At 43.3% G+C, this 144179-nt stretch overlaps 1 long non-coding RNA gene across 1 annotated transcript; it reads right to left on the minus strand.

Moving 5' to 3' along the window:
- Positions 1-5455: 5455 nt before the first annotated feature.
- LOC139539262 (uncharacterized) lies at positions 5456-89666 on the minus strand. The gene is made up of 4 exons (XR_011667900.1): positions 89578-89666; positions 89110-89183; positions 6292-6380; positions 5456-5519 (listed from the first exon to the last, which is right to left on the minus strand). It is a non-coding gene; the product is annotated as an uncharacterized lncRNA (long non-coding RNA).
- Between the last annotated feature and the right edge of the window lie 54513 nt (positions 89667-144179).

Raw genomic sequence — 144179 nt, forward strand, 5'->3', positions numbered from 1 at the left:
TTCCACTAGATGGGCCAGCTGCAAATTCTAAATTGTCTATATAGTAAAATCCATGTTTTTTTGTTGTTTACGGTTAGGGTTAAAATCAGATTTGATGACTTTGTGGCTGTGCCAGCTAGTGACCACTGACAGCTCTCAATTTGGGGACCAAAACAGCAAAACAAAAGAGGGAGAGGAGAAAGGTGAGAGAGAGAGAAAAAGAGAGAAATAAATAGAAGCAGTGTGTGTAAGTTTCCATAAATGGTGATGACAAAGGGAGAGTGGCAGTTGTAGAGTGCAACCCGCCATCATTTCCTTCCTGTTTCCTTTGTTTCAATTCACTGGTGAGCCTTGACCCCCAGCCATCACAATACAAACATCTGATTTATCAATTCAATCAATCAATTTTATTTTATATAGCCCTTCGTACATCAGCTAATATCTCGAAGTGCTGTACAGACACCCAGCCTAAAACCCCAAACAGCTAGTAATGCAGGTGTAGAAGCACGGTGGCTAGGAAAAACTCCCTAGAAAGGCCAAAACCTAGGAAGAAACCTAGAGAGGAACCAGGCTATGAGGGGTGGCCAGTCCTCTTCTGGCTGTGCCGGGTGGAGATTATAACAGAACTATGCCAAGATGTTCAAAAATGTTCATAAGTGACAAGCATGGTCAAATAATAATCATGAATAATTTTCAGTTGGCTTTTCATAGCCGATCATCAAGAGTTGAAAAACAACAGGTCTGGGACAGGTGGCGGTTCCATAACCGCAGGCAGAACAGCTGAAACTGGAATAGCAGCAAGGCCAGGCGGACTGGGGACAGCAAGGAGTCACCACGGGCGGCAGTCCCGACGCATGGTCCTAGGGCCCAGGTCCTCCGAGAGAAAGAAAGAGAGAAGGAGAAAATTAGAGAGAGCCAAGATTTTCAAAATTTCCATAAATGACAAGCATGGTCAAATAATAATCAGGAATAAATCTCAGTTGGCTTTTCATAGCCGATCATTAAGAGTTGAAAACAGCAGGTCTGGGACAGGTAGGGGTTCCATAACCGCAGGCAGAACAGTTGAAACTGGAATAGCAGCAAGGCCAGGCGGACTGGGTACAGCAAGGAGTCACCACGGCCGGTAGTCCCGACGTATGGTCCTAGGGCTCAGGTCCTCCGAGAGAAAGAAAGAGAGAAGGAGAAAATTAGAGAGAGCCAAGATTTTCAAAATGTTCATAAATGACAAGCATGGTCAAATAATAATCAGGAATAAATCTCAGTTGGCTTTTCATAGCCGATCATTAAGAGTTGAAAACAGCAGGTCTGGGACAGGTAGGGGTTCCGTAACCACAGGCAGAACAGTTGAAACTGGAATAGCAGCAAGGCCAGGCGGACTGGGGACCAGGCGGACTGATCTGTGCAAACAAACAAACACACACGCATGCTTGAGCACACACACAAGCATGCATGTATACTAGGAACTGGAATGTATTTCACATTGCAGAGAATTTCCAGTATTTACATCTTATTGACAGTTTTTCCTCACTGTACTGTTAACCAGCATGTTTAGCCTATTGTGTTAGTGCGTCTGCGTAGCAGTGGCGAAAAGTAACAAAGTAAAAGTATCTATACTTTACTTTTACTTTACTATTTATACTGTATTTTTTGAAAACATACTTTTACTCAACTACATTCCTAAATAAAATATGTATTTTCTACTCCCATACATTTTCCTTGACACCCAAAATTACTTGCTACATTTCGAATGCTTCGCAGGACAGGAAAATGGTCTAATTCACACACTTATCAAGATAACATGTGGTCATCCCTACTGCCTTTTTTTCTGGCAGACTCACAAAACACAAATGCTTCATTTGTAAAGTGTTGGAGTGTGCCCATAGCTATCCATCTAGCCATGTTGTTTGCTTAATATAAGGATTTAAAAATTATTTATAGCACCTACTTTTACTTCTGATACTTAAATATATTTCAGCATTTACTATTACTTTTTATATATAACTATACACTGAGTGTACAAAACATTAGCAACACCTTCCTAATATTGAGATGCACCCCCTTTTGCCCTCAGAACAGCCGCAATGCATTGGGGCATGGACTACAAGGTGTCGAAAGCGTTCCACAGGGATGCTGGCCCATGTTGACTCCAATGCTTCCCACAGTTGTGTCAAATTAGCTGGATGTCCTTTGGGTGGTGGACCATTCTTGATACACACAGGAAACTGTTGAGCGTGGAAAACCCCAGCAGCGTTGCAGTTCTTGACACACTCAAACCGGTGCGCCTGGCACCTACTACCATACCCCGTTCAAAGGCACTTAATTAAATATTTTGTCTTGCCCATTCAGCCTCAATGGCACACATACACAATCCATGTCTCAATTGTCTCAATGCTTAACAGTCCTTCTTTAACCTGTCTCCTCCCAGTCATGTACACTGATTGAAGTGGATTTAACAGGTGACATCGATAAGTGATCATAGCTTTCATCTGGATTTATCTGGTCAGTCAATGTCATGGAAAAAGCAGATGTTCCTAATTGTACACTCAGTGTATTTAAAACCAGGTACTTTTATACTTTTACTCAAGTAGTACTTTACTCAGTGACATTCACTTTTGCTTGAGTCATTTCCAACTAAGGCATCTTTACTTTTACTCAAATATGACAATTGGGAACTTTTTTCACGACTGCTGCATACAGATAAATAGATGTCTGTAAGAGGTGCGTAACTGGCTGCAGGGAAGTCAGGCGCAGGAGAGCAGAACTGGGTAATAACCAGAGCAGTTTAATGAGGCAAAACCGACAGCACCCAGAACAACAAAATATGGGTTGAAATAACCCGTAACAAACCAGTCTAATAATGGACATACACGTTACAACAAACAATTCCACACACAGACATGGGAGGAACAGAGGGTTATATACACGTCACGTAATGAGGGAATGTAAACCAGGTGTGTGGGAAAACAAGACAAAACAAATGGAAAATGAAAGGTGGATCGGCGATGGCTAGAAGGCCGGGGACGTCGACCGCCGAACGCCGCCCGAACTTCGGCGGAAGTCGTGACAATGTCGGATTTTAATTTCAGACAGTTTTCTACAGCAGGTAAATAATCCTGTAGAAAAATACATTTTTAATTATCATGTGGATCATAATTAACTGACATTTTTGTATGGGTTCATACATTTTTCGTCAGGTCTGAAATTTCAAGGTGCAAATGACAAACTCCAGAAGCCTTTAAACCTTAAATGCACTACAAGTTTTAAATGTCCTGCATTGCAGGAAAGTTCTGCAACAGGGTGATTCAATTGAGATCCTACATCTGTAGTGAGCATCCCGAGCCTGTCATCTGAGCATGCAGCCCTATCCATCAGGTGGAGAAACACTGACACACACTGTTCCTCAACATTGGAGATGCTGTCTGCTGGAGGCCTTCCAAGCAACTGGTTTTCCCTTGTACACAGTGTGTGTGTGTGTGTGTGTGTGTATGCGTGCAACTGGGTGTTTCCACGCCCTCCTGCTGAGATTAACAAGGTGTTCCCATGCAAATGAGTATATTACATTATTGCAATGCTGAATTACAGGTGGAACATGTTATCAAGACAGACATCAACACGTCTCAACAGAATACTCTCATTAACCCACACATACTATCACACACAGAGTGACGCCTGATAGGCGTGGGAAATGGAGAGGCTATACAGTATTGCCTGGTGCCCAAATTGATGACGTACAGTATGCCGTGCAGCTGAGAGTCCAGGGGAGACGAACGGATTAGGTTAAGTCAGTTCAGACAGTCATCCTGATGAGCCCTTCCCAGTTAGCTAGTTTATCCTGGCTAGCTGGCAACAACAGCAGCATGGCTTTAGTTAAAACGTTTAAAAGAAAGTGATGTTTATTTCGATGGGTGGGGGAGAAATAACTTGTAGTATTGGTCACTATCTAGATGTCACCGTGAAATACCAATTATCTAACGTAACGACAAGCAGGTGTGAATTACCAGTGCAATGTTGTTGTATCGAGGTGCTTGCCACTGTTGCTTCCCACTTGGCAGGAGTTGCTTCACCAAGCAGCTGTTATCACATGTCCCTGGCAGTAGCTTACGCCCCAATTTGTTCCATCCCAATTGATTATATTTCAAATAGGATAGCAGCCTACACAAGAAGTATCTTGTAATATTGGTAGTAACCATCAAGATGTCACCGTGATACAGTCTACTGCTCAATGGGGAAAGGTTGCGCTGCAAGCAACACAACAACGTGGGCACAGTGTGTCCTTTGCTCCCACATGCCGCGTTGCCAAGCACTGCTATCCTGCAAAAAGAAGAAGGAAGTAGCTAGACAGTGTAGCTAATATCAAGCCAGGGTAATTTTCACACAATTACTGAATGATTCTTTACTCTCAAGTCCCAACTTCGGCAGACAAGTTTCAAATTCTCGTTGAAGTTTCTAGCCACAAGTTTCTAGCCACAAACTATATAGCTGGGGAGGGCTCATTAGGACCACTGACTGAACCTAATCCATTCGTACCCACGCAACTCTCGCTGTGCGACATACGTAATCAATATTGGGCACCAGGCTTGTCCGTATAGCCTCTCCCCATGGGAAATGTTTACAATATTACACTTCACTCCTGAGAAATGTAGAGACAGGTGGTGGCATTCTGAAATTGAATCAGAATAGTGTCAAACAATGTCCTCACTCCAGCTTTACTCACACTTCTGAATAAATGGGTCATGTTCAAATGTGTTAGTGGGGAAACAACAGCCAAAGATAAATTGAGACTGCTGTTAAATGTTAATATACTATTTTTGTGGGCAGAGAGGCCCTGAGTAAAACAGAGAAAGAGAAGAGAAAGAGATAGAGATTGAGATTCTCTGGTGCCTGGCCAGGGTGAGTGTCTGGCTGGGGTTGAAGGGTTGAAGGTTGAATCCTTTGAGTCCCTGGCTCTCCCCTCCCGTCTGTCATCGGTCCACGTGCCGTGCTGCTGCACTGACTAACCCGTAGCTACAGTAGACCTCATGAAGTCAGCATGCTAGGAATGCCTCTGATATCTGCCTCTTCACTGTCCTTGACATCCCTGCAATACCTGTGGAGGGAAAGAGAGAGAGAGAGCGAGAGAGAGAGCGAGAGAGAGAGAGAGAGAGAGAGAGAGAGAGAGAGAGAGAGAGAGAGAGAGAGAGAGAGAGAGAGAGAGAGAGAGAGAGAGAGAGAGAGAGAGAGAGAGAGAGAGAGAGAGAGAGAGAGAGAGAGAGAGAGAGAGAGAGAGAGAGAGAGAGAGAGAGAGAGAGAGAGAGAGAGAAGCAAAACCATATACTGTTGTTGACAACACCCTGTCTTGCCCTCTGGTCAGGTAAACAACACTCGCTCCGGGCGGCTCAGCTCTCCCACGCTCTGCTAATGCTATCACCATGGCTCATCACTATGGCAATGTCTCAGAGTACCCGCATGCAGCTTCTTAGAATGCTAGGCTACAGTGAGAACACCCACCTAGATACTGTAGGTCCACTTGATATTGGCACAGAAGTTTGTTCATTCAGATACTTACATAAGATGTGTGAAAGGGAGATATAAAAACAGGAGAGAGAGGAGAAAAGAGAGTAGGTAAGAGGCCTTGGTTCATATCTATTGACAGCAAGTCATCTGAATGGTATATTCTCAGTTCGAATACTCTATGTACTGCATATGACACTATAGAGTTACGTTAAATCTGGTTCAAATCAGGAAATAAGTGAAGCAAGGTAATACAAATGTCATGTAATTCTATCTGAGTAGTTCTGGCGCTAAAAACAAAAGACAACATGTCTTTATGAATGATATCAAATGGACTTTCGCAGTATAGGGGTGCACAGTGCAGCGCAACACTGAATCTGTGAGCTTGGCATGCTTACTACTGTAAGGCTGATGATAATAATGTAAACCAGGAACGCTGCGACTTCAGTGTTAGACTCAATGTTTATTATCAGAGTGCTACACAACTTAAAAGGGGACAAAATAATAAAGTAAGGCAAGAGCGTGGCTCCTTCTTCCACTCTCAACTCAAGACTCAAGCATTAGCCATTAACCTTTGCTCTTCTCCCAAGAGCCAGAATACCGCTTCAAAATAAAAGTCCCACCCATTATGTTATCATAATAAAGGTCTCAAACTGCTAACACCAGCTATCTGGGGGGGCCCTACTTCATCAGTCCAGAAATAGAACAAGTAGACAAACTCAAGCTGGCTCTGGCTAGAGCTTCCTGACCTTAATCCACCACTTTCTCAGCATTTCAAAACCAGCATTTTGAAATACCTCTGTGGTATTCTTCTATACTCACCCAGGGCCTGTATACCATACTCCTCCTTCTCCTTACTCTGTCCCATCCCTCTAGTTCTCTCTTCCCAATGAGGGCTTCATGTGGAGTGCCTGCGTGGGAGCGAGAGAAAGAGGAAGCGAGAGTAAAGGGTAAAAGAGAGAGAATGAAAAAGAGAGATAAAAAATGGTGAGCTGGGACTTCATATGCATTAACCTGATGAAAAACAACAGCAACAAGCTAGACTTAGAATTCCACTCGGCCGGGAGCACAGCTCAGGTCTGCCGAGATGGTTGATGTTTGACCAAGTGTTGTAACAAGGTTAAGGTGGACGTGGTGCACCCTGCACCGAGCATGGGGGAAGCCATTACACTGTCGAGGATGCATGGATTCCAAATAAAGATGTCCCGTCATTGAAAAGATTCTGAGAGACAGTCTTCAGCGCTGACTGTGTCCCTCAATGCACTTTACTGTACTGTTGAAATAAGAATCAGCGAGTGTATACTCTCTGGGTAACACACGCCTGAGCATGCTACCAAACATTAAAGGCCCACTGCGGGCAAAAACATTATGTCCCTGTGTTTTATACATTTGAAGTCGGAAGTTTACATACACCTCAGCCAAATACATTTAAACTCAGTTTTTCACAATTCCTGACATTTAATCCTAGTAAAAATGTCCTGTCTTAGGTCAGTTAGGATCACCACTTTATTTTAAGAATGTGAAATGTCAGAATAATAGTCTAGAGAATTATTTATTTCAGCTTTTATTTCTTTCATCACATTCCCAGTGGGTCAGAAGTTTACATACACTCAATTAGTATTTGGTAGCATTGCCTTTAAATTGTTTAATTGACTTGGGTCAAACGTTTTGGGTAGTCTTCCACAAGCTTCCCACAATAAGTTGTGTGAATTTTGTCCCATTCCTCCTGACAGAGCTGGTGTAACTGAGTCAGGTTTGTAGGCCTCCTTGCTCGCACACGCAGTTTCAGTTCACAAATGTTCTATAGGGTTGAGGTCAGGGCTTTGTGATGGCCACTCCAATACCTTGACTTTGTTGTCCTTAAGCCATTTTGCCACAACTTTAGAAGTATGCTTTGGGTCATTTTCCATTTGGAAGACCCATTTGCGACCAAGCTTTAACTTCCTGACTGATGTCTTGAGATGTTGCTTCAATATATCCACATAATTGTCCTGCCTCATGATGCCATCTATTTTTTGAAGTGCACCCCCACAACATGATGCTGCCACCCCCGTGCTTCACGGTTGGGATGGTGTTCTTCGGCTTGCAAGCCTTCCCCTTTTTCCACCAAACATAACGATGGTCATTATTTCCAAATAGTTATATTTTTGTTTCCGCAGACCAGAGGACATTTCTCCAAAAAGTACGATCTTTGTACCCATGTGCAGTTGCAAACCGTAGTCTGGCTATGTTATGGCGGTTTTGGAGCAGTGGCTTCTTCCTTGCTGAGCGGCCTTTCAGGTTATGTCGATATAGGACTTGTTTTACTGTGGATATAGACTATTTTGTACCTGTTTCCTCCAGCATCTTTACAAGGTCCTTTGCTGTTGTTCTGATTTGATCTTTTCGCACCAAAGTACGTACGTTGATTTGAGACATGTATGAAGTGTTTTGGTAGTTTTAGTGCATTTTGGATGTGAAATTAACTGCTGTGCCAAGCTGAAAGTTGGTTAGGAGAACTGTGTGAAGAGTTTTGAAAAAGTGACCTTGTAAAGATGCTGGAGTTTTGAAAAAGTGCTTAACTGTAAGCAAACCAGACGGTAGCAAACCAGACGGTACTTTTACGGATAGCCAGGGGCACACTTAAGCTTACCTTGACCTGGAAGAGTTCCAGTGTTGGATAGCCATAGCCAGCTAGCTAACATAGTATCCCTCTCTGTTTGAGCTGGATGCTTGAGTAGGCTAAACTAGATAGCTGCATTCGATGCTAGCTAAGTAAGTGAGAAAAAAAATGACTACGAAATCTCTCTCTCTCTCTCGCTCTTTCTCTCTCTCTTGCTTCTCCTTAATTTTGGAAGAAATTAATTTGTTCAAAACTGTTCAACTATTGTCTTTCTCTCTCTGAGTCAATTACTCACCACCTTTGATGCACTGCAGTGTTAGCTAGCTGTTGCTTATGCTTTCAGTACTAGATAAATTCTCCAATCCTTTGATTGCGTGGACAATATGTCAGTTCATGCTGCAAGAGCTCTGATAGGTTTGAGGACGTCCTCTGGAAGTTGTCATAATTACTGTGTAAGTCTATGGAAGGGGGCCTCCTAGGTTTTGTATTGAAGTCAATGTACCCAGAGGAGAACAGAAGCTAGCTGTCCTCTGGCTACACCATGGTGCTACCCTACATAGTGCTGCTGAGACTACTGTAGACCTTCATTGCAAAACAGTGTGTTTTAATCAATTATTTGGTGGCCTGACTATATTTTGTATAGTTTAATCGAAAAAGTATTACACTTTTAATGTTTTACTATTTTTATGAAATTCACTGAGGAGGATGGTCCTCCCCTTCCTCTTCTGGTGTGTGTGTGTGTGTGTGTGTGTGTGTGTGTGTGTGTGTGTGTGTGTGTGTGTGTGTGTGTGTGTGTGTGTGTGTGTGTGTGTGTGTGTGTGTGTGTGTGTGTGTGTGTGTGTGTGTGTGTGTGTGTGTGTGTGTGTGTGTGTGTGTGTGTGTGTGTGTGTGTGCTTGCATGCTACCATAGACCCACAGGCATCTCCTTGTCCCTGTCTGTAATCCCAACATGTTTCAAGCAGACCACCATTGTTCCTGTTCCTAAAAACTCAAAGATAACCTGCCTAATCATCTATCGTCCCGTAGCACTCATATCTGTAACCGTGAAATGTTTTGAAAGGCTGGTCATGGCACCTATCATCACCATCATCCCAGACACCCTGGACCCACTACAATTCGCATACCGCCCCAAAATATCCACAGATAACTCCATACTGCTCTCTCCCACGTGAACAAGAGGAACACCTATGTGTGAATGCTGTTCATTGACTACAGCTCAGCTTTCAACACCATAGTCCCCTCCAAGCTCATCACCAAGCTCGGGACCCTGGGAGTAAACACCTCCTTCTGCAACTGGATCCTGGATTTTCTGATGTGCCGCCCCCAGTTGGTGAGGGTAAGTAACAACACATCCGCCATGCTGACCCTCAACAAGGGGGCCCCTCGGGGTGCGGGCTTAGTCCCCTTTTGTTCTCCCTGTTCACCCACGACTGTGTAGCCATACACTACTGCGGGATTATTTAAGATAATCTTTGAAGAGGATGTGTTTTCGGAGATGGGCAGGGACTCTGCTGCTGCCCTAGCTTCATGGGGAAGCTGGTTCCACCATTGGGGTGCCAGGACAGAGAAGAGCTTGGACTGGGCTGAGCGGGAGCTGCCCTGCCGTAGGGGAGGGAGGTCCAAAAGACCAGCGGTGGCAGAACGGAGTTGGGGTGTAGGGTTTGAGCACAGCCTGAAAGTAGGGAGGGGCAGTTCCTCTTGCCTCTCTATAGGCATGGTCCCCCAGATCCTGAAAAAGGAAATTGTGCAATTTTATAACACATTTCGTACAATTCTATTAATTTTGCCATGGGGCAGGGAGACATTTTTGCAGTTTTAAAGCTAATTTTGTGCAATTCTACACATTTTGCCATGACTTATGCCATGTTAATGATACTGTATCTGAGTGAGAATGAGTATCAAAACCAATGGGGCCCCTTGGAGGTCAGGGCCCCTTGGAGGTCAGGGCCCCTGGAAACGTGCCCTGCATGTCCGCTCGGTATTCGGCCATGATTACCACAAGTTTAGATAGCTGGCTACTCTGCATTGTTTGGAAAGGTCTCGTAAGTAAGCATTTCACAGTAAAGACTTCACCTGTTGTATTTGTCTGTCGTGACTTGACTTTTACATTAATCTGAAAACTGTTATTTATCTAATCAACCTAAATATGTTTAATTGTTACCCGATTAAATGAATTATGTAACAATTAACTCATTAGGAATTGGGGCACCACAAGAGCGGTTCTTTAAAGAGTTGCCATCTCCCAAATTAAACTCTAAATGTCTTTACTCATTACATCTATAAATAGTCAACTTATTAATCATAACCTCATAACATCATTCTGAACAGTTGTGACTCCTTGCATCTGCAAAAACCTGAGCCTTAGTTATGACTCATTACTACACAAATTGGTTTAATTATTTATATACTAGCTAACTAAATGGTAACACAGGATAAATATAAACACTTAATACATTAGAAACAGGTCCCTGGCGTACTGACAACAATATGGCTGCTTGTTACAAAAGACATGGAGAGGGCGAGAAAGAGAGAGGGACAGAGACACTTAATGTAACAGTTTAACTTTACGTCTGTCCCATCGCCCCGACACGGGCGCGAATCAGGGACCTTCTGCACCACATCAACAACAGTCACCCACGAAGCGTCGTTACCCATCGCTCCACAAAAGCCGCGGCCCTTGCAGAGCAAGGGGAACCACTACTACTTCAAGGTCTCAAAGCGAGTGACATAACCGATTGAAACGCTATTAGCGCACACCACTGCTAACTAGCTAGCCATTTCACATCCGTTACACTCACCCCCTTTCCCGCAGCAACCAGTGATCCGGGTCAAGAGCATCAATGTAACGGTACAACTTTAGACCGTCCCCTCACCCCGACACGGGCGCGAACCAGGGACCCTCTGCACACATCAACAACGGTCGCCCACAAAGCATAGTTACCCATCGCTCCACAAAGGCCACGGCCCTTGCAGAGCAAGGGGAACCACTACTACTTCAAGGTCTCAAAGCGAGTGACATAACCGATTGAAACGCTATTAGCGCGCACCACTGCTAACTAGCTAGCCATTTCACATCCGTTACATTAACGTTGGTACATTTAGAAACTACTCTCACTTATACTTTGCACACGAACCGCCGCCTGCTTGGAGTAATAAATCATGAATGTATTTAAGTAAAAATTCCCTGGTTCGCCGTGTATCTCTCCTAACTGGGCCACCTTGGAAAGGGGGTTGAGCCTTTTTGCGGCATGCTTGTAAGGCTCTGATTGTCCAAAACGGTTCCGAAAGGTCTCCTACTATTGTTCTCCTCTGCAGTCGTCCGGTATCCGGTGACTTGTAGTGTAGTTCTGAACAGAACTACAAGTTTATTCTCCTTCCATTCGCTCTGGAATATGCTTCTTTGAAGATAGGCTAGCCAGCCATGTCGATGGTTCCCAGTGGAGTGATGAGAGTATCGTACTATGATGGTTTGAAAAGAGTAGTAGAATGGTCCCACTTCAATTAGCTTTTCTAGATACTTTACTTAGGACAGCTAATCAGCCATACCAGTGATTGTCCAGGAGGTGACTTTATCGTCTCTACCTCGTGTTGAGATTCAGAGTTCAAACAACTTTAAACGTAAGCTGCAGCTCTACGTCTCTCTGGTCTGATATGTTAATTCTTAACCCATCATTTTATACAGTTCATTCAAAAGAGGCGGTTCCGTTAGGCTGACACGCTCTCTGACCTCATTCAAGGGGGCGGTGACTACTTACTGTGCACAGTTATAGAAACAATTTCTTTAGAACGTGTTAGCGTTTTGGTGGGAAAAGTCTGTGAAAAAAAGGCACATTCCTCTGATGAATTTGGAGAGGGAAATCTGAATATTCTCTCCTTGATTTACAACAGGGTGTGAGGTATTAACCCCCACCAGTTCCCTCCTCCCCCCTCTGCAGTTGAGTGGGGGTCTGATTGAAGTTATTTATTGCAAAGCTGATCTGACCTATTTGGATCCTCACAGGACAGTCATGACACGGCACATGTGACAAATACAATTTTATTTTAATAGATTTTTGTGTGTGTGTCTGAGCAAGTGTGTGTGTGTGTGTGTGTGTGTGTGTGTGTGTGTGTGTGTGTGTGTGTGTGTGTGTGTGTGTGTGTGTGTGTGTGTGTGTGTGTGTGTGTGTGTGTGTGTGTGTGTGTGTGTGTGTGTAACTGAGACAAGGTCTGCACGTGCACAAAGTGTGTAATCATCTTCCGGCGTCGACCGAGATGGCCGCCTCGCTTCGCGTTCCTAGGGAACTATGCAGTATTTAGTTTTTTTATGTGTTATTCCTTACATTGGTACCCCAGGTAATCTTAGGTTTCATTACATACAGTCGGGAGGAACTACTGAATATAAGAGCATCGTCAACTCACCATCGTTACAACCAGGAATATGACTCTCCCGATGAGGATCCTGTGTTTTGCCTTCCACCCAATACAATGGATCTGATCCCAGCCGGTGACCCTAAACAACGACGCCGAAAAAGGGGCAAACGAAGCGGTCTCCTGGTCAGGCTTCGGAGACGGGCACATCGCGCTACACTCCTTAGCATACTACTCGCCAATGTCCAGTCTCTTGACAATAAGGTTGATGAAATCCGAGCAAGGGTAACATTCCAGAGAGACATCAGGGATTGTAACGTTCTTTGCTTCACGGAAACATGGCTCACTCAAGAGACGCTAACAGAGTCGGTGCAGCCAGCTGGTTTCTTCACGCATCGCGCCGACAGAAACAAACATCTTTCTGGTAAGAAGAGGGGCGGGGGTGTATGCCTTATGATCAACGAGATGTGGTGTGATCATAACAACATACAGGAACTCAAGTCATTCTGTTCACCAGATTTAGAATTCCTCACAATCAAATGTCGACCGCATTATCTACCAAGGGAATTCTCTTCGATTATAATCACAGCCGTATATATCCCCCCCCCAAGCAGACACATCGATGGCCCTGAACGAACTTTATCTGACTCTTTGTAAACTGGAAACCACACACCCTGAGGCTGCATTCATCGTAGCTGGGGATTTTAACAAGGCTAATCTGAAAACAAAACTCCCTAAATTCTATCAGCATATCGATTGTGCTACCAGGGCTGGTAAAACCTTGGATCATTGTTCTACTAACTTCCGCGACGCATATAAGGCCCTCCCCCGCCCTCCTTTCAGAAAAGCTGACCACGACTCCATTTTGTTGCTTCCAGCCTACAAACAGAAACTAAAACAGCAAGCTCCCGCGCACAGATCTGTTCAACGCTGGTCCGACCAATCTGATTCCACGCTTCAAGACTGCTTCGATCACGTGGATTGGGATATGTTCCGCATTGCGTCCAACAACACCATTGACGAATACGCTGATTCGGTGAGCGAGTTCATTAGAAAGTGCATTGACGATGTCGTACCCACAGCAACGATTAAAACATTCCCAAACCAGAAACCGTGGATTGATGGCAGCATTCGCGTGAAACTGAAAGCGCGAACCACTGCTTTTAACCAGGGCAAGGTGACCGGAAACATGACCGAATACAAACAGTGTAGCTATTCCCTCCGCAAGGCAATCAAACAAGCTAAGTCCCAGTATAGAGACAAAGTAGAGTCGCAATTCAACAGCTTTAAAGACACAAGAGGTATGTGGCAGGGTCTACAGTCAATCACGGATTACAAAAAGAAAACCAGCCCCGTCGCGGACCAGGATGTCTTGCTCCCAGACAGACTAAATAACTTTTTTGCTCGCTTTGAGGACAATACAGCGCCACTGACAAGGCTGCAGGCCCAGACGGCATTCCCAGCCGCGTCCTCAGAGCATGCGCAGACCAGCTGGCTGGTGTGTTTAAGGACATATTCAATCAATCCTTATCCCAGTCTGCTGTTCCCACATGTTTCAAGAGGGCCACCATTGTTCCTGTTCCCAAGAAAGCTAAGGTAACTGAGCTAAACGACTACCGCCCCATAGCACTGACTTCCGTCATCATGAAGTGCTTTGAGAGACTAGTCAAGGACCATATCACCTCCACCCTACCTGACACCCTAGACCCACCCCAATTTGCTTATCCACCCAATAAGTCCACAGACGACGCAATCACAACCACACTGCACACTGCCCTAACCCATCTGGACAAGAGGAATACCTATGTGAGAATGCTGTTCATCGACTACAGCTCAGCATTTAACACCATAGTACCCTCCAAACTCGTCATCAAGCTCGAGACCCTGGGTCTCAACCCCGCCCTGTGCAACTGGGTCCTGGACTTCCTGACGGGCCGCCCCCAGGTGTTGAGGGTAGGTAACAACATCTCCACCCCGCTGATCCTCAACACTGGGGCCCCACAAGGGTGCGTTCTGAGCCCTCTCCTGTACTCCCTGTTCACCCACGACTGCGTGGCCATGCACGCCTCCAACTCAATCATCAAGTTTGCGGACGACACTACAGTGGTAGGCTTGATTACCAACAACGACGAGACGGCCTACAGGGAGGAGGTGAGGGCCCTCGGAGTGTGGTGTCAGGAAAATAATCTCACACTCAACGTCAATAAAACAAAGGAGATGATTGTGGACTTCAGGAAACAGCAGAGGGAGCACCCCCCTATCCACATCGACGGGACAGTAGTGGAGAAGGTGGAAAGTTTTAAGTTCCTCGGTGTACACATCACGGACAAACTGAATTGGTCCACCCACACAGACAGCGTTGTGAAGAAGGCGCAGCAGCGCCTCTTCAACCTCAGGAGGCTGAAGAAATTTGGCTTGTCACCAAAAGCACTCACAAACTTCTACAGATGCACAATCGAGAGCATCCTGTCGGGCTGTATCACCGCCTGGTACGGCAACTGCTCCGCCCACAACCGTAAGGCTCTCCAGAGGGTAGTGAGGTCTGCACAACGCATCACCGGGGGCAAACTACCTGCCCTCCAGGACACCTACACCACCCGATGTCACAGGAAGGCCATAAAGATCATCAAGGACAACAACCACCCGAGCCACTGCCTGTTCACCCCGCTATCATCCAGAAGGCGAGGTCAGTACAGGTGCATCAAAGCAGGGACCGAGAGACTGAAAAACAGCTTCTATCTCAAGGCCATCAGACTGTTAAACAGCCACCACTAACATTTAGTGGCCGCTGCCAACATACTGACTCAACTCCAGCCACTTTAATAATGGGAATTGATGGAAATTATGTAAAAATGTATCACTAGCCACTTTAAACAATGCCACTTAATATAATGTTTACATCCCCTACATTACTCATCTCATATGTATAGACTGTACACTATACCATCTACTGCATCTTGCCTATGCCGTTCCGTACCATCACTCATTCATATATCTTTATGTACATATTCTTTATCCCTTTACACTTGTGTGTATAAGGTAGTAGTTGTGGAATTGTTAGGTTAGATTACTTGTTGGTTATTACTGCATTGTCGGAACTAGAAGCACAAGCATTTCGCTACACTCGCATTAACATCTGCTAACCATGTGTATGTGACAAATAACATTTTATTTTATTTGATAAGATAAATAGGCGTCATGGCGGATGGAAGCAGGGCCAGGACAGACAAGACAGAACCCCGTGAGTGCGCTTTCCTGATTTATGGGCCACGCTTTCCATTCCTCGTACCCTGTCCAAGGGCCCTTAAGTTAAGAGGTAAGCAATGTTTTTTTGGTCACCCGTAGCACTCCATGAAAAGTGATTACATTGATATGTACTTTTATAAATAGTTCGCCCACATGTGCTTATTACCAGTTTCTTAAATTGCTCAAAACTCAAATAAGTCATAGATCTATTCCATCTCTAGCTCCTCATCATTGAAACAGTGAGCCTGGTCTAAACTGAGCCTCTGGTGACATAATTGTAAGGACTTCTGTTCATAGAACAAAAGGCCCACATTTATTTTGAGCCAACATTCTCTCTCTCTCTTCTTCTTGGTCCCAGATTCTCCCTATTGTTAAGTCCAAGAGGTCTACTTTCGTGCTCCGGTGGATCAAAATAACCAGCAGCGACACAGCCACAGCATTGTAAACAGGAAACAGGACAAGAGTTGTGTTTGTGCATATGACTATGCATGTGTGTGTGTGTGTGTGTGTGTGTGTGTGTGTGTGTGTGTGTGTGTGTGTGTGTGTGTGTGTGTGTGTGTGTGTGTGTGTGTGTGTGTGTGTGTGTGTGTGTGTGTGTGTGTGTGTGTGTGTGTGTAGATAGAACCTCCCGCAGGTCAAGAAGACCACCGACACGTAGGAATGCACTGGGAGGAAGTGACAAAATAGGAATCCAAAATAATATTCATTATGTTTAATTTGTGGCAATAATAATATTTGACATCATGATTAACAATGAAGCTGGGAAAAAATGTACCAATTTACAAGGAGCAGTTCGGCCATTCTTTGAACAAGGCACAAAGAAAGTAGGGCGTGTTGGTGAAGAGCCAATTGAAATGTGAGGAACAACAAGGTTAGGAAGCTGTAAAGGTTACCTTCTTATTTTAGCCGTAGTAGAGAAAGGAAGGCATCCATAAGGAAGATCATCAACACCATAAGATAAATTAGATAGTTTTGTTATCATAACTGTCATTTCAGAGTGAGGCAAAATAACCACGTGCAAACAGCTCTCTGAGTGACCTACATAAAGGAGCATTCAGTAGCTGCTACATCCATAAATGAATGATATGTACCCATAGATTCTTGAAGAATATAACTTATAAATGCCTCATGAGCTTAGTTCAACTATTGTACCCCGTCAGAACTGAAAATATAAGCTTGTTTACTCCAATGTTTGTAAATGAAGTAAATGTAAACAAACACTATAAAGCCTCAAAACATGATTAAAACTATCATTTTTATATTATTGATGGTCAGTCCTTTTACCGAAACAGTGGCGGAGACCACACTTTGTTATTATTTCAACTGCTGATTGGCCCTTTAACATACTCTTGGCTATTTTTATCTTTATGCCAAGCCATCTAATGTTTTAGTTATTTATCAGTAATACTACAGCAATGTATTCAGTTGATATTAAAAAGAAAATGACATGGGAATGTGGCAGCACCTAAGAATATGGTGTATATATTTTGTACTTGTGTTCACATAGCATCCTTGCCAAATAAAATAAAATGTTATTGGTAACATACACATATTTCGCAGATGTTATTGCGGGTGTAGTTAAATGCTTATAGCAAAGATCCAATACCACCGGCTTGATCTTTGCTCTGTGGTATTGTGAAACTAACTGCTAAAAGGAGAAGGAATAGAGATTTATCATGAGGGTGAGTGACAACACTGACAACAACGTCAGCGAAGAGGAATTAGTAGATTTCACAACTCATAACTGGTTTAATGTACTTCAAAAGCCCTGAACATCAGTCCTACGCTGTAAACCAGACACTGGTCGTCATTCTCACGCCCCTCCTCTCTGATTCACCTCAGTCCTACTTACCACAGCACGTGAAAGCTGAGGACAGCACTCCCCTGGAGAAACAGAATGGGGATTGTGTAATGTTAGTTGTGACTCTCTATTTGTACCTATGGTGTGGAGAGGAATGGGCTGTATGTAGGCAATGATATGAAGGTGTCAACATTTGTTTTCAAGAAGACATAATTAAATTAATAATACTATATATGTTCAAAACATTTAGCAAAGCATCTACACTATACCAATTACCAGGAAACGTTGCTTTAACATTCCCATTCTGGCGACCTATGCTCACACCACAGGAGGATGGTGGCACCTTAATTGGGGAGGACGGGCTCGTGGTAATGGCTGGAGCGGAATCAGTGGAATGGTATCAAACACATGGTTTCCATATGTTTGATACGATTCCATTTGCTCTGTTCCAGCCATTATTATGATCCTTTCTCCCCTCAGCAGCCTCCACTGGCCCACACGCCACTACATGCGCGACGGCACACACCCATAGGCAACCACAAGCCCACTCTCCTGCATCACCTCAAGAAATTCTGAGAATGAGAAAGCACACAGGCTGTTTGAGCAATACCAGCAATACCCTGAGTACAGTATTGACCTTTCAACCCTCCTATAGGGTTACATGCTGGCTGCTCCTGACACAGACATGACTTGTTCTGGCCATGGATAGTTACTACTAAGCCTCCGGGCAAACTGTGAGGAAGATACAATTAAGCCAAGCTAAGACGACAATCTGGTATCTGGTAATAGTATGAAACGGTAGTGCTTTGTTTTGAGTATAATGGATTTGCTATGCCTCTTACACGTCTAAACAGTTATGACATCCAAGACATTCGTTTTGCGTCTCTAGTAATGAAGTATGTAAATAATCTCAGTAATTTTATGAGAAGCCTGGACATTCTTACTTTAAGAGGACCCCAGGGAGTTTCTAATGTACATAAAGAAAGTCTGAGCAGAACAGAGGAGAGGAGCCAAGTATGTGTTATGTCTGTCAGCCAGCCATCAGCATACCACCCTGAATCCCACTGGGGGGGGGGGGGGGGGTAGGATAGGGACAGGAGATAGAACCTGGGGTTGGTGGTGGGTCAGGAGTCAGAGATGGGACCTGGGGGTGGTGGTGGGTCAGGAGTCAGAGATAGGACCTGGGGGTTGTGATGGTAGGATAGGGATAGGTGACAGAGATAGGACCTGGGTGAATGGTGGTGGTGGGTCAGGAGTCAGTGATAGGACCTGGGGGTGGAGGTGGTAGGATAGGGACAGGAGCCAAAGATTGTACCTGGTGGTGGAGTGTGGTCTTCCACTAGTCCTCTAAGTGTTTATGTCAAAATGCATTAGGCATGTGTTAATGTATCAATTGTCTATACAAAAAAATACAATAGACAGTTTAGTTTATTAAGACCATCACTAAAATGAATGGGTTCATACACAAACATACAATAGACAACACAATACAAAGCAATACACGAAACGCAAGACGACATATTCTGACAAATAGGCGTAGAAAGGATGGGTCCCCAGATCCTCAAAAAGTTCTACAGCTGCACCATCGAGGGCATCCTGGCTGGTTGCCTCACCACCTGGTATGGCAACTGCTCGGCATCTGACCGTAAGGCGCTATAGAGGTTAGTGCGTACGGCCCAGTACATCACTGGGGCCAAGCTACCTGCCATCCAGGACTTATACTAGGGTGTCTGAGAAAAGCCCAAAAATTGTCAAAGACTCCAATCACCCAATTCATAGACTGTCCTCTCTGCTACCGCACGGCAAGCGGTACCGGAGCGCCAAGTCTAGGACCAAAAGTCTCCTTAACAGCTTCTACCCCCAAGCCATACGACTGATGAACAATTAATCAAATGGCCACACGGACTATTTACATTGACACCCCCCTCATTTGTTTTTACACTGCTACTACTAGCTGTTTATTATCTATGCATAGTTACTTTACCCCTACCTACATGTACAAATTACCTCGACTAAGCTGTACCCCCGCACATTGACTCGGTACCGGTACCCCCTGTATATAGCCTCGTTATTGTTATTTTCTTGTGTTTTTTTAAACTTTAGTTTATTCTGTAAATATTTTCTTGCAACTCTTTCTTCAACTGCATTGTTGGTTAAGTGCCCTGTAAGTAAGCATTTCACGGTAAGGTTGGATTCGGTGCATGTGTGTCACAATCGTCGTATTGTGGAAGAGAAGAGGACCAAGGCGCAGCGTGAAGTGAATACATAATCTATTTATTTAAGCGACGTACTGAAGAACACTTAAACAAAACTACAAAACAACAAACCGACGAACGTGAAGCTATACAAAACAAATAAGTGCAGACACTGGCAACTTACACATAGACAATCACCCACAACCTACCTAATGACTATGGCTGCCTAAATATGGCTCCCAATCAGAGACAACGATAGACAGCTGTCTCTAATTGAGAACCAATCTAGGCAACCATAGACTTACATAAACACCTACAATGAACACAACCCCATGAACTCTACAAACACCCCCTAGACAATACAAACACCCTAGACGAGACAAAAACACACAAACATCCCCCATGTCACACCCTGACCTAACTAAAATAATAAAGAAAACAAAGATAACTAAGGCCAGGGCGTGACAATGTGACAAATAAAGTTTGATTTGAGATACGTAGCTAGCTACAGTACATAGCAAAAACAAAACAACATTTGTTCAGTAATATATTTTACGTATGTTTGTTTCTAGTGAGTTATGGTGTCTATTCTAGTCCTTGCCAGTGCTTAAAACAACCTGGTGGTATGTGAATGTCTTGTTACCACTGTTTGTTTCTGTGTTTGGAGGATGGGGGTTCAATACTAACATGAACAGAGTTCGGTAATGCTTTATTTTACAATCCTGTTAGAGCTAGTTTGGTATTTACCCGAAAAGTATGTCACAATATATAGATACTTTCTGATACTTATTTCAAGTAATTTAATAACACAACTGTAAACTACCTGGTATGAAGAACAGTCATGTCCAAAGGTTTTGAGAATGACACAAATTTTAATTTTCACACAGTCTGCTGCCTCAGTTTGTATGATGGAAATTTGCATATACTCCAGAATGTTATGAAGAGTGATCAGATGAATTGCAATTAATTGCAAAGTCCCTCTTTGCCACCATGCAAATGACTGAATCCCCCAAAAACATTTCCACTGCATTTCAGCCTTGCCACAAAAGAACCAGCTGACATGTCAATGATTCTCTCGTTAACACAGGTGTGAGTGTTGACGAGGACAAGGCTGGAGTACACTCTGTCATGCTAATTGAGTTCGAATAACAGACTGGAAGCTTCAAAAGGAGGGTGGTGCTTGGAATCATTGTTCTTCCTCCATGGTTACCTGCAAGGAAACACGTGCAATCATCATTGCTTTGCACAAAAAGGGCTTCACAGGCAAGGATATCGCTGCCAGTAAGATTGCACCTAAATCAACCATTTATCGGATCATCAAGAACTTCAAGTAGAGCGGTTCAATTGTTGTGAAGAAGGCTTCAGGGCGCCCAAGAAAGTCTAGCAAGCGCCAGGACCGTCTCCTAAAGTTGATTCAGCTGCGGGATCGGGGCACCACCAGTACAGAGCTTGCTCAGGAATGGCAGCAGACCGGTGTGAGTGCATCTGCACGCACAGTGAGGCGAAGACTTTTGGAGGGTGGCCTGGTGTCAAGAAGGGCAGCAAAGAAGCCACTTCTCTCCAGGAAAAACATCAGGGACAGACTGATATTCTGCAAAAGGTACAGGGATTGGACTGCTGAGGACTGGGGTAAGGTCATTTTCTCTGATGAATCCCCTTTCAGATTGTTTGGGGCATCTGGAAAAAAGCTTGTTCGGAGAAGACAAGGTGAGCGCTACCATCAGTCCTGTGTCATGCCAACAGTAAAGCATCCTGAAACCATTCATGTGTGGGGTTGCTTCTCAGCCAAGGGAGTGGGCTCATTCACAATTTTGCCTAAGAACACAGCCATGAATAAAGAATGGTACCAACACATCCTCCGAGAGCAACTTCTCCCAACCATCCAGGAACAGTTTGGTGACGAACAATGCCTTTTCCAGCATGATGGAGCACCTTGCCATATGGCAAAAGTGATAACTAAGTGCCATGGGGAACAAAACATTGATATTTTGGGTCCATGGCCAGGAAACTCCCCAGACCTTAATTTCATTGAGAACTTGTGCTTGTGGACAAACAAAAAACCACAAATTCTGACAAACTCCAAGCATTGATTATGCAAGAATGGGCTGCCATCAGTCAGGATGTGGCCCAGAAGTTAATTGACAGCATGCCAGGGCGGATTGCAGAGGTCTTGAAAAAGAAGGATCAACACCGCAAATATTGACTCTTTGCATCAACTTCATGTACTTGTCAATAAAAGCCTTTGAAACTTATGAAATGCTTGTAATTATACTTCATTATTCCATCGTAACATCTGACAAAAATATCTAAAGACACTGAAGCAGCAAACTTTGTGGAAATTAATATTTGTGTCATTCTCAAAACTTTTGGCCATGACTGTAGTTATTGTTTCAATGAATCCTGAAGAAACTAAGATGTCATTATTATGCGGTTATTATAAGATAATAATTTCTGGTAATATCATGTAATTACTTTGTAAATAAATACTAGGTACATAGCGAACTATAAAAACAAGTAACCAACAGTTCTAGCGTCCCACCCCAACAACAGCCAGTGAAATTGCAGGGCGCCGAATTCAAAACAACAGAAATATTATAATTAAAATTCCTCAAACATACAAGTATTATACACCATTTTAAAGATAAACTTCTCGTTAATCCAGCCACAGTGTCTGATTTCAAAAAGGCTTTTATGACAAAAGCACACCTTGCGATTATGTTAGGTCAGTGCCAAGTCACAGAAAAACATACAGCCATTTTCCAAAGAAGGAGAGGTGTCACAAAACTCAGAAATAGCGTTATAAATATTCCGTTACCTTTGATGATCTTCATCGGAATGCACTCCCAGGAATCCCAGTTCCACAATAAATTTTAGTTTTGTTCGATAAAGTCCATAATTTATGTCCAAATACCTCCTTTTTGTTTGCGCGTTTAGCCCAGTAATCCAAATGCTCAATGCGCAATCACTTAGTTCAGACGAAAAGTCCAAAAAGTTATATTACAGTTCGTAGAAACATGTCAAACGATGTATAGAATCAATCTTTAGGACGTTTTTATCATAAATCTTCAATAATGTTTCAACCGGAGAATTCCTTTGTCTTTAGAAATGAAAAGGAACGCAGCTAACTCACGGCCGCACGCCTGACTGAGCTCATGGCATTCTGCCAGACCCCTGACTCAAACAGCTCTTATTCGCTCCCCCTTCACAGTAGAAGCCTGAAACAAGGTTCTAAAGACTGTTGACATCTAGTGGAAGCATTAGGAAGTGCAATATGACCCCATAGACACTGTATATTGGATAGGCAAAGACTTGAATACCTACAAACCTCAGATTTCCCACTTCCTGGTTGGATTTTTTCTTGGGTTTTTGCTTGCCATATGAGTTATGCTATACTCACAGACATCATTCAAACAGTTTTAGAAACTTCAGAGTGTTTCCTATCCAAATCTACTAATTATATGCATATTCTAGCTTCTGGGCCTGAGTAGCAGGCAGTTTACTCTGGGCACCTTATTCATCCAAGCTACTCAATACTGCCCCCCAGTCCCAAAGAAGTTAAAGTGTTGGCTTGACAGTCGCTGGACCCGAGGTTCGAGTCCCGGGTTGGGGCTATCCCCCGTATTCTCGACAGTATGATGAATCACTGTTGATAATCACTATTTGGCTCTGGGGTGACTGTGTCATCAGCAACAACACACTACCTAGCATTCTAGCTGTAAAATTAAAAAGAGGCTACTCTGAAACTAGCTACACTGTAAAAAACATAACTTGTTTATATGGTAACTTACTGGCAGCCAGTTACCTGTTACTGTAAAAAATTTACTGTTTTTTAACGTAAATTACAAAGTAACTTTGGTTTAACAGTATATTACTGTAAAGAATGTACTGGAACTAAGACCTGGATTATATCATAAGAGCCAGATGAGAACTGTCACTGTTCTCATAAACCACTTACACACAGATGAGACTAAATGGTCACTTGGTGTTCATATCTAATTGATGATTTTGTTATTTTTCTCGTCAGATTCATACCATTTACTGTAGTATGCAGAATCAAATCTCTCATTTTATCCATAGGCTATCATTTATCTCAAAATCTAATGTTCTGTAGGCCTACAGTACATGCTACTTTTATCTAACAAGCCAGAAAAAAAGATCTGACCTATTTTCATGGATGGTGAAAATATACAACTTAGAACATCTAACGGTTTCAGGCAGCTGTCTAAAAATATGTTTGTTTTGTCTGCAGGGGATTATGGGTAAACAGATTTTCTCATCACAACAGCGAAGTCGTGTTCTATTCACCCTGGTTTTGCAGCAGGAGCTGAGTGAATAGTATCCCTTTCATAGGAGTGTTGAAACCGACACCTTTTTACTAAACACACAGATTCATTTAAGGGTGCTACACTAACAGATGTCCCCCAGGCTCACAAGCTGGGGTAAGGTTACAGTAGAAAATGCTCATGACAACAACAGCAGTGATTTAACCTGTCTGGTAGAGAGGGATACATTTCCCCCAAAGAAACAATCTACAGGAACATTGGCTTCTAGTTAAAATAACTTTCTGCCTGGTACCAACTGGTAATTCATTATGGAGTTTAATGGATTTGCAAGTTAAGTTCCTGATTCATAAAATATTATGGATGCATGATTCTCTGCAGGTCTCTATATAGTTTCAGGAAACATAACAAGCTGCTTGCTGTTTCTGGGAAGCTTGCATAGACAAACACACACTCTCGTATACGCATACACACATCTCTTGTCTGTGTTGTTGGAAAAATAACACAGGACGAAATTGTCCTCAAGAGTGTGAGAGCGAGGTCATGGTACAGAAATCACTCACTATAATGACTTTAGGCCTGCATTTTGTTCACTGACCCGTTTAAAGACAAGTCCATTTTCCCAGTATTCAATCCCAACCCCAGGTAACAAGGGCCTGTGGCAGATACAGTAGGAAGCTTAAGTGAATCTCCACTGAGGCATATTTGATCATCTTCTCTTTATGAGTCATACGGGCAGCAAACTTATTTTACACACACACACACACACACACACACACACACACACACACACAAACACACACACACACACACACACACACACACACACACACACACACACACACACACACACACACACACACACACACACACACACACACACACACACACACACACACACACACACACACACACACACACACACAGTTTAAGACCCAGAGTCTGCAGATCCTGCTCCTGACTTGTTGCTCATCCTTTTTCACCATTACACAACCTGACGAGCTCTTGGGTGATAGGGCCGAATTGATCTTTGAGAAGGTAGATTCTCACAAAAGGCACATGTAGCCATGCAGAGCAAACACACCTCACCAGAACTTAGTTATTTTGCCACCACCCGGACATTCGCCCCGTAACTTGCAAAGAGAGAGGGTGGAGCTACTCTGTCCGGTTCTGCTCCTCATTCTATCATCTATAACACATATAGACCCAAAACTTAATCGAGCAGCTGAGCAATTATGCAAGACTTTAGTTCTGGGTTAACTGAGATTACCACCACCCGACACAGTCACATACCCCACAGGAGAAATATCTTAGCTCTTGGTGAGATTAATAACAAAGGCCCTCTATCATGATACAAGGCGAGACCCAGATGCAGACACAGGAGGCAGATGGTTGGAGTTTAAAATGTTTAATAATCCAAAAAGGAGTAGGCAAGAGAATGGTCGTGGACAGGCAAAAGGTCAAAACCAGTTCAGAGTTCAGGAGGTACAGAGTGGAAGACAGGCTCGAGGTCAAGGCAGGCAGGCAGAAAGGTCAGGCAGGCGGTTACAGAGTCCAGAACAGGCAAGGGTCAAAACTGGGAGGACTATAAAAAGGAGAATAGCAAAGGCAGGCGTACGGGAAAAACACTGGTTGACTTGGAACATACAAGACGAACTGGCACAGAGAGACAGGAAACACAGGGATAAATACACTGGGGAAAACAAGCGACACCTGGACGGGGTAGAGACAATAACAAAGACAGGTGAAACAGATCAGGGTGTGACACCCTTGTTAGACCGTCGTATATAGTGTCTGATATATTATCTTGTGCGGTTAACTCTTTAGACGCACAGTGAACGCACACACGTAGGCAGGTATTAGAGGTCGACCAATTAATCGAAATGGCAGATTAATTAGGGCCGATTTCAGGTTTTCATAACAATTGGTGATCGGCATTTTTGGACACCGATTTGGCCGATTACATTGCACTCCACGAGGAGACTGCGAGGCAGGGTGACTGCCTGTTATGCGAGTGCAGCAAGGAGCCAAGGTAAGGTGCTAGCTAATATTAAACGTATCTTATAAAAAACAATCAATCTTAACATAATCACTAGTTAACTAACTACACATGGTTGATGATATTACTAGTTTATCTAGCTTGTCCTGCGTTGCATATAATCGATGCGGTGCCTGTTAATTTATCATTGAATCACAGCATACTTCACCAAGCGGGTGATTTAACAAGCGCATTCGCGGAAAAAGCACTGTTGTTGAACCTCCGGCCGCAAAACCTGAACCTATAGGGGAGGGTCTGGGTGGGCATCTGTCCACGGTGGCGGCTCTGGCGCTGGACGTGGCCCCCACCCCACCATAGTTAATTCCCGCTTCCGTGGCCTCCTCTTAATGGCGACCCTCCAAATTAACCCCACTGGACTGATGGGCGCCTCTGGACTGAGGGGCAGCTCCGGACTGAGGGGCAGCTCCGGACTGAGGGGCAGCTCCGGACTGAGGGGCAGCTCCGGACTGACTGACGGCTCTGGCAGGTCATGGCTGACTGACGGCTCTGGCCGGTCCTGGCTGACTGACGACTCTGGCCGGTCCTGGCTGACTGACGACTCTGGCCGGTCCTGGATGACTGACGACTCTGGCCGGTCCTGGATGACTGACGACTCTGGCCGGTCCTGGATGACTGACGACTCTGGCCGGTCCTGGATGACTGACGACTCTGGCCGGTCCTGGCTGACTGACGGCTCTAGCCGGTCCTGGCTGACTGACGGCTCTGTCAGCTCCTGTCTGGCGGGCGGCTCTGGCGGCTCCTGTCTGGCGGGCGGCTCTGGCGGCTCCTGACTGACGGATGGCTCTAGCGGCTCCTGACTGACGGATGGCTCTGAAGGCTCAGGACAGACGGGCGGCTCTGAAGGCTCAGGACAGACGGGCAGCTCAGACGGCGCTGGGCAGACGGGCAGCTCAGACGGCGCTGGGCAGACGGGCAGCGCAGGCGGCAGCTCAGATGGCGCTGGACAGACGGGCAGCGCAGGCGGCGCTGGGCAGACGGCAGACTCTGGACTGCTGAGGTGCACAGGAGGCTTAGTGCGTGGTGCCGGAACTGGTGGTACCGGGCTGGAGACACGCACCACAGGGCGAGTGCGTGGAGGAGGAACAGGGCTCTGAAGACGCACAGGAAGCCTGGTGCGTGGTGTTGGCACTGGTGGTACTGGGCTGGGGCGAGGAGATGGCACCGGATATACCGGACCGTGAAGGCGTACTGGAGCTCTTGAGCACCGAGCCTGCCCAACCTTACCTGGTTGAATGCTCCCCGTCGCCCTAACAGTGCGGGGAGGTGGGATAACCCATGCGTAAGGCTGGTGCCATGTACACCGGCCCGAGGAGACGCACTGGAGACCAGCTGCGTTGAGCCGGCTTCATGGCACCTGGCTCGATGCCCACTCTAGCCCGGCCGATACGAGGAGCTGGGATGTACCGCACCGGGCTATGCACACGTACAGGAGACACCGTGCGCTCTTCCGCATAACACTGTGTCTGCCCGTACTCTCGCTCTCCACGGTAAGCCCGGGAAGTTGGCGCAGGTCTCCTACCTGACTTCGCCACACTCCCCTTTAGCCTCCCCCCAAGACATTTTTGGGGCTGACTCTCAGGCTTACAGCCTCGCTTCCGTACTGCCTCCTCATACCACCGCCTCTCGGCTTTAGCTGCCTCCAGCTCTTCACGAGGGCGGCAATACTCTCCAGCTTGAACCCAAGGTCCCTTACCGTCCAGAATTTCTTCCCATGTCCAGAAGTCCTGTGTATGCTGCTGCTGCTGTCGCTGCTGCCCGTTACCACGCTGCTTGGTCCTATGTTGGTGGGTGATTCTGTCACGGCTGTCTTCCTCTTCTTCCTCTGAAGAGGGGTAACAAGGATCGGACCAATACATAGCGTGGTAGGTATCCATGTTTTAATATAGAAAACTGAACTATGAACACCAATACAAAACAATAAACGTGAACAAACCGTAACAGTCCCATGTGGCACAAACACTGACACAGGAAACAATGACCCACAAAATACCCAAAGAACATGGCTGCCTAAATATGGTTCCCAATCAGAGACAACGATAAACACCTGCCTCTAATTGAGAACCAATCTAGGCAACCATAGACTTACATAAACACCTATAATGAACACAACCCCATAACTCTACAAAAATCCCCTAGACAGTACAAACACCCTAGACGAGACAAAAACACACAAACCACCCTCGTCACACCCTGACCTAACCAAAATAATAAAGAGAACAAAGATAACTAAGGCCAGGGCGTGACAAGACTCATGTTAAAAGGAACCACCAGCTTTCATATGTTCTCATGTTCTGAGCAAGGAACTTAAACGTTAGCTTTTTTACATGGCACATATTGCACTTTTACTTTCTTCTCCAACACTTTGTTTTTGCATTATTTAAACCAAATTGAACATGTTTCATTTTTTATTTGAGACTAAATAGATTTTATTGATGTATTATATTAAGTTAAAATAAGTGTTAATTTAGTATTGTTGTAATTGTCATTATTATAAATATATATATAAAAATTGGCCGATTAATCGTTATCGGCTTTTTTGGTCCTCCAATAATCGGTATCGGCGTTGAAAAATCATAATTGGTCGACCTCTAGCACGTACAGTATGCACACACACACACACACAGGCAGGTATGGTACACATAAACACACACATGCAGACATGCACACAGACATGCAAACAGACACACACACACACACACACAGACATCACAAACCATAAATTGCTTATCGCCTCATAGACCAGAGCTAAGAGTACTGCATGCAGGGTTTGTGAGGGTCGTTGCTGCGGGCAATAAATGGATAGTGTGGGGGCAGATGGAGTTTTTACGTTTGTTTGAGCTTGTAGCCTCCAGGGACCAGCCCACTAAGCTCACTGTATCCACCCTGCCTGATTTAGACAAGCATACTAATGGCCTGCTCAGCCAGCATGTTCCCCACAGAGAGGACAGTGGCATAAGAAGAATCCACACATACACATACACACGCACACACAGCCCACAGTGCAGGCATAAGCACAATCCATGGTGTCTCAGAGTGGTTGCTGACTGAGAGTCAAGGTTTAATATGTTTACATGGAAAGCCTCACTCTTTCGCTCCCTCACACTTTCTTGTTGCAGAGTGTATCATCGATTTGAACACAATGCCATGCAAAAGCCTTGAGAAAGCCCAAAGGGGCCGTCTCTGCCATGACCACAGCATGCACTGCATGCAAATACATCATCATGCATTGACACTCCCCCACCGATACTTGCACCACGTATGTGTCTGATGCAATCAAGTGAAACAAACTCCCGCTGTATTCCACCTGAGGAACAGACAGACAGCATACAAAAAGAAAATGGCAACAGGAAAGCAGAAGCCACCATACTCAGAGGAAACAGGCTGGTAGTTTAGTTACAACATATTTCAACTCACGGAGACTAAAATGAAGGGAAGGAAGGATCGGAATGTTTCTGGTTCACTCCGAGGCCATTTTAGATGCAGAGGTTCCTATTCAATCAAAGCCTGCGTTCAGACATTTCTGGGAGATGGCAAACAAGACATTTGTGACCCGATTCAGGGAACTAGGAGTATGTCGCAAATCACGACTTTACAGGAGAGCCTTTTGAACATAAAACATATATTTATTTGATCAAAATATGTTTTTTGGCAGAAATGCCTTCTCGAACATGTGAACTTTCATGTGCCTTAATATCAAACTTGTATGTCATATGAGTTAAATTACGAGCCTAGTTGGTTTAGCCACAGAGAAAGACAGCAACCTTCCCGCTAGCCATGATTGGCTGAGATAATGAGTGGGAGATGCCGAGAGATGAGTTTGGATTGGTCTGAGGTGTTGCATCTTGTGTCTATATGTAGCGGTCTTTATATGTACCACATGAGAACCAAGAAATGAAGAGCGACACCACGGCTGTCTTTTTGGCTTTTATGTTGATCTGCAATAGTATTGTGAAGACAGGACAGGAACACATCAATCTCCAATGCACCATCTGACAAGTTGTTCTTTCTCTCTCAGTGTTTTCTCACTCACACAATTACATTCATACATAAAGCCATAATGTATAGTATAAAATAATAACCAGTCCCTAATACAAAGAATGTATCATCTTAATTCTTAGACAATAGAACCATACCTGCAATAGTATTGTGAAAAGACAGGACAGGAACACATCAGTCTCCAATGCACCATCTGACAAGTTGTTCTATACAGGAGCATGAAGAAAGGTAAAACACATATCCTGTCTCACATCCCCAATACATTGCTAGGTGCTTTCAGTGTTGACAGTACCAAAATACAACAACTCATGTACAAAAACACTGCAACACAAACAAGTTACAACGTGAAATCGCCTCTATCCCATTCAGACCTTAGAGGGCCAAAACTACATCTCCCATAATGCAATGCCTGCACCAGTCGGCAGATCAGCTAACTGTCTGCATCACAGAAAGGCATGCTAGCTAGCAACAGCAACACTTTTTTTGTAGCACTCTGTAAAATGTATTAATAACCACAATAAAACTCTCAAAGTTACATGTTTCAATAGTCTCACACTCCCTTATAACAATATCTACAGCATTAACCTTGGGATGCTTTATTTATTTCATGTTATGGACTTCTACAAAGGAGTAATCTGCAACACATACCTTTCTCTCTCAGTGTTTTCTAAAACTGAGGAGAACGGGAGCTACGGGTAGTACAAGTGTGTTAGTAGGTGACGCAAGCACCCAGATGAAATAAAATACATTTAATGAAACAAAACCCAAAGATGTTAACATCATTCAGCTACTGTAGCTGCCTACCTAACATCAACAGGCAGTACCAGTAGCGCAAGAATTAAAAATAGACATCAAAAGTAAAGTTCCTGGCGATCATAGCGGTCTGACTCCCGGGCTTGGGCCACTGACCCCCAACCTGGTTGTTCTGTTCTGCGTTGTGTACTATTCTAATAATTTGAAGTTTGATGGAATAACCTTTTTAACTCTCCTACGTATAAAATGAGCTGCTATAATGCCTAGATAATCCACACTGTGAGAAACATGTTTGAATTGTTGCACAGTAAAATACTGTTGAGCTTCTCTTTTTCACCTCAAACTTTCAGTGACTTTAATGTGTGTTGTTTGTGGAATAAACTTAAGGACATTTAGGTGTTTTTGACTGATTAGAGTGCTAAAGTTCATGCCCCAGTTCACAGAGCTATCTAGTTAGCAGTGTTCATGGTCCTACAATCCCATGTGTAATGCAGTGACCGTACACAGCTCCTCTAACTGTGTTTATGTGAGACTGAATATAATGTCATAGATCTGTTGAGGAGTTCACTTGTTTTGTGGCCTTGCATCTAAACAGGCAGCTGTGTGAAGACAAAGCCAGAATAAAGGATGGAGACCAGAGGAGGCTGGGGGGAGGAGCAATAAGAGGACAGGATACTTGTAATGGCTGGAATGGAATAAATGGAACGAAGTCAAACATGTGGTTTCCATATGTTTGATTTGTTTGATACTGTTCCATTTATTCCATTTCAGCCTTTACAATGAGCCCGTCCTCCTGTAGCTTCTCCCACCAGCCTCCACTAATGGAAACAGACAGAGAGCAGAAATAGACAGAACACTGCAGGAAGCACTGTGCCCCGGAGCGGAGCCTGACTGAGGGGAGCCCGACTGGGTAGCACGCAGAGAAATGATCTGCCTCTTTAATCCCATAGAAAACAAACATCAGTTGAGGACTGTTTTCTATCTGGGAAAGGATAGTACGGAGATAGTGGACATTAAAGTTTCACGTTCTAAATAGGTTCTGCTTTGTAACTGTCTTTTCGTTTTTAGGTTTTATCAATCTAGTGAGGTCAAATTGACTGAAGTGTTGAGCTATATACTGAATAACTGGCTTACTAGCAAAGAACCCGTCTCAGAGAGCATGTCTGTGTCAATAACTCATTTTTCAACTGACCGTTCATGGTCTTACTTGAGTGCTTGTATCAGTGAGATTACACTTGCACTTCCAGGTAGGTGAGTTGCCTGTAGGTGTGTTGGTTAATGATTGCCTACTATGCAGTGCAAGAGCAGTCATTGCCTTATTATGGTAGAGATCTGCCTGTCACACGCTGGCATCCCTCAGTGTGTCTACAGCTGGGGGCCAACATGTAGCCTGCAGCCATGTTCCAGTCATGGTTATATAATGCACAGTATGCACACACACATACAAACTGACATACATACACCAACTGCTCAGACATTTTCACACACACACACACACACACACAGACTCACACACACACACACACACACACACACACACACACACACACACACACACACACACACACACACACACACACACACACACACACACACACACACACACACACACACACACACACACACACACACACACACACACTATAGGACACAAATACACACAGGTACAGCGCACGTTGCAAGGATTTTCCGATGGAGATTGTTCTTCGTGGAACGTTGTCCTCCAGAGACAGTGCAAAAGGAGCCCAAACATTTGACACTGTACCTTATTTATCGCCATGCTCAAGTTATATAAACAAAGAAGGGTGTTCATGTAGTGCTGGCAACAGAGAAGGTAAAATTACTGTAAAACATACTTTGCACACACACACACACACACACACACACACACACACACACACACACACACACACACACACACACACACACACACACACACACACACACACACACACACACACACACACACACACACACACACACACACACACACACTATAGGACACAAATACACACAGGTACAGCGCACGTTGCAAGGATTTTCCGATGGAGATTGTTCTTCGTGGAACGTTGTCCTCCAGAGACAGTGCAAAAGGAGCCCAAACATTTGACACTGTACTCTATTTATCGCCATGCTCAAGTTATATAAACAAAGAAGGGTGTTCATGTAGTGCTGGCAACAGAGAAGGTAAAATTACTGTAAAACATACTTTGCACACACACACACACACACACACACACACACACACACACACACACACACACACACACACACACACACACACACACACACACACACACACACACACACACACACACACACACACACACACACACACACACACACACACACACTCTTCTGTTGGAGAGTTCCGTCAGCTTTCCAGCAGCTCCAGTCACACCAGGCCTGAAGATGCGTGTCAGTGCATGTGCCTGTCACGCCCTGACCATAGAGAGCTGTTAATTCTCTATGTTGGTTGGGGCGTGACAGTGACTAGGGTGGGTTATCTAGGTGATACATGTTCTATGTTGGCCTGGTATGGTTCCCAATCAGAGGCAGCTGTTTATCGTTGTCTCTGATTGGGGATCATATTTAGGCAGCCATTTCCCCATTGTGCTTTGTGGGATCTTGTCTAGGTATAGTTGCCTGTGAGCACTACTTTGAGCTTCACGTTTCGTTTTCTCGCTTTCTCGCTATTGTTTTTTCCTTTGAGTTTCTCTTCCAAATAAAGAGGATGGAAACATACCACTCTGCATCTTGGTCCACTCCTTATAACGATCTTGACAGTGCCAAACTGACTAGAGCTGCTCTGATGGACTTGTTATTGACTGTACTTCTAGTGGGCTGATTCTGGGGGGGGGGGGGTTTGGGTCTGTGGAGAACTGATATGTTCTGTCCGTGCTCCCTGGAATCTCACAAGAATTCAGAAAGATTTTTATTCTGTCCACAAGAAAACTTGTCACATACGCATGCAAAGCTTGTCACATTAACATAACATACAATAGAACACGTAGAAATATAATTGCATGAAATTCTCTTTTCCATCCCAACCCCAGGGGGCTGAAAACGTTTACGAAGTCTTTAAAAATGTTATAAAGGCAGGGCTCCTACAGACAATTAGGAATGAGTTGACAAAAACGTATTGGCCCCACTTCTATTCTGGACCAGAATGAGACTGCCTCATTACATTTACATTTAAGTCATTTAGCTGACGCTCTTATCCAGAGCGACTTACAATTTGGAAAGTTCATACATATTCATCCTGGTCCCCCCGTGGGGAATGAACCCACAACCCTGGCGTTGCAAGCGCCATGCTCTACCAACTGAGCCACACGGGACCTATTACTCAGTAGTGTCCTATCTTTAGACAGCCCACCGCCTCCTCTCAAAGTGCTGTAGGGTAGAGAATAATTCATGGTACTATAAATACCTGATGGTGGGTAATATTACCCCACCTGGAGACAGGTGTGTGTGTGTGTATGTCACGGCCGATGAAAGAACTGGACCAAAGCACAGCGTGGTGAGCGTACATTTTCCCTTTATTTTAGAAATGTCACCAACAAAACAATAAACCATACAAAACGACCTTGAAGCTTAAGGGCTATAGTGCCACAAACAAAGTCAACTACCCACAACGAAAGGAGGGAAAAAGGGCTACCTAAGTATGGTTCCCAATCAGAGACAACGATAGACAGCTGTCCCTGATTGAGAACCATACCCGGCCAAAACATAGAAACACAAAATCATAGAAAACAAAACATAGAATGCCCACCCCAATTCACACCCTGACCAAACCAAATAGAGAGATAAAAAGGCTCTCTAAGGTCAGGGCGTGACAGTACCCCCCCCCCCCCCTCCCCCAAAGGTGCGGACTCCGGCCGCAAAACCTGAACCTATAGGGGAGGGTCTGGGTGGGCATCTATCCGCAGTGGCGGCTCAGGTGCAGGACGCAGACCCCGCTCCACCACTGGCTCACCCCACTTTGGTGGCACCTCTGGTGCAGGGACCTTCGTCGCCGACCCCGGACTGGGCACCCTCGTTGCGGGCCCCAGACCGGGCACCCTCGTTGCGGGCTCCGGTCCGGAGCCTCCAGCGACGGTCCCCGGTCCGGGGCCCGCAACGAGGGTCGCTTCACCCCTTTAAACATACACACTCAATCACACACACACCCAATCACACACACACACTTGATCACACACGCCTCAAGTACAGTACCTGTTCCACTTGGCTCAATGTAGCTGCAGCTCGGGAAGGGAGAGGGTAAGGAGGAGGGAGAGAGGGGGAGGAGGAGGGAGAGGGGGGTAGAAGGAGGAGGGAGAGAGGGGGAGGAGGAGGTGTGAGGTAGAGGATAGGGAAAAGAGGTGAGAACAAATTCTCTGCATTGATGTTGCCAGAAATGACTCTCTCTCTGTGTTCCTCACCCAGTTCACATAGAGACCAAATATAAGAGGTAAGGGATACAGCTGTGGCTGTCGGGGCAATGGCAGGAAGCAACATATCAATTGTTTAAAATGAGGGCACCTGACTCTTTAATTCAGTTAACTTTATTTATCTAGTTCTAAATACATACCCTCCACTATTATATGATACAACAACAACAATAATTAAAAGGCATTGAGAACAGAACAAAAAGAATGTGACAGACTTCTGTCCATTGTGTTGAGGACATGAGTGTGAAGGAAGCCCCAGGGTGTTGAGAGAGAACAACAACAACAGCCAGAGGAAACATCTGTGGACAGAGGGTCAGCCGCACATACTGTAGTTTCCGCACACAGATTGTTAGAAAGACTAATGTCTTTTTCCTCTAAAATTTAACATCTCTGATATGGCGGATGTTTTTTCCCGTGGTTCAACGACCACGTTATAGTACACTGCTCAAAAAAATAAAGGGAACACTTAAACAACACAATGTAACTCCAAGTCAATCACACTTCTGTGAAATCAAACTGTCCACTTAGGAAGCAACACTGATTGACAATACATTTCACATGCATGCTGTTGTGCAAATGGAATATACAAAAGGTGGGAATTATAGGCAATTAGCAAGAGACCCCCAAAAAAGGAGTGATTCTGCAGGTGGTGACCACAGACCACTTCTCAGTTCCTATGCTTCCTGGCTGATGTTTTGGTCACTTTTGAATGCTGGCGGTGCTCTCACTCTAGTGGTAGCATGAGACGGAGTCTACAACCCACACAAGTGGCTCAGGTAGTGCAGCTCATCCAGGATGGCACATCAATGCGAGCTGTGGCAAGAAGGTTTGCTGTGTCTGTCAGCGTAGTGTCCAGAGCATGGAGGCGCTACCAGGAGACAGGCCAGTACATCAGGAGATGTGGAGGAGGCCGTAGGAGGGCAACAACCCAGCAGCAGGACCGCTACCTCCGCCTTTGAGCAGGAGGAGCACTGCCAGAGCCCTGCAAAATGACCTCCAGCAGGCCACAAATGTGCATGTGTCTGCTCAAACGGTCAGAAACAGACTCCATGAGGGTGGTATGAGGGCCCGACATCCACAGGTGGGGGTTGTGCTTACAGCCCAACACCGTGCAGGACGTTTGGCATTTGCCAGAGAACACCAATATTGGCAAATTCGCCACTGGCGCCCTGTGCTCTTCACAGATGAATGCAGGTTCACACTGAGCACATGAGCACATGTGACAGACGTGACAGAGTCTGGAAACGCCGTGGAGAACATTCTGCTGCCTGCAACATCCTCCAGCATGACCGGTTTGGCGGTGGGTCAGTCATGGTGTGGGGTGGCATTTCTTTGTGGGGCCGCACAGCCCTCCATGTGCTCGCCAGAGGTAGCTTGACTGCCATTAGGTACCGAGATGAGATCCTCAGACCCCTTGTGAGACCATATGCTGACACATGCACATTTGTGGCCTGCTGGAGGTCATTTTGCAGGGCTCTGGCAGTGCTCCTCCTTGCACAAAGGCGGAGGTAGCGGTCCTGCTGCTGGGTTGTTGCCCTCCTACGGCCTCCTCCACGTCTCCTGATGTACTGGCATGTCTCCTGGTAGCGCCTCCATGCTCTGGACACTACGCTGACAGACACAGCAAACCTTCTTGCCACAGCTCGCATTGATGTGCCATCCTGGATGAGCTGCACTACCTGAGCCACTTGTGTGGGTTGTAGACTCCGTCTCATGCTACCACTAGAGTGAGAGCACCGCCAGCATTCAAAAGTGACCAAAACATCAGCCAGGAAGCATAGGAACTGAGAAGTGGTCTGTGGTCACCACCTGCAGAATCAGTCCTTTTTTGGGGGTGTCTTGCTAATTGCCTATAATTTCCACCTTTTGTCTATTCCATTTGCACAACAGCATGTGAAATGTATTGTCAATCAGTGTTGCTTCCTAAGTGGACAGTTTGATTTCACAGAAGTGTGATTGACTTGGAGTTACATTGTGTTGTTTAAGTGTTCCCTTTATTTTTTTGAGCAGTGTACATAACATCCACAATTTTGGATCCTGTACAGATCAATTGTCTTGGTCTGTTCAGAAAGTCCTGCTGAAGGTATTTATTTCTATTTGCATTTATTAAGGATCCCCATTTGCCAAGGACAGCAGCTACTCTTCTTGGGGTCCAGCAACAACCTCTTCGGGCTAGGGGGCAGTATTTTCACGTCTGGATGAAAAGCATTCCCAAAGTAAACTGCCTGCTACTCAGGCCCAGAAGCTAGGATATGCATATAGTTGGTAGATTTAGATAGAAAACACTAAAGTTTATAAAACGGTTTGAATAATGTCTGTGAGTATAACAGAACTGATATGCCAAGCAAAAACCTGAGAAAAATCCACCCAGGAAAAACAAAATTGAGGTCACTCTCTTTTCAATGGGGTTTCTATGGGGATCTAGATTTCTGTGGCACTTGCTTGCAGTTCCTATCGCTTCCACTGGATGTCAACAGTCTTTCGAAATTGGTTGATGTTTTTCCTTTGAGAAATTAAGAAGTAGGGCTGTTCAGAACGAGGGTCGAGTCTAGTGTATTGTTTGTTAGGGGCGCACGACCTCAAAGCTCACTCCCCTTTGTTTTTATCCGCTATTGAACGCAGTTTATCCCGTCTTAAATTTTATCAACTATTTACGTAAAAAAATACCTAAAGTTGTATTAGGGAAGTTGTTTGAAATGTTTGGAACAAGTTTACAGGTAACTTATCAGATATTTTGTAGTCATGTTGCGTGAGTTGGAACCTGTGCTTTTCTGGATCAAACGCGCCAAATAAATTGACATTTTGGAGATATAACGATGGAATTTATCGAACAAAAGGACCATTTGTGATGTTTATGGGACATATTGGAGTGCCAACAAAAGAAGATCTTCAAAGGTAAAGCATGAATTATATCGTTATTTCTGTGTTTTGTGTCGCGCCTGGCGGGTTTGAAATATGAGTGTTATGTGTTTGTTTGGTGGGGTGCTATCCTCAGATAATCGCATGGTTTTCTTTCGCCGTAAAACCTTTTTGAAATCTGACATGTTGGCTGGATTAACAACAAGTGTAGCTTTAATTTGGTGTATTGCATGTGTGATTTCATGAAAGTTTAATATTTATAGTAATTTAATTTAAACCGTAACAGGTTTAAAGGCAGTTATACACAGTTTAAAATATTATATGACATTACATTTCATAACACTTTACCCAATACATTTAGTGTGTTCCCTCAGGCCACTACTCCACTATCACATGTTTAGAATACAACATCCATGTGTACAGTATGTGTGTGTAGACTGTGTGTCTTACTTTATCATGTCAACACTTTTGATCTGCCAATATACCAGTTGTAGCTCCCAACTGGCGCAGTGGTCTAAGGCACTGCCTCTCAGTGCAAGAGGTGCCATTACTGTTCCTGGTTTGAATCCAGGCTGTATCACATAGGGCAGCACACAATTGGCCCAGTGTTGTCTGAGTTTGGCTGGGGTAGGCTGTCATTGTAAATAAGAATTTGTTCTTAACTGACTTGCCTAGTTAAATAATATAAAATATATATTTTTTTAAATGTAGTAATACAGTAAAAAGCTCTTGAATTTCTCTGGTGGGCTCTCAGGCAGGTCTCAGAGCAAGAGTATCATGAGACTTCTGAAGATGAATTAACAAAAAAACAAACTAGGGTTAAATGAACACAGTACACTACGTCATCCACATTCCTCTGGAAAATTCTCAGAAAATGAGCACTGCGACTAGCAATGATCATTAGTTAGCTTGTACTGAATATGACTGCAGGAGACCAAAACATTTCTGGCTAGTGTTCATCTAATGCTCAAAGCCAAATGTAATGTGTCCCACTGTGTTGTGTCTACGTGTGAGTATGTTTGTACACATCTCAATTCCGGGAGGGAAGCGAGACGTCAATACTCACAGGTCTTCCCTCAGTCACTCTCTACACACCATAGCGTTGGTGTGCCTTAGAAAAAGGCTTGACTGTTCTCCAGATGCCTAATGTTATCTAATCTACAGCACATCAGGGGCCAATTAGGTTGCTTCTGACTAGCTTTAATTCTCTGTCCTGATTTAATTGCTTCAAAAGATCTGTTTCTATAAATCGCAATTACATTGAACACTGACTGCCCTGCTACACTCAGTGTGATTCTACCCTTCTGCAGCACTCCAGCTAGCATCACTGCTAACGTTCACCTGCAAAAAAAAAACATTCTGTTTATATTAGATATTAAAGATTCATTTTTTTAACAGTTATAGAGTACAAGGTCACCAATCGTTGAAGGTTTGTGATCACCTCTTTCTGCGTAATGTACATTGTATAAATTTCTATCTTGAGTTATTGTAAATGGCAACCCCCCGATAACTGTTGAAAGCATACAACTTCACGTGTTCAATGTAATGTCACATCTTCACATACACAAACAATGTGTAGATGGCAAGGGTTTGGTTCCCTTCTCAACTCACAGGAAAACACACCATTGGTCTGAGCCATGAAAACACTGACCTTCATTGTACCAAAATTAGCGTGTTCATTGCCTTGTCATTCTTGCATCAGTTAGGGAATAAATTATGATTTTCTCTCAGTCCCATGGAGAAAGCAGTGGCTTGCTTTGATCACAGTGTGTTATAATTTCCAGTTATCAAATTATAAATGTCAGAGATTGGAGGTGGCATTTATGTGTTCCTGCACACAGGCATCTTCCCTCCCTGACCTAGTAATCATTCTTTTCCACAAGAGAGATGCTCAAACCGCCTCTTTATTAATTGTAGCGGGGGAGAACCCTGCATAAATCCCTTGTTCACTTTCTTTAAGCTTGTGTGTTATAATTACCACCTCAAATGTTTTATATATCTCTCTCACTTTTTCCTAACAAACACGCATCTGCAAATGCTCACACACATCCCAGTCCAGTTAATAGTGCTGTAGGATTTGGGTATTTTATTAAGATCCCCATTAGCTGTTGCAAAAGCAGCAGCTACTCTGTATCACACTGTATGTCTGAGGCGAATCTGATAAAGCCACTAAAATTAGTGTATCTAGCTATCTATGTGGACTAAATAAATCAGTTACCCAGAGCAACAGAGAATCAGATATAAAGTAAGTAGGACTTTTTATGGCCTTTCCTTTTAAGGGCAAGCGTTGTTGCTGTAGATACCGTGGGAGCCAGTCAACCCATTATCTTTTCAGCAATTCCAGTTCCTCTGTAGCTGCCATCGGATCTAGGGATATACTGTAGCTTAGGAGCAGACTGTATTGTACACAGGATGCTGTCAGATCAATAGTTTGGCTCATGATGACCTGGCGATCGGGTTCATGTACTGTTCATGTACTCGATCAGGTTCATGTAGTATCTGTGACTAACCTCTTAGTGAGTCCACCAGCACCAAGGTCACCCAACACATTAAAGAAGACATACTGCTGCTGCTATTAGAGAAGGCTGACTGACCAACGCTTCCTTGCAATGGAACATCCATTCTCCATTAAGTTTATGATTTGGCAGATTTAGACCTGCTACTACCCAGGACTGAAGGCCTGCAGATGGTTATGAAACACAGTAGTCCTCTGCATGCCCCACCCCACGTGTCTGGTTGTTTACACGGCAGAAGCAGCCATAATGGATACGCAGTGTTGCGTGAAAGAGATGGAATGTGCCCCATTGAAAATCAGTTTGTCATCTTAATCTATGTGACCAGGTATTGTGTACTAATGAACACAGAACATGACAAAGCTCCATTAAATACATAGACGCCATCCTTAATAATTAACTCAATGGACAGATCATCCATCAGGAAAAATATCTGTTTTTCATTCAATCATCACCATGGTGTTGCAAAGAATATCCTGTCAAAATGTTGCTCAACCAGTGGAGGCTGGTGGGAGGAGCTATAGGGGGAAGGGCTCATTGTAATGGTTGGAATGGAATCAATGGAACGGATTCAAACTTGTTTTCCATATGTTTGATCTGATACCGTTCCATTTATTCCATTCCAGCCGTTACAATGAGCCCGTCCTCCTATAGCTCCTCTCATCATCCTCCACCGTGCTCAACGTAGATTCATTTGGTCCACCTTTAAAGAGCGGCTGAACTCACCGATTCCGCATGTTTGATAAGTAGACCAGAGCCTGCTGTTATTGGACAGTTTATCATAGAACAAATGTCTTACACTTATTTTCTGTGTAAGTGGGTGTTCCGTCTCTTTTTGCAGAGGAGGTCTTAGTCGCACAATTTTACATCCATCTAAGGTATTTACTAGTCTAGTACAAAACAGGTCGGCGGACACAAGATGCTCACAAATGAGATTTGAATTTTGGAAGTTTGACTAGTGGCAGTTGGGATGTAAGTGTTCATCGTCTCCATTCTCATTTTGCCCAAACAGTGGGAGACTTGAGTGATCACTATCAAATACAGTGAGCTCAAAAAGTATTGGGACAGTGACAATATTGCTGTTGTTTTGGCTCTGTACTCCAACACTTTGGATTTGAAATGATACAATGGGACCAACACTTTACAAGTTGTGTTTATATTTATGTTCAGTATATACACTACCATTCAACATTTTGGGGTCACTTAATTTTTTTAAGAAAAGCACATTGCCAAGAAATTGCCAAGAAACTGAAGATCTGGTACAACGCTGTGTACTATTCCCTTCACAGAACAGCGCAAACTGTCTCTAACCAGAATAGAAAGAGGAGTGGGAGGCCCCGGTGCACAACTGAGCAAGAGGACAAGTAGATTAGAGGGTTTAAGAAACAGACGCCTTACAAGTTCTCAACTGGCAGCTTCATTAAATAGTACCCACAAAACACCAGTCTCAACGTCAACAGTGAAGAGTCGACTCCGGGATGCTGGCCTTCTAGGCAGAGTTCCTCTGTCCAGTGTCTGTGTTCTTTTGCCCATCTTAAAACCTTTCTAGGACTGGGGTTCCGCTAGCGGAACTCCTCCCACATTCCACTGAAAAGGCAGAGCGCGAAATTCAAAAAATATTTTTGAGAAATATTTAACTTTCACACATTAACAAGTCCAATACAGCAAATGAAAGACACACATCTTTTGAATCCAGCCAACATGTCCGATTTTTTAAATGTTTTACAGGGAAAACACAATATATATTTATGTTAGCTCACCAACAAATAGAAAAAAAGCACAGACATTTTTCACAGCACAGGTAGCATGCACAAAATCAACCAAACTAACCTAGAACAAACCAAAGAAACCAAGAAACAACTTAATCAGATGACAGTCTTATAACATGTTATACAATAAATCTATGTTTTGTTCGAAAAATTTGCATATTTCAGGTATAAATCATAGTTTACATTGCGGCTACAATCAGAAATTGCACCGAAAGCAGCCAGAATTATTACAGACACCAACGTGACATACCGAAATACTCATCATAAAACATTTCTGAAAAATACATGGTGTATAGCAAATTAAAGACAAAGATCTTGTGAATACAGCCAATATTTCAGATTTTCTAAGTGTTTTACAGCGAAAACACAATATAGCATTATATTAGCTTACTACAATAGCCTACCACACTACCGCATTCATTCATCAAGGCACGTTAGCGATAGCAATAGGCACGTTAGCGTTAGCGAATAAACCAGCAAAAGATATTACATTTCACTAACCTTCATAAACCTTCCTCAGATGACAGTCCTGTAACATCAGGTTATACATACACTTATGTTTTGTTCGAAAATGTGCATATTTAGAGCTGAAATCCGTGGTTATACAACGTAGCATAACGTAGCATAACGTGCTAACGTAGCATCTTTTTCCCAGAATGTGCAGATATTTCTATTAGACTCTCACCTATTCTGACCAAATAGCTATTCATAAACATTACAAAAAAATACATGTTGTATAGGAAACGATAGATCCATTAGTTCTTAATGCAATCGCAGTGTTAGAATTCTAAAAATATCTTCATTACGACATAAGACTTAGTTATGGTAAGGGAATAACCAAAACCTGAGCGCAAAGCTACTAGTACACAGTTCGACAGATATATGAAATAGCATCACAAAATGGTTCCTACTTTTGCTGATCTTCTATCAGAATGTTGTACAATGGGTCCTTTGTCCAGAACCGTCGTTGTTTTGGATTCAGAACGTTCTTTTTCCCTCTTGAATTAGCAAGCACACTGGCCATGCAGCGCTAAGCTCTCCAACGTCAACAAAGTCGAACAACGCAACACGCCGAACGTCCCGAATAAAGTTCAATAATCTAATGAAACTATATTGAAAAAACATACTTTAGGATGATATTGTAACATGTATCAAATAAATTCAAAGCCGGAGCTCATATTCGCCCATAACGACAGGTTTCCAGTAGGCAATAACAGGTCCCCCCACGCGCCTTGCAGACAACAGAAAATGGGGGACACGTTGTTCCAAGAAGGCTCATTCAACGTCAGACAGAGATAATCAACTCCTTTTTCCTCTCACTTCCTCTTGACATCCAGGGGAAGGTGTATGACGTGCACGTATAGTCATACGTATCATTCCCATTTATAGGCAGCGACTTGAACACAGCATCGATTTCAGACTTTCCACTTCCTGGTCACAAAGTGTGCTGCCAAATGAGTTGTGTTTGACCCACAGACAAAATTCAAACGGTTTTAGAAACTAGAGAGTGTTTTCTATCCAATAGTAATAATAATATGCATATTGTACGAGCAAGAATTGAGTACGAGGCCGTTTAAATTGGGAACGATTTTCCCCAAAAGTGAAAACAGCACCCCCTATCCTCAACAGGTTATTTTATTTTTATTGGACAGTCTGAGATATGGATTTATCTTTGCAACTCTGCCTAGAAGGCCAGCATCCCGGAGTCGCCTGTACTTGTCCTCTTCCTCAGTTGTGCACCGGGGAATCCCACTCCTCTTTCTATAACATTAACAATGTCTACACTGTATTTCTGATCAATTTGATGTTATTTTAAAGGACAAAAAATTTGCTTTTCTTTCAAAAACAAGGACATTTCTAAGTGACCTCAAACTTTTGAACGGTAGTGTGTGTATATATATATATAACTTGCCGGTAGATATATGCTTCTGATAAATGCTTCGGAAAACAACATATCACGTATCATATCAAAACAGATCACTGACCATTTCGAATCCCACCGTACCTTCTCCGCTGTGCAGTCCAGTTTCCGAGCCGGTCACGGGTGCACCTCAGTTACGCTCAAGGTACTAAACGATATCATAACCGCATCGATAAAAGACAGTACCGTGCAGCCATCTTCATCGACCTGGCCAAGGCTTTCGACTCTGTCAATCACTGTATTCTTATCGGCAGACTCAATAGCCTTGGTTTTTCTAATGACTGCCTCGCCTGGTTCACCAACTACTTTGCAGAGAGAGTTCAGTGTGTCAAATCGGAGGGCCTGTTGTCCGGACCTCTAGCCGTCTCTATGGGGGTACCACAGGGTTAAATTCTCGGGCAGACTCTTTTCTCTGTATATATCAATGATGTCGCTCTTGCTGCGGGCGATTCCCTGATCCACCGCTACGCAGACGACACCATTCTGTATACTTCTGGCCCTTCCTTGGACACTGTGCTAACTAACCTCAAACGAGCTTCAATGCCATACAACACTTCTTCCGTGGCCTCCAACTGCTCTTAAATGCTAGTAAAACCAAATGCATGCTTTTCAACCGTTCGCTGCCCGCACCCGCCCGCCCGACTTGCATCACCACCCTGGATGGTTCCGACCTAGAATATGTGAACAACTATAAATACCTAGGTGTCTGGCTAGACTGTAAACTCTCATTCCAGACTCATGTTAAACATCTCCAATCCAAAATCAAATCTAGAATCAGCTTTCTATTTCGCAACAAAGCCTCCTTCACTCACGCCGCCAAACTTACCCTAGTAAAACTGACTATCCTACCGATCCTCGACTTCGGCGATGTCATCTACAAAATAGCTTCCAATACTCTACTCAGCAAACTGGATACAGTATATCACAGTGCCATCCGTTTTGTTACCAAATCACCTTATACCACCCACCACTGCGACCTGTATGCTCTAGTCGGCTTTTGCACACCAGTATCTCTACTTGCACATCATCATCTTCTCATTTATCACTCCAGTGTTAAAGGTTTGCTCACATCGGCTACCGATTGGGATATGTACATACGGTCACTGTGGGCACGACGTCGTCGATGCACTTATTGTTGAAGACGATGACTCCTCAATGCCATTGGATGAATCCCAGAACATATTCCAGTCTGTGCTAGCAAAACAGTCCTGTAGCTTAGCATCCGCATCATCTGACCACTTCCATATTGAGCTAGTCACTGGTACCTCCTGCTTTAGTTTTTGCTTGTAAGCAGGGATCAGGAGGATAAAATTATGGTCAGATTTGCCAAATGGAGGGTGAGGTAGAGCGTTGCATGCGTCTCTGTGTGTGGAGTAAAGGTGGTCTAGAGTTGCACATGCTGATAGAAATTAGGTAAAACGGATTTAAGTTTGCCTGCATTAACTTCTTGCAACTATAGGGGGTGCTGTTCCGCATTAGCATATTTGTGTCTCCAAATTAAACTGCCTCGTGCTAAATTCTTGATCGTACAATATGCATATTATTGTTATTATTGGATAGAAAACAGTCTATAGTTTCTATAGGAGTTGAAATTTTGTCTCTGAGTGGTACAGAACAATTTCTACAGCACTTTTCATGACAGGGTTCAGATTTCAGAAATTTTTACCTCTGATCTGGGGTCTGTTTTTAAGGCGACAGTGAATGCTATGAAGAAACCGACACTGCCTACGTCTTCCTCTGGGTGTCTGTACGTCATCACGTTTTCAATGGAATCGATGGGACGTTCACAGCCATTATAAAAGACGAAAATGTACAGAGACCACCCTTTCTCAACGTGCGCCTGAAGCGTAAAGGACATCGGACCTGCCTCGTTCCAAATCGTTTTCTAACCAGCAGTATTTCTCCGGTCATGTTTTCAGTCGTTATAGTTGTTAAAAACATCATAATGTAGTGAATTTTAACCGTTTTATATCAATTTATATCCGTTTAGTGCGATTTTGAGGAATTTCTTTGTCGTGCACTCTGAAAGTTTGGACACGCTTTAGGGTGTCGGTCGTTGGTGATGGACATTTCGAAGGACAGAGGACATCTATCGACCAAAAGACGTTTATAACATAGAAAGGATACATTGCCCAAGAATATGATGGAAGATCAGCTCAAAGTAAGCAATATTTAATATGATAAACCGTGTTTCTGTCGAAATATTTTAAACGCATACATCGCCATTTTGTTTGGTATAGCTTCACTTGGCCAACCCTGTATTGAAAAGTAAGGATAATTTTAAAAATGTAAATCAGCGGTTGCATTAAGAACTAATTTGTCTTTCGATTCCTGTCAACCCTGTATTTTTTAGTCAAGTATATGATTAGCTTTTAATTAAACTAGATCACTCTGATAGATGACGTCAGACATATTGAGGCTTGATTTCCTAGTATTTTCATTGTGTAACCACGGTTTTGTATGGCTAAATATGCACCTTTTCGAACAAACTGTATATGTATGTTGTAAAATGATGTTACAGGAGTGTCATCGGAAGAATTCTGAGAAGGTTAGTGAAAAAATTAATATCTTTTGGCGGTGGTTACGTTATAGCGCTCTTTGGCTGGAATCGATGCTCTGGTAACGTTGGAACATGTAGTATGCTAACTTATCGATTTATTGTGTTTTCGCTGAAAAACGCTTAGAAAATCTGAAATATGGTCTGAAATCACAAGAACTGGGTCTTTCCATTGCTATGCTTTGTCTATTTTTATGAAATGTTTTATGATGAGTAAATTGGTCATACACGTTGCTCTATCTAGTAATTCTAGTGGATTTGTGATGGTCGGTGCAATTGTAAACTGTGATTTCTACCTGAAATATGCACTTTTTTCTAACAAAAACTATCCTATACCATGAATATGTTATCAGACTGTCATCTGATGGTTTTTTTTATAGGTTATTGGCTATCAATATCTTAGTTGAGCCGAATTGGTGATAGCACCTGAAGGAGTAAGAAACTGATGGAGTTAGAATAGTGGTGTATTTTGCTAACGTGTTTAGCTAATAGATTTACATATTTTGTCTTCCCTGTAAAACATTTTAAAAATCTGAAATGGTGGCTTTATTCACAAGATCTGTATCTTTCATCTGGTGTCTTGGACTTGTGATTTAATGATATTTAGATGCTACTATCTACTTCTGAAGCTATGCTATCTATGCTAATCAGTGTGTGGGGGGTGGGGGGTGCTCCCGGATCCGGGGTTAGTAGCAATGAAAGGTTAAAGTCCCCGGGCCACTAGGAACGCCGCTTCTGGATGAGCATTTTTTGGTTTGCTTATGGCCTAATACAGCTCGTTGAGTGCAGACTTAGTGCCAGCATCGGTTTGAGGTGGTAAATAGACAGCTATGAATAATGTAGATGAAAATTATCTTGGTAGATAGTGTGGTCTACAGCTTATCATAAGGTGTTCTACCTCAGGCGAGCAATACCTTGAGACTTCTGTAATATTAGACATCGCGCACCAGCTGTTATTGACAAATAGACAACCCCCCCCCCCGCCCCTTGTCTTACCAGACGTAGCTTCTCTGTCATGCCGATGCATGGAAAATCCTGCCAGCCTTATATTATCTGTGTCGTTGTTCAGCCACGACTCGGTGAAACATAAGATATTACAGTTTTCTATGTCCTGTTGGTAGGATAGTCTTGATTGTATGTCATCCATTTTGTTTTCCAATGATTGCACGTTGGCCAATAGAATGGATGGTAGTGGAGGTTTACTCACTTGCCTACGAATTCTCCGAAGGCAGCCTGATATCCGTTCCCTTTTTCTCTGTCTTTTCTTCATGCAAATGATGGGGATTTGAGCCTGTTCCTGAGAAAGCAGTATATCCTTCTCGTCGGACTCGTTAAAGAAAAAATCTTTGTCCAGTTTGAGTAATCCCTGTTCTGATGTCCAGAAGTTATTTTCGGTCATAAGAGACGGTAGCAGTAACATCATGTACAAAATAAGTAAAAAAATAAGTTACAAACAGCGCAAAAAAATGAATAAAATAGAGCCCGTAAAACGGCAGCCATCCCCTCCTGCGCCATTCTATTTATGAATGTCAAAGTGTGTCAAAAATGTAAGTTGAAAACACTGTACGTTACAAGTACTGTGTGTGTAAGCATCCGTAACCTTACCAACAGACAAAAAGAGCTGTGAATGTATCAGTGGTTCAGAAATCAGGGCCTTGATGGGCTTGGCAACAGTAACAGAGATCCTTTCTTTGGGACCATCAGGCAACGTCCTGACAACTGATACACAGAAATGTTCTTGCAACATTCCTATGAAATGTGTCTACAACATTAATATCTTACATTATGAGGACATGGCAACCATGTTCTGTGTATGTTTGGTGGGACATTGATAGTATTTTCTCCTAATCCTAAAAAAACTGGACATTGGAATGATCTTGCAACGTTCTCATGAAACGTGTTTACAACATTAATATCTAATATTGTGAGAACATGGCAACCATGTCCTGTGTATGTTTGGTAGGACGTTGATGGAATATTCTCCTAACCCTCAGAAAACTGGACACATGAATGTTCTTGCAATGTCCCACATGTCGACAACATTAATATTGTATGTTCTATGTATGTTTAGTAGAAAGTTGATGGAATGTTCTCCTAACTCTGAGGACTGGACATATGAATGTTCTTGCAAGGTCCCATAAAACATGTCTATAACATTAATGTTGTATATTCTGAGAACATTGTAACCAAATTCTAGATAAGTTCTACTTGACATTAATTGGAACTGACAGCGTTTTAACTACTTTGCAGATATGAAACAAACAGACAATCATAATATCATTCACAAATGTCAAATTCCCAGTTTATGCTACAAAACCAACTTTAAAAGAGGTTTTAAAAATAGGTTACAGTTGACTCAACATTCCATTATGTACGCTAAGGCTTTGTTGGCAGAATAGATGGATGCAGTTCAATGTATGTTTAATATAATTCACCAATACATTTCTTGGTAGTCCAAAAAATATTGCTATCATGTTGTAAATCACAGCTGGCCTGGTACATTGTTTACAGTATATTTGCCAGTGTAACCTATAATATTATCCCAATTTGATATGGGAGTGAATACATTGAAGCAGCATATCAGCTAAAAATAAAATTTTATATTTTTCTGTCACATAGAATTTTAAAAAAAATGTATTTAACCAGGCAAGTTGTTAAAGAACCAATTCTTATTTTCAATGATGACCTAGGAACAGTGGGTTAACTGCTTTGTTCAGGGGCAGAACGACAGATTTTTACCTTGTCAGCTCGGGGATTTGATCTTCCAACCTTTCGGTTACTAGTCCAATGCTCTAACCACTTGGCTACCTGCCGCCAATTATGTCCTGCGTTTGCAAATTCACTCTGGCTATCTACTCCAATTTCAGAGCACTTTTGTCTGAGTGTGCCAGAGTGCAGAATAACTGACAAATTTACACAACACCCGCTGAATATGACTGGTGTCAGTAAACGTGGGGAAAATAATAGTTAGTCATGAATGGTCTAGATAACACGGACACAGCCTAGCTAACCAGTTCTGCTAGGGCAAGTAAAATGGATGGGCCGTATGCACTACCCTCTGTGGTGCCTTGTGGTCGGATGCAAAGCAGTTGCCATACCAAGCGGTGATGCAGCCAGTCAAGATGTTCTCATTGGTGCAGGCAGCTGTATAACCTTTTAAAGATCTGAAGGCCTGTATGTATATACAATTGCATTGTTTACCTCAGTAACTGTCACATCTGCTCCCGCTCTTCCCCCCCGGTGCTCGAGGGCGCCAGGTTGCCCTGCATCACTCACTCCTACTATCTATTACGCACTCCTGTCTTCCCTCGTCACGCGCATAAGCGATATTGGACTCACTCATCTGTTTATTTCCTCTCCTATAAAATTATTGCATATACTGTAGTCTTTACATTTTGTGATTGACTTAGTGTTGTTGTTTGTCTATTGCTATTTTTGTGTAATGTACTTTCAGATCACTGAAAGTCCACCTGATGTGGTGGAAGTTGTCAAACCAGATCAGAACGCCTCGGATGTGTAGGTTTTTGACAAAGTAAAAATTATTGTCCGCTATTAATTTATTTTCTGGCCCTCCAAGAGTTATGTCAGAGATGTATTTGTAATAATGTAATATGATTGCATTTATTTATATTATCAATCGAGGTGAGAATGAACATCAACAAGGCACAGGCGAAACAAAATGAGAGCTACCGGAGGAGAATCAAGGGGACCAAGTGCTTCGACTTGGTTTGGAAGAAGGACGAAAGGAAGGTGAGACCTGGGAAACCTTGCTGCTGTTTCGCTCCTAGCAGGGGTCTTCATCCATTAAGGTGAATATAAAAATCTCAGAAAATAACTATTTGCATTTGCACACAAAATAATCTGAAGCTAGTTTTAGTTTCCCTAACACTGATATTTTTCTCTTTGTCTTCGTCTCCAGTTGGAGCAGTTGGACGGTCGACCACTGAAAGCCCTGGTGCCCTACACTTCAGTGAAGCCCATTAGACAAAGTATGTTAAGCTTTGGTTGACATTTGAGAAAGCAAGAAATGGTAGTTATGCTCAGCTTATAAAAAAATGTACCTCTTCAAATTACCTCTCCAAATGACTTTAGGACCATCGACTGTCCGAGTCACCCAGAAGGTATCCCATCCACCAAAGCCAGTGAGTTCGGATCACTCTGATTCTCTGTGCTCTGAGTTTGGAGGGGGACCAGCTGAAAGTAGGCTATACCTTCAAAAACGATTGAAAAATACATACCTCCCATGTATAACACTGCACTAATCCATAACATTTTCTCACAGGTGGTTTGTGTCAGAATGGAGGAACAGGGGCAGGTAAGTTCAGTCACTGGACTATAAGACAAAAGTTTATATATTTAAATCTTAAATATTCCCAGGTTGGTTTTCACAGCTGTTTCACAAGGTGTTCATTGTTGTAAATTGTAAGTTATAACTTGATGGTATTTATTAGTTTAACATTATTTATTGTTGTATATTAGGACCTACAGTAGATACATATATATTCAACCACAAGGATGTACTAGTGAGCTATGCGAGATAGCTTTAAAAAAAATCATAATAGAGTGTAGATAAGGGAAAGGCAGCTTAAAATTAAAACATGCCAGCCAGACAAGCCAGTGTATGAATCAACCGTATTTGCATAGGAATGGAGTGGAAATGAGCTGACTTTGTGATTTGTAAGGTAAGACACTTTAATGTGTCAAACAGACGTTTAAGACATGGATTTGATGTTGTTGAAATGTTTATAAGGTAACCAAAAGTAGTTTGCAGTAATGTTTTCATCTTATTAGCTACACAAAACTAGTTCATCAGCAAAATTGTTGCGGAAATCACCTTTTTTTGCATTGCAGGGATTAAAAGAACGTCATTTATGGTGTAATGATCTCCAAAATGAGACGCGTTAAGCTATCACACCGTTGATATAGCAACAGACCCTAATAGTTTATCGAATACCATTGTGACACTGGAGGGATGTGTACTTTTCGGCAGAGGGACACTATTTGGCATGACAGGCCCATTCCAAATCGTTTCAGCCTCCTGAGGAAGAAGAGGCGTTGTCATGCCCTCTTCGCGACTGTGTTGGTGTGGATCATGATAGATCCTTAGTGATGTGGACACTGAGGAACTTGAAGTTCTAGACCTGGTCCACTACAGCCCTGTCAATGTGAATGGGGGCGTGCTTGGCCCTCTGTTTCCTGTCGTCCACGATCAGCTCCTTTCTCTTACTGACTTTGAGGGAGAGGTTGTTGTCCTGGCACCACACTGCCAGGTCTCTGACCTCCTCCCTATAGGTTGTCTCATCGTCGTTGGTGATCAGGCCTACCACCATTGTGTCGTTGGCAAACTTAATGATGGTGTTGGAGTCGTGCGCGGCCACACTGTTGTGGGTAAACAGGGAGTACAGGAGGGGACTAAGCATGCACCCCTGAGGTGCCCCAGTGTTGAGGGTCAGCGTGGCAGATGTGTTGTTGCCTACCCTCATCACCTGGGGGTGGCCCATCAGGAAGTCCAGGATCCAGTTGCAGAGGGAGGTGTTTAGTCCCAGGGTCCTTAGCTTAGTGATGAGCTTGGAGGGCACTATGGTGTTGAACGCTGAGCTGTAGTCATTGAACAGAATTCTCACATAGGTGTTCCTCTTGTCCAGGTGGGTAAGGGCAGTGTGGAGTGCAATAGAGATTGCATCATCTGTAGATCTGTTGGGGCGGTATGCGAATTGGAGTGGGTCCAGGGTGTCTGGGATGATGGTGTGAGCAATGACCAGCATTTCATGGTTACAGATGGGAGTGCTACAGGGTGATAGTCATTTAGACAGGTTACCTTGGCGTTCTTGGGCACAGGAACTATGGTGGTCTGCTTGATACATGTAGGTATTACAGACTGGGTCAAGGAGATGGCTTGCAAACTATCGGAAAATGTCAGTGAAGACATTTGCCAGTTTGTCAGCGCATGCCCTTAGTACACATCCTGGAAATCCATCTGGCCATGCGGCCTTGTGAATGTTAACCTGTTTAAAGGTTTTACTCACATCGACTACGGAGATTGTGATCACACAGTCGTCCGGAACAGCTGGTACTCTCATACATGTTTAAGTGTTGCTTGCCTCGAAGCGAGCATACAAGGTATTTAGCTCATCTGGTAGGCTCGCATCACTGGGCAGTTCGTGGCAGTGATGGTAGGCTCGCATCACTGGGCAGTTTTGGGGTCCACCAAAATTAAGGCAGTTTATACAATTTTAAAAACATTACAGTACATTCACAGATTTCACAACACACTGTGTGCCTTCAGGCCCCAAATCCACCACTACCACATATCAACAGTACTAAATCCATGTGTGTGTATAGTATGTATGTCATCGTGTGTGTGTGTATGCCTGTGTCTGTGCCAGTGTTTGTGTTGCTTCACAGTCCCCGCTGTTCCATAAGGTGTTTATTTATGTTTTTTTAATCTAATTTTACTGCTGGCATGAGTTACTTGATGTGGAATAGAGTTCCATGTAGTCATGGCTCTATGTAGTATCGTGTGCCTCCCATAGTCTGTTCTGGACTTGGGGACTGTGAAGAGACTTCTTGTGGCCCGTCTTGTGGGGTACGCATTGGTGTCCGAGCTGTGTGCCAGTAGTTTAGGCAGACAGCTTGGTGCATTCAACATGTCAATACCTCTCATAAATAAAAGTAGCGATGAAGTCAGTCTCTCATGCATATTATTAATATTAGCTCACTGTGTACTGTACATCCAAGGGCCAGCCGTTTTGCCCTGTTCTGAGCCAATTGCAATTTTCCCAAGACCTTCTTTGTGGCACCTGACCACACGACTGAACAGTAGTCCAGGTGCGACAAAACTAGGGCCTGTAGGACCTGCGTTGTTGATAGTGTTGTTAAGAAGGCAGAGCATTGCATTATTATAGACAGACTTCTCCCCATGTTAGCTACTACTGCATCAATATGTTTCGACCATGACAGTTTACTAGGGTTACTCCAAGCAGTTTAGTCTCCTGAACTTGCTCAATTTCCACATGATTTATTACAAGATTTAGTTGAGGTTTAGGGTTCAGTGAGTGTTTTGTTCCAAATACAATGCTTTTAGTTTTAGAAATATTTAGGGCTAACTTATTCCTTGCCACCCACTTTGAAACTAACTGCAGCTCTTTGTTGAGTGTTGCAGTCATTTCAGTCACTGTAGTAGCTGACGTGTATAGTGTTGAGTCATCTGCATACATAGACACTCTGGCTTTACTCAAAGTTAGTGGCATGTCGTTTGTGGAAAAAAATTTAAAGCAAGGGTCCTAAACAGCTACCCTGGGGAATTCCTGATTCTAACTGGATTATATTTGAGAGGCTTCCATTAAAGAACACCCTCTGTGTTCTGTTAGATAAGTACCTCTTTATCCATATTATAGTAGGGGGTGTAAAGCCATAACACATATGTTTCTCCAGCAGCAGACTATGATCGATAATGTCAGAACCTGCACTGAAGTCTAACAATACAGCCCCCACAATAATTTCATCATCAATATCTTTCAGACAATCATCAGTCATTTGTGTAAGTTCTGTGCTTGTTGAGTGTCCTTCCCTATAAGCATGCTGAAATTCTGTTGTCAACTTGTTTACTGTGAAATAGCATTGTAAACACACTTTTTTCCAGAATTTACTTTAGCGATGGTAACAGGCTGATTGGTTGGCTATTTGAGCCAGTAAAGGAGGCTTTACTATTCTTGGTTAGCGGAATGATTTTAGCTTCTCTCCAGGCCAGAGGGCACACGCTCTCTAGTAGGCTTAAATTGAAGATGTGGCAAATAGGAGTGGCAATATCGTCTGCTATTATCCTCAGTAATTTTCCATCCAGATTGTCAGACCCCGGTGGCTTGTCATTGTTGATAGACAACAATATTTTTTTCACCTCTTCAACAATGACTTTATGGAATTCAAAAGTACAATTCTGGTCTTTCATAATTTGGTACAAAATACTTGGATGTGTAGTGTCAGCGTTTGTTGCTGGCATATCATCCCTAAATTTGCTTATCTTGCCAATGAAAAAGTCATTAAAGTAGTTTGCAATGTCAGTGGGCTTTGTGATGAACGAGCCATCTGATTCAATGAATGAAGGAGCCGAGTTGGCTTTTTTTCCCAAAATTTAATTTAAGGTGCCCCAAAGCTTTTCACTATCATTCTTTATTTAATTTATCTTTGTTTAATAGTGTAGTTTATTTTTCTTGTTATTTAGTTTAGTCACATGATTTCTTAAATTGCAGTACGTTTGCCAACCAGTTGGACTGCCAGACTTAATTGCCATACCTGTAATGGTCTGGGTGTAGCTGGTGCAGAGGAGTCAGGCGCAGGACAGCAGAGATGAGTAACACAAGTAACTTTACTCAAATATTCCAAATACATTTCGTAATATGTAAAAACAGAGGGTTAAATAATGAACATGTAATTGGGTAATTGAAACCAGGTGTGTAAAACAAAGACAAAACAAATGGAAAATGAAAAATGGATTGGCGATGGCTAGAAGGCCGACGACGTCGACCGCCGAATGCCGCCCGAACAAGGAGAGGGACCGACTTCGGCGGAAGTCGTGACAATACCTTTTGCCTCATCCCTTTCAACCATAACTATTTTCAATTCTTCATCAATCCCAGAGGATTTAACAGTTTTTACAGTCATTTTCTGAATGGGTGCATGCTTATTAGTAACTGGAATAACTGGTTTCATAAATGTGTCATGTGCAGTGTCTTGTTGCTCCTCATTACACACCACAGACCAGCAAATATTCTTCACATCATCAACATATGAATCCCTACAAAACGTCATATATGACCTCTTATACACTATATTAGGCCCAGCCTTTGGAACTTTGGTTTTCCTAGATATGACTATTATATTGTGATCACTACATCCTATGGATTTGGATACTGCTTTAAAGCGAATATCTGCAGCCTTAGTAAAGATGTGATCAATACATGTTGATGATTTAATTCCTGTGCTGTTTGTAACTACCCTGGCACTGTAGGTTGACTGACAACCTGATCCAGGTTGCAGCACTGGTTATAGTTCATTCCTGAGTGGGCAGCTTGAGGATAGCCAGTCAATATTTAAATCACCCAGAAAATATACTTCTCTGTTGATATCACATACATTATCAAGCATTTCACACATATTATCCAGATACTGACTGTTAGCACTTGTTGGTCTATAGCAGCTTCCCACAAGAATGGGCTTTAGGTGAGGCAGATGAACCTGGAGCCATATTACTTCAACAGTATTTGACATTAGGTCATCTCTAAGCTTTAAAGGAATCTGGTTCTGAATATAGACCGCAACACCTCCGCTGGCATTTCTGTCTTTTCGGTAGATGTTATAACAATGTATTGCTACCACTGTATCATCAAAGGTATTATCTAAGTGAGTTTCAGAGATAGCCAGAATATGAATGTCATCTGTTACAAGCAAGTTATTGACTTCATGGACCTTGTTTCTTAGGCTACATATGTTAATATGGGCTATTTTTAGCACTTTTCTGGGTTGCACTCGTGCTCCTGGGTAGCACAGAGTTTTTGCCTTGGGGACCAAGATATTTCTCACCATAGAGCTGCCTATGATGACAGCTGGTGATGTTGAATGGGCCGGTCTCTCAGGCAGCCTCACGGTTTGGTGAGGCTGGGAGCGCCGAGGATCTGAACCCGAGGTAGAAGCCACCGGAGATGGAGAACCGAGGACGAAGACGCAGGTACCTCTGGATCCGATCTTGATTGGGAAACCACCAAGGGCGAAGGCGCCGGAACCTCTGGATCCAGGGCGGCAAAGCTGTTTCTAGTCTGTGTTAGTTCGATACTCAACATCTCCATGTAGACCACCGTTGCTAGAGGACGCCTTCTTCGACTTCCACGGCGAGTGACGTACCTCCATGGCTGGTTGGTTGGGTCGAGAACAGCTCCGTTCTCCAGGGAAGGGGGAGATCCCTTTGGGGATGGAACCCTGCCTAGCACCGCCCAGTCGGCTGTGGGGAGCCGACACGGCGGCGACACTTCCACCAGACCAGAGCGCCGTCCGGCTACTGGGGTGGAAGAAAAATAAAAAGTAGGTGGGCGTGGGTTCCCCAGTAGCTTATGTAGGTTTGCTACTTGTTTGCTAAGAGTAGCTACTTCGCTCCTGTAGTCCTCCGCAAGCAGTTGCTACATTGAAAGTCAGCGCGGTCCACATTGTCCCGGAACAAATTAATGTAAACACAGCTCCTGCAACGCTGGAAACGTTCAATAGCGGCCTCCATTTAAGACCGCCGAGCCAGCTAGGCTAGCTGGGCTTTCGGGTCTCTCCCCCCATATGGAATCTGTCAGGATCCAAGGACAGATTGCAGCGCTCACAGCAATTTAGCCCAACAGAGCCGCAGGATTAAAAATTAAATAAAAGTATATAAAAACACTGTCATATAAAAACACTGTCAGCTTTTAAACTGATGTCTTTAGTTCAGGTTTCGGCGTTTGACAGCGTTCAACAACAACAAACATACGTCACACTCTGATGACGTAGTGATTGTGGGTTGGTCAACGAGGAATATCTAGGAATATGAAGAGAGTCTCAGTCTTAAATCATTTTCCACACACAGTGTATTTAGTTTTCATGCTACTGAGGGCCGAGAATCCACCCTCACATAGGTACGTGGTTGCAAAGGGCATCAGTGTCTTAACAGTGCGATTTGCCAAGGCAGGATACTGGCAGTGGCTTCTGATTACATTTTTCACAGAACCGCTTGTTGCAATTTCGATGACGCTCTCTTGTTCAGATATCGGTAAGTGGACTGGAGGCAGGGCATGAAAGGGATAACGAATCCAGCTGTTTGTGTCATCCGTTTCGGGAAAGTACCTGTGTAATTGCGCATCCAACTCACTCAGGTTCTTCTCTATATCACATTTGACATTGTCCGTAAGCTTGAGTTCATTTGCACACAAAAAATCATACAATGATGGAAAGACCTGTGTGTTGTCCTTGCTAATGCAGACAGAGAAGAGCTCCAACTACTTAATAATAGCCTCAATTTTGACCCGAACATTGAATATAGTTGCAGAGAGTCCCTGTAATCCTAGAATAAAGATCATTCAGGCAGAGAAAAAACATCACCCAGGTAGGCCAATCTGACCACATTATGGTCAGTAAAGAAAACTTTAAGCTCGTATCGCAATTCAAAAAAACGTGTCAATACTTTGCTCCTTGATAACCAGCGCACTTCTCTGTGATGTAAAAGCGTTACATGGTCACTGCCCATATCATTGCATAGTGCAGAAAATACACAGGTGTTCAGTGGCCTTGCCCTAACAAAGTTAACCATTTTCACTGTAGTGTCCAAAACGTCTTTCAAGCTGTCAGGCATTCCCTTACTGGCTTGTATGCGAAGCAGTAATTGTTTCAAAACATCTCCTGCCATGTCACTGATGCGTCGTGTTGTTTGATGAAGGCATTGTCTGTATAGTTTTTTTGGCCTTTTCCCCCAGCATTGTCCCAGCCATATCCGCGGCAGCAGGAAGAATTAAGTCCTCCACAATAGTATGGGGCTTGCCTGTCCTAGCCACTCGGTAGCTCACCATATAAGACGCTTCTAGACCCTTCATATTAATGGTATGTGTTGCTTTTATACATGTCCTACTACTCAAACATAGTCTTAATACTCTCTCAAAAATATTTTTCAAATTGGCATGTTTTGTTTCTAAATGTCTGCGCAAGAGTGGTTTCCTCGAGTTGTGAGATCGTACTTTTGCACATATAACACACTGTGGCTGAGGAAAGGCACTACTCCCAATATAAGTGAACCCCAAATCAATGTAGTTCTCCTCATATTTGCGCCTCTTCGATGGTCCAACGTCCCTGTTGTTGTTCAGTGCTTTCCCGGGTAAGGGGGCAGTAGCTCTTCGGCTGCATCAGATTCACAACTGTCAGTGTCCATGCTAGCTGGGCTAACAACAAATATAGAATTACTGATGCTATCATTGGATGTACTCGTAGAAGCAGAACAACTTGTGTCGTCGACAGGTGTAGGTGTAATACTGATGGTAGTAGCAGTACTACCAGTAGAGCTGGTATGTGTCTCTATGGACGTGGGCCTTACCTTTTTTTTAACCATTTATCAATTTTCGACCAAACGGAATGACCAGCAGCTACATTTGGCTACATACGGACAGTTAGTGGAATTCCCACGAGAAAGTAAGGTTAATGTGATTGGACATTCATTATTTGACTAGGCTACCTGTATTTGACATTGTGTTGATATTTTGCTGAACGCTAGATGGTTTCATTTTATTCTTGGCAGTGAAAAAAGGCTACTCAGGCGATAAAAAAAACTCACCCAAATGTATAGCCCCGTTGGAAAATATAAATGGACTGTTTGAATTTTTTAAAATATATTATTTTACAAATGTGAATCACATTTTTATTTGGTGTACCCCTGACAGCATTGCGCGTACCCCCAGCATACCTCAGTTTGGGAATACCTGTTCTAGAGGGACTGATCTGAGCTTCCTCTAAGTTCATCTCTCATCCTCAGTTTAACACTGTGTATCTTGACGGCCAGACTTTGGCACCACCACATCTACAGGCTTCTTCTGACGCACACTACTCTGACCCAGACGTCTCTGCCAAGATGATGAATGTTGTCTTCATAATGCCACTGATTTCCTCAACGCCATTACAGTGGCTTCATCTCCACCCCTTTGAGCATAGCTATTGATTCATGAACCATTTGAGTCACATTAATAGCAGGATTAAGGACTCTGGATCAGATATAGACTGCACACCAATATAACACCAATTGTTCACACCAATTGTTCAAGTTCAAGTTTATTAGAAAAACACCAAACAGGACATTGATCAAAATCAAAACTGGGTCACAGAGTTTGCATTGCTCAATAAGTTTTAATATTGCTTGACATAATCTCAAGGTGAATATTTTAGAAAGCACGATTCAAGTAACCCATATTGGTATTTTTTGTTCAGTCTATCTACAGTATATTGAATTTGACCAAGATGTCACTGGTTGTTTATTGCAATAGTAGACAGTCGCAAGTTAACATGGCCATGAAGCTTCAAGATTTCTTTCATGAAAATAGTGCAACTATACAACACACAAAAGAAGACTGGAGGAAGACACCAAACAAATGGAGGATACAAACAGAAGGACTCAGAAAGAGTGAACGAGAAAGATTATTGGATAGAATGCACAGAATGAATAGTCTTTCAAGGTATTTTGGTGGGAAAACCTTCAGCTATTTCTCTCCTCTTCTTCTGTGTGTAATGAGTACAGGTGGTGATATCTGGTGATCATGATTAGTTGTGACTCGGAAACCAAGAACGAACTTAGGTCATACGAGGATAACCGCTCACAGCAGGTATTTAGCCCATATTTAAAATCAAATGTGACTTTTGTGTGAAGTGAAATGGAGCCTAGGGGCAAAAATACCATCAGAGAACATTGACTGGTGCTGTACAATTTCCTACTCAGCTATCCTGGCAGGACAGGTGAGGACAAAAGTCCGGAAGGCTGCACTCGTTTGCATTAGCTGTCATGACAATTTGCTGGAACAATGTGGTATATGGGGACACCACACAGTTGTTTGCTAACATGCACGGCTCCAGGCCCAATGGATTGTTTATTGAATAGCATCGCTGTGCCAAGAAAATTAAGGAACGTACTGTAAATTGTTATGGATTATCCATTATGTAGATGCCAATATGGCTGGCTGTTGGGTTACACCGAGTTAGAGTACAATGAGAGAGAGACAGAGAGAGAGAGACAGACAGAGAGAGAGAGACAGACAGAGAGAGCGAGACACAGAGAGAGAGAGAGAGAGAGAGAGAGAGAGAGAGAGAGAGAGAGAGACTGTAAAGAGGGAGAGGAAAGTAGAGGAGGTTTAAGTAATGCATCAGTATGTCACGTGTGCTCCCTCTCCAGCCTCTAGGTCACCAGGCTGCTGATTAATGCACACACCTGCCACCATCGTCACGCGCACTAGCGCCTCATGACGCTCACCTGGACTCCATCACCTCCTCGATTACCTTCCCTATGTTTGTCACTCCCCTTGGTTCTTTCCTCAGGTGTTATTGACTCTGTTTCATGTCAGTGCGTTGTTTGTGATTCTTGTTTTATGTGCCGTTTATTTATTAAACACTCACTCCCTGTACTTGCTTCCCGACTCTCAGCGTACATCGTTACACAGTAGCTCATGAAATGAACTGTGGGTTATGCTGGCTTCTTCTCTGATGCATCTTAAATAACTCTGCTTGTTGTGTGTGAATTCTCAAAAATAGTAGCCCCTCCCTGCAGTCCAATGACCTAGCGGCCTCATGGGTGGAATGTTATTCATATTTTTCATAATTTAATAATTAATTATTTTTTTTTGCGCCGAAAGTTTGGTGTTTCTATGTCAAACAGTTTTGTTATATTTCAGTCTTCTGTGATGTATATAAAGTGTAATATTGGGATGCAAACTCAAAATGTAATACATTTCAACTCTATATCTGGCATGGTACAGGTGCACATAACCATGTGTGTGAGGTGTATACTTGTGTTTAGTAGATTTGTTTAAGACTTTCAAGAAACTCTGTTTGGCCCTGATTTAGCCCACTGCAGTAAAAGGTTAATTAAGGACTCAGTTCAATCCACATTGCTGAAGTTCAGCATTACAGTGCGATTGAAATGAAAGGAAATCTTCCCTCTTTAGTGGAGCCCGCATTCACGGTAAACGCTGCATATGTTTCCTGAATCGGAAATGACCTTATTTTGTACGTAGCGGAATCTGTAACGCTTCAGCTTTATAGAATGAATAGAGCACTTAAACCAAATATGCATATGTATAGTACAGAGAGAAGGTTAAAGATGAGACACAGTTATACAGAAGTTTTTTTTATTATAATCTTTTTCTTTTTGGGGGGGGGTAGATCAGCTTGAATATTGCAGATAGAGTGTGGCTTCCATACATGTAATTGTCTGCATCATTTCCAATCCCCCATATATTTTTGTAAATGTATAAATATATATATACAGTGCATTCGGAATCTATTCAGACTCCTTGACTAGTGGTTAGAGCAGGTAGCCTAGTGGTTAGAGCGTTGGACTTGTAACCGAAAGGTCCCAAGATCGAATCCCTGAGCCGACAAGGTAAAAATCTGTTGTTCTGCCCCTGCACAAGGCAGTTAACCCACTAGGCTGTCATTGAAAATAAGAATTTGTTCTTAATTAACTGACTTGCCTACTAAAACAAATGTTTCCCCTCATCGATCCATACACAATACACGTAATGACAAAGGGAAAACAGATTTTTAGAATTTTTGCAAATGTATAATAAAAAAACAAACAGAAATGCCTTATTTACATGAGCATTCAGACCCTTTGTTATGAGACTCGAAATTCAGCTCAAGTGCATCATGTTTCCATTGATCATCCTTGAGATGTTTCTACAACTTCATTGGAGTTCACTTGTGGAAAATTCAAATGATTGGACATGATTTGGAAAGGCACACACCTGTTAATATAAGGTCCCACAGTTGACAGTGCGTCAGCGCAAAAACCATGCCATGAGGTTGAAGGAATTGTCCGTAGAGCTCAGAGACAGGATTGTGTTGAGGCACAGTTCTGAGGAAGGGTACCAAACATTTTTGCAGCACTGAAGGTCCAGAAGAACACAGTGGCCTCGATCATTCTTAAATGGAAGAAGTTTGGAACCACCAAGATTATATCTAGAGCTGGCCGCCAGGCCAAACTGAGCAATCGGGGGAGAAGGGCCTTGGTCAGGGAGGTGACCAAGAACCTGATGGTCACTCTGACAGAGCTCCAGACTTTGTGTGTGGAGATGGGAAAATCTTCCAGAAAGACAACCATCTCTGCAGCACTCCACCAATCAGGCCTTTATGTTAGAGTGGCCAGACAAAAGGCACATAACAGCCCGCTTGGAGTTTGCCAAAAGGCACCTAAAGGACTCTAAGAACATGAGAAACAAGATTCTCTGGTCTGATGAAACCAAGATTGAACTCGTTGGTCTGAATGCCAATTGTCACTTTTGGAATCCAAGCACCATCCCTATCGATGAACGGAGCAAAGTACAGAGATATCCTTGATGAAAACCTGGTCCAGGGTGCTCAGGACCTCAGACAGGGGCGAAGGTTCACCTTCCAACAGGACAACGACCATACGCAACAGCCAAGACAATGCAGGAGTGGCTTCAGGACAAGTCTCTGAATGTCAATGAGTGGCCCAGCCAGAGCCCGGACTTGAACCCGATTGAGCATCTCTGGAGAGACCTGAAAATAGCTGTGCAGTGACGCTCCCCATCCAATTTGACAGAGCTTGAGAGGACCTGCAGAGAAGAATGGGAGAAACAAAAAACGGATTTTGCTTTGTCATTATGGGGTATTGTGTGTAGATTGATGAGGGGAAAAATACTATTTAATCAATTTTAGGAAAAAGCTGTAATGTAACAAAATGTTGAAAAACTCAAGGGGTCTGAATACTTTCTGAATGCACTGTACATATACAGTTGAAGTCGGAAGTTTACATACACCTTAGCCAAATACATTTAAACTCAGTTGTTCACAATTCCTGACATTTAATCCAAGTAAAAATGCCCTGTCTTAGGTCAGTTAGGATCACCACTTTATTTTAAGAATGTGAAATGTCAGAATAATAGTAGAGAGAACGATTTATTTTATTTCTTTCATCACATTCCCAGTGGGTCAGAAGTTTACATACAGAAGTTTACGTAGCCTTCCACAAGCTTCCCACAATAAATTGGGTGAATTTTAGCCCATTCCTCCTGACAGAGCTGGTGTAACTGAGTCAGGTTTGTAGGCCTCCTTGCTCGCACACACTTTTTCAGTTCTGACCACAAATTTTCTATAGGATTGAGGTCAGGGCTCCAATACCTTGACTTTGTTGTCCTTAAGCCATTTTGCCACAACTTTGGAAGTATGTTTGGGGTCATTGTCGATTTGGAATACCCATTTGCAACCAAGCTTTAACTCCCTCATGATGCCATCTATTTTGTGAAGTGCACCAGTCCCTCCTGCAGCAAAGCACCCCCACAACATGATGCTGCCACCCCTGTGCTTCACGGTAGGGAGGGTGTTCTTCGGCTTGTAAGCCTCCACCTTTTTCCTCCAAACATAACGATGGTCATTATGGCCAAACAGTTCCACTATGTTTCATCAGACCAGAGGACATTTCTCCAAAAACTACGATCTTTGTCCCCATGTTTAGTTGCAAACCGTAGTCTGGATTTTTATGGCGGTTTTGGAGCAGTGGCTTCTTCCTTGCTGAGCTGCCTTTCAGATTATGTCGATATAGGACCCGTTTTACTGTGGGTATAGATACTTTTGTACCGGTTTCCTCCAGCATCTTCACAAGGTCCTTTGCTGTTGTTCTGGGAATGATTTGTACTTTTCGCACCAAAGTACGTTCATCTCTAGGAGACAGAACGCGTCTCCTTCCTGAGCGGTATGATGGCTGCGTGGTCCCATGGTGTTTATACTTGCTTACTATTGTTTGTACAGATGAACGTGGTACCTTCAGGCTTTTGGAAATTGCTCCCAAGGATGAACCAGACTTGTGGAGGTATACAATTTATTTTCTGAGGTCTTTTCTTTTGATTTTCCCATGATGCCAAGTAAAGAGGCACTGAGTTTGAAGGTAGGCCTTGAAATACATCCACAGGTACACCTCCAATTGACTCAAATGATGTCAGTTAGCCGATCAGAAGATTCTAAAGCCATTACATAATTTTCTGGAATTTTCGAAGCTGTTTAAAGGCACAGTCAACTTAGTGTATGTAACTTCTGACCCACTGTAATTGTGATACAGTGAATTATGAGTGAAATAATCTGTCTGTAAACAATTGTTGTAAAAATTACTTGTGTCATGCACAAAGTAGATGTCCTAACCGACTTGTCAAAACTATAATTTCTTCACAAGAAATTTGTGGAGTGGTTGAAAAACTAGTTTTAATGACTCCAACATAAGTGTATGTAAACTTCCGACTTCAACTGTATATATATTTACACATCTTTAAAAAATATATTTTCCTTCATTTTTTTCCACTAACCCTACCACCCCTCCCCTATTTGGAGTAAACTAATGAACAACAACACTTAGGTTTCTACTTCCAGCTTCTACATACTATATACATTTTACAGACACAATGTATTTACAATAGTTATCTTTTGTTTGTTTTTACTCCTATTCTTCTGCTACCATCAACCCCTCCCATCTATTTCTAAAGACCATCCAGTTTGATTTCTATTTTCCACAAAAGTTTTAACATCGACAAAAAATATATTTATTATTCAAAATATTTCAGAATCTTTTCCACAGTTAAACACTTAGTCTGGGTTTGGAAACGGATAATTCACAAATTCACATTGATTACTTTGACTCATACAGTACTGTAACTATGTGTCAACATTGATACATATAGAACGTGTGACAGGTAAGTGTGTTGACAGGCAGCAAAAATGAGCCAGCCTGGGAGCATGACGGGACACTGAAGAGAGAGAGAGAGAGAAACAATTAATAAGGAGTAATTATGCCAGAGCTGGTTTGGTAGACAAGAGACGAGGTCCGCTTTCTGTGTCTGTCTCTAACCCACTTGTGACTGGATGACAGGGTGAGCTATGAACACACTGAGACATGAGCCAATAGACATGTTATGCCTGTTGCAGCACAGTTGCATCAACTTCTCGGATTCAGGGAACCTTTCAAAAAGCACCTCACTATGATTATAGTTCTTTAACAGTCTGTCAGCTCAGCCAGACCAGATATTTTTGTCTCAGTACTGCTAGATGATGCTATCACTTCAATAAGTGAACACATGAATGGAATACAATTAATAAGATTCCATTGCAATTCAATCCTACAGCGTTAGCGGGATAAAGTGGTTTAGCATTTGCATTTTGTTGACTGTTACATGTCAATGGGTTGATGATTACAGTTCAATGAGCGCTGCTGCTTCCTACTAAAAGCTCCCAGCAGTTAAATCCTGAGGATTACTTAAGACTCTGCTCCAGAGACATCATTAACGAAGACGTGACACATTGGCTCAAATGTCTAATTTTATTCATCATCCTCTTATGTGTTTGTAGTGTATATGAGACGACTAGGAGGAAAACAAGCATGAAGCAATCGCTGAGATTTATTTTTACATAGTCGATTAATTCTGAGCCCAAGCAGTCCTCAACACTCTCTCTCCTTCTCTCACTCTCTCTACCTTAATGTCTCTCCGTCAGGCGAGAACCCCACAGGGAGGAGAGTGAGCGTGTACTTAGAGAGAAAGAACAGAGGAAGGAAGTTTAATTTAATGCGTAGGCTTGGATACTGCAGGTGAGCTCTATTTTGGTCCTACCTCTCTGCAGTGAGGTAGACCTATTCTTCAACTTCAACTTTAACCACTCTTCTTCGGATACAACGTGTGCCTGGCTAGAATAGTGTATGAATGTATGGTAAGTAGTAAGTCACTTGTACCAGGAAGCTTGTGACTGCACAGCCACAAAACACTCAGTGGACGCCATAAAACCAATCCTGATTCCTTTTTAAGAGCTTTGTTTTGGTTGAGTGTGGGCTTGGGATCTTTGGGTGTTTTTTTGAGTGATGTGCGTCGTACATGAAGGCTGACTCACTGCCACACGGCGTTCCGGCTGTGGACAGTCAGCTTCTACCGCAAGAGAGGGACATCTAATTTTAGCCCAGCGCCTTACGATATAGTTAGCTCCTCCAACCTCCTAAGCTGTATCCTCGCATTGGACGGCTGCGAGGCTAAGAAGTAGATGTTACTGGCTCAGGAGGCAGACTGCGGGCAAACAAAGCGGGATCATCCCTTTTGATGTCACCATAGAGGTCTTCTAACATGAACAGGACCAATCCAGGATCAATCCTTTAGGTCCCTGAGCCGACACAGGCCTGTAAATAAACATACTAACTCCATAGCTTTGGTACCTTATAGCTTTCAATAAAAACATAAGCCAGCTATAGAGGCGCAGTGTTAAGACGAACACTCAAACACTACAACATAGTGGTTGTTAATAACATTGTGATGTTAATCAGATATGTGACTCATTTCAGGAACCTAGGCGTATGTCGCACGTATACTACTTCACAGGAGATGCATTCAAACTTAAACTTTGTTTAAAAAAATCTAAATCCGTTTTTGGGTAGAAATGCCTTCTGGAACATGTGAACTTTCATGTGCCTTAATAACAAACTTGTATGCCTGTCACGACTTCCGCCGAAGTCGGTCCCTCTCCTTGTTCGGTCGACGTCACCGGCCTTCTAGCCATCGCCGATCCACTTTTCATTTTCCATTTGTTTTGTCTTTCTTACACACCTGGTTTCAATTCCCCAATTACTTGTTAATTATTTAACCCTCTGTTCCCCCATGTTTGTTTGTGAGTAATGTTTGTATGTAATACGGTCTGTTATGTGGGCTCGCTTTATTGTATTATATTTGTCTATTTTGAGTAAATTACGTTTATTTTCTCATATATGCTGCCCTGCGCCCAACTCCTCTACACAAGCTACACACAGACCACATTACAGAATTACTCACCAAGAATGGAGTCAGCAGGAGCAGACGCCCTCCCTGTGGTGATAGAGGAGCGCGTCCAGCAGCACGCGACCATATTGCAACATCTGGGCACCGCCATGGATCGTGTGCTGCAGATGATGGATCGTTGGGAGAGAGGAGGAGGTCATCCAGCGCCTCCACCAGCCCCACTACAGCAGGCCCCACTGTCCACCCCTCCTTCACCCGGTCCCAGCGGGATTCGGCTCGCGCTCCCGAGGGAGTATGATGGGATGGTTGCCGGATGCTAGGGGTTCCTACTCCAGCTTAAGCTCTACCTGGCGACCGTCCACCCGGCTCCTTCGGGACGTGAGAGCGTGTCCGCCCTCGTCTCCTGCCTCTCAGGAAAAGCCCTGGAGTGAACCATTACGCAGAGTTCTGACGGACTCCCGATGGACGTCCTCGCGCAGACTGCACCGGTAGTGATTGATCAGGGCCCTGTCGTTCCATCCCGCGCTGGTGGCCAGGTTCCGGAAGTCCAAAGCGAAATCCTGCACGCTCCTCGTCCCCTGCCTCAGGTGGAACAGACGTTCACCCACCGCTCGACCTTCAGGCGGGTGGTCGAAAACGTCTGTTCCACCTGAGGCAGGGGACGAGGAGCGCACAGGATTTCGCTTTGGACTTCCGGACCCTGGCCGCCAGCGCGGGATGGAACGACAGGGCCCTGATCGATCACTACCGGTGCAGTCTGCGTGAGGACGTCCATCGGGAGTTGGCCTGCCGAGACACCACCCTCACGTTGGACCAGCTGGTGGTCCTGTCCATCCGGCTGGACAACCTGCTGGCTACCCTCGGACGTCCGGATCGGGGCCTGTCAGTTCCATCCCCCAGCACCTCCGCTCTAAAACCCATGGAGCTGGGAGGTGCTGCACTTAGGGCGACCGGAGGAGGGGCCATTCCCTGTACCATCTGTGGCCGCAGAGGGCACACTGCTGGTCGGTGCTGGGGGGGTTCCTCAGGGAGTCGAGGCAGCAGGCAGGGCACTATCGTGTCACCCCAGGTGAGTCGGCACCAGGCTCACCCAGAGCCCCCTGTTGCTCACATGTATGTGTTTATGAAATTTCCTGAGTTTTCCCCGCATTCCCAGCATAAGGCGCTCGTAGATTCAGGCGCAGCTGGGAATTTTATTGAACGTTCATTTGCCCATAGTTTAGGGATTCCCCTTGTTCCTGTGGATATGCCCTTCCCTGTGCACTCCCTAGATAGTCGACCATTAGGTTCAGGGCTGATTACTCTCTTCCTTTTTGATTCTCCTGCGTTTCCCGTGGTGCTGGGCCTACCCTGGTTGGCCTGTCATGACCCCACTATTTCGTGGCAACAGAGGGCTCTCAAGGGGTGAGAGTGAGAGTGCTCAGGGAGGTGTGTAGGGGTTTCCATCGGTGCAACTACGGTGGAAAGTCCAGACCAGGTTTCCAGCGTGCGCATCCCCTCAGAATATGTCGATTTGGTTCTCGCCTTCTGTAAGAAGATGGCGACTCAATTACCACCCCATCGGCAGGGGGATTGTGCGATAAATCTCCTGGTAGACGCAGCACATCCCAGGAGTCACGTGTATCCTCTGTCACAGGAGGAGACGGCGGCTATGGAAAGATATGTTTCCGAATCCCTGGGGCAGGGATACATTCGGCCTTCCACTTCACCTGTCCCCTCAAGTTTATTTTTTGTGAAGAAGAAGGATGGAGGTCTGCGCCCATGTATTGACTATAGGGGTATCAATCAGATCACTGTGAGGGACAGCTACCCGCTGCCTCTCATCGCCAGTGCGATCGAGTCAATGCACCGGGTGCGCTTCTTCACAAAATTGGATCTCAGGAGCGCTTACAACCTGGTGCGTATCCAGGAGGGGGACGAGTGGAAGACGGCATTTAGTACCACCTCGGGGCACTATGAGTACCTCGTCATGCCGTACGGGTTGATGAATGCTCCATCAGTCTTCCAGGCCTTTGCTAACGAGATTTTCCGGACCTGCACGGGCAGGGTGTAGTGGTGTATATCGACGACATTCTGATATACTCCGCTACACGCGCCAAGCATGTGTCCCTGGTGCGCAGGGTGCTTGGTCGACTGTTGGAGCATGACCTGTACGTCAAGGCTGAGAAATGTCTGTTCTTCCAACAGTCCGTTTCCTTCCTAGGGTACCGCATTTCCACTTCAGGGGTGGAGATAGAGAGTGATCGCATTTCAGCCGTGCGTAATTGGCCGACTCCCACCACGGTAAAGGAGGTGCAGCAGTTTCTAGGGTTTGCCAACTACTACCGGAGGTTTATCCGGGGTTTTGGTCAGAAGCAGCTCCCATTACCTCACTGCTGAAGGGGGGACCGGTGCGGCTGCAGTGGTCGGCTGAGGCGGACAGGGCTTTTGGTCACCTGAAGGCTCTGTTTACCTCGGCTCCCGTGCTAGCTCATCCGGATCCCTCTTTGGCGTTCATAGTGGAGGTGGACGCGTCCGAGGCTGGGATAGGAGCCGTGCTCTCTCAGCGCTCGGGCACACCACCAAAGCTCCGCCCCTGTGCTTTCTTTTCTCATCTGGACTGACCACCGCAATCTGGAGTACATCCGGGCGGCGAGGAGACTGAACCCTCGCCAGGCAAGGTGGGCCATGTTCTTTACCCGTTTTGTTTTCACTCTGTCCTACATACCAGGTTCCCAGAACGCTAAGGCAGACGCACTGTCCCAGATGTATGCCACAGAGGAGCGGTCCATGGATCATACTCCCACACTTCCGGCCTCTTGCCTGGTGGCACGGGTGGTGTGGGAGCTGGACGCGGACATCGAGTGGGCGTTACGCACAGGTTCCACTCCCCCCCAGTGTCCAGCTGGGCACCTGTACGTTCCGTCTGCTGTCCGCGACCGTTTGATCTATTGGGCCCACATGTCACCCTCCTCTGGTCAGCCTGGCATCGATCGGACGGTGCGTTGCCTTAGTGGGAAGTACTGGTGGTCCACCTTGGCCAAGGACGTGAGGGTTTATGTTTCCTCCTGCTCGGTGTGCACCCAGTGCAAGGCTCCCAGGCACCTGCTCAAAGGGAAGTTACAACCCCTACCTGTTCCACAACGGCCGGGGTCGCACCTGTCGGTGGACTTCCTGACGGATCTTCCTTCCTCACAGGGCAACACCACGATCCTGGTCGTTGTGGATCGGTTTTCTAAGTCCTGCCGTCTCCTCCCTTTGCCCGGTCTCCCTACAGCTCTACATAGTGCGGAGGCCCTGTTCACTCACGTCTTCCGGCACTACAGGGTGCCTGAGGACATAGTCTCTGATCGGTGTCGCCAGTTCACGTCTAGGGTCTGGAGAGCGTTCATGGAACGTCTGGGTGTCTCGGTCAGCCTTACCTCAGGTTTTCGAGGGATTAATATGGTAATCTGGGGATTAGGTTACAGCTTCCCCAGAGGCCGGTGTCGGCGCGCTGCTGGAGCCGCGCGTCAAGGGGGGGTACTGTCACGACTTCCGCCGAAGTTGGTCCCTCTCCTCGTTCGGGCGGCGGTCGGTGGTCGACGTCACCAGCCTTCTAGCCATCGCCGATCCACTTTTCATTTTCCATTTGTTTTGTCTTTGTCTTATACACCTGGTTTCAATTCCCCAATTACTTGTTCATTATTTAACCCTCTGTTCCCCCATGTTTGTTTGTGAGTAATTGTTTGTATGTAATACGGTCCGTTGTGGGTTCGCTTTATTGTTTTATATTTGTCTATTTTGAGTAAATTACATTTATTTACTCATATCTGCTGTCCTGCGCCTGACTCCTCTACACAAGCTACACACAGACCACATTACAATGCCTTCTGTAAATACAAATATAATTGTGAACTTCTTACGGCTGAGATCCCGTTAATGGGATCGATATGACAACAGCCAGTGAAAGTGCAGGGCGCCAAATTCAAACAACAGAAATCTCATAATTAAAATTCCTCAAACATACAAGTATTTTACACAATTTTAAAGATAAACTTGTTGTTAATCCCACCACAGTGTCCGATTTCAAAAAGGCTTTATGACGAAAGCATACCATGCGATTATGTTAGGTAAGCACCTAGTCACAGAAAAACAAAGCCATTTTTCCAGCCAAAGAGAGGAGTCACAAAAAGCAGAAATAGAGATAAAATGAATCACTAACCTTTGATTATCTTCATCAGTTGACACTCATAGGACTTTATGTTACACAATACATGTATGTTTTGTTCGATAAAGTTCATATTTATATCCAAAAATCTCAGTTTACATTGGCGCGTTATGTTCAGTAATGTTTTTCTTCCAAAACATCCGGTGATTTTGCAGAGAGCCACATCAATTTACAGAAATACTCATAATAAACATTGATAAAAGATACAAGTGTTATACATGGAACTTTATATAAACTTCTCCTTAATGCAACCGCTGTGTCAGATTTCAAAAAAGCTTTACGGAAAAAGCACACCATGCAATAATCTGAGTACAGCATTCAGAGACCAAAACAAGCCATACAGATACCCGCCATGTTGTGGAGTCAACAGAAGTCAGAAATAGCATTATAAATATTCACTTACCTTTGATGATCTTCATCAGAATGCACTCCCAGGAATCCCAGTTCCACAATAAATGTTTGTTTTGTTCGATAAAGTCCATCATTTATGTCCAAATACCTCCTTTTTGTTTGCGCGTTTAGTTCACAAATCCAAATTCATGAGACGCAGGCCAGATAAAAAGTCAAAAAATTCCATTACAGTTCGTAGAAACATGTCAAACGATGTATAGAATCAATCTTTAGGATGTTTTTAACATAAATCTTCAATAATGTTTCAACCGGAGAATTCCAGCTACCTCTCACGGGCGCGCGACTGACTGAGCTCATGGCATTCTGCCAGACCTCTTACTCAATCAGCTCTTATTCTCTCCTCCTTCATAGTAGAAACCTGAAACAAGGTTCTAAAGACTGTTGACATCTAGTGGAAGCATTAGGAAGTGCAATATGACCCCATAGACACTGTATATTGGATAGGCAAAGACTTGAATACCTACAAACCTCAGATTTCCCACTTCCTTGTTGGATTTTCTTCTCAGGTTTTTGCCTGCCATATGAGTTCTGTTATATTCACAGACATCATTCAAACAGTTTTAGAAACTTCAGAGTGTTTTCTATCCAAATATAATAATAATATGCATATCTTAGCTTCTGGACCTGAGTAGCAGGCAGTTTACTCTGGGCACCTTATTCATCCAAGCTACTCAATACTGCCCCCAGCCATAAGAAGTTAAATTATGAGCCTAGTTGGTTTAGCCACAGAAAAAGACAGGAACCTCCCGCTAGCCATGATTGGCTGAGATATTGCCTGGGCTGTATACGGGTAAGATAGTCTAGCTAGCTACATTTTCAGATATTATACATTTCTAATTTTGTCATGAAGTCATTTTAATTTTAAGTTAAAGCTTACTGTTAGCTAGCTAGTAATATTATTTGTATCTCAGAGCCATTTGCATTGATAGTTATAGCCTGATGTTAGCTAGCTAGCTAACATTGAACCTGGTTGGTTAACTACCTGCAGATTCATGCAGGGTAGTAACGTTATAAATTGGGATTATTGTTAATTGTTTAGCTAGCTAGCTAGCTAGCTACATGTCTAAACAAAAGACTGCACTGTGCAAGTAACCATTTCACTAAACCTTCTGTATCAGTGCATGTGACAAATAAACATTGATTTTATTTGATATAGGATGTGTTTCCCAGAGTAATGTGAAGAACATGACCTGCACCAAAGTCAAACTAGGATATAACGTTAGGCCAACGAGACGAGTTCTAAAATTCTCCTGTAGAATGCCCTGATTTTATTTTAATCACACTCACAACCGTAAGCTATTTTCTGTAATTAGCTCGCCGTTAACTTGTAAATAATGATCTTGTTACGAGTTTATTTTCCTGTAATAATGACGACAAATGAGCTAAAGTGAAGACGTTGTTAGCTATATGATATGGTTAGATAGTACTGCACTGTTGGAGCTAGGAACACAAGTATTTCGCTACACCCGCAATAACATCTGCTAAATATGTGTATGTGATGGTCATCAAAAAAAAATTATAATATTTGAAATGGCTAGCCAGCTAACTTAACATTGGCTAGCTAGCAAACAAGTTAGAAACGAACCAAAACATTGTTTAAAAAGTTGATTTTAGTTACCTGGTTTTCTAGATTGACATATACTAAATACATTTTTTTAATACACTAGTTGTGCTATTTTGGACAACCAGGCTAAAGATGTAATGCAGCCTGTAGTTTTTGTGTTGATACTTTTTTTTAAACTCTCGCCATGTGAAGATGCTGAATTCTAAAAGAGAGGAGTGATTGTTACCATGTCTTTCTCATGTCCAAAAATAGAAAGTGTCTTTATCAGGCTTCAATTGATATTATATTACACCATCTGTCAACAGAACCATACAAAGATGCTTCAACCTGACCTGGATGGACAGACAAATCGATCGATAAGTGGAGAGATACTGACATTACAAAATTACTGAAAGATACAAGGCTTTACAGAACTCCGTAGATAATAGGCTAGAGGATTTAACAAGACTACCTTGTTGGTCAGAAGGAGTGTACTTTTTATAACCCAGATGTTGTGAGAGCGACTGGAGTACAATGGGAGACCAGTCTGCCAGAAGGGAAAATCCTTGAAACGTCTCCATAAGGGAACTATTGTTTATTAATAAGACAAGGGAGTGGTGACAGTGCAGGCTAAAGACACAAAGATGTGTTTTAAAAAACAATGTCAAACTACACTTTTTTATTTTACTTTTCTATTTAATTTTTATTTAACTAGGCAAGTCAAACTACACTTACGCTAACCAAATTTGCATCTTTAGCTTTCTCTCTTTACAACAAACATATTAGAGAGTGCTGTGCTCAACAACATCCTAGCTCACCATGTTCAGTATGGGCTCTCTATGATCACCTGTTCAGGGTTGAGGCCAGTTTGTAACAAGCTTTGCCATCTGTTATGGCTAACCTGACATCAGAGGTTCAGGTGGGGTAAAGGCTGGGGTTAAGGTTAGGGTCAGAGAATAATGAGCTAGATGTGTGCGGGCTACGCACCAGGGCTGTGTCCTAACATGACATCTTGAATGAATGCCATGCTGTGAGGCCAATCTTGTTATTCTTGGAAAAATATGGACAGGACTTATATCAGCTTTCTCATTACCCTATTGGAAGTGTTGTTTTTGTGCTATTGTTGCTGTTGATGATGTTGTTGTTGCTGATTTGGACAGCCCTGCATTCTTCCATTATGGAGAACTGGATTATGTCCATCCATTTCCCATCATACCTCTGATCTCAAACGGTATTTGCGTCCTTTATTTTGGTGCATGTAATTAATCGGCATGTTTATACAAATTCATCAGCGTGGAAAAATTTGGGATGAAGAGGAGACAATAATTAGACACAACATTTATCATTCTCCAAATGAGCTGGCCACTGGAAGCCACGCAGTGTGGCAGCCCAATTAAGCCCAGCAGAGATCCCCCTCCAAGGCCGACGGGAGGAAGAGAAAAAAAACATGCCCTTGAAACAATGGAGGATGACATCATATCCGGTAATGGAGCAGCTTCTTGGTCCCCTCTCCACCTGGCTTTCAGAGGACTTTGCCGAAGCCTCACTGGAGGCTCTGCAATCTGGGGCCACTCTGCTCCCTCTATTCGTCATGTTTGTGTTCCTCTCCCTCCTCCACTACCACACAGAGAGCAGGACGACCCTGGCTCCCATCCTCCAGCAGGGGCCCTTATAGAGAAGACGGGTGGCAGTGCCACGTTCGTTAGTGTTTACATTAATCAAGAGCGATACTACCCACGTCTCATGTCAGCCTGGTCTCATAGACTAGATGTAACATAGTAAATGTAAATCCGGGACAATCAAATGAGTGTGATAGGTTACGTTTGGTATGGTTACACAAAACAGAAGGTTACTTAAAGCCAAAACGAAAGGAAGATGGTTGGTCGGTCGGGATGGATGGATGGGTGGGCGTATAATGAAAGTCTAGCAAGCAAAAGGTTGTGTGTACGAATCTAATCACAGACAACTTTTGAATTTAGCTAATTAGCAACTTTGTGACTACTTACTACTTTTAGCTGTTTGCAGCTACTTAGCATGTTAGCCAACCCTTCCCTTAAACCTAACCTTAACCCTTTAACCTAACTCCTAAACTTAACCCTAACCCCTAACCTAGCTAACATTACTGTTAGCCACCTAGCTAATGTTAGCCACAACAAATTTGAATATGTAACATTTTGCAAATTCATAACAAATTGTACGAGTTGCAATTCGTAACATATCATACTAATTATAATTCATAACATATCATACGAAATGGATGATGGTCATTCACAAATTAATACATACCATACAAAACGTAACATATAATATTAATTGGAGTTTCTTTGAATACCTTTACTATGTTACGTCTACCCCTGAGTCCAGGTTGCTCATGTGGTCAGATGAAGCAAGGCCATCTGCATGGAGAGGAATCCAGAATCAACAGTAGCATAACAGGGATTGACTGTTAAGCCCCTGAGGTAAAGTAACAAGACAACCATCACTGCAACGAGTACCAAGAGGATATTTATAGGCACTTTTATTTGAAGAACCTATGTTTACCCAAGGAATTAGTTTAGCTGTTCTTTGGGGATTTGGACATGCTGCCCCATAAATCAGTTAAGAATGGAAACGTGGTTTGACATGGACGCCTCAAGTGTATTCAAGCATGAAAACGATAAACAATATCTATTACAGTCAATGAATTTCAACACATAACTAAACAAAAAGTATCCATTGTTTGATTGAATGTTGTAAATAATGATGAAAATCATTGACCCACCATCCAAGGTCGGGGAGGTTGCTTTATGAGAAAGATAGTGGCAAACAGGTTTTAGTCTGTTGAATTGGAAAATACAGTTATTCGTTTTCAGATCGTATCGTGGATTTTTATCCCAGAATACACTATTTTAATATTTTCTTCCAGCCCCCAATTATATAATAATTCCATTCTTCAAAGAATATAGGCCATGTAATATAAACAGGTGTACATTCACTCCAGCCAAAAATAATAAAGACGGTGACCCAAAGGGAAAGAAAGCATGAGGACTATTAGTGCAAAACTGCAACAAGAACAACTTTTTATAGAAAATCTGATACCAACAGTTCTCAGCTAGTTTAAGTGGACAAAAGTAAAAGGGAGCTGATATATATATATATATATATATATGTATATATATATATATATATATATATATATATACTATATATATATATACATACACCATGGCCCAGAAAATATTGAATACATTGGCCATGCTGTCAATCCAGCATGACTTCTGCCGCGTTCATAACAACTGGAAACTCGGAACTGGGAAATCTCAGATTTTAGTTGAAGACAACGAGCTCCGACTGGGAAAATACGTTTTGAACGGTCATCCAACTCGGGAATTCCAAGTCGGGAACTCTGGCCTCTTCTAGAGCTTTGACTTGAATATCACTGACCTCATGATTCAACCTGTTCCCAGTTGTCTTGAAAACACAATAAATCCAGAGAATGGCAGACTTTGATGACAAAGTTTCATGACAAAATTTGCCCACAAGAAGCACCACTTTTCTGTTCAAGTGAACACAGCACAACAAGGTGAGTCCAAAAATGTCCTGTATGCTGCTGCATAAATGATGTACTGTAACTAAGAAAGTAATCCTAAGTGTATGTTGTGTAGTAAGCTGCTAGTAGCCCATGTGCCTCACCCTAATAATTTGGCACCTTTCCCCCTCATAACCTCATAGCCTACTGTCATGACTTGGTGGTGCACATGTAGCCTATAGCCTGTTTTAGAAAAATGTCATTGAATATCATAATCATCGAATATTGCAAGAGCTTTCATTGTCTGCTTATATGCCCTCTTTATTTATCTTACGGTTCTGACTTGGTGTACAGGGAGAATACTGTAAGAACGGCCCACGTTCTGAATTATGTTGCTGTACATTTCAAGAGTGCTGAACAAATGTTATATGGACCAGTGGTGTAAAAAGTATCCAATTGTCATACATGAGTAAAAGTAAAGATACCTTAATAGAAAATGACTCAAGTAAAAGTGAAAATCACCCAGTAAAATACTACTTGAGTAAAAGTCTAAAAGCATTTGGTTTTAAATATACTTAAGTATCAAAAGTAAATGGAATTGCTCAAATATATTTTGAAAAAACATTTCAAATTCCTTATATTAAGCAAACCAGAAGGCACAATTTTCTAGTTTTTATTTTATTGACGGATAGCCGGGAACATGCTCCAACACTCAGACATAATTTACAAACAAAGCATTTGTGTTTAGTGAGTCCACCAGATCAGAGGCAGTAGGGATGACCAGGGATGTTCTCTTGATAAGTGTGCGAATTGGACAATTTTCTTGTGAGAATATAACGAGTACTTTCGGTGTCAGGGAAAATGTATGAAGTAAAAAGTGCATAATTCTTTTAGGAATGTAGCAATGTAAAAGTAAAAGTACAAATATAAATAGTAAAGTAAAGTACAGATCCCAAAAAACTATTTAAGTAGTAATTTAAAGTATTTTTACTTTACACCACTGATATTGACTACGTCTGTCTTAGCTTGCTCATTAATGTCTTAATCGAAGTTAAGTATTGCCTCTTATCCGGTCATCGTTCCCTTATGCCATAGATTATACATCTCAATTGTCAGTAGAAACCACATTTGTTTAAGCAAGTCAACCATCAGCTACGTTTTTTAAAGGCAGAAAATGAGGCTGACTGAACTGTTTCACTGCCAGACAAGGCTCCGCTGATAGTCAGGTGTAGTTGTGGTAAGGATTTTCTCCATGGTGCTGAAAAGAAGCTCTGCTATCGGGACAGCTTTATGTAGGCCCTAATGGTTTGTGGGCACCATTTGTCACCGCTACAGTGCAATTGATGTAATGTTTAGTGCTGTGGTGTGTTGTGGATTTGCTGGCATGCATCTAAAAAAAAAAAGTTGAGTTTGTCCCACCAAGAATTACATGCTAAAATCGCCACCGCTAGTGATGATTGCTTTCTCTAGGTGCCACTGCAGTAAACATAGCCTCTTATCCTCCTCTGGCTATCTCCTACCTGGCACAGCACAACACACCTTGTGAGGAATGGCTCCAGTGCATTCAGCCTACCGCCTATAAATAAGAGAGAATAACCTCTCATAAATATTTGAAGGGCAGGAATAACTTTGCCAGCCTACTCACTGGTGAACCCATTAATCAACACACACACACACACACACACACACACACACACACACACACACACACACACACACACACACACACACACACACACACACACACACACACACACACACACACACACACACACACACACACACACACACAGACACACACACACATGTATATCAAACACAATTTGTATATCATGAACGCATAAGACACCCATACTCATAAATTAATTCAGAAACATCGAGACCAAATGATATGGTTCTCCTCGCTGCAGTGAGGAGGTGTTATACTGTATACCCTAGTTCTAACGCTGGTAGATTACAACCTGCATACGCTCTAACGTTAAGGAGAGGTGGTATGCCAGCCTGCCAACAATGCGCCACCCCTCCATTACCTGCATGGGCAATAAAACCCAAGTACCATCTGATGCACCAATGCATTTATTATTCAGTCTAGCGAGAGACACAGTCAAATTACTTATGAAGTAAACCCAGAAACGATGGAAGACTTTTCATGAGATGACTCAGAGGCTGGCTACGTCAGAGGACGTCCGATGCAGACACAGAAGAAGAGCTCCTTCATCTTGTGTCTAACCCCTCCCACTTGTTCTCCTCTGGACTGTGTCGATGGTCTTTTTCTAACCCCTTCAAAAAGACCAATTTGAGCTTTTCTCGATTAAGCTTTTATCAGAGAAAAAGCATATTTCACTCCAAAGATGAAAAGAACATTGACTCTGGGATCTATAAGAGGTGAGTGAAGAGGGAGAGGAGGGGAGAGAGGGAGGGAGCGAGAGAGGGGGAGAAAGGGAGGGAGAGAGAGAGAGAGAGAGAGAGAGAGAGAGAGAGAGAGAGAGAGAGAGAGAGAGAGAGAGAGAGAGAGAGAGAGAGAGAGAGAGAGAGAGAGAGAGAGAGAGAGAGAGAGAGAGAGAGAGAGAGAGAGAGAGAGAGAGAGAGAGAGAGAGAGAGAGAGAGAGAGAGAGAGAGAGAGAGAGGGATAGAGCGGGTTGAAGAGGTTGTTGGGGTGACCCTGGATTGGAGGCGGCTGGCCTGGTGTGATATGAGCACTTTGAGGAGTTGAGGCCTGAGGTTGAGCACTGAGTGGTGCCCCCAGTCACGTTGCCCTTGAACCCAGACAGCCCAGGGATGAACTGTGATGTAGTTACCAGACGAAAGCTAGCCAGCCTTGCAATTCCCACAATCCATTAAAGCAGAAAAATCTGTTACATCATAAAGTCTCCAAACATTTTTGGGCTGCTGAACTTAAAGTTACATAAGCCGGGATCAAATTCACCCAGCAGTGGTTGTCAATAATATTCACCTTATCTGGAGAGTGAGAACCAGGCACGCAGGCCCTTTGCCTCCATTAGGATTGGTGTTACCCAAGATGTATCTAACCTCTGTTGGGCTGGTTTCACTTCAGGTTTATGATGGAGGGAGTTGTGTGTGTGTGTGTCTGTGCGCGTGTTCATGCGTGCGTGTGTGTTCATGCGTGCGTGCGTGTGCGTGTGTTTGAGTGTGTGTGTGTGTGTGTGTGTGAGTGCAGATGAGAGTGTGAGTGTGTTTGCATGCACATGAGTGTGTGTTTCCAGTCCAAGAGAAAGATAAAGAGAGTACAGAGGAGAGAGGAACTACAGAAAGGAATGAAAGAGGGAAATACAACAGGACTGTGGGGGAAGTATCAGATCTCTCTCACAATACAACATAACTGTAGGGGAAGTATCAGATCTCTGTCACAATACATTTGCCCTTTACCTTCACAAAGACACTCACCAGAGAAAGTGAACGTTTTTCCACAAACATTCTGAGAACGAACACACACACACAAGCAAACACACGCAAACACACGCAAACACACACACACAGCCAGTGTATCAGATGTGTATGTTGTCTTGATTCTCAGGATGTTTCCCACTATTTGACTGTCAGTGAAGCAGTGTATCACCCAGACCAGTGTATGCTGGTGAGTGAGTGCTGCAGAGAGTGTGGAGAAAACCCCACTACTACCTCCCAGTGGTCAAAACACACACCAATGGACACAGTGAGGAGTTAAAGCTACAACAACATAGTCATCACTAGTTGACTAGAAAGCAGTAACATTGAATAGAGTTCAGACCTACTGTCAAGATATAGATCAAAGTCCCCTTTGACCCCTCCCTGGAGTATGCAATTCAGGAAAATAAGTTACCCTGACTGCAATAAGTGGATACAGGAAGTCGAAAGAGGACATTTACATTCCAAACTTACTGTATTCAAAGAAAAGGAGAAGCTATTAATCAATGACAGTAAATATTCTACATAACAGTAGAGTGGTTTTGAGGGAAAACAGAAAGAAGTAACTGGCAGGTGTGTTAACTACCAGGATAAATCAAACCAAATCAAATTTTATTTGTCACATACACATGGTTCGCAGATGTTAATGTGAGTGTAGCAAAATGCTTGTGCTTCTAGTTCCGAACATGCAGTAATATCTAACAAGTAATCTAACAATTTCACAATAACTACCTTATACACACAAGTGTAAAGGAATGAATAAGAATATGTACATAAAAATATATGCATGAGCGATGGCCGAACGGCACAGGCAAGATGCAGTAGATGGTATAGAGTACAGTATATACATATGAGATGAGTAATGTAGGGTATGTAAACATTATATAAAGTGGCATTGTTTAAAGTGGCTAGTGATACAATTATTACATCCAATTTTTAATTATTAAAGTGGCTAGGTCAGTAGATTTGAGTCAGTATGTTGGCAGCAGCCACTCAATGTTAGTGATGGCTGTTTAACAGTCTGATAGCTTGAGATAGAAGCTATTTTTCAGTCTCTCGGTCCCAGCTTTGATGCACCTGTACTGACCTCGCCCTCTGGATGATAGCGGGGTGAACAGGCAGTGGCTCGGGTGGTTGTTGTCTTTGATGATCTTTTTGGCCTTCCTGTGACATCTGGTGGCGTAGGTGTCTTGGAGGGCAGGTAGTTTGACCCTGGTGATGCGTTGTGCAGACCTCACTACCCTCTGGAGAGCCTTACGGTTGTGGGTGGAGCAGTTGCCGTACCAGGCGGTGATACAGCCTGACAGGATGCTCTCAATTGTGCATCTGTAAAAGTTTGTGAGTGTTTTTGGTGACCAGCCAAATTTCTTCAGCGTCCTGAAGTTGAAGAGGCCCTGCTGCGCCTTCTTCTCCACGCTGTCTGTGTGGGTGGAACATTTCAGTTTGTCCGTGATGTGTATGCCAAGGAACTTAAAACTTTCTACCTTCTCCACTGCTGTCCCATCGATGTGGATAGAGGGCTGCTCCCTATGCTGTTTTCTGAAGTCCATGATCATCTCCTTTGTTTTGTTGACATTGAGTGTGAGGTTATTTTCCTGACACCACACTCCGAGGGCCCTCACCTCCTTCCTGTAGGCCGTCTCGTCGTTGTTGGTAATCAAGCCTACCGCTGTAGTGTCGTCTGCAAACTTGATGATTGAATTGGAGGCATGCATGGCCACGCAGTCATGGGTGAACAGGGAGTACAGGAGAGGGCTGAGAACGCACCCTTGTGGGGCCCCAGGGTTGAGGATCAGCGGGGTGGAGATGTTGTTTCCTACCTTCACCACCTGGGGGCGGCCCGTCAGGAAGTCCAAGACCCAGTTGCACAGGGCGGGGTCGAGACCCAGGGTCTCGAGCTTAATGGCGAGTTTGGAGGGTACTATGGTGTTAAATGCTGAGCTGTAGTCGATGAACAGCATTCTCACATAGGTATTCCTCTTGTCCAGATGGGTTAGGGCAGTGTGCAGTGTGATTGCGATTGCGTCGTCTGTGGACCTATTGGGGCGGTAAGCAAATTGGAGTGGGTCTAGGGTGTCAGGTAGGCTGGAGGTGATATGGTCCTTGACTAGTCTCTCAAAGCACTTCATGATGACGGAAGTGAGTGCTACGGGGCGATAGTCATTAAGCTCAGTTACCTTAGCTTTCTTGGGAACAGGAACAACGGTGGCCCTCTTGAAGCATGTGGGAACAGCAGACTGGGATAAGGATTGATTAAATATGTCCGTAACACACCAGCCAGCTGGTCTGCGCATGCTCTGAGGACGCGGCTAAGGATGCCGTCTGGGCATGGTGAAACTGCTGTCAGTAATTCACTTCCTGTTAGCACATCCTGTAATCAATAGATGGGTGATATACGTGCATGATGTATGTCATTTACGTGTATAGGGTATGTCACAGTTCAAGTAGGGAAACACTTCCACAAGACAAACTTCCACTCAGTCATGCATTGGATGTGAATGGGGGACTAAAAATGAAAAGGGAAATCCAGGATTGGTACATCCATTTTTGTGCTTTTAATTCAATGATAGCCATCGATTATTGAAGCATATAACTTATAAATGCCTCATGTGCTTTGTCTTACCCCATCAGAACCCAAAATATAAGCTTTTTTTAATCTTGTTTTACTTTTATGTAATGGTAAACAAATACAGTAGAGCTTTAAAACCTGGTTAGAACTATAATTAAAACACGAGCAGCTGTTTTGTTCATGGCAGGAGATACAGTGTATACAACATAGCCACTGAGCTCCTTAGATGAGCTAACACGATTTAGGAAGCCTGGACTAAAGAGGAGGAACGGGGCAGGAGGAAGAGGCGAAGGTGGAGGTGAGGAGAACAAAGAAGAACAGAGGACGAGGGAAGTTGACGTTAAAATGCTGAAGTTGAAATGTGAAAATATGTGTCTCTATGGTCAGAATATGCATACATCAATGGGTAATCCAGTTAATAAGTACATGAAAAGTACTATGTGAAATATCTCACCTGAATACAGTATCATCCTCATATGATCTTAAGAGTAAGACCACCTCTAAATTGCCATATGCAATTTGCTTCAGAGATGGTGGAGTTAGAGCATGGTCTAATACTTCAGGACACGAACATGTTCGCTCTCTTTCTCGGTATATGCCAGGAACCCCATGCGATGTGTCACAGTGTGTGCCCTTCCTCTCGAACCCATTTAGTTTTTTAATTTTATTTGTGTTTGTCTGTTCTTTTTTGAACAGGCTAAATTTAGACGGGCCCTGCTCTAATCTCATTGCTCTAAGCCTGCTGGGTGGGTAATGCGACCACCACTCACATGGGGTCCTTTAAGGAACCCCCCTAGGACCTAATCCTCCTGCATTCTAGGACTGGAAGTGGTGATAAAGGGAATGTGTCCCAGGTTGTCCCCATGTACTCCCAGCACAGACGGCCACAGCAGAAGTTGTGACTGAAGAAGAACATTAATAAAGAAGAATTAATGAAGTCATCTCCCAGGCCTTTCCACAGACGGAGTGTTCGTGAGGACTCAGTGAAGTGAGGATTACTGCGGCATTTGTACGCATCCTGTGTTCTTGGTGCAGTGATAACGCGTCAGGCAGCAGATTGCGCTAAAGCTCATTAGGGACTGTCTGTTTGTCTGTCTGAGTGCTATCCCCCTCTGCATTACTACCTTATCCCCATTAGAAACACACACACATGCATACATGCATACATACATACATACATACATACCGTACTGTACATACATACAGTTGAAGTCGGAAGTTTACATACACCTTAGCCAAGTACATTTAAACTCAGTTTTTCACAATTCCTGACATTTCATTTGAGTAAAAATCCCCTGTCTTAGGTCAGTTAGGATCACCACTTAATTTTAAGAATGTGAAATGTCAGAATAATATTAGAGAGTATTATTTATTTCAGCTTTTATTTCTTTCATCACATTCCAAGTGGGTCAGAAGTTTACATACACTCAATTAGTATTTGGTAGCATTGCCTTTAAATTGTTTAACTTGGGTCAAACGTTTCAGGTAGCCTTCCACAAGATTCCCACAATAAGTTGGGTGAATTTTGGCCCATTCCTCCTGACAGAGCTGGTGTAACTGAGTCAGGTTTGTAGGCTTCCTTGCTCGCACGCGCCTTTTCAGTTCTGTCCACACATTTTCTATAGGGTTGAGGTCAGGGCTTTGTGATGGTCACTCCAATACCTTGACTTTGTTGTCCTTAAATCATTTTGCTACAACTTTGGAAGTATGCTTGGGGTTATTGTCAATTTGGAAGACCCATTTGCGACCAAGCTTTAACTTCCTGACTGATGTCTTGAGATGTTGCTTCAATATATCCACATAATTTTCCTGCCTCATGATGCCATCTATTTTGTGAAGTGCACCAGTCCCTCCTGCAGCAAAGCACCCCCACAACATGATGCTGTCACCCCCGTGCTTCACGGTTGGGATGGTGTTCTTCGGCTTGCAAGCGTCCCCCTTTTTCCTCCAAACATAACGATGGTCATTATGTCTAAACAGTTCTAATTTTGTTTCATCATACCAGAGGACATTTCTCCAAAAAGTACGATCTTTGTCCCCATGTGCAGTTGCAAACCGTAGTCTGGCTTTTTTCATGGCGGTTTTGGAGCAGTGGCATCTTCCTTGCTGAGTGGCCTTTCAGGTTATGTTGATATAGGACTAGTTTTACTGTGGATATAGATGCTTTTGTACCTGTTACCTCCAGCATCTTCACAAGGTCCTTTGCTGTTGTTCTGGGATTGATTTGCATTTTTCGCACCAAAGTACGTTCATCTCTAGGAGACAGAACGCGTCTCCTTCCTGAGCGGTATGACGACTGCGTGGTCCCATGGTGTTTATACTTGCATACTATTGTTTGTACAGATGAACGTGGTACCTTCAGGCATTTGGAAATTGCTCCCAAGGATGAACCAGACTTGTGGAGGTCTACAATTTTTGCACACATGCACACAGTAGACATCCTAACCGACTTGCTAAAACTATAGTTTGTTAACAAGAAATTTGTGGAGTGGTTGAAAAATGAGTTTTAATGACTCCAACCTAAGTGTATGTAAACTTCTGACTTCAACTGTATACACACACACACACACACAGAGCTCCGTATGGACTAATATTTAGTGTAGTGCAAGGATGGGCAACTTTGATGGTGGTGAGGGCCCAAGAAAACAGAACTCATATATAGCCCCGCTATTGTTATTTACTGCTGCTCTTTGATTATTTGTAATTCTTATCTCCTACTTTGTTTTAGGTATTTTCTTAAAACTGCATTGTTGGTTAAGGGCTTGTAAGTAAGCATTTCACTGTAAGGTCTACACCTGTTGTATTCGGCGCAGGTGATAAATACTATTTGATCTGATTTGATCATGAGGGGCCACAATGGCTCGTGGGTCTGCGTATCCTTAAGCAAGGCAAGGCACTAACATCCTTACTGACACGTCCAGCTGTTCAAATGGATCATTAGCTAAAGCCTAGCCAAGCCAGGTAGATCAGAGTGGATAAAGACAGAAGGTACCATAGAAATGACAACATCATTAACAGACCCAAACAGAAGGGCTGATTCAAGCTGGTCATGAGTGCTGCCAGGGATGATTCCATCTACAGAGGCCCAGGTGGAGAGAGAGAGGCAGCAACAAACAGCCCATTGTGCCGTTAATCACAAGCTCAACACATCTGTGGCTGGTCTATTCAGAGCCCCAGTGAAGATGAGGAGTGATGATGATGGAAATGCTGCTTTTAGGGAACACAACCATGTATCTTATAAATCAACCTCATCCTGTTAGTATTCTTTCCACACTCACACACAGAGACTTCATAGGCATAAAACAACAAGTTATAATGACAAATGCTGTTTGGTTAATACTTTATGTAATATGTCGACTTACGCCTCTGGCCCTACAACTAAAGACCACTAGAAAACATGGGATCATACTGTCAGTGTGGGACTGAGAGAAGGTCCACAGTAGGTCTCCAGCAATTTCCCCATTGACTCTACTACCTGTGCTGTGCTGGACAAGTTAAGATGGTGGTCACGTCCGTCCAGGGGAGATGGTGTTTTCACACTCTGTTTAACTCTGTGACCATCATCAACTCATCAGCAGTGAACGTACAGCGTATCGTACACAGCCCACCATATCCTCCCTGCTCTCGAGCAGCTCTCCCACAGAATACCAATCACAGAAGGACTGGAGATGAGGGAACAAGAAAAGGAGAGAAATATATGGGAAATCATATTCAATCTCAGTTAGCTACTGAAGTATATTTTACGTTTTGACAATACTGATAGGCTTTATTTGTATATAGTGCTTTTCATGCATAATTACACCACAAAGATCATGAACTACATACACGCAAACCATTTTATGACACTATTTAAACGTTTGGTGGTCATTGAGAAGATATTGTTACAGGAAGCACTCCTGAGGGATGGCTGCTGTCACTGCAAAAAAAATAAAGGATGTTGATTCAACATACAATTGTAAGGCAACCAGCTGCAATAGGATTGTGAGTTGTTCACCAAAAACTTTTTGTTGTGAGTTTGCTCAACAATTGTACATTGAATCAACATCCCCGAAAATTCGATCAATAACAATATCAACTTCCTCAATAGCCTATGCTATGTATCTTAATATGGATGTAGAAATGCATGATTCATACATTACACACAGGCGATTCACAGATTGAAGTTACCATAAATCTCTGATCAAACTTCTAAGTATTTGATCAAGGCTTCATCCCACTAGGGCAGCTGTAGGGCGGTCATAAAAGTATTATGATGGGCACTGGCTCAGCAAGCCAACTTCTCTGAGTTCTGATGGATTCATATTTTCCACACGGAGTGATTTAACCTTTCTCGCCCCGGGGTTCCGCTAGCGGAACACCCACAACATTCTGCTGCCTTCGCAGAGCGCGAAATTCAAAAAATATTTTTTTGAAATATTTAACTTCCACACATTAACAAGTCCAATACAGCAAATGAAAGATAAACATCTTGTGAATCCAGCCAACATGTCCGATTTTTTTAATGTTTTACAGCGAAAACACAATATATATTTATGTTAGCTCACCACAATAGCCAAACACACAACGCTATTTATCCACCGCATAGGTAGCTTTCAAAAAACCAACAAAATATAGATATAATTAGTCCCTAACCAAGAAACAACTTCATCAGATGACAGTCTTATAACATGTTACACAATACATTTATGTTTTGTTCGAAAAATGTGCATATTTGAGGTATAAATCATAGTTTTACATTGCAGCTACAATCACAAATAGCACCGAAGCATCCAGAATAATTACAGAGAGCAACGTTAAATACATAAATACTCTTCATAAAACATTTTGTGAATCCAGCCAATATTTCCGATTTTTTAAAGTGTTTTACAGCGAAAACACAATATAGAAATATATTAGCTTACTACAATAGCCAAACACACAACCGCATTTATTCACCGCAAAAATAGCTTTAGCAAAAACCAGCAATAAATATAAAATAAATCACTAACCTTTGGACAACTTATAACATCATGTTACACAAAACATTTATGTTTTGTTCGAAAATGTGCATATTTAGAGCTGAAAACCGTGGTTATACATTGTGAAAATGTAGCAACTTTTTCCCAGAATGTCCGGATATATTTCCGACACTCACCTAATCTGACCAAATTACTCATCATAAACTTTACATAAAAATACTTGTTGTATGGCAAATGAAAGATACACTGGTTCTTAATGCAACCGCTGTGTTAGATTTTTTAAAATAACTTTAGTACGACATACAGCTTGCGTTATTGCGAGACAGCGCCCGCTAAAAGGGCGGAGAATAGGACTAAACATTTCACACAAAAATACGAAATAACATCATAAATTGTTCTTACTTTTGTTGAGCTTCCATCAGAATCTTGTACAAGGAGTCCTTGGTCCAGAATAAATCGTTGTTTGGTTTTAGAATGTCCTTTTCTCCTGTCGAATTAGCAACCTTAGCTAGCCAAGTGGCGCGAACATGTCCATCTTCTTTCGACGCAAACAACGAAAAACTCCAAAAGTCCCGATAAACGTTGAATAATCTGATAAAACTCGGTTGAAAAAACATACTTGACGATGATATTATCACATGTATCAAATAAAATCAGAGCCGGAGATATTAGCCGTGTATACCGAACGCTTTTCAGAAGGCAATCTGGGGTTCCTTCTCGCGCCTTCGAAGACAATGAAATTTCCAGACCTGTCACTCCAAAAGCTCTTGTTCGACCTCAGATCAAGCTAGACACCCCATTTCACCTCCCACTGCCTGTTGACATCTAGTGGAAGAAGTATGAAGTGCATATATATTGATAGATATAAGCCAGTTGAATAGGCAGGCCCTGGAACAGAGCCTCGATTTCAGATTTTTCACTTCCTATCTGGAAGTTTGCTGCAAAATTAGTTCTGTTTTACTCACAGATATAATTCAAACAGTTTTAGAAACGTGAGAGTGTTTTCTATCCAATAGTAATAATAATATGCATATTGTACGATCTAGAATAGAGTACAAGGCCGTTTCATTTGGGCACGATTTTTTCCCAAAGTGAAAATAGCGCCCCCTACACACTAACAGGTTAATCTCTCCTTCAGTTGCTTGCAACCTCTGAGTGGATGTAAGAATAGGAGATATGTGCATGCCTAAAGAAAGCCAAAGAATTTTCTCACCTCCACAGAGAGACTTTATACAGAGACGTTTGGTCTGGATGAAGTCCCTGATCTCTACTTGGCCAGCGAGGATGCTAAGATGACACAGAAAACTAGGTCAGTTGTCTGATGTCTCCTCGTTTCACACCTTACATATAGCTTTGCTTTCTCTATTAAAACTACACATCTACTTATCATCTTATCATAGTCAAAAATGGAAGCAAAACAAATGTCCGATTTTTGATTATGAATACTGAAAATGTTAGCCTGTACCTGTCAACTGAAACTAGATAGCCATTGGGTGTTAAAAGAGGCCCAGTTCCTCAGAATATCAGCTGTAGGTAGCCTGTTTTCCCCATTTTGGTTGTGGGTGATTGTTTTCTGTTTTGTGTGTATTCCTTACAGAACTGTTTCGTTTTCATTCTCGCTCTTTATTATTTTTGTCATTTCAGTGTTCAGTTTATTTTGTTTATTAAAATGAACACTTACCACGCTGCACCTTGGTCCTCTTCTCCTTCACCAGACGAAAGCCGTTACAAGCTGATTCTAATGAGGTACAGTGCAACCATGATGTATTGTACGGTACTGCATCTGTCAGCCTCAATGTTTGTTAGTCAGAAGGAAGTTCACAGTTTTTTGTTAACTTTTTACTTCCTCAGTTGGCACATATCACAGACCAGCAGGCCACCGGATGCGGGCAGAAACGCAGAAGCAGACATGACACTGTGAACTGCCATTTCCTGCTTTCTTTTTGTTGTTTGTGTTTTACAGTTCCCCTATTAACTGGTCAAATTTGCCATCCATCCTGTGGCAATCAGTCTTACTTACACACTTCAAACTGAAACATTATGGATTATTATGACCGTTTCAAGGTTATTCACTGGTTCAAAATAATTTTGGCTATCAGAGTAATCTCTTATGAAATAGAATTCAAGGGAAAAAACAATTGATGTGATGTAATACTATCTTAATTACATAGCCTCCCGTTAGTCACTCACAAATGTGACATGCTGTAATATGTCAAGCTGCTCTTATAAGCTTTTTGGGTTGCTTACACATATTTTCAGGTGTTAGAGCAGGTGAAGTGAAATACTTATGTTACTAGCACCAAAAGGGCAGTAGAATGTATCGCAAATACAATACAAATACAAAAATAATTTAAAAAATCTAAACAAGAAATTAAAAAATGACAGAACAGGTCTAATGAACAACCCAGAGTATATATATTAGAGTGAGCATGTGCCATAATAATTGCATGAATGAAATTGAAATACATTCACCTAGTATTATTGTGCTACATGAAATGTTACAAAACGTTTTGTACAGTCCAAAAACCAACACAAGCCCACAAGCTGGGATGGATATGAGGTGCAGCAGACAAAAAGGCTGTCGTAAGCAGGTACTCTACAGTCTGGTATGTGCTTGGTCCTGGTTATGAACTCTAGCAATGAGAGGCTGCAGAGACAGCTGACAAAGAAAACCAAGTCATACTGAGAGAAACAGACACACACGCACACACAGCACAGCGCAGCTCCAGCATGGCTCACTGTAATCCTAACGCACCATGTCTCAGCCAAACGAGGGGCTCGGATAACACACACAATGCCATGCTGTGTGTGAGGCTTACTAAAGTCCTTACAGGGTTGTAAATGTAATTTCCCAGATCAAAGTTCATGATATGCCCCTGTAACGTGATGATGTTGAGAGGTACTGTTGATCTGAATACAATGGGGTCCTTTAGAAGCTAGGTCCTCCTGAGGCTCTATGGGCCATCCTCTGGTTGTGTGAGGCTGATTGACAGTACCACTGGGTCTGAGTCATACCACCCTGATGTTGATATTATACATGGATGGTATTATGCTGGTATTAGTGCTAACATCATCACAAAATCTCACAAATCCTTTGTTGTTCGTAACCAGATTACACTGTTCAATAGAACACATGAAAGCCACATGGAGACTGTAAAAGACATGACAGGTCTCTCATAACAGCAAAGCGGGAGGCAACTCACTATTAATCAAACAAGATTCATTCATACACGCGCACAATCACACATGTGTGCACACACACACCTTTAAAAATGAGTGTTAGAGGCTGGAGCAAAAGACCGGATGAACTCAGGAGAAACCGTCTCAACAAAGACTAGGCCAGTGGGTCCTTCAGCCCTCAATCACTCAGTGTCTCCGTCACAAGCTCACACAGCCCCACTGCACAAAGCACAGTTTATTTTTATTTATTTTTATTTCACCTTTATTTAACCAGGTAGGCTAGTTGAGAACAAGTTCTCATTTACTACTGCGACCTGGCCAAGATAAAGCAAAGCAGTTTGACACATGCAACAACACATAGTTACACATGGAATAAACAAACATACAGTAGGGGGAAAAAGTATATATACAGTGTGTGCAAATGAGGTAAGATAAGGGAGGTAAGGCAATAAAATAGGCCATAGTGGCGAGGTAATTACGATATAGCAATTAAACACTGGAGTGATAGATGTGCAGAAGATGAATGTGCAAGTAGAGATACGGGGGTGCAAAGGAGCAAAATAAATAAATAAATACAGTATGGGGATGAGGTAGTTGGATGGGCTTATTACAGATGGGCTATGTACAGGTGCAATGATCTGTGAGCTACTCTGACAGTTGGTGCTTGAAGTTAGTGAGAGAGATAAGAGTCTCCAGCTTCAGCGAGAACAGGAAGGAGAGGCAGCCAAAGGAGGAATTGGCTTTGGGGGTGACCAGTGAAATATACCTGCTGGAGCGCGTGCTGCGGGTGGGTGCTGCTATGGTGACCAGTGAACTGAGATAAGGCGGGGCTTTACCTAGCAAAGACTTGTAGATGACCTGGAGCCAGTGGGTTTGGCGATGAGTATGAAGCGAGGGCCAGCCAACGAGAGTGTACAGGTCGCAGTGGTGGGTAGTATATGGGGCTTTGGTGACAAAACGAATGGCACTGTGATAGACTGCATCCAATTTGTTGAGTGGAGTGTTGGGGGCTATTTTGTAAATGACATCACCGAAGTCGAGGATCAGTAGGATAGTCAGTTTTACGAGGGTATGGTTGGCAGCATGAGTGAAGGATGCTCTGTTGTGAAATAGGAAGCCGATTCTAGATTTAATTTTGGATTGGAGATGCTTAATAACCTCTAACGAGTCACAAACCCGGATCCGGGATCCCCCCCATCAAAAAAGCTGACTAGCATAGCCTAGCCTAAAGCCACAGGGATATCATATAATAAAATGTTCATGAAATCACAAGTCCAAGACACCAAATGAAAGATACACATCTTGTGAATCCAGCCATCATTTCTGATTTTTAAAATGTTTTACAGGGAAGACACAATATGTATTTCTATTAGCTAACCACCATAGCAAAAGACACAACCTTTTTTTCCCACCATTTTTTTCCTGCATAGGTAGCTATCACAAATTCGACCAAATAAAGATATAAATAGTCACTAACCAAGAAACAACTTCATCAGATGACAGTCTGATAACAGATTTATTGTATAGCATATGTTTTGTTAGAAAAATGTGCATATTTCAGGTATAAATCACAGTTCTACATTGCAGCTGCAATCTGAAATAGCGCCGAAGCAGCCAGAATAATTACAGAGACCAACGTCAAATACCTAAATACTCAACATAAAACATTTCTGAAAAATATATGGTGTACAGCATATGAAAGACAAACATCTTGTGAATCCAGCCAATATTTCCGATTTTTTAAGTGTTTTACATCGAAAACACAATATAGCATTATATTAGCTTACCACAATAGCCAGAAACACAAGCCATTTACCAGCAGCAAAGGTTAGCGATCGTAACAAACCAGCAAAAGATATATAATTTTTGACTAACCTTCATAAACTTCATCAGATGACAGTCCTGTAACATCATATTACACAATGCATATAGGGTTTGTTCGAAAATGTGCATATGTAGCGGCACAAATCGTGGTTATACAATGTGAATAGTAGCCAAACTTCAAGCAATCTGTCCGGCGCCATCTTGGAGAGGCACCTAATCTAATAATTAGTTTTTAATGCAACCGCTGTGTTAGATTAGCTATGTGGCCCAGACATGCCCAACTCTTCAAAACGCAGGACAAAGAACATTCCGAAAATCGCAATATACTCATATAAACTGATATAACTCGGTTTAAAATAACTACGTTATGATGTTTCTAACACCTATATCGAATAAAATCAGAGCCGGATATATCTAACGCCGATAACGTGAGCTTTTCAGAATGCCATCCTGAGGTCCTCCTCTGCGCCATGACGAACGTTGAAAAGGGTGCCCCCCTTGTTCCAAGCCCATTTATACTGCCTCAGATCTACCTAGCAACACCATTTCAATTCTCAACGCTTGCTGACATCTAGGGGAAATCGTATGCAGTGCTTGTCGACCAATAGAATAATTGCAAATTATTTAACTGACCCAGGAACAGAGTTCCCAATTTCAGATTTCTCACTTCCTGACAGGAAGATTGCTCCAACTCGAGTTCTGTTTTACTCACAGATATAATTCAAACGGTTTTAGAAACTAGAGAGTGTTTTCTATCCAATAGTAATAATAATATGCATATTGTACGAGCAAGAATTGAGTACGAGGCAGTTTAATTTGGGAACAAAATTTTTACAAAGTCGAAATGGCCCCCCCTATTGACAAGAAGTTTTAATGTGGGTCTGGAAGGAGAGTTTACAGTCTAACCAGACACCTAGGTATTTGTAGTTGTCCACATATTCTAGGTCAGAACCGTCCAGAGTAATGATGCTGGACGGGCGGGCAGGTGCGGGCAGCGATCGGTTGAAGAGCATGCATTTAGTTTTACTTGCATTTAAGAGCAGTTGGAGGCCACGGAAGGAGAGTTGTATGGCATTGAAGCTCGTCTGGAGGTTAGTTAGCACAGTGTCCAAAGAAGGGCCAGAAGTATACAGAATGGTGTCATCTGCGTGGAGGTGGTTCAGAGAATCACCAGCAGCAAGAGCGACATCATTGATGGATACAAAGAAGAGAGTCGGCCCGAGAATTGAACCCTGTGGCACCCCCATAGAGACTGACAGAGGTCCGGACAACAGGCCCTCCGATTTGACACACTGAACTCTATCAGAGAAGTAGTTGGTGAACCAGGCGAGGCAATCATTTGAGAAACCAAAGCTGTTGAGTCTGCCGATAAGAATGTGGTGGTTGACAGAGTCGAAAGCCTTGGCCAGGTCGATGAATACGGCTGCACAGTATTGTCTCTTATCGATGGCAGTTATGATATCGTTTAGGACCTTGAGCGTGATTGAGGTGCACCCATGACCAGATCGGAAGCCAGATTGCATAGCGGAGAAGGTACTGTGGGATTCGAAATGGTCGGTGATCTGTTTGTTAACTTGGTTTTCGAAGACCTTAGAAAGGCAGGGTAGGATATAGGTCTGTAGCAGTTCACCACCAAACTAGGCTTCTGCACTCAGAACACGCTCACACTGCACCAATTCTCTAACCCATCAACGAGCCCCACAGAGACACTCCACAGAGAGTTGTCAGCTACCAAACAGCTACAGTTGTCAGCTACCTAAAAAGAACTAGAAGCACTCTCTATGCCCATGTTTTCAACATTACCTTGTCAGACCTCAGACCACTACAAATGGAGATTGATTTTGGGAAACAAAATCCTGGTGTGCTGAGTACACCACTTGGGCCCTGTATGCCCTTTCACAAATCCATGCTGTCCTGGAACACATTAATATCCACCTGTTATTCAACATTTTGTATTTGTATTTATTATGGATCCTGGGGTCCAGCTAAATTAAGGCAGTCATACATTTAAAAAAACATTACAATACATTCATAACAGATTTCACAACATATTAAGTGTGTGCCCTCAGGCCTCTACTCTACTTCCACATATCTACAACACAGAATCCATGTGTACATGTGTGTATAGTGCATATGTTATTGTGTATTTGTATGCATGTGTCTATGTTTGTGTTGCTTCACAGTCCCCGCTGTTTCATAAGGTGTATTTTTATCTGTTTTTTTTTATCTAATTTTACTGCTGGTAGGAGTTACTTGATGTGGAATAGAGTTCCATGTAGTCATGGCTCTATGTAGTACTATGCTCCTCCCATAGTCTGTTCTGGACTTGGGGACTGTGAAGAGACCTCTGGTGGCATGTCTTGTAGGGTATGCATGGGTGTCCAAGCTGTGCGCCAGTAGTTCAAACAAACAGCTCGGTGCATTCAACATGTCAATACTGTGAGCGTTGCGTGTAACAAATCCGGTATCAGGATAAATAAAAGCAAGGTCTACTAACTTTAATTATGTTTAATTAACACAAACAATAAATGGCAAATGCAATTTTCGTATATACGGGTTCGCTGTATCACCGCGCAGGGTAAAAACAGGGAACTGGCAGGAAGTACGTAAACAGATGTTCTTATACCGTGATGACGTAGTTCCAACGCGTCTGTTGGCCTATCACAGTAGAGGCTGAGCGTGGTTTAAACTTTGCTCAGCCTATCGCCGGTACTCAGACTGGTCCCCTTCTCTCAGATGTCCGCATCTGGTCGTTGCGTAGATTAGATCCGTCTTGTGTCTTCCCCGATTCTACACTCAAACAGTTCCTTATTTGGTATTGTCCAGTGCCCTACCCTCCCTGGTTGGCCTAGAGATATGCACCCCTCCCCTCTCCAGATTGACCACAGCTTTTATGGCCTGTCACTCTATGTTGGTCAGTCTTTACACACATACATCTGTATTGTTTGTGTGTGTGTGTGTAACAAAACAATATTCATCTTCATACAATATGGTAGCAGGTTATAGTGCATAAACATAAATCCTAACAATACCTCTCACAAATACAAGTAGTGATGAAGTCAGTCTCTCCTCCACTTTCAGCCAGGAGAGATTGACATGCATGTTATTAATGTTAGCTCTCTGTGTACATTCAAGGGCTAGCCGTGCTGCCCTGTTCTGAACCAATTGCAATTTGGCACCTGACCACACGACTGAACAGTAGTCCAGGTGTGACAAAACTAGGGCCTGTAGGACTTGCGTTGTTGATAGTGCTGTTAAGAATGCAGAGCAGCATTTAATTATAGACAGACTTCTCCCCAACCTAGCTACTGTTGTATCAATATGTTTTGACCATGACAGTTTACAATCTAGGGTTACTCCAAGCAGTTTAGTCTCCCGAACCTGCTCAATTTCCACATTATTCATTACAAGATTTAGTTGAGGTTTAGGGTTCAGTGAATGATTTGTCCCAAATACAATGCTTTTAGTTTTTGAAATATTTAGGACTAACTTATTCCTTGCCACCCATTCTGAAACTAACTGCAGCTCTTTGTTAAGTGTTGCTGTCATTTCAGTTGCTGCGGTATCTGACGTGTATAGTGTTGAGTCATCCGCATTTTCTCAAAGCCAGTGTCATGTCGTTAGGAAATATTTAAAAAAGCAAGCGGCCTAGACAGCTGCCCTGGGGAATTCCTGATTCTACCTGCATTATGCTGGAGAGGCTTCCAACACCCTCTGTGTTCTGTTAGACAGGTGACTCTCTATCCACAATATAGCATGAGGGGTAAAGCCATAACACATACGTTTTTCCAGCAACAGGCTATGATCGATAATGTCAAAAGCCCCACAATCCTTTCATCATCAATTTCTCTCAGCCAATCACCTATTTGCCATCTCTTTTGCCTCATGCCTCTCAACCAAACAATTTTTCAATTCCTCATCAATCCAACAGTTTTTTATTTTATATTATTTTTTATTTTTACCCCCTTTTTTCTCCCCAATCTCGTGGTATCCAATTAATTGTTAGTAATTACTATCTTGTCTCATCGCTACAACTCCCGTACGGGCTCGAGAGAGAGGAAGGTCGAAAGCCATGCGTCCTCCGAAACACAATCCAACCAAGCCGCACTGCTTCTTAACACAGCACGCCTCCAACCCGGAAGCCAGCCGCACCAATGTGTCGGAGGAAACACCGTGCACCTGGCTACCAGGTTAGCGCGCACTGCGCCCAGCCCGCCACAGGAGTCACTGGTGCGCGATGAGACAAGGATATCCCTACCGGCCAAACCCTCCCTAACCCGGACGACGCTAGGCCAATTGTGCGTCGCCCCACGGACCTCCCGGTCGCGGCCGGCTGCGGCAGAGCCTGGGCGCGAACCCAGTCTCTGGTGGCACAGCTAGCGCTGCGATGCAGTGCCCTAGACCACTGCGCCACCCGGGAGGCCCTGATTTAACAGTTTTTACAATAATTTTCTTAATGGGCATGCTTATTAGTAACTGGGATAAGCAATTTCATAAATGTGTCAATTGGAGCGTCTGGTTGCTCATCATTACACACCATGGACCAACAAATATTTTTTACATCAACAACATAGGAATCACTACAAAACTTATTGTATGACCACTTATACACAATATTAGGTCTAGCCTTTGGAACTTTGGTTTTCCTAGATATAGCTACTAAATTGTGATCACTACATCCGATGAATTAGGATACTGCCTTCAAACAAACTTCTGCAGCATTAGTAAAGATATGATCAATACATGTTGATGATTTCATTCCTGCACTGTTTGTAACTACCCTGGAAGGTTGATTGATAACCTGAACCAGGTTGCAGGCACTGGTTACTGTTTGAAGCTTTCTCTTTTGTGGGCAGCCTGATGAAAGTTGTCAATATTTAAATCACCCAGAAACTATACCTCTCTATTGATATTACATACATTATCAAGCACTTCACACAGGTTATCCAGAGACTTTTAGCACTTGGTGGTCTATAGCAGCTTCCCACCAGAATGGGCTTTAGGTGAGGCAGGTGAATCTGTAGCCATATTACTTCAACAGTATTTAACATGAGATCCTCTCTAAGCTTTACAGGAATGTAGTTCTAAATATAGACTGCAACACCATCCCCCTTGGTATTTCTGCCTTTTCTGTAAATGTTAGAACCTTGTATTGCTACCACTGTATCATCAAAGGTATTATCTAAGTGAGTTTCAGAGATTGTCAGAATATGAATGTTATCTGTTACTAGCAAATTATTGATTTCATGAACCCTGTTTCTTAAGCTACATATGTTAATGTGTGTAACGCTCGTTGTTGGAAGGATTGGACCAAGGTGCAGCGTGGAAGGCGTTCATCATATTTATTAATGTGAACCAGCAACAAGCTTTGTAGGGCTCAAAAGCAACAATACAAAATCAAGATCCCACAAACAACAGGTGGGAAAAAGCTGCCTAAATATGATCCCCAATCAGAGACAACGAAAGACAGCTGCCTCTGACTGGGAACCATACCAGGCCAACATAGATATATACAAACTAGAGTACCCATCCTAGTCACACCCTGACCTAACCAAAATAGAGAATAAATAGGCTCTCTGAGGTCAGCGCGTGACAATGTGGCAATTTTAACACTTTTCTGTGTTGCTTGATAATTTTTCTTGCTTTATTGGGAAGCTTAGGTGGGGAAGACATACTCGGGTTATTTTTATTAGTGCAGGGTGAGCTACACACAGTGGACTTCCTACTAGGGCACACCACCTCAGTGCTAACAGTATTACTCTGGTTCATATGCATATGATTATTGCATATAATAGCTGTAGGATCAGCAGAGGCATTCCGGGTAGTAAGAGGGACATAAATTAGGTTATTTACATTGTGTCTTCCAACACCCCTAGGATAATGTACATTTGCTGAAGCATTATGACAACTCAGCAACACAATGGTAGGGATTAAATGAGCTAGACTTGGGTCATTGATAAGTCATTATCTCAACACAGCCTTATAATGCTGTGAAAGGATCCAGGAATCCAAATGATTTGGGTGGATTGCTTCCTCCTTATAATACAAGCTTTGTTTCCAGAAGGTATCAAAATTGGCAATAAATGTTACTCCCACAGAGCTGCAATAGTCGCATAGCCAGTTATGGAGGGCTAAAAGTCTGTTGAACCGTTCAATGCCACGATTTAGGGAGGGCAGACAGAGGGCCCAATATTATGGGCCGTTTGTTGGTGTCAAGTAGAGACCCAATCAGTTCTTTAAAATCCATCTTCAGCTGTTCTGAGCTGCCTTTCATCATGTAATTTGCCCCACATGAACCATGAACCCGCAGGCACTGAAACTGTCATAAACACATGACACAGATGTAACATATTCCAACACTGCAAGGACATTGCTAATTGATGGATCAATATTCAAGAGGAAGTGACTCAAGGAAGAAAACAATGTGCTTTCACTCAAATGAATCACCCAATTAGAGAGCATTACTTTCATGAATTATCTGGAGCATGGATAATGTGTTAACACGCACTTATCCAACTTACTAAGTTCATTTACATAATGTCCAACTCTGTTCTGATGTAACACATATATACTGTAGCAACAATACTTAAGGACAGGGTCTGTTATTCAGAACTGTACTGGTCTTTGTTTAAAAATATATATATATATATAATAATAATAATCTTGTTAGCGTTTTCTCCAGTCACAGAACTAACATCAGTGGTAACCAGATAGAAAACAAACAGTTTGATACTGTGAGCTACATAATGTACTGTATAGAACAGCATGGTTAATTTGAAGAAAAAAAACGTGCACTCCTTTGTTGTACTCATAACCATGGCAAAGTGCTGAGTGGGGGGGGGGGGTTGAGTAGGGAAGTGCAGCTCCACACTCACAGAACCAAAGCATTCTAAACTATAGAGATAGATCTCCCTGCTGCTGGAGAGCTACCGTCCTATAAGTTTTCACTCCAACCCTAATCTTGCTCACTTGATTCTAATAATTAGCTGGTTGATAAGCTGAATCAGGTTAGTTACAACTGGGTTTGGAGCAAAAACCTACAGGGAGGTAGCTCTCCAGGAATAGGGTTGGAGAGCCCTGGTCTATACTGTATGTGTTCTGAAATCATAAAACCAATCATAACTCTTTCTCATTATTCACAGTGAGAGGACAGATCTCCACTGTGGTTTTCTGAGTATTCCAGGGACTATTGATTGGCCCGGCTCCGCTGCAATCAGGCTCTCTCTGTCTGCTTATTGATGCAGGGTTTTAGACTAATGGCTCTTGAATTAACACTGATGCTATCGGCCGCAATAAAGGATATCAAATGGAGCACTACCAAAAGCATGATGGGAAAGACCTGAGCCAAGTAAGCAGTGTGCAAATACACCAAAAAGAGGTGTAACATGGTTTAAAGTGGAGTTCTATGTTGCTACCCCATATAATGCAATTTGTATTGTAGTTCATGCCATTGACATTCCATATAGCGATAACGTTTAAGCGTATTACTGTAACTAACATCCATCAGTTTTTCTGAGAGCATAGAAGGAACTGTGCAAAGAGGAATTTGTTGGACTACAGATGTAGGATTGTAATTTGATCACTCTGTTGCAGAAGAACTTTCCTGCAATGCAGGAAATGTAAAAATGGTAGTGTATTTTAGGTTTAATTTTCCCTTACAAAAAATGTATCAACCCCCACAAAAATGTCCATTAATTATAATCCACATAATAATTCAAATTTCCTATTGCTTCAGGAAAATTGTTCTGCTGTAGCAAACTTGCTCAAATTACGATCTTACATCTGTTCACAGAATTTGTGGACTAAGTTACTGACATAAAGCAATGATTCAAAAACTTTCTTTGAATAACTTACCCTCAACAATTCAAACATCCACCCCTCCTGCTGAAATTGGCATTAAAAGACATGGGCATTTCAGATGTGGCCTAAATCTATTGGCTGGTCTAATCTTTAAGTAGGTCAAGAGGCTAATGCTTTTAATCCTTCCACTAGAAGCGCCCCGGTATCACATGTTTTGGTCCTGCCGATACTCCACATCCCATCTGCAGCTCTAAATGGGTGCCTAGGGACACTGTACGTGCCGAGGCTGGCAGAGTGACTTCAATTTTAATGGGGTCTGCTGTCCTAACTATCCTGATACAGTTCACTCAGGTCCACAAACCAGTAGAAACTGGTTTCCATTCACTTAACAAATGTAAACAGAGGGCTTGAGATTATAGTTTAATGTTGTATGTTTAAAGACCATTCCACACGTTCAGATATGCAGTGACCCTCATCTGGGTGATGTAAAGAACTCCCACATGTTTCAGGTATGTACAATAGTCAGCTGGGGAGAGGTTCAAATCCGGAGAGTTGGTTGTAAAGAGCAGTGGCAAGGGGGTGGGGATCTCAGAATGGAACCCAGTTTATCTTCTTGAGTCATTTACCTCCATAAGACACACAACTTTCTCTGTCGACAGTGTCCAGATTACTGAAGGGTGAAAGTTCACAGTGTCCCAGTCTTGGCTGTGACATTTGAGAACTGGATGACCTGGCTACAGGTGAGAGTCACTGTAAAAGTCACCGGCGGCAACTAAGCCACTTATCTCCAATGTTGTGTATGTTAGGACTGCATCTTTCACAACCTCTGACTCTGAGGCATCAGCCAGTGACAGTCATCAGCCAGCGACTGTTGGCAGGCCCAAAATAATCCACTGTCTGTCAGCCATGACACGTAATTCAGTACACCGAGCTAATGTACCATCTAGGTCAACTACATACTGTATGTGTACACTTTTAAAGTAATACATTATCTAAAACTTACAATAAAAGTTTGTCATGTGATTGTAACGGTTAATTGATAGTTAGGAAATCTCTGATATATGGGTGATATAGAAAAGGAATAGTCACTCAGTAGTTGATAATATTTCAAATTAAATCATAAGGGTGATAACTAGATGGCAATACATATTTGCCTAACGTGTTACACTACAGTACTTATTCAATCCGGGGAGGGCTGCTGCTAATCAGGTTGCATCATTTACTCTGAACACTGATCCTATTAGGCCGAGCAGCATTAGCTATTCTGAGCCTGTAACCAGCCTGAGAGCTTCTTATCGTGTTGCTTTTGGGTTGGTTTTATGTCCTCTTAAATAAAGCATGAATTTCCATGATTTCATAATCCAATCATGTTGCATCCCAGGCTTTTGGAACCTCTCACTCCCTAACTCTCTCCCTCTCTCCTCTGGCTCTGTTTGAGCCAATAATAAATCTGCCATGTTGGCAAAGGAGGGCAATAAAAGTATGACAGACAGAGGAAAACATGTTACGTAAGTGTACCACCGCTGCCGTACTCACAAGTAGGGGAGAAGATCTCAGAACAACACTAATTGGTGGGATGAGTGGCTGCTCTCCTCAGTCTGAGAGTATAATTTAATTTAATACCAGCATGCAGGACACAACATTACCCACAACCCTCAGCCAGGGCTCCCGAATGACAAGGGCGGCCAATCGAAACGTGTCTCTATCTCTTCCTGTTCTTCTGCCTTCTTGTCACGTTTCTAGTCATGGTTGGGACAGGTTGTAAAGCAGCTGGTTAGAGTCATATGGTTGTCTACACATATGGTCTAGTATACGTACTTGTAGGCGTATGTTGTCTCTCGGCAAAGCTAACATATGACAATATGCTGTGAGTTGAAGGAGCAGAGTCCAGGGGTTCAAAGGGCTTTGCAATGTGTGTGACATTTATTTTTTCCTTGCACCCGCTAAGCCTACATGTGTTGGATGAGACCAGACCATAGTAGCTACCAAGATGAAAAGAACACAGATTTTCCTCTGTGTCTCGTAATTAAGATGCTGGAGCCCATAGGCGTTGTAGAGGGTTCTTTTTCCCCCCTCAGTAATTGTCCTACAAATTTAGCTCCAACTTTTGAATGGTTGGACCTGTCAGCTAGTATGACCCCATCAATGAGAGCTATGACTCTCAGGACAACAATGCATTATGTATTATGTTTCCTTCCATGATGCTCACAAGCCGTGCAGTTCTTGTTAGAAGGGACAATGACACAATCACAATTGAAAGCAATGCAGATCTTATTTTCTATCTGATGTTCTATCCTGATGTTTTTGTGAATTTCCAAAACCTTTTGAATGCGTTTCAGTCACTTTGTGATGCAAATAAAACATTGAATCAAATAATTTCACATCTTATCTCATTAGCCTTATGAACATAGAAACTTGGTTGGAGTTTCTATCTGTGCTAGAATTAATTTAGTCTTGTATAATAAATTCTATACATTAGATTATACTGGATTAAGAATTTGTTTTTTTACCTTCATTTAAATAGGCAAGTCAGTTAAAATTTCTTCGGGATCGGTGTTCCTTCCACGGGACGGATGAGCTAACATAGGCTAATGCGATTAGCATGAGGTTGTAAGTAACAAGAACATTTCCCAGGACATAGACATATCTGATATTGACAGAAAGCTTAAATTATTGTTAATCTAACTGCACTGTCCAGTTTACAGTAGCTATTACAGTGAAATAATACCATGCTATTTATTGTTTGAGGAAAGTGCACAGTTCTGAACATGAAAAGTTATTAATAAACAAATTAGGCATATTTGGGCAGTCTTGATACAAAATGTTGAACAGAAATACAATGGTTCATTTGATCAGTCTAAAACGCTGCACATACACTGCTGCCATCTAGTGGCCAAAATCTAAATTGCAGCTGGGCTGGAATAATACATTATGGCCTTTCTCTACAAAGAATAAACGTTGTTATTTTCTTTGTATAATCTTTTACCAGATCTATTGTGTTATATTCTCCTACATTCCTTTCACATTTCCACAAACTTCAAAGTGTTTCCATTCAAATGGTACCAAGAATATGCATATCCTTGCTTCAGGGCATGAGCTACAGGCAGTAAGATTTAGGTATGTAATTTTAGGCGGGGGGGAAAAGGGGCGGATCCTTTAAGAACAAATTCTTATGTACAATGATGGCCTACCGGGGAACACTGCTTTGTTCAGGGGCAGAACGACAGATTTTTACCTTGTCTGCTCGGGGGGAATCCAAGATAGCGTAGCAGTCGGACGTCTGTTTTGTCTTGTCCCGTCCCGTCCCATGTATATATCATTTTCTTTGTATATATTTCGTATATATTTTTCATCTTCATCTTTCATCTCAATTTCCATCTACGAACTGAATATACTCTCCTGAAACCCGCCTCACCCAATGTGGTACAAATCTGATATTTTGTACACTTTAGAACCAGAACCCCCATCAGAAGCTAGCCAGCTAACTAGCTACTAGCTAGTAGTCAGTTAGCCACTGATAGTGGTCATCACCATTAACTCAGACATCAGCCAGCCTCAGCTCAGTCAATTCCTGCCAGTCTACACAGTGTGATATCAACCCAGAGCATATCGGACTGCTTTTTCTCTACCACATTTCCGGATTCCTACCTCATGCTCTGAACCTTTACACCGGTTCATCGCAGCTAGCTAGCTGCTATCCGAGTGGCTACACCTGGCAAACGTTTCTGTCCCGAAGCAAGCACCAGGTAGCCTGGAGCTAGCCTGGAGCTAGTCCCAGCCCCCGGCTAGCCGAAGAGGTTCTTCAGACAATTCTTGGGCTACAATACCTATTTTGCCAATTGGCCTGGACCCTTTAACTGCCGACACGGAGCCCCGATGATCCACCATGACTGGTCTGCCGACGTAACCGTCCGAGGGGGTTTCAACAGGCTCTTCCGTTGCGAAGTTCCCCGGAGGCCCATCTGCTAGCCTGCTAGCCCCGGCCCGCTAGCTGTCTGAATCGCCGTGTCTCCAGCTTGCATAGCTACTTACTGAACCCTATGATCACTCGGCTACACATGCCTCTCCCTAATGTCAATATGCCTTGTCTATTGCTGTTTTGGTTAGTGATTGTCTTATTTCACTGTAGAGCCTCCAGCCCTGCTCAATATGCCTTAGCTAGCCCTTTTGTTCCACCCCCCACACATGCGGTGACCTCACCTGGCTTAAATGGTGCCTCTAGGTTTACCTCCACTGTACTCACATCTGACCATACCCTTGTCTGTACATTATGCCTTGAATCTATTCTTCCGCGCCCATAAATCTGCTCCTTTTACTCTCTGTTCCGAACACACAAGACGACCAGTTCTTATAGCCTTTAGCCGTACACTTATCCTACTCCTCCTCTATTCCTCTGGTGATGTAGAGGTTAACCCAGGCCCTGCAGCCCCCAGCACCACTCCCATTCCCCAGGCAATTTCATTTGTTGACTTATGTAACTGTAAAAGCCTTGGTTTCATGCATGTTAACATTAGAAGCCTTCTCCCTAAGTTTGTTTTATTCACTGCTTTAGCACACTCCGCCAATGCGCATGTCCTAGACGTGTCTGAATCCTGGCTTAGGAAATCCTAAAATGTCTAACTATAACATTTTCCAACAAGATAGAACTGCCAAAGGGGGCGGAGTTGCAATCTACTGCAGAGATAGCCTGCAGAGTTCTGTCATACTATCCAGGTTTGTGCCCAAACAATTCGAGCTTCTACTTTTAAAAATCCACCTTTCCAGAAACAAGTCTCTCAACGTTGCCACTTGTTGCCACTTCAGCCCCCAGCTGTGCCCTGGACACCATATGTGAATTGATTGCTCCCCGTCTATCTTCAGAGTTCGTTCTGTTAGGTGACCTAAATTGGGACAAGCTTAACACCCCGGCCGTCCTACAATCTAAGCTAGATGCCCAGGTACAACCCTAAATCCAAAACCATGGGCATCCTCTTAGATATCATCCTGACCAACTTACCCTCTAAATACACCTCTGCTGTGTTCAACCAGGATCTCAGAGATCACTGCCTCATTGCCTGAGAGCGTAATGGGTCCGCGTAATGGGTCCGCGGTCTAGTGCTCCCTAAAACACTTCAGCGATCAGGCCTTTCTAATCGACCATTGTCCTGGAAGGATTTTGAACTCATCCCGTCAGTAGAGGATGCCTGGTTGCTCTTAAATAAGCATGTGTTATGAATTTTATGAATAATGACTAAATGATGTATACATTTAACCTAGAACTATAACTAATTGAATTCTACCCTGTTTTTCTTTATTGATAAATAATGCTAGTTCATAAGAAGTAAGAAGAGAGGAAGGTATGTGTGTGCCTAAAGAAAACAAAGTGGATCATTAAACTATGTTTGAACCGACCCGGCTATAACTCTGGGGAGATAAGATAAGGCATGGAGAGCCCCTCCAGATTTCCCGTATCTGGAGGGGACTGGAACTGTCAGCTGTGTGGTAATAAACTTTGGTGAGACTCCAGGAGAGAAAGAGAGAATCCAAAGTTTAGTGTGTATGTATGTGCGTAGGTTAAGAGAATAGTATAAAAATAAAGTTTTTGCATATGCACGGCAGAGCTCTCTAAATAAACATTCCTGACAATTGTAGCTGGGCCTCCGCCTGATTCATTTCAACCAGTTTCCTACAAATTCTGGGTATCAGGCTGAGTAATCAATTCAATTGGGTTTATGAACACTGAGAACATAATTCTTGTGACAGCATGCCCCATTCAAAAAAATGTAGAACTAAGAACAGATATAGCCCTTGGTTCACCCCAGACTTGACTGCCCTTGACCAGCACAAAAACATCCTGTGGCGTTCTGCATTAGCATCGAATAGCCCCCGTGATATGCATCTTTTCAGGGAAGTCAGGAAACAATATACTCAGTCAGCTAGGAAAGCTAAGGCTAGCTTTTTCAAACAGAAATTTTCATCCAGTGGCACTAATTCAAAAAGTTTTGGGACAGTTAATCCATGGAGAATAAGAGCACCTCCTCCCAGCTGCCTACTGCACTGAGGATAGGAAACACTGTCACCACTGATAAATCTAAAATAATAGATCATTTCAATAATAATTTTTCTACAGCTGGCCATACTTTCCACCGGGCTACCCCTACCCCGGCCAACATCTCAGCACCCCCTACAGCAACCTCTGGCAGTCTCTATGGGGGTGCCACAGAGTTAAATTCTCGGGGCGACTCTTTTCTCTGTATATATCAATGATGTCGCTCTTGCTGCTGGTGATTCTCTGATCCACCTCTACGCAGACAACACCATTCTGTATACATCTGGCCCTTCTTTGGAGACTGTGCTAACAAACCTAGAAACGAGCTTCAATGCCTTACGACACTCCTTCCGTGGCCTCCAACTGCTTTTAAATACAAGTAAAACTAAGTGCATGCTCTTCAACCGATTGCTGCTCGCACCCTCCCGCCCGACTAGCATCACTACTCTGGACGGTTCTGACTTAGAATATGTGGACAACTACAAATACCTACAGTTGAAGTCGGAAGTTTACATACACTTAGGTTGGAGTCATTAAAACTTGTTTTCAACCACTCCACAAATTTCTTCTTAACAAACTATAGTTTGGCAAGTTGGTTTGGACATCTACTTTGTGCATGACACAAGTAATTTTTCCAACAATTGTTTACAGACAGATTATTTCACTTATAATTCACCGTGTCACAAATCCAGTGGGTCAGAAGTTTACATACACTAAGTTGACTGTGCCATTAACTTCTCTGAGATATGTGGGACGCTAGCGTCCCACCTAACCAACAGCCAGTGAAATTGCAGGGCGCCAAATTCAAAACAACAGAAATCTCATAATTAAAATTCCTCAAACATACAAGTATTATACACCATTTTAAAGATAAACTTCTCGTTAATCCAGCCAAAGTGTCTGATTTCAGAAAGGATTTACGGCGATAGCACACCTTACGATTATATTAGCTCAGTACATAGCCACAGAAAAACACAGCCATTTTTCCAGCCAAAGAGAGGAGTAACAAAAAGCAGAAATAGAGTTAAAATTAATCACTAACCTTTGATGATCTTCATCAGATGACACTCATAGGACTTCATGTTACACAATACATGTATGTTTTGTTCGGTAAAGTTCATATTTATATCCAAAAATCGGAGTTTAGGCGGGACGCTACTGTCTCACTTGGCCAAAAGCCAGAGAAAATGCAGCACGCCCAATTCAAATAATCAAACTTTCATTAAATCACACATGAAAGATACCAAATTAAAGCTACACATGTTGTGAATCCAGCCAACATGTCTGATTTCAAATAGGCTTTTCGGCGAAAGCACACCAAATGATTATGTTAGGTCAGTACATAGCCACAGAAAAACACAGCCATTTTCCCAGCCAAATATAGGAGTCACAAAAAGCAGAAATAGAGCTAAAATTAATCACTAACCTTTGATGATCTTCATCAGATGACACTCATAGGACATCATGTTACACAATACATGTATGTTTTGTTCGATAATGTGCATATTTATATCCACAAATCTCGGTTTACATTGGCGCCATGTTCAGAAATGCCTCCAAAATATCAGGAGAAATTGCAGAGAGCCAAGTAAAATAACAGAAATACTCATCATAAACTTTGATGAAAGATACATGTTTTACATAGAATTAAAGATACACTTTTTCTTAATGCAACCGCTGTGTCAGATTTCAAAAAAAGTTTACGGAAAAAGCACACCATGCAATAATCTGAGACGATTACAACATTTCTCCGCCATGTTGGAGTCAACAGAAATACGGAATTACATCATAAATATTCCCTTACCTTTGATGATCTTCATCAGAATGCACTCCCAGGAATCCTAGTTCCACAATAAATCGTTGTTTTGTTCGATAATGTCCATTACTTATGTCCAAGTAGCTACTTTTGCTAGCATGTTTAGTACACATGTCCAACGGCTCGCGCAGATGCAGGCAAACGTCGGACGAAAACTTCCAAAAAGTTATATTACAGGTCGAATAAACTGGTCAAACTAAGTAGAGAATCAATCTTCAGGATGTTGTTATCATATACATCCAATAACGTTCCAACCGGAGAATTCCTTTGTGTCTACAGAAATAATGGAACGCAAGGCGATATCATTTGGAATGCGCTTGACCAAGAACTGGCACTCTGCCAGACCACTGACTGAAACACCTCCCATCCGGCCCCACATCACAGTAGAGGCTTCATTCAACATTCTACAGACTGTTGACATCTAGTGGAAGGCGTAGGAAGTGCAAACAGATCCATATCTTACAGGGATTTGAATAGGCGATGAGTTGAACATCGACCAGCCTCAGAATTCTCACTTCCTGTTTGGATTTTTTTCTCAGGTTTTTGCCTGCCATATGAGTTCTGTTATACTCACAGACATCATTCAAACAGTTTTAGAAACTTCAGAGTGTTTTCCATCCAATAGTAGTAATAATAATATGCATATATTAGCATCTGGGACAGAGTAGGAGGCAGTTCACTCTGGGCACGCTATTCATCCAAAAGTGAAAATGCTGCCTCCTATCACAAAGAAGTTTTAAACAGCTTGGAAAATTCCAGAAAATTATGTCATGGCTTTAGAAGCTTCTGATAGGCTAATTGACATCATTTGAGTCAATTGGAGGTGTACCTGTGGATGTATTTCAAGGCCTACCTTCAAACCCAGTGACTCTTTGCTTGACATCATGGAAAAAAATCAAAAAAAATCAGACAAGACCTCAGAAAATAAATTGTAGACCTCCACAAGTCTGGTTCATCCTTGGGAGCAAGTTCCAAACGCCTGAAGGTACCACGTTCATCTGTACAAACAATAGTACGCAAGTATAAACACCATGGGACCACGAATTTGTCATACTGCTCAGGAAGGAGACGCGTTCTGTCTCCTAGAGATTAATGTACTTTGGTGCGAAAAGTGTAAATCAATGCCAGAACAACAGCAAAGGACCTTGTGAAGATGCTGGAGGAAACAAGTACAAAAGCATCTATATTCACAGAAAAAATAGAACTGTTTGGCCATAATAACCATCGTTATGTGAAGCACGGGGGTGGCAACCGTGAAGCACGGGGGTGGCAGCATCATGTTGTGGGGGTGCTTTGCTGCAGGAGGGACTGGTGCACTTCACGAAATAGATGGCATCATGAGGACATTATGTGGATTATGTGGATATATTGAAGCAACATCTCAAGACATCAGTCAGGAAGTTAAAGCTTGGTCGCAAATGGGTCTTCCAAATGGACATTGACCCCAAGCATACTGTCACGCCCTGACCGAAGAGATCTTTTTATGTCTCTATTTTGGTTTGGTCAGAGTGTGATTTGGGTGTGCATTCTATGTTCATTTTCTATGTTATGTATTTCTTTGTTGTTTGGCCGGGTGTGGTTCTCAATCAGAGGTAGCTGTCTATCGTTCTCTCTGAATGAAAACCATACTTAGGTAGCTTTTTCCCACATGGTTTTTGTGGGTTGTTGTTTTCTGTTTTGTGTCTGCACCAGACAGAACTGTTTTCGTGTTGTTCTATTTTTGGTTATTTTGTCTCAGTGTTCAGTTTTAATAAAAAAAGCATGAACACTTACCACGCTGCGCTTTGGTCCACACCTTCTTCAACAGACGACCGTTACACATACTTCAAAAGTTGTGGGAAAATGGCTTAAGAACAAAAGGTCAAGGTATTGGAGTGGCCATCACAAAGCCCTGACCTCAATCCTATAAAATATTGTGGGCAGAACTGAAAAAGCGTGTGTGAGCAAGGAGGTCTACAAGTCTAACTCAGTTATACCAGCTCTGTCAGGAGGAATGGGCCAAAATTCACCCAACTTATTGTGGGAAGCTTGTGGAAGGCGCTCCAAAATGTTTGAACCAAGTTAAACAATTTAAAGGCAATGCTATCAAATACTAATTGAGTGTATGTGAACTTCTGACCCACTGGGAATGTGATGAAAGAAATAAAATCTGAAATAAATCATTCTCTCTACTATTATTCTGATATTTCACTTTCTTAAAATAAAGTGGTGATCCTAACTGACTTAAGACAGTGAATTTTTACTCTGATTAAATGTCAGGAATTGTGAAAAACTGAGTTTAAATGAATTTGGCTAAGGTGTATGTAAATCTCACCTTAGCAACACCCACCCGTAGCATGCGCTCCAGCAGGCATTTTTCACTGGTCATCCCCAAAGCCAACACTTCCTTTGGCCGCCTTTCCTTCCAGTTCCCTGCTGCCAACGACTGGAACGAATTGCAAAAATCACTGAAGCAGGAGTCTTATATCTCCCTCTCTAACTTTAAGCATCAGCTGTCAGAGCAGCTTACCGATCACTGTACCTGTACACATCTGTAACTAGCACACCCAACTACCTCATCCCCATATTGTTACTTATCCTCTTGCGCTTTTGCACCCCAGTTTCTCTACTTCCACATCATCATCTGCACATCTATCACTCCAGTGTTTAATTGCTTGAGTTGAGGCATAAGTTAATAGACCAGTTTCAACCTCTCTGCCAATAACAGCTATTTTTCAGGTTAGGATACATTTCCCTCCCATTAGGCCTTCTGCTCTGGTGAATTGATCGACACTGTGGTTAATGCACCACTTTGGTGCCCTTCTCCTCCCCACTCAGGAAACTCCCACACTGTCCTAGCAGCATTCTTGCTTTAGAAAAAAATTATTGCAACAAAAAATTATTATATGTATTTTTTTTTACCACTTTAATGGAAAACTATTACAGTAAGGTACTTAATTGTTACCCAGAAATTATTTCATATTGGGGAAAAAACAGCTGCATTGGGCCTTTAAAATGCAGGAAATTTGTTTTGAATTTTAACAAATATTCCACCAAAATTGGTTCTCCCTCCACTCCCCAATGTTCAAAAACCGAATACACTCCTGCTAGAGACACTTTAAAACCCAGGTGTTACGAAGTGTCTCTCTTGGTCTCTTTTGACTTGCCTACTCTCTAATTAAACCCCAGCACTCACATCATTAAAGAGAGACTGTTCAGATAAGAGTTCTCAGTGTGCTCGCAGAATGGTTCTTATTTATTATTTCTTTATCACGAAGATAAGAATTTTAGGGTAAAGGTGTTTTTTATTTTTATTAAACACTTTCTCGTGGCAAAGTCTCAAGTTAAACTTTTACCTGGAAAATATGTCATTTTTAAATACATGTACAAACCTGCTAAATATGCAGTGATATACAATACAACAATACAACTTCATTAATCCCAGAGGGGCAATTCGTTCAGGGCTGACAGGGTGCTTCAAATAGGACGAACACACACAGACAGACAGTATAAAAATATATGTCTAAACACTTAAGGCATCAATTAAAAGTGCATTGTGCAATTTAAGACACTAAAAGTTCATGTAGCCACTCCTCTGTAGTTAGTTGGTAGAGCATGGCACTTGCAACGTCAGGATAGTGGGTTTGATTCCTGGGACCACCCACACATAAAATGTATTCATGCAAGTAGCTTCGGAGAAAAGCGTCCTCTAAATGGCGTGTATTATATTATTATATTAGGATAACATCTGACTGACTGTATTTGGTTGATCTCAGTTAGAGTCCTGGAAAGTTGAACTGTCTGTTGAAGTCATCTCTTGGGACCCATGAAGGTGACTTATTGCATACTGGTTGTACTGAGACTTTTCCGAGCTGCAGAGGGAAATTCATGATGAAGCCACTAACACAGGTGACTATTAATAATGATTTGAATTCTTAACATTCTACACCAACTAATTTGCTAGAAGTTTGATTAAAAGCCCATTCAGGTTCAGAAATAAATTGTGGCACATTGTACATAAACCACATCACACATGTATTTTCAGATTAGGTCTCCTTTCCATGCTGAACACGCAGGCAAAATAGAACTATCATTTTGTACCCCGCTCCAAAAAGACTAACCAAAAAGACTAAAAGACTAAAAGGCACACTTTTGAATATGTCTACTGCAGAGAAGGGACAACGTCACTCCCACTCTGTCGGCGTCTTCTCCTTTGTTATGGTTTGATTACTTGACACACTCACCCATCTTTATTTTCCTGCACTCAATAAACCAACGCTTGAAACGGAAATAGTAGAAGTAAAAGTGAAGGGAAGAAAACAAATTGAATTACCTGTCTATTGTCCTCTCGTGGCCACGTAAGGCGTGAGTAGGAACAAGTCACCTGACCAGAAATGTGCCTGTGACGACTGGAGCTGCCGTTTTTGAAAAGAGCCACCGGGATCGATATTACCAGCCCTAGGTTAGGCTTGAATAGAGAAGGATCCATACTGTTCAGTACAGAGTGACAGGAGGCCATGGAGACAGGCTCTGTTCTTTGATATTTCTTCAACTTGAATTCTGGGCATGTTTGTTTACAATTTCAAACCTGAATCCCCTAGACTTACAAGCAATGTGAATAGCCCAGAAACGCTCCAAAACAGATGTGTTTTTGGTCTGTTTGCACTCCATCATGAAGTACCAGTCTGGTATTCTCCCTGCTCAATCATTTCAGAAAACCAATCAAAGTGGCATTTACTGCTTCTACGCCTATCGTCCTCTCCACTCGCAATATAACAGCATTTCCATCTTAAGGGCCCAAACTTTTGCCCTTGCTCAATGGAGCGTTGGAGACAAGGTGAATGAGTGAGAAGCAATAACTCGGGTGACATTATGCCACGTGGCAGAGGGAGATGGAGAGAACTCATTTCCTGGTCCACCTCAGACCGATGTCGAGGCCACATGTTGTAATCTGCAGAAATGAGTACCTACTATAATGTCTCTCTCTCTCTTTAATGGACTGATAGTGTGTATGTGGCCTTTGTTCCTGACGACTGCCTGAGACATTATGCCAACCATTAGTCAAATACAGAAGCAATCAGAACATTCCAACCAGAGGTGTCTATTTCTGTGATGAACAACGTTTACCTACCTGGATGTCATGTGTACCCTTAGCCCTAATAATAGGCAGTGTAAACAAGCACAAATGTCCTTGCTACACACTGTGTTCTGCTGGTCCAACATTTGTTGATATAAGCTGTTAGAATTCAGTTGTTAGTGGTACTTTCACATTGCCGTGTAAAAAACATTCAGTACAGTACAATCACACTCTAAGTCAATGAGAGAGGAGCAAGTGGGAAGGGGTTGTTTGCTGTGCTCCCTAAAGTATTCCAAGCGCTATCATGTGTGAAGTGGCCACACTGTTATGCCCAGACCAAATCAGAGGGCATCATGACCTGTCTCAAGGACACACAGTATTTAGGGGCTGTTGGTGCAGCCAGCCTGCAGAAGTGGCTTCGGAGGAGCAGAGGTTACAGGGATAACGGCCGTTATAGCAGGGAGTTGGTTAATTGCAAATAAGGATTGGTTCTCAATAGACCAATTTGGTAACAAAAGATCTCTGCCATGTCTGTCCTGTCCTACCCCTAAACTGTGTATTATGATAAAGGCCTTGGCAATGTGTACAAAGGATACAGCTCTATCCAGAAGGGCAGAGGGGCACTGAGTTCAATCTGTCAATTAGCATTTAAAGTGCTTTAGTTCATGTGACTATACACTGACAGCTTTTGGTTTAACTGGCGAGGTCAAATTCTTGAATAACTCGGTATCGTGTCCATGGCAATATTGAGTCAAATGTTGGTTCTGCATAGAGGGGCTCATGGCGACCTTGTCAAAACAGACAGCATTCATCCACCACATTATCACATGAATGCATTATCACATTATCTCCTCGCTCTTTGTATTTGCTTTTCGTTGCTCTCAAGATTGCTTGTCCTGAGATGAACGAAGCCTTCTGTCTCTCATAATGTCACATGTAGAGCATCAGATCCATCAAATCCCATGTGGGTTGAGAGTCCAGTCTACCTCACCCCACCACATCTAGTCCTCCAACCCAGAGAGACAGTCCTAATTCCCTGAAGGTTACCTGCTGATTCGATTATGAAAACCTTTCGTGGAACAACAACAGCAGTTCAGGCAGGAGGCATGCAAGGAAAGAGGTCAAAAAATCAATTCAATGCGAGATGGGGCACTAGAGGAAAGAGAGCAAGATAGAAAGACACACTCACCTAAATACAGACACACTCACCCACATACAGACACGCTCACCCAAATACAGACGCGCTCACCCACATACAGACACGCTCACCCAAATACAGACACGCTCACTCACATACAGACACGCTCACCTAAATACAGACACGCTCACCCAAATACAGACACGCTCACTCACATACAGACACGCTCACCCAAATACAGACGCGCTCACCCACATACAGACACGCTCACCCAAATACAGACACGCTCACTCACATACAGACACGCTCACCTAAATACAGACACGCTCACCCACATACAGACACGCTCACCCAAATACAGACACGCTCACCCAAATACAGACACGCTCACCTAAATACAGACACACTCACCCACATACAGACACACTCACTCACATACAGACACACTCACTCACATACAGACACGCTCACCCAAATACAGACACGCTCACCTAAATACAGACACACTCACCCACATACAGACACACTCACCTAAATACAGACACACTCACCTAAATACAGACACACTCACCCACATACAGACACGCTCACCCAAATACAGACACGCTCACCTAAATACAGACACACTCACTCACATACAGACACACTCACTCAGATACAGACATGCTCACCCAAATACAGACACGCTCACTCACATACAGACACACTCACTCAGATACAGACACGCTCACCCAAATACAGATACACTCACTCACATACAGACACGCTCACTCACATACAGACACGCTCACCCAAATACAGACACACTCACCCACATACAGACACGCTCACTCACATACAGACACGCTCACCCAAATACAGACACGCTCACTCACATACAGACACACTCACTCAGATACAGACACGCTCACCCAAATACAGACACACTCACTCACATACAGACACACTCACTCAGATACAGACACGCTCACGCACATACAGACACGCTCACTCAGATACAGACACGCTCACCCAAATACAGACACACTCACCCACATACAGACACGCTCACTCACATACAGACACGCTCACCCAAATACAGACACACTCACCCACATACAGACACGCTCACTCAGATACAGACACGCTCACCCAAATACAGACACACTCACCCACATACAGACACGCTCACTCACATACAGACACGCTCACCCAAATACAGACACACTCACCCACATACAGATACGCTCACCTAAATACAGACACACTCACCTAAATACAGACACACTCACCCACATACAGACACACTCACCCACATACAGACACGCTCACACACATACAGACACGCTCACCCAAATACAGACACGCTCACTCACATACAGACACACTCACTCAGATACAGACACGCTCACCCAAATACAGATACACTCACTCACATACAGACACGCTCACTCACATACAGACACGCTCACCCAAATACAGACACACTCACCCACATACAGACACGCTCACTCACATACAGACACGCTCACCCAAATACAGACACGCTCACTCACATACAGACACACTCACTCAGATACAGACACGCTCACCCAAATACAGACACGCTCACTCAGATACAGACACGCTCACCCAAATACAGACACACTCACCCACATACAGACACGCTCACTCACATACAGACACGCTCACCCAAATACAGACACACTCACCCACATACAGACACGCTCACTCAGATACAGACACGCTCACCCAAATACAGACACACTCACCCACATACAGATACGCTCACTCACATACAGACACGCTCACCCAAATACAGACACACTCACCCACATACAGACACGCTCACCTAAATACAGACACACTCACCTAAATACAGACACACTCACCCACATACAGACACACTCACCCACATACAGACACGCTCACACACATACAGACACGCTCACCCAAATACAGACACACTCACCCACATACAGACACGCTCACACACATACAGACACACTCACCCACATGCAGACACACTCACTCACACAGAGTGGGTAAATGAAAGCAGTATTCATTCTGTATCAAGCAAACGTTGTCATAATGGGAAAAATTATGTCAACAAACAGCATGCATCTTTTATTGTGTGACCATGAAATTGAAATTTGCCCCATGTTGACAGATTATACTTTTTTTTACTTTCAGTGATTGAAAGGTTTGATGGATCTTCATTACATTCTACCATTATTCTGTGATGTTTTGAGTGGAGTGTGTAGAGCAGACCCAACAGGGGGAAATACAAGGGCAGATTGCTTCCATGTGAATGGAATGGCCTTTGTTCTCAATCAAGATTGTTTCAGAAACATACGTTTCATATTCACATTGTTTATTGAGCCACCTTCACCACATTAATACAGAATGCCTTTTCTGTAACATCAGTAAAAGCATTTCAAACTGAATTGCCTCTGAACCAGATGAGGATGATGGGAGGAGCTATAGGAGGATTGTAAAGGCTGAAATTGAATAAATGGAATGTTATCAAACACATCAAACATATGGAAACCACATGTTCGACTCCGTTCCATTAATTCCATTCCAGCCATTACAATGAGTCATCCTAATGCTCCTCCCACCAGCCTCCTCTGCTCGGAACCAAATTGTTGTGAGGCAGGCTAATTAAATGAATCCTACATTGAATTCATTTTGGCATCAGTGGGAATTCAGTGTGTCAGTGGGTAACATTATGCCATATTTTTTCTGAAACAGTGAGCAGAAGACTGAGAGACATGTTATCTCAGCACTGTTAGTTAATTATCGAGAGCTAAAGACACTGCATTCAGACCCCTTTACTTTTTCCACATTTTGTTACGCAACAGCCTTATTCTAAAATGGATTAAATAAATACAAATCCTCAGCAATCTACACACAATACTCCAGAATGACAAAGCAAAAACAGATTTTTGAAATTATTTTGCACACACAAAAAAATACGTATATACATAAGTATTCAGAACTGATGCGAAATTGAGCTCAGGTGCATCCTGATTCCATTGATCATCCTTGAGATGTTTCTACAACTTCTTTGGAGTCCACCTATGGTACATTTAATTGATTGGACATGATTTTGAAAGGCACACACCTGTCTATATAAGGTTCCACAGTTGACAGTGCATGTCAAAGAAAAAAAAGAAGCCATGAGGTCGAAGGAATTGTCAGTAGAGCTCCGAGACAGGATTGTGTCAATGCACAGATATGGGGAAGGGTACCAAAACATTTCTGCAGCATTGAAGGTCCCCAAGAACACAGTGGCAACCAAGACTCTTCCTAGAGCTGGCCGCCCGGATAAACTGAGCAATCGGGTGAGAACGGCCTTGGTCTAGATCAAGAACCCAATGGTCACTCTGACAGAGCTCTAGAGGTCCTCTGTGGAGATGGGAGAACCTTCCAGAAGGATAATGATCTTTGCAGCACTCCACCAATCAGGCCTTTATGGTAGAGTGGCCAGACAGAAGCCACTCATCAGAAAAAGGCACATGACAGCCCGCTTTGAGTTTGCCAAAAGGCACCTAAAGACTCTCAGATCATGAGAAATAAGATTATCTGGTCTGATGAAACCAAGATTGAACTCTTTGGCCTGAATGCCAAGCGTCAAGTCTGGAGGAAACCTGGCACCATCCCTACGGTGAAGCATGGTGGTGGCATAATCATGCTGTTGGGATGTTTTTGGGAGACTAGTCAGGATCGAAGGGAAAGATTAACAGAGCAAAGTACAGAGATCATTGATGAAAACCTGCTCCCGAGCGCTCAGGACCTCAGGCTGGGGTGAAGGTTCACCTTCCAACAGGACAACGACCCTAAGCACACAGCCAAGACAACTCAGGAGTGGCTTCGGGACAAGTCTCTGAATATCCCGATTGGGTTCAAGCCCAGACTTGAACCCAATCGAACATCTCTGGAGAGACCTGAAAATAGCTGTGCAGCAATGCTCCCCATCCAACCTGACAGAGCTTGAGAGAATCTGCAGAGAAGAATACAGGTGTGCCAAGCTTGTAGCGTCATATCCAAGAAGACTCGGGGCTGTAATCGCTGCCAAAGGTGCTTCAACAAAGTACTGAGTAAAGGGTTTGAATACTTATGTAAATGTAATATTTCAGTTTAGTATTTTTTTATAAATTAGCAAACAATTTGCTTTGTCAATATGGGTTATTGTGTGTATTTAATCAATTTAAGAATAAGGCTGTAACCTAACAAAATGAGTAAAAAGTCAATGAGTCTAAATACTTCTCAAAGGCACTGTATTTAAACAGTACCAGTTAAAAGTTTCGACACCTACTCATTCAAGGGTTTTTCTTTATATGTACTATTTTCTACATTGTAGAATAATAGTGAAGACATCAAAACTATGAAATAACACATATGGAATCATATAGTAACCAAAAAAGTGTTAAACAACTCAAAATATATTTGAGATTCTTCAAAGTAGCCACCCTTTGCCTTGATGACAGCTTTGCACATTCTTGGCATTCTCTCAACCAGATTCATGAGGTAGTCACCTGGAATGCATTTCAATTAACAGGTGTGCCTTGTTAAAAGTTAATTTGTGGAATTTCTTTCCTTCTTAATGCGTTTGAGCCAGTCAGTTGTAAAGTTAGCCCTATTTGATAAAATACCAAGTCCATATTATGGCAAAAACAGCTCAAATAAGCAAATAGAAACGACAGTCCATCATTACTTTAAGACATGAAGTTCAGGCAATACAGAACATTACAAGAACTTTGAAAGTTTCTTCAACTACAGTCGCAAAAACCATCAAACGCTATGATGAAACTGGCTCTCATGAGGACCGCCATAGGACAGGAAGACCTAGAGTTACCTCTGCTGCAGAGGATCAGTTCATTGGAGTTACCAGCCTCAGAAATTGCAGCCCAAATTAATGCTTCACAGTTCAAGTTACAGACACATCTCAACATTAACTGTTCAGAAGAGAATCAGGCCTTATGATCCCCGCGTGGGTGGTTCCCACTGTGAAGCATGGAGGTAGGAGATGTGATGGTATGGGGGTGCTTTTCAAATTTAGAATTCAAGGCACACTTAACCAGCATGGCTACCACAGCATTCTGCAGTGATCCGCCATCCCATCTTTTTTGCACTTAGTGGGACTATCATTTGTTTTCAACAGGACAATGACCCAATACACCTCCAGGCTGTGTAAGGGCTATTTGACCAAGAAGGAGAGTGATGGAGTGCTGCATCAGAGACCTGGCCTCCACAATCCTCCAACCTCAACCCAATTGACTTGGCTAGTTAAATAAAGGTTCAATTTAAAATTTTAAATAAATATAAATATATATAGATATCTAGATTTTTTTTAACGTAATAGCAGCCAACAAGTGCTCAGTATATGTGCGAACTCCTTCAAGACTGTTGGTAAAGCATTCCAGGTGAAGCTGGTTGAGAGAATGCCAAGAGAGTGCAAAGCTGTCATCAAGGCAAACGGTGGCTACTTTGAAGAATCTAAAATATATTTTGAATTGTTTAACACGTTTTTGGTTACTACATGATTCCATATGTATTATTTTACAGTTTGATGTCTTCACTATTGTTCTACAATATAGAAAATAGTACAAATAAAGAAAAACCCTCGAATGAGTAGGTGTGTCCAAACTTTTGCCTGGTACTGAATATTGTACAGAATCATACAGTAACTGCCACTTCATCATTGCCCTGGCAACTACAGGAGTGCAGCAGTGACTCTCTCACACACACGCACACGCACACGCACACGCACACGCACACACACACACACACACACACACACACACACACACACACACACACACACACACACACACACACACACACACACACACACACACAGAGACACACACACAAATTGAGCATTGCTGTGTGCAGCTCTGGCCGAGCACAAGTTAATTACTGGGTTAGCGGAGTAAAGGCGGGCCAGTCCTCTAACCCTCTCAATTATCTGCCATTCCAAAGAGCAGAGAGAGAGCAGCCGATGGCTGCACAGCCAATTAACAGGAGTGCTGTGATGGCAGGCTGGAGCCATGCTGGAGCCATTCCATAGTGTAGGCTACTTCAAAGACTCTCTCATAGCCCGTCATTCATCTATTGCACACGATCAGACACAAAGTCATATAACATGGAGTCGTGGGTGAAAGGTGTAGCGTCTCACCAAAGGCATCGGAAATATAAAGAATGACCCATTTTGATATTGGGGTGGCAGGTGGTTAGATCATTGGGCCAGTAACCGAAAGGTTGCTAGATTAAATCCCAGAGCTGACAAGGTAAAAATCTGTCGTTTTGCCCCTGAAAAAGGCAGTTAAGCCACTGTTCCCCGGTAGGTCATCAATGTAAATAAGAATTTGTTCTTAACTGACTTGCCTAGTTAAATAAAGGTTCAATTGAAAAAATATATGTATTCTAATAATAGTCATATCATGATGACACATCAGCATATTGTTCTTCCTTATGGTGAAGTAGGATGAGGTGAGGAGTGGAGTGGTTGAGGTCAGGTCAGCCTCTGTACCCTGCCTGTGGCATCGTGACGTAGGAGGAAAGCAAGATCTGCATTGATCTGGGCTTGAATGCCCACTATGGAACATCCCAGCTCTCTCCCTCCAGGGATGGGAGTAGTGGACTGTGGAGAGCACTTCTCCCTAAATTACCCACAGGAGAAAGAGGAAAGGCTAGTCGTTCCCCGAGGAGGATGCCTATGCCTGTTGATACCCATGTAAGACACACAGGCAGGTTGGTGTGACGCGTTGCCACTGAGCATTACACACACTAGGAGCATAAAATACCTTCCAAAACTCTTTATGCTGCCAATGGTCTCCTATCCTCCAAGTCCCTCCTCAGCTCATTACTGCCATGACATTGTGGGCGCCCTAGAGCAAAACGGAGAACACCATCGTGTTCGTGAGAGTCTCATCTTTCAATAATAGTTTGTAGGTCAAACCGATTTTTGAGATGTCTCATGGTCTGACAAACATCGCTCTAGCTCTGCCACCTTTCAGCAGATGCGGAAGGGCGATATCTCTAGCTTAAACAGACAGATTTTTAATGAAGATTTTTGTATTTTGTTAATTAGATTTCCGCGGGGGCGCGGACATTGTAGGCCAAGAGTTAATACAGAATTCATTTTCTGTAACCTCAGTAAAAGCGTTTAAAACTGAATTGCCTCTGAACCAGAGGAGGCTGGTGGGGGAGCTATAGGAGGATTGTAATGGATGAAATGGAATAAATGGAACGTTATCAAACACATCAAAGATATGGAAACCAAGTCCCTCCTCAGCTCATTTCTGCCATTAGGTGACATCTGATCTTGCTGCCACAGCATGTCTCAGTCACCACCATCCCTACAAAAAGTTATGATGGTATGGTATGTGTCACGCCCTGGCCTTAGTATTCTTAGTATTCTTGTGTTACGCAGTAGAGCGCACGGTGTCTCCTGTACGTGTTCATAGCCCGGTGCGGGTTATTCCACCTCCCCGCACTGGTAGGGCTAGATTGGGCATTGAGCCAGGTGCCATGAAGCCGGCTCAACGCGTCTGGTCTCCAGTGCGTCTCCTCGGGCCGGCTTACATGGCACCAGCCTTACGCATGGTGTCCCCGGTTCGCCTACATAGCCCGGTGCGGGTTATTCCACCTCCCCGCACTGGGCGGGCGACGGGGACCATTCAACCAGGTAAGGTTGGGCAGGCTCAATGCTCAAGGGAGCCAGTACGCCTGCACGGTCCGGTTTTTCCGGCGCTACCTCCCCGCCTCAGCCCAGTACTACCAGTGCCTACACCACGCACCAGGCTTCCAGTGCGTTTTCAGAGCCCTGTTCCTCCTCCACGCACTCGTCCAATGGTGCGTGTCTCCCGCCCATTACCACCTGTGCCTACGCCACGCACCAAGTCTCCTGTGCGTCTCCAGAGTCCTGTGCATCCTGTTGCTGCTCCCCGCACTAGCCTTGAAGTGCGTGTCCCCAGCCCGGTACCACCAGTGCCGGCACCACGCACTAGGCCTAATGTGCGTCCCCAGGGTCCAGTATGCCCTGTTCCTTCTCCCCGCACTAGCCTGAAGGTGCGTGTCCTTAGCCCGGTGCCTCCAGTTCCGGCACCACGCACCAGGCCTACAGTGCGCCTCATCCGGCCAGAGCCATCCGTCTCCCCAGCGCCATCTGAGCCATCCGTCTCCCCAGCGCCATCTGAGCCATCCGTCTCCCCAGCGCCGTCTGAGCCATCCGTCTCCCCAGCGCCGTCTGAGCCATCCGTCTGCCCCGAGCCATTAGAGCCGCCCGTCTGTCCCGAGCCGTCAGAGCCGTTAGTCAGTCAGGAGCCGCTAGAGCCATTCGTCAGTCAGGATCTGCCAGAGCCGCCAACCAGACAGGATCTGCCAGAGCCGCCAACCAGACAGGATCTGCCAGAGCCGCCAACCAGACAGGATCTGCCAGAGCCACCAACCAGACAGGATCTTCCAGAGCCGCCAACCAGACAGGATCTGCCAGAGCCGTCAGCCAGCCATGAGCAGCCAGATCCGTCATCCAGCCATGAGCAGCCAGATCCGTCAGCCAGCCATGAGCAGCCAGATCCGTCAGCCAGCCATGAGCAGCCAGATCCGTCAGCCAGCCATGAGCAGCCAGATCCGTCAGCCAGCCATGAGCAGCCAGATCCGTCAGCCAGCCATGAGCCGTACAGCCAGGATCCGCCAGAGCCGTCCAGCCAGGATCCGTTCCTCAGTCCGGAGCTGCCCCTTATCCTGGTGCTGTCCCTTAGTCCGGTGCTGCCCCTTAGTCCGGTGCTGCCCCTTAGTCCGGTGCTGCCCCTTAGTCCGGTGCTGCCCCTTAGTCCGGTGCTGCCCCTTAGTCCGGTGCTGCCCCTTAATCCAGTGGGGTTAATGTGGAGGGTGGCCATTTGGAGGAGGCTACGTAAGCGGGTAGTGACTATGGTGGGGTGGGGACCACGACCAGTGCCGGAGCCGCCGCCGTGGACGGACGCCCACCCAGACCCTCCCCTAGACTATGTGCTGGTGCGCCCGGAGTTCGCACCTTAAGGGGGGGGTTATGTCACGCCCTGGCCTTAGTATTCTTTGTTTTCTTAATTATTTTAGTTAGGTCAGGGTGTGACATGGGGAATGTATGTGTTTTTTGTAGTGTCTAGGGTGGTTGTAAGGTTTAGGGGGTTTATTAGAGTAGTTGGGTTTATGTTTAGTATAGTAGTTTAGCTGTGTCTATGTCGAAGTGTTTTGTGTCAGCACTGATTTTTGTATAGCTTCACGGTCGTCTGTTCTGTTTGTTGTTTTGTTTTTTTCCTTCTTTAAAAATAAAAGAAGATGTACTTTCCACGCGCTGCGCCTTGGTCCTCTCTCAGTCCCGTTGACGATCGTGACAGTATGAAGGCTAGGCAAACAATGAAAAGGTATAATCACAGGATACAAAATGTACTACACATTTTTGTAAGGTTGGTGTCTGTCAGTGGAACTTGTTTTTATACTATTGTTCAACCTCCTTACACTGTGCAAAATGTATGCACTTATCCAAAATCGCTGTCAAATTGCTCTTGGAAAAAAGTATGTGAAAGTCATAAAAATGTAATGTAAATGTTACATAATATCTGTTTATTTCAGTGAAGTCTTTCATGATCAGATTTTTGAAGAGAGAACTGTGAGCGCTGGCAGAAATTTGTGGCTGTGCTGTGAATGATTCAGTAGAAGTGAGGGAGAGAGACTCTGTGTAGGTGAAGCAGCAGCAGCAGCAGCAGCAGCAGCAGCAGCATAGCGAGGTGGTGGTGACTGAGACATGCTGTGGCAGGTTGAGGCTATAAAAATATGTTTCAGCATTGTCTTCCTTCTCTCTAACAGTTTTTACAACCAACGCCTTATCAATCTTACTGAGAGACAGCCTTGTCCAACCCTCATTCAAGTGTTCTTCTGTGCGGAAGATATTATTTCTGAAAGTGAAGTGAAAGTCACAAAAAGCTAGACGTGCAAGTCCATTCACAAAATACACTCCACAGTGGTGCCCGTCATTTGCAGGGAAACGAGCTTTAAACAGTGTAATACAGTTTTTAATCAGAATGAGTCCGGTGAAAAAGTGTCTTTATGTTACTGTGCCGAGGCCACCCTGTGACAATCTAACACACTATTCATCTCTGGGCTTCACATCCTACTGTCTCTGTCACTGTCTATAATCCATCCGTACGGCTGAGGATTTCCAATGAGGTCAATGCAGGCTGCAGTGGGTCATGGCTGGAGGTCGCTGATCCTAGACTATTGAAACTGGAGAGCTTTTGTTACCCATCCTTGAACTGGAGGGCAATGCAATATTTGAGTATTGTTAAAATCTGCATTGGATGAAGTGATCAATGGCTGCATTTTGGGAGAGACAAAGAGAGAATCCCGCTCTCTCTCCCTCTATCCCTCTGCACATTTATCATCATTAGGTGATTGAAGTGTAATCTTAGGCAAAGACCCTGTCTAATCCCAGATTGCAGGGCTCCACTCTTCAATTAAGATCAGCCTAACTTCCCTGGCCGTTCTGCCCGGGCCCTTTCGTCTCCCCTGTTCCTGCTCCCTTCCCTTTCTTCTGACAGGATGCAGGTTCCAAAGGAAATTACTGTACTTCTGGACACTAGCACTTATTTTCCCTTCCTGAGTGTCACGGAAATGCAGGTGAAAAACAAAAGCGGCGGCGACTGGTAACATGCTGAGGTGCACGTTGTTGATGGGTGGGGGCCATGTCAGAGAATTTTGTTGGCACTGCAGAGCACTTTGTTGTACAACTTCAATCAAAGGGTTAGCTACAAGAGTTCATCCGAAATGGGTTGTGGCATACATAGACTTTAAAATGGTATCCCTCTCATACTGAATGTTGTATGCCAAGTAATCTAAATGTATTTTGATGCGGTCTATAGAACTTTCCATTGAAACACATGCACACCAGTGGCGGTCCGTGCCGTTTAAAATGAGGGAGGGCAATTTTTTTCTTTATGAGCATGGCCTTATTTCTATTACAGCATATTGGATGACTGTCATTCATATTCCATTCACCAAGTTTAACATCATAGGTTTAGGCTACATGATACTCAAATTGTCCCTACACCCATAATGAGGTTGCTACAACCTAGCCTATGAATTCAACGTAGGTTCACACAGGTTGAGAGAAAGATTTGAGGGGACAGAAAGTGACACATGGACAGACAGTGACAATAGCGCTTTGCACAGTCTTGCCTGCATCCAGCTGACCTAGGGTGTAATCATTAGTCCAACAGTTTCAAAAGAGAGATTCTATTTGACAAATTCAGGTATGTTTATCCTACGTTTCGTTTCGTTTGCATCCATTTAAAAAACTTTTTCAACAGAATCGGTGGAATGAATACAGCCTTGATCACACACAAACAATTAACTTTCATAGCCATATACAAACAGCTCGTTAAATTCCTTCTCGCATCTACACGCTCTCCTCTTATCACTTTTTATCTTCACTTGTGGACTACAATGCAAAACACACCAGCTTTCTGTGACCAGGCGAAAAAACCTTTCCAAGCCAAACCTTCATATCATAATCGCAGCTAGCTCACCATATCAGCTAAAGTAACCTCATAGTCAACATAACTAATAGAACTAGCGTGTTAGAACCTGATTCATTCTCTGATACTTTGATTGGGTGGGCAACATGTCAGTTCATGCTGCAAGAGCTCTGACAAGTTGGAGGATATCCTCCGGAAGTTGTCATAATTACTGTCTAAGTCTGTGGAAGGGGGTGAGAACCATGAGCCTCCTAGGTTTTGTATTGAAGTTAATGTACCCAGAGGAGAACAGAAGCTCTCTGTCCTCCGGCTACACCATGGTGCTACCCTACGGAGTGCTGTTGAGGCTACAGTAGACCTCCATTGCAAAACAATGTGTTTTAATCAATTATTTGGTGACGTGAATATTTTGTATAATTTTATCTAAAAATGATGTTAATAATGTTTCACTGTTTTTATGAAAACTGATTGAGGAGGATGGTCCTCCCCTTCCTCCTCTGAGGAGCCTCCACTGATGCACACAATGTCTTGGAACTGTTTCAGAATAGTCAGGCAGGCCAACTCCAAGGGCTTTAAGGCAGTGAAAGAACAAAATAAATAATGGTAGTGTCACACCCTGATCTGTTTCACCTGTCCTTGTGATTGTCTCCACCCCCCTCCAGGTGTCGCATATCTTCCTCGTTATCCCCTGTGTATTTATACCTGTGTTCTCTGTTTGTCTGTTGCCAGTTTGTCTTGTTTGTCAAGTCAACCAGCGTTTTTGTTCTCAGCTCCTGCTTTTCACAGTCTCTCCTTTTTCTCGCCCTCCTGGTTTTGACCCCTGCCTGTCCTGACTCTGAGCTCGCCTGCCTGACCACTCTGCCTGCCGCTGCCCCTGACAAAATTGCCATTGTCCACTGTGTATTGGGTTTCGGAGGCTTAAGAATTCCAGTGTTAAATTATTCAGTTACAGGATTCCTTGCGCCCCAACGCTGAGGTATCAGCCCTGCAACTGCATGTATTAGTTTTACCATCAACTAACAGTTTGTGTTCTCACACACAGGATAAACAAATTTGATCAAAAATATCTCCAACACTATCCCAGATACAGTGGGTTTATGAGTCTGTAAATACAGATTATGATATAAACATCTAAGTAACTAGATGAACCTTCATCAATCAGTACACCTGTCACCTTTTTTTCATTGAAGAGTTTATCAAGAGCATGCATCCAAAGGCACAAGTACAGCAACTGTGTGCAGGATGCTGAATATGTAATGTTGTAATTTTAGCTTCCTACACAGATCACGAGAATGCAGAATGTCTCAGAAGTTAGGCACTCCTTCAGTACAGAGAGAGGTGGCGAAGCTGTGTGAAATTCAACTGTACACTGCCCAGAAAACCTCAAGTGACAAGTATGGGAGAGGCAGAACAAATCTCTGAAGTTAATTTTATTTGTATTTATTTTTGCGAAAAACAGAAGCAATCCTAGCAGCGATTTTATTTTTTGGGTTCCAGCCAGACCTCCAAAAGAGCTGTTAGGTCTCTGTGTCTACTGAAGCAAGAGGTGTTGGGTTCCATAGGGAAGACACATGTCCCCTGTGTAGGGGCCTGGAGAAACATTAGCCACTCAGAGAGAGAAGACGGGTGAGTCTAGGGTCAGTCCCCAATGGTACAGTACATATTCAATTATAACAGTAACCAGGTATCTGTCCATCTGACAATCTGCACATCTTTCCATCTATCCGTCTGGTCATCTGCCCATCTGTCCTCCTCTCCGTCTGTCCCCCATCTGCCCCTCCCTCTTTCTGTCTGCCTCTTTGTCTGTCTGTCTTCCTATCTGTGTAATACAGTGGCAAGAAAAAGTGTGAACCCTTTGTAATTACAAAATTACAAAGGATTTAGATGAAGATCAGATAAAATTTTCTGACCAATTTATGCAGAAATCCAGGTAATCCCAAAGGGTTCACATACTTTTTCTTGCCACTGTACATCCAGAGGTACCATGTAATTATGCTGACTCTATCCAAGGTAATTACGCAAAGTCTTCCCAATGCACACACCTGATTAGGAGAGGGCTCATACAAAGGGAGTTTTCCAATGCAACCACTCTACAAGGGATTCCACACAGAAGCCTTCAGTACCCACATGAAGTACCAGATAAGTATGGAGTGGCATTGTGCTAGGGACTGTCATCCCACGGGAACGTGCTTGTCTGTCAGTCACTGCTGCGGCACCCTGTTGCTGTCTGGGTGGGGGGAAAAGGATTGATTTATTTACAGCGGTGCGGAAACAACAGTACCAAAATGTGCTCAAACGACCGTGGACGTGCTTCATGAGCCCCACAAAGCATTATGTACACTGAGTTATTAAAGAAACTGCCATTTAGGGGTGATAGTCGTGACAGAGACATGAGGGATAGATAGCAAGCAGAGAGGAAGGTTATGAAAAGCCTTCTCTCTCCTCTCTCTCGCTTTTCTTTCCTTGAACCCTCTCAGGTACAGGGTGACAAAAGAACGGTGACAGTGAGGCACGTGCTACTGGAGCCATTCTGTATTGATTATGTCTCCCATTCATCACTGAATGGTCCTGATCTGCTACAGAACAATGGAGAGGAAATAGTCTGTTATTGTGGTGTGTTGGTGAAAAGGACTAGGAGAGACAGACAAAGAGAGACACACACAGAGACTAGAGAGAGAGAGAGAGAGAGAGAGCACGAAAGGTAGAGAAAGGGGTTCTGAAGAACGAGAGAGAGGAGAGGAAGAAAGTGATTGCCTGTGAAGATGGAGGCCCAGAGAACATAACACATGAGTTTCCTGAATGTAGGTCATCAATTCAGAAATGTATGTCAGTGTGTGAACTGTGAAGAACAGGGAGCACGACTTCAAAGATCAGAGGAGAGAGAGGGGGCAGAGGGAGAAAGAGAACAACAAGACGGAGAGGGAGGAGGGGAAAGCAGCAACAGAGAAATAAAGTGAAGTGAAGCATGGTTTGACAGATTGATTGACCTGTTAATTATTTATAGACCTATAGGCGTTCTCGATAGTGTACCGTATGCTTGAGTGATTCAATGCTGGACAGCAGAATTCTGTAGTTACATTACAGTACCACCATTCTCACTGTAGCCTAGTAAAACATAGAAATGCTATCAGCTCATGTGGGGGAAAGTGATAGTATTGGTGTGATGTAAGTGAATGGTATGTGCATACAGTGACTGCTCTCTGCTCTAGAAGTTGATATGAGTGGTTGTCTGCTTATCTGGCAATACAGTTGCAGCAGATTTGATAATGCTGTCCTCTATACTTGTGAGGTCCTCTATACTATCCGGAACCTTGGAACATCCCTTCCCCATTGACGGTGACATTTAAAATGCTTCAGGTTAGGGTTAGGTAAGGGTTATTGTTAAGTTTAAGGTCAGGGATAGAGCAGGGGTTAAGGTTAGGGATAGGGCAGGGGTTAGGGTTAGGTTAGGGACGTCCCAAGGATGACAGATAGCACTAACCATACTTGTGGTATTAAATGGCGAAAGGTACCTTTCTTTGTTTCCCACATGAGAAAAGCTGAGATCAAATCTGAGGATTAAAAGTCATTCCCATGAATTCCCAAGACTAAAGCCATATACTGTGAGAAAGATCAGTTCAGTTAAACTAAATCTCTCAGTCTAAGACTCCCTTCTCTGCAGCACAGCTGGATCAAAGAGTCCGGACGCCCTCCATCCACCCTATTCTCCCCCCTCCCTCCCCAATTCCTCTTTCACTACATCTCATTCTGACCTTCCTGTTCTCTCACTCCCACTTCCTCATTCCCTCCTCTTCTCTGTACCCTTGATGTCTCCTTGACTCTCCCCTCTTTCCCTCCCCTGCATCCTCTCTTCCCAATCTCTCTCACTGCCCCTATTCCCCAGCATGCCCTCCTTTCTCTCCCTGTCTTCTCACTTTTCTCTTTTTAACTCTCCCCTCTTTCTGGGGTTGGCAGCACCTGGTCCAGACTAATCCCCAGTAGGTTTATCCGAGAGGAAAACGTACAACGAGGGAGGGAGACAGAGAGACAGAGACGCAGAGAGAAGGCTGTGCTTTTCAAGCTGATCAGACTCACCAGCAATCTGCTGGAAATATAAATAAACACACCCATAAACAAATTAATCAAATTGACAGATTAGACTAGACTCGAGTGTGTGAGTGTGTAGTCATAGTGAGTATGTATGACAGTGGGGAGGACGGCTCATAATAATGGCTAGAACGGAACGAATGGAATGGCATCAAACCATGTGTTAGATGTATTTGATACCATTCCACTGATTCCGCTCCAGCCATTACCATGAGCCCATCCTCCCCAATTACGGTGCCACCAACCTCCTTTGATGTATGAGAGTGGTTTGGCCCATTCCATTAACTGCAAAACCGCTTTCCATAGAGAACGTGGCTGCGCCCTACAGGCAGTGAAGAGAACTCACTGCTAACTACACTATATCAAATTAAATCAAATGTTATGTCACATGTGCGAATAGTGTAGACCTTACAATGAAATGCTTACTTACAAGCCCTAAACCAACAATGCAGTTAAGAAAAATAAGTGTTAAGAAAGTATTTGCTAAAATAAACTGAAATAAAAAACACGAAGAAAAAAAAGAAAAGAGCAACAATAAAATAACAGTAACGATGCTATATACAGAGGGTAAAATGTCAATGTGCGGGACACAGGTTAGTTGAGGTAATTGAGGTAATACAGTTGAAGTCGGAAGTTTACATACACCTTAGCCAAATACATTTAAACTCAGTTTTTCACAATTCCTGACATTTAATCAGAGTAAAAATTCACTGTCTTAGGTCAGTTAGGATCACCACTTTATTTTAAGAATGTGAAATGTCAGAATAATAGTAGAGAGAATTATTTATTTCAGCTTTTATCTCTTTCATCACATTCCCAGTGGGTCAGAAGTTTACATACACTCAATTAGTATTTGGAAGCATTGCCTTTAAATTGTTTAACTTGGGTCAAACGTTTTGGGTAGCCTTCCACAAGCTTCCCACAATAAGGTGTGTGAACTTTGGCCCATTCCTCCTGACAGAGCTGGTGTAACTGAGTCAGGTTTGTAGGCCTCCTTGCTCGCACACGCTTTTTTAGTTCTGCCCACAAATTTTCTATGGGATGAGGTCAGAGCTTTGTGATGGCCACTCCAATACCCTGACATTGTTGTCCTTAAGCCATTTTCCACAACTTTGGAAGTATGCTTGGTGTCATTGTTCATTTGGAAGACCCATTTGTGACCAAGCTTTAACTTCCTGACTGATGTCTTGAGATGTTGCTTCAATATATCCACATAATTTCCCCTCCTCATGATGCCATCTATTTTGTGAAGTGCACCAGTCTCTCCTGCAGCAAAGCACCCCCACAACATGATGCTGCCACCCCCGTGCTTCACGGTTGGGAGGGTGTTCTTCGGCTTGCAAGCCTCCACTTTTTCCTCCAAACATAATGATGGTCATTATGGCCAAACAGTTCTATTTGTGTTTCATCAGACCAGAGGACATTTCTCCAAAAAGTACAATCTTTGTCCCCATGTGCAGTTGCAAACCGTAGTCTGGCTTTTTTTATGGCGGTTTTGGACAAGTGGCTCTTCCTTGCTAAGCGGCCTTTCAGGTTATGTCAATATAGGACTCGTTTAACTCTGGATATAGATACTTTTGTACCCGTTTCCTCCAGCATCTTCACAAGGTCCTTTGTTGTTGTTCTGGGACTGATTTGCACTTTTCTCACCAAAGTACGTTCATATCTAGGAGACAGAACGCGTCTCCTTCCTGAGCGGTATGATGGCTGCATGGTCCCATGGTGTTTATACTTGCGTACTATTTTTTGTACAGATGAACGTGGTACTTTCAGGCTTTTGGAAATTGCTCCCAACGATGAACCAGACTTGTGGAGGTCTACACATTTTTTTCTGAGGTCTTGACTGATTTCTTTTGTTTTTCCCATGATGTCAAACAAAGAGGCACTGAGTCTGAAGGTCGTCCTTGACATTTATCCACAGGTACACCTCCAAATCCAGGATCCAGTTGCAGAGGGAGGTGTTTAGTCCCAGGGTCCTTAGCTCAGTGATGAGCTTCGAGGGCACTGTGGTGTAGAGCTGAGCTCTAGTCAATGAATAGCATTCTCATATAGGTGTTCCTTTTGTCCAGGTGGAAAAGGCAGTGTGGAGTGCAATTGCCATCTGTGGATCTGCTGGGGCGGTATGCAAATTGGAGTGGGTCTAGGGTTTCTGGGATAATGGTGTTGATGTAAGCCATGACCAGCCTTTCAAATATACTGTATATAGTAAGTACATTTGTTCCCTCTAACTCCTCAGGGAGAGCTGACTGGTCCCAGCTAGAGGGGTTGAATCTCAGCTGGTTTAGTACTCCCCGGCAACCCTCTCTCTGATCTCAGTGTGTTTGTATGTGTTAGTTGTCTGATCTCTCTCCTCAGTCTCTCCCGAGATCACAACATACGTCAATTGCCCTTTATCGATTGATCTATGCTACTGTCAAATTGCCTGCACCTAAACCCAGAGGTAATATGTCCATTTAACTCACACTAACACTGTGAGAAAACATCGAATAGAACATCAAATCCCAACCAGAGACGTAGAAAATGTGTATTAAATGTAAACACTCATGACTGTAAGTCGTTTTGGATAAAAGTGTCTGCTAAATGGCATATATATATATAATATATTAGAGATGTGATTGAGATGCAGATGTAATGTGTCTAAAAGCAGTATAGTCACACAGACTGAATAAATAATGAACCGTGGCCATAAGGAGATTAGACGGAGGCATGGCAGTCGTTCCAGTTCAAGGAAGGAAGATCTGCCTGGTATCAGCCGGCCTGGCAGCACATCTGAGTGGGGGCGCTCTATCTCATTGTCCTATGGCAGCGACACTGCATGAGAGCTAGCCGTGTCTCAAACGGCTCCATAACCAAAGGCTGCCATGGGTGAGTGGGCGGGTGGCACAGGCTGGGTAGCAAGCTGGTGCCAAGGCTGGCCTGGCAGTGGCCACTGGCTGGAGTGGTGAAGTGGAAGTGGCACTGCCAAGGAGGAATATCACAGCCCATATGGGCAGTGAGTGGCCCTCTGTCCACTGTCAATATGGGCCAAACCTTTTAAATTAATCTAGAATCCATTTGTCCTCTTCATCGACACGTATCTTACAACAGTTCATACAATTTCACATAACTCATCCATCTTGTACGAACCTCATATTTTCCAAGTTGCAACCATCAACAAAAATATAGCCTACTTGGATATATAGCTGAATTACATCATTAGGTCACATTCTCCAGTAATTCTCCACATTCTCCATTACTCCCTGAGGAGTTGTACACTCTGGGGAAAAAAGGGTTCCAAAAGGGTTCTTTGGCTGTCCCCATAGGAGAACCCTTTTTGGTTCCATGTAGAAACATTTTAGGTTCCAGGAATAACCCTTTTTAGATCCAGGTATAACCCTTTAGGGTTCCATGTGGAACCCTCTGTGGAAAGGGCTCAACATGGAACCACAAAGGGTTCTACTTGGAACCAAAAAGGGTTCAGCCGAAGAACCCTTTAAGATTCTATATAGCACCTTTATTTCTGAGAGTGTACGGTACTGTATGTACTGTATCATTAGAAACAAGTCTGTCAAGGAGAAAAGCACGTATAATCAGAATAATTACTGAGATGTTTTTCTGATGATACGTGAGAGGAGAACATAATACACAGTATGAAAAACAGAGCTGACTTCTACACTGTGTTCCGTGATGTACATATCACGACTTCCGCCGAAGTTGGTGCCTCTCCTTGTTCGGGCGGCGTTCGGCGGTCAACGTCACCGGCTTTCTAGCCTCCACCGATCTACATTTCTTTTTCAATTTGTTTTGTCTGTATTGTACACACCTGGTTCCCATTACTTTTTAATTATTTCCCTATTTAACCCTCTGGAGCCATCGTGGTTTTGTGCGTGTTTATTGTTGTCAGTTGTCTCGTTTATGTGATTCTGGATTTTCGTTCTCCTTGTTGGAAGATTATTTTTGAGTAAAGTTACTATTATTACTCACCTCTGTGTCCTGCGCCTGACTCCGCCTTACTCACATCACCTAGACTCTGACAGTACATTACATCTTACTTACATACTAAAATACTAGGCTATATAAAAGGCAGAACAAAATGGTGAAATCAATCTTAAAAAGCATCACAATATTGTATTGCATTGTATTGTCAACCCAACCAAAACGATCACGTTCAAATACAACATTTTTGCAAAAGGTCAAAAGCGTTCATTCACATCACTCTTGGCAAAACCTTCAAATACAAATGAAGGCATAGATACATTTTTCAACCATTTTCAATCTTAAACATTAATGTAATGGCTTTGATTTCTGGTCAAATAGATGGAAAATGGGTCTGAGAAAACATCTACCAGAAAAAGTGTTAAAAGGTATTAGAAATACATTTAACACACAAACATTTTAAAGTAAAGACCCATTCCAACCAATATCAACACTTATATTTAGTTTTGAAGAAATTATTTGCCTGAAACATTGCCTTGTAATTGATATCAACTTCTGTTTATTAATTATTTAGTGATTAAAACTCGTAATTCTGTTACCAAATCAGTAACCGAATTGCTGCAATTGAACATGCTACAATGGGAAATCGTAGTAGTCACAAACACAGTTGGGTCACCTGCTACTGTCCTCTTTTCCACTGCCATACTGTTATATTCCCTCTTTCTGTCATCTGGTGGTCAAAGCGAGGTTCTCTCTCTCTTTCTGTCATCTGGTGGTTAAAGCGAGGTTCTCTCTCTCTCTTTCTGTCATCTGGTGGTTAAAGCGAGGTTTTCTCTCTCTTTCTGTCATCTGGTGGTTAAAGCGAGGTTCTCTCTCTCTCTTTCTGTCATCTGGTGGTTAAAGTGAGGTTTTCTCTCTCTTTCTGTCATCTGGTGGTTTTTTATTTTTTATTTTTTTTATTTCACCTTTATTTAACCAGGTAGGCTAGTTGAGAACAAGTTCTCATTTGCAACTGCGACCTGGCCAAGATAAAGCATAGCAGTGTGAACAGACAACACAGAGTTACACATGGAGTAAACAATAAACAAGTCAATAACATGGTAGAAAAAAAAGAGAATCTATATACAATGTGTGCAAAAGGCATGAGGTAGGCAATAAATCGAATAATTACAATTTAGCAGATTAACACTGGAGTGATAAATCATCAGATGATCATGTGCAAGAAGAGATACTGGTGTGCAAAAGAGCAGAAAAGTAAATAAATAAAAGCAGTATGGGGGGTGAGGTAGGTAAATTGGGTGGGTAGTTTCGCTCTGGATAAGAGCGTCTGCTAAATGACTTAAATGTAATGTAAATGTAGTTTACAGATGGACTATGTACAGCTGCAGCGATCGGTTAGCTGCTCGGATAGCAGATTTTTAAAGTTGTTGAGGGAGATAAAAGTCTCCAACTTCAGAGATTTTTGCAATTCGTTCCAGTCGCAGGCAGCAGAGAACTGGAAGGAAAGGCGTCCAAATGAGGTTTTGGCTTTAGGGATGATCAGTGAGATACACCTGCTGGAGCGCGTGCTGCGGGTGGGTGTAGCCATCGTGACCAGTGAACTGAGATAAGGCGGCACTTTACCTAGCATAGCCTTGTAGATGACCTGGAGCCAGTGGGTCTGACGACGAACATGTAGCGAGGGCCAGCCGACTAGGGCATACAGGTCGCAGTGGTGGGTCGTATAAGGTGCTTTAGTAACAAAACGGATGGCACTGTGATAAACTGCATCCAGTTTGCTGAGTAGAGTATTGGAAGCTATTTTGTAGATGACATCGCCGAAGTCGAGGATCGGTAGGATAGTCAGTTTTACTAGGGTAAGTTTGGCGGCGTGAGTGAACGAGGCTTTGTTGCGAAATAGAAAGCCGACTCTAGATTTGATTTTGGATTGGAGATGTTTGATATGAGTCTGGAAGGAGAGTTTGCAGTCTAGCCAGACACCTAGGTACTTATAGATGTCCACATATTCTAGGTCGGAACCGTCCAGGGTGGTGATGCTAGTCGGGCGTGCGGGTGCAGGCAGCGACCGGTTGAAAAGCATGCATTTGGTTTTACTAGCGTTTAAGAGCAGTTGGAGGCCACGGAAGGAGTGTTGTATGGCATTGAAGCTCGTTTGGAGGTTAGATAGCACAGTGTCCAAGGAAGGGCCGGAAGTATATAGAATGGTGTCGTCTGCGTAGAGGTGGATCAGGGAATCGCCCGCAGCAAGAGCAACATCATTGATGTATACAGAGAAAAGAGTCGGCCCGAGAATTGAACCCTGTGGTACCCCCATAGAGACTGCCAGAGGACCGGACAACATGCCCTCCGATTTGACACACTGAACTCTGTCTGCAAAGTAGTTGGTGAACCAGGCAAGGCAGTCATTAGAAAAACCGAGGCTACTGAGTCTGCCGATAAGAATATGGTGATTGACAGAGTCGAAAGCCTTGGCCAGGTCGATGAAGACGGCTGCACAGTAATGTCTTTTATCGATGGCGGTTATGATATCGTTTAGTACCTTGAGCGTGGCTGAGGTGCACCCGTGACCGGCTCGGAAACCGGATTGCACAGCGGAGAAGGTACGGTGGGATTCGAGATGGTCAGTGATCTGTTTGTTGACTTGGCTTTCGAAGACCTTAGATAGGCAGGGCAGGATGGATATAGGTCTGTAACAGTTTGGGTCCAGGGTGTCTCCCCCTTTGAAGAGGGGGATGACCGCGGCAGCTTTCCAATCCTTGGGGATCTCAGATGATACGAAGGAGAGGTTGAACAGGCTGGTAATAGGGGGTGCGACAATGGCGGCGGACAGTTTCAGAAATAGGGGGTCCAGATTGTCAAGCCCAGCTGATTTGTATGGGTCCAGGTTTTCCAGCTCTTTCAGAACATCTGCTATCTGGATATGGGTAAAGGAGAAGCTGGGGAGGCTTGGGCGAGTAGCAGCGGGGGGGGCGGGGCTGTTGGCCAAGGTTGGAGTCGCCAGGAGGAAGGCATGGCCAGCCATTGAGAAATGTTTGTTGAAGTTTTCGATTATCACGGACTTATCAGTGGTGACCGTGTTACCTAGCCTCAGTGCAGTGGGCAGCTGGGAGGAGGTGCTCTTGTTTTCCATGGACTTTACAGTATCCCAGAACTTTTTGGAGTTAGAGCTACAGGATGCAAATTTCTGCTTGAAAAAGCTGGCCTTTGCTTTCCTGACTGACTGCGTGTATTGGTTCCTGACTTCCCTGAACAGTTGCATATCGCGGGGGCTCTTCGATGCTATTGCAGTTCGCCACAGGATGTTTTTGTGCTGGTCGAGGGCAGTCAGGTCTGGAGTGAACCAAGGGCTATATCTGTTCTTGGTTCTGCATTTTTTGAACGGAGCATGCTTGTCTAATATGGTGAGGAAGTAACTTTTAAAGAATGACCAGGCATCCTCAACTGACGGGATGAGGTCAATATCCTTCCAGGGTACCCGGGCCAGGTCGATTAGAAAGGCCTGCTCGCAGAAGTGTTTTAGGGAGCGTTTGACAGTGATGAGGGGTGGTCGTTTGACCGCGGACCCGTGGCGGATACAGGCAATGAGGCAGTGATCGCTGAGATCTTGATTGAAGACAGCAGAGGTGTATTTGGAGGGCAGGTTGGTCAGGATAATGTCTATTAGGGTGCCCATGTTTACGGATTTAGGGTTGTACCTGGTGGGTTCCTTGATGATTTGTGTGAGATTGAGGGCATCAAGCTTGGATTGTAGGACTGCCGGGGTGTTAAGCATATCCCAGTTTAGGTCACCTAACAGAACAAACTCTGAAGCTAGATGGGGAGCGATCAATTCACAGATGGTGTCCAGGGCACAGCTGGGAGCTGAGGGGGGTCGGTAGCAGGCGGCAACAGTGAGAGACTTATTTCTGGAGAGATTAATTTTTAAAATTAGAAGTTCGAACTGTTTGGGCATAGACCTGGAAAGTATGACAGAACTTTGCAGGCTATCTCTGCAGTAGATTGCAACTCCTCCCCCTTTGGCAGTTCTATCTTGACGGAAAGTGTTATAGTTGGGTATGGAAATCCCAGAATTTTTGGTGGCCTTCCTAAGCCAGGATTCGGACACGGCAAGGACATCAGGGTTGGCAGAGTGTGCTAAAGCGGTGAGTAAGGCAAACTTAGGGAGGAGGCTTCTGATGTTGACATGCATGAGGCCAAGGCTTTTTCGATCACAGAAGTCAACAAATGAGGGTGACTGGGGACATGCAGGGCCTGGGTTTACCTCCACATCACCCGAGGAACAGAGGAGTAGTAGGATGAGGGTGCGGCTAAAGGCTATCAAAACTGGTCGCCTAGAGCGTTGGGGACAAAGAATAAAAGGAGCAGATTTATGGGCGTGGTAGAATAGATTCTGGGCATAATGTGCAGACAGGGGTATGGTGGGGCACGGGTACAGCGGAGGCAAGCCCAGGCACTGGGTGATGATAAGAGAGGTTGTATCTCTGGACATGCTGGTCTCAATGGGTGAGGTCACCGCATGTGTGGGGGGTGGGACAAAGGAGGTATCAGAGGTACGGAGAGTGGAACTACGGGGTCCATTGCAAACCAAAACAATGATAATGATAACTAGCCTGAACAACAGTATGCAAGGCATATTGATATTTGAGAGAGACATACAATAAGGCATAAAGTGATTGCAGGTCTTGATTGGGAGAGCTAGCTAAAACAACAGGTAAGATAACAGCAGCTAGTCCACTAACACAGCAACAACAGGTAAAAATGGCGACGACTAGGCAGAGAGGGTCGGATTAACTACACACAGATCCTGAGTTAAAGCACAGAGCCGACAGATAAAACACAAATAAACAGAATGGAGTACCGTGAATTAATGGACAGTCAAGCAGGCATCAGCTATGTAGCCAAGTGATCATAGTGTCCAGGGGGCAGCCGTAGATGGAGCAGGGAGGCCTCCACTAAGCTAGCACGCGGCGTTTAAAGTTAGTAGCCCGGGGGGTGGTCTGCTCAGACGGAGGGGGTCTGCTCAGACGGAGGCCGGTTGAGGGCACAGCGGATGGGGTATTCGTCTGCAGACCAGACGTGGTAGTGTCGACAGAGAATCCAAGCCGGATGGCGATGGCGAAAGAGAGGTTGTGAATTGTAGAATTGTGTTTGCTAACTGGTGCTAGCTTCGTGGCAGTGGCGCTAGCTGCGCTAGCTGCAAGCTAGCTGTGAGGATCAGAAGTAGTGGCTCAGGGATTACGGCAGGAATCCGGCGTTGTTGTCGAGAGACAGTCCGATGCTGGTAAATTGGTGAGTAATATCCAGGCTAATAACAGGGCTGGTGTCTGTGCAGAAGGTAAAAGCTGCTAGCAGCGGCAAAAAATGGCTAAATTAGCTTGTAGCTGATTAGCTGGTTAGCTACTGGGGGTTCTTGAAAGTGTTCCAAAGTTAAAAAATAATAGCGATTCCGTATCACATTGGGTGAGGTAGGTTACCGGAAGGTATAATCGAATTAAAAATCGAAAAGAGATAGAAAAAAAATGTTAAAATATATACAAGAAATACGAAAAAATACGAACGTACACGAGAGGACTAAAGAAACACGTCTACACTGCTACGCCATCTTGGATTCTGTTAAAGCGAGGTTCTCTCTCTCTCTTTCTGTCATCTGGTGGTTAAAGCAAGGTTTTCTCTCTCTTTCTGTCATCTGGTGGTTAAAGCGAGGTTCTCTCTCTCTTTCTGTCATCTGGTGGTTAAAGCGAGGTTCTCTCTCTCTTTCTGTCATCTGGTGGTTAAAGCGAGGTTCTCTCTCTCTCTTTCTGTCATCTGGTGGTTAAAGCGAGGTTTTCTCTCTCTTTCTGTCATCTGGTGGTTAAAGCGAGGTTCTCTCTCTCTTTCTGTCATCTGGTGGTTAAAGCGAGGTTCTCTCTCTCTTTCTGTCATCTGGTGGTTAAAGCGAGGTTCTCTCTCTCTTTCTGTCATCTGGTGGTTAAAGTGAGGTTCTCTCTCTCTTTCTGTCATCTGGTGGTTAAAGCGAGGTTCTCTCTCTCTTTCTGTCATCTGGTGGTTAAAGTGAGGTTCTCTCTCTCTTTCTGTCATCTGGTGGTTAAATTGAGGTTCTCTCTCTCTTTCTGTCATCTGGTGGTTAAAGTGAGGTTCTCTCTCTCTTTCTGTCATCTGGTGGTTAAAGCGAGGTTCTCTCTCTCTTTCTGTCATCTGGTGGTTAAAGCGAGGTTCTCTCTCTCGCTCTTTCATCTGTGGTCAATGCGAGGCTCTCTCTCTCTCTAGGAAATGTGTTTTTGTGTAAATTAGTCAAAGTAGTCATTGTGCTAAGAGTTGTATGGGCTGTTTTTGGCATGCATTTTAAAGTGAAAAATGTAGTATTGCATTGTGTAATATAATAGTCTATGAATTGACTTGATATTCATGCTAATCACAGCTGTAATGCCATTTGAAACACAAACTGTTTCTGTGAAGCACTTTCTGCTTGCTGACTCCATTGGCACTCTTTTGTGATCCGTTTCATGCAGGTCTCTATTACCATGAGAGCAACAATGCACACGTGCACATTAGCTACCAAAATAGTCATGCTGTAGCAGTCATGGCAAGCACAGGGGGGGGGCAATTTTTGCTTGGAAACGTGACTACTGTCGCTCTGGAAATGCAAAGTGACTGGGATATCTTGAGAAAATGTGACTCTACAAGACAGCGTCAAGTGCAGTCTCCATGGTAAACTAGCCTCCACACACACACAGACACACTCTCACACACGCACGTGCGCATGCACACATATTAGGATGATCCTGGGTGGCTGCCAGTCGAAGAAGAGGACAGTAACACACACTTCCAAAAGTACATGCGAACACTCACTAACAATTCCTAAAGAGAAAAGGAAATTTCCACACACTCTTCGCTTCAAACCATAATAATAATAATAATAACCTCAGCAAAAAAAGAAATGTCCTCTCACTGTCAACTGCATTCAAATTCAGCAAACTTAACATGTGTAAATATTTGTATGAACATAAGATTCAACAACTGAGACAAAAACTGAACAAGTTCCACAGACATGTGACTAACAAAAAATTGAATAATGTGTCCCTGAACAAAGGGGTGTCAAAATCAAAAGTAACAGTCAGTATCTGGTGTGGCCACCAGCTGCATTAAATACTGCAGTGCATCTCCTCCTCATGGACTGCACCAGATTTGCCAGTTCTTGCTGTGAGATGTTACCCCACTCTTCCACCAAGGCACCTGCAAGTTCCCAGACATTTCTGGGGGGAATGGCCCTAGCCCTCCCCCTCCGATCCAACAGGTCCCAGATGTGCTCAATGGGATTGAGATCCGGGCTCTTCGCTGGCCATGGCAGAACACTGACATTCCTGTATTGCAGGAAATCACGCACAGAATGAGCAGTACGGCTGGTGGCATTGTCATGCTGGAGGGTCATGTCAGGATGAGCCTGCAGGAAGGGTACCACATGAGGGAGGAGGATGTCTTCCCTGTAACGCACAGCGTTGAGATTGCCTGCAATGACAACAAGCTCAGTCCGATGATGCTGTGACACACCGCCCCAGACCATGACGGACCCTCCACCTCCAAATTGATCCCGCTCCAGAGTACAGGCCTTGGTGTAACGCTCATTCCTTCGACAATACACGTGAATCTGACCATCACCCCTAGTGAGACAAAACCGCGACACGTCAGTGAAGAGCACTTTTTGCCAGTCCTGTCTGGTCCAGCGACGGTGGGTTTGTGCCCATAGGCGACGTTTTTGCCGGTGATGTCTGGTGAGGACCTGCCTTACAACAGGCCTACAAGCCCTCAGTCCACCCTCTCTCAGCCTATTGCAGACAGTCTGAGCACTGATGGAGGGATTGTGTGTTCCTGGTGTAACTCGGGCAGTTGTTGTTGCCATCCTGTACCTATCCCACAGGTGTGATGTTCGGATGTACCGATCCTGTGCAGGTGTTGTAACACGTGGTCTGCCACTGCGAGGACGATCAGTTCTCCGTCTTGTCTCCCTGTAGCGATGTCTTAGGCGTCTCACAGTACGGACATTGCAATTTATTGCCCTGGCCCCATCTGCAGTCCTCATGTCTCCTTGCAGCATGCCTAAGGCACGTTCACGCAGATGAGCAGGGACCCTGGGCATCTTTCTTTTGGTGTTTTTCAGAGTCAGTAGAAAGGCCTCTTTAGTGTCCTAAGTTTTCATAACTGTGACTTTAATTGCCTACCATCTTTAATTTCTTGTCAATAGGGGGGCGCTGTTTTCACTTTGGAAAAAATCGTGCCCAATTTAAACGGCCTCGTACTCTATTCTAGATCATACAATATGCATATTATTATTACTATTGGATAGAAAACACTCTCAAGTTTCTAAAACTGTTTGAATTATATCTGTGAGTAAAACAGAACTAATTTGGCAGCAAACTTCCATACAGGAAGTGAAAAATCTGAAAACGAGGCTCTATTCAACTGGCTTTTATTTATCGATATACATGCACTTCATACGCCTTCCACTAGATGTCAACAGGCAGTGGAAGGTGGAATGGGGTGTCTAGCTTGATCTGAGGTCGAACAAGAGCTTTTGGAGTGACAGGTCTGCCATTTTGTCAGTTTTCCAAGGCGCGCGAAGGAGCTCCACATTGTCTTCTGAAAAGCGTTCGGTATACACGGCGAATATCTCCGGCTCTGATTTTATTTGATACATATTAGAAAAACATCATAAAGTAAGTTTTTTCAACCGAGTTTTATCAGATTATTCAACGTTTATTGGGACTTTTGGAGTTTTCCGTTCTTTGCGCCAAGAGAGGATGGGAATGTTAGCAACCTTGGCTAGCATTGTGGCGCGAATTTGACAGAAGAAATGGACATTCTAAAACCAAACAACGATTTATTCTGGACCAAGGGCTCCTTGTACAACATTCTGATGGAAGCTCAGCAAAAGTAAGAAAACATTTATGATGTTATTTCGTATTTCTGTGGAATATGTAGAATCCAACAGGGCGGAGAATATGTGAGCGCTGTCTCACAATAATGTATTTTGTATGTTGTAGTAAAGTTATTTTTTAAAATCTAACACAGCGGTTGCATTAAGAACCAGTGTATCTTTCATTTGCCATACAACAAGTATTTTTATGTAAAGTTTATGATGAGTTCTTTGGTCAGATTAGGTGAGTGTCCAAAATATCTCCGGACATTCTGGGAAAATGTTGCTACGTATTCACAATGTATAACCACGATTTGCAGCTCTAAATATGCACATTTTCGAACAAAACATAAATGTATTGTATAACTTGATGTTATAAGACTGTCATCTGATGAAGTTGTCCAAAGGTTAGTGATTCATTTTATATTTATTGCTGGTTTTTGCGAAAGCTACCTTTGCGGTGAATAAATGCGGTTGTGTGTTTGGCTATTGTGGTAAGCTAATATAATTCTATATTGTGTTTTCGCTGTAAAACACTTAAAAAATCGGAAATATTGTCTGGATTCACAAGATGTTTATCTTTCATTTGCTGTACACCATGTATTTTTCATAAATGTTTTATGATGAGTATTTAGGTATTTCACGTTGCTCTCTGTAATTATTCTGGCTGCTTTGATGCTATTTTTGATGGTGGCTGCAATGTAAAACTATGATTTATACCTCAAATATGCACATTTTCGAACACAACATAAATGTATTGTATAACATGTTATAAGACTGTCATCTGATGAAGTTGTTTCTTGGTTAGTGACTAATTATATCTCTATTTTGTCGGTTTTGTGAAAGCTACCTATGCGGTGGAAACATGGTGAAAATATGCGGTTGTGTGTTTGGCTATTGTGGTTAGCTAATAGAAATACATATTGTGTTTTCGCTGTAAAACATTTTAAAAATTGGAAATGATGGCTGGATTCACAAGATGTTTATCTTTCATTTGCTGTATTGGACTTGTGATTTCATGAAAATTA

This window comes from Salvelinus alpinus, chromosome 15 (assembly GCF_045679555.1).
Source record: "Salvelinus alpinus chromosome 15, SLU_Salpinus.1, whole genome shotgun sequence".
NCBI lineage: Eukaryota > Metazoa > Chordata > Actinopteri > Salmoniformes > Salmonidae > Salvelinus > Salvelinus alpinus.